This window comes from Antechinus flavipes, chromosome 2, assembly GCF_016432865.1.
Source record: "Antechinus flavipes isolate AdamAnt ecotype Samford, QLD, Australia chromosome 2, AdamAnt_v2, whole genome shotgun sequence".
Classification (NCBI taxonomy): Eukaryota; Metazoa; Chordata; class Mammalia; order Dasyuromorphia; family Dasyuridae; genus Antechinus; species Antechinus flavipes.
The window spans coordinates 441,671,171-441,815,349 of record NC_067399.1 but is presented as its reverse complement, the minus strand read 5'-3'; the positions used below and the strand labels follow the sequence as shown (position 1 = coordinate 441,815,349).

General features: G+C 37.5%; 2 protein-coding genes across 4 annotated transcripts; both read right to left on the bottom strand.

Annotated features, from left to right (window-relative positions):
• Nucleotides 1-54,537: 54,537 nt before the first annotated feature.
• MYBL2 (MYB proto-oncogene like 2) lies at nt 54,538-96,651 on the bottom strand. 2 transcript variants are annotated; one of them, XM_051979269.1, is made up of 15 exons: nt 96,490-96,651; nt 94,523-94,619; nt 93,501-93,572; nt 91,102-91,194; nt 87,960-88,180; nt 80,634-80,790; nt 76,589-76,751; nt 76,293-76,540; nt 69,777-70,175; nt 67,426-67,565; nt 64,123-64,222; nt 62,925-63,038; nt 58,862-58,978; nt 56,384-56,530; nt 54,538-55,261 (listed from the first exon to the last, which is right to left on the bottom strand). In XM_051979269.1, the coding sequence occupies exons 1-15, from the start codon at nt 96,507-96,509 to the stop codon at nt 55,133-55,135; spliced, it is 2,217 nt and encodes a 738-aa protein (XP_051835229.1). In that variant the 5' UTR covers nt 96,510-96,651; the 3' UTR covers nt 54,538-55,132. The 2 variants fall into 2 exon arrangements, with proteins under 2 accessions (XP_051835229.1, XP_051835230.1); XM_051979270.1 differs by having other exon boundaries at nt 76,589-76,694; nt 96,490-96,646.
• A 7,287-nt stretch (nt 96,652-103,938) lies between these two features.
• IFT52 (intraflagellar transport 52) lies at nt 103,939-139,444 on the bottom strand. 2 transcript variants are annotated; one of them, XM_051979268.1, is made up of 15 exons: nt 139,328-139,444; nt 135,159-135,283; nt 133,112-133,199; nt 131,148-131,277; nt 130,948-131,023; nt 127,735-127,806; nt 125,726-125,852; nt 124,394-124,510; nt 123,237-123,323; nt 119,756-119,824; nt 116,824-116,978; nt 113,125-113,212; nt 106,919-107,027; nt 105,449-105,594; nt 103,939-104,300 (listed from the first exon to the last, which is right to left on the bottom strand). In XM_051979268.1, the coding sequence occupies exons 1-15, from the start codon at nt 139,346-139,348 to the stop codon at nt 104,253-104,255; spliced, it is 1,458 nt and encodes a 485-aa protein (XP_051835228.1). In that variant the 5' UTR covers nt 139,349-139,444; the 3' UTR covers nt 103,939-104,252. The 2 variants fall into 2 exon arrangements, with proteins under 2 accessions (XP_051835228.1, XP_051835227.1); XM_051979267.1 differs by lacking the exon at nt 124,394-124,510 and having other exon boundaries at nt 139,328-139,441.
• Nucleotides 139,445-144,179: the final 4,735 nt, after the last annotated feature.

Below are 144,179 nucleotides of genomic sequence, written 5' to 3'. Positions count from 1 at the left end.
CATTCGTTTGTTTTGTTTTGTTGGCTGCCTCTTCCTCCTGCTGGTGAGCACCCAGGTAGCAGAGTGGATAGAGAGCCCAGCATGGACTTCCTGAGTTCAGATCTGCCCAGTCACTAACTGTGTGACAGAGGGCAGGTCCCTTAACCCTGTTTGACTCAGTTCCCTCATCTGTAAAATGAGCTGGAGAAGGAAATAGCCCACCACTCTAGTACCTTCTCCAAGAAAATCCCAAATGGGTTCATGTAGATCAGAAATGACTGAACAATTCCCCTGCTTACTCATATTGATCTTTTTTTTTTTTTTTTTGGCTGAGGCAATTGGGATTAAGTGACTTGCCCAGAGTCACACAGCTAGGAAGTGTTAAGTGTCTGAAATCAGATTTGAACCCAGGTCCTCCTGACTTCAGGGCTGGCGCTCTACCCACTGCGCCACCCAGTTTCCCCTCATATTGATCTTGAAGTCCAATAAGACCCTCAGATCTTTTTAGAACCATGTTCTTCTACCATTTTTGTGAAGTTAATGTTTTGTACCCAAGTACATTATATATTTATCCCTATTAGATTTCATCTTATTATATTCACCCAATGTCTGCCAAAATTCCTTGAATCCTCTGCCTGCTCTCCCTCCCAGCTTTGAAGACCACACCATCTGTGCCTTTATCCCAATCACTGCTACAAATGTGAAATAGCACAGACTCTGGGGCATCCACTGGAGCCCTCTTGTCAAATTGACATTGTACCAATAGTGACTGTACTTTGAGTCATCCACATCCCTTCAATTATGAATCCATGCTGGTTCTTAGCAATCAGCACTTCCCTGTCTAGATGCTCACTAACCATCTCTTTCATGGTCTATTCTAGAACTTTCCCAGAAAATGAAGTCAAAGTCACACTGGTCGATTCAGTAATTTACAGAATCCGCTCTCATCCCTCATTTAAAAAAAATTGTGACATTTGTTCTTTTTCAATCCTTGTTCCCTCTCTGATTAGCCGAGATCTTGCAGACATCATTGACAGTGCTCAGCAATCCCATCTGTCAATTCTTTCTGGATTCAAGGATATAATTTATGGGGGCCAGACTATCAAGGGTGGTTAGATGTCCTACTATTTCCTCACTTATCTTGGGTATCATCTCCTTGTTACTCATTTCTTTTTTGCCATTCCTAGCTTAAAGGTCATTCTCCTTTGCAGAGAAATAGAAAACAAGATAGGAACTGAGCAGTTCTGTCTGCTTTCCTTTATCAGTTATCATCATCCCATCCACTCAAGCCAAGGTCTTACCCCATCTTTGATCCTCCTCCTTTTTCATCCTACACAGCTGAAATAATCCTTTTTGTCATCCTTGGCTTCCTTGAGCTGCCTCAGTTCAATCGGAGCTTTAACATTCAGACAATCACAGCTCTGGGCCAGGGGCTCCTAACAATGACCTTCAGATGAGCTCAGAGGATTGACAGACCAGGTCAGACCCAGAGGATACCAAGATTTCAGGCACACCTTCATTTCTTCAGTTCAGGACACTTGGGCTCTCTCATTGGTTTTTGGGAAAGGGATCTATGAGATGTAAAGAGGGCCAGATGCTTTGTAGTCTGGTATCACTGGAGCTCACCTGATTGGGTTTCCAGCTTTGATGTAAATAAAACTAATTTCAATTGTGATGGATTTGGCTCTTTTCAATAATGCATTGATTCAAGGCAATTTCAATAAACTTGTGACGGAAAGTGCCATTGGCATCCTGAGAGAGAGCTTTGGAGACTAAATATGGACCAAAGCTTAGTATTTGCACCTCTTTTTTGTTGTTGTTTGCTTGTTGTTGTTGTTGTTTTCCTTTCTTGTGTTTTTTCCCCTTTTGATCTGATTTTTCTTGGATAGCATAACAAATATGGAAATATGTTTAGAGGAATTGCATGTGTTTAACCTATATCAGATTGCTTTCTGTCTTAGGGAAGGGGAAAAGGGAGAAAAAATTGGAACACAAGGATATGAACAGACAATTTTCAGAGGAAGAAATTAAAACCATTTCTAGTCATATGAAAAAAATTCTCTAAATCATTACTGAGTAGAGAAATGCAAATTAAGACAACTCCAAGATACCACTGCACACTTCTCAGACTAGCTATAATGATAGAAAAAGATAATAATAAATATTGGAGGAAATGTGGGAAAACTGGGACACTAATAATTCATTGTTGGTGGAGTTGTAAACTGATTCAACCATTCTGGAAAGAAATTTGAAACTATGCTCAAAGGGCTATTAAACTGTACATACCCTTTAATCCAGCAGTGGCTCTACTAGGTCTGTATCCTAAAGAGATCATAAAAAAGGGGGAAAGAACCCACATGTGTAATAATGTTTGTAGCAGCTTCTTTTTGAAGGAACTGGAAACTAGTGGATGCCCATCAGTTGGTGAATGGCTGAATTAATTATGGTATATGAATGTTATGGAATATTAATGTTCTGTAAGAAATGACCAACAGGATGATTTCAGAGACCTGGAGAGACTTACATGAACTGATGCTGAGTGAAGTGAGTAGAACCAAAAGAATATAGTACAGAACAAGATTGTGTGATGATTAACTCTGATGGACTTGGCTCTTTTCAACAATGAGGTGATTCAGACCAATTCCAATAGATTTGTTTTTTTTGTTTTGTTTTGTTTTGTTTTTAACATTATGTTGTATTATTTTTTTTTGCTAAACATTTCCCAATTACATCTTTTTTTTTCAAACTTTTTATTGATAGAACCCATGCCAGGGTAATTTTTTACAGCATTATCCCTTGCACTCACTTCTGTTCCGATTTTTCCCCTCCCTCCATCTACCCCCTCCCCCTGATGGCAAGCATTCCTTTATATGTTAAATAGGTTACAGTATATCCTAGATACAATATATGTGTGCAGAACCGAACAGTTCTCTTATTGCACAGGGAGAATTGGATTCAGAAGGTATAAATAACCCGAGAAGAAAAACAGAAATGCAAGCAGTTTATATTCATTTTCCAGTGTTCTTTCTTTGAGTGTAGCTGCTTTTGTCCATCCTTGATCAATTGAAACTTCAATTCCAATAGATTTGTGATGGAAAGTGCCATCTGCATCTAGAGAGAGGACTATGGGAATTAAATATGAATCACAACATAGTATTTTCATTTTTTTGTTGTTTGATTGTTTTTTCTTTCTCAATTTTTTTTCTTTTTGATCTGATTTTTCTTATGCAGCACAATAAATGCAGAAATATGTAGAGAAGAATTGCACATGTTTAACATATATTGGATTACTTGCTGTCATGTTTTGAAAATAAAAGGCTATTTTTTTTAAATTGGAACACAAGATTTTACAAAGGTGAATGTTAAAAACTATCTTTGCATGTATCTGAAAAACTAAAATACTACTTTGAAAAAAATTTTAAAAAGAATTAATCACCAAGGTTACATGAGAAACAGAAGTTTCTAAAAGCAATAGAATAGATTTCTAGGAAAAGAGGGAGGTAGGAAATATCTATAGAGCAGAGGTAGCCTATTGGTAGAAAGGCTAGCCTTGGGTAATCAAGGTTTTTCTGGGTTATCACATGCTTCCTCTGTTCCATTATCAACCTTCCAGAATTAGCCCTAAGTGGTCAGACCTAAAGAAAAAAAGGTTCATCAGGATCTTTAGGAACCTCTCATTTTATTTAATTCTCAAATGTGTTTTATGGATGTCTTTTTTTTAGATCACTTTCATATCTAGATATACCTTATACTGCCAACTTAGTTATCCCTTATAATAAAGATTTTTTAAAATGACCCTGTCATTTTAAAAATGACACTTTGCACCATAGTCCCTCTCTCACAATGTCAATGAAAAGATGTATTCAATATCTTTTCTCCAAGACAAAGACTGGTCATTAAAAGTACACAGATCACCTTAGGGCAGGGATATGAAATTTGTGACTCCCGCAGTTTACCACTTGATTCAGTTAAACAACTGTCAATAAATAAACAAGAATTTTAAGAGAAAAAAAATAAAGATTACTCAGAGATCCAATCTTCTCAATTTTAAAATAAGAAATGAAAACAGAGAAAGGGAAAGTGGTTTTACAAGGTCACAACAGATTACTGACTAAGCCAGAAAGAAAGGGGGATCTTGACTCTTTCCACAACATTAGGCTACCACTTAACCTGCTCTAGGGAAGAAGATGTTTCTCAGACAAGTCTCCCATAGGGGTCAACCACTCTCTACATTATTGAGCAAATGATATATATTTTTTATCCATTTAAATAATTTACCACCTAAGAGAGAATTCAACTTCACCCACACCCATCTCCCAGAAAAAAAAAGAAAAGAAAGAAAGAAAAGAAAACATCCTCAAGAGGGTACACAGAGGGGAAAAAAAACATCAGGTTCAAATTAAAATCCTCACTTCCTCTGACTTTTCTATAGATTTCTGGTTCAAATACAATAGGAATGGGTCTATTTCACTTAGTTCTTCCTCTCTGCTTCAGATGGAAAGGAGAAAACATATTTTCTTCCTTAATAATTTATTGAAAGAAAGGATAAAAGGGTCTGTGTTCTGACAGAACACTAGCCCTTGCCCACTCAGTCAGTGTTTATAGAATCACAGAATCAGAAGGTTTGAAGGGACCTCAATGAAGGTCATTCATTACATTAATAACAATAAAAGACATTTATATAGTTTGTCAAAGTGCATGGAAAGTTTTACATTCATTATTCTTTTAGAGTCTCCCAACCACCAGGAGAGATAAGTAATCCAGAAATTACTTTCTTCATTTTACAGAAGGACAAACTGAGAATTGTGATGGATCAAGTGATCTCTAAGGCCCTTTTCCAATCAGAGGTCCTATGATCCTTAGTGGAAAGAAGCTAGACCTGAATTTCTGATCTAAGCCCTGCCTTTCTATAGCAATAAATTATAAAGAGCTAAGAGCAACAGTTTTTACCAATAGTAAAGGAAGGAGCTATGCACTGGTAATTGTCCCAAATGAAATAGGAACCTTAGGGGTGATGGATTCCCCATCTCTTCCGGGCCCCTCTCCTCAGGGATCAGAACTGCTTCCACCAGGTCTTTCAGTTTCACTCTGTGGCTCCCTTACAAAGGTATCTGCAATCATCTTTATCATTCTGCAGCCTTGATGAGGGTTTCACAGGCAAATGCACCCAGAAAGTAATAATAGGAGTATTCAATGCTGTGCCAGCTGTTGCCAGGTGTTTGTATGCACAGGCTGTCTCCATGGGGAATATAAGATTGTTCTCTACCAAGTGTCATGAATAAGTCACCAGTGACACAAAGTTCTATTGGAGGAAGGGAAGAAGGGAAACCTACATGTAAATAGATGGATAAAAATATAAAGGAAAAAATTTCTAAAACATCCAGTGGAAGAACGTGGGAACCAGAAAAGCTGATGCAATCTAAGGATCCATCTAGGGATGGATCAAAGGGGAAATCAAATCATAAAAATACAGAACTGAAAAAAAAAGAGAACAAAATTTTAGAGAACATCTAGTCTGTTCTAGTAATAATAGTTAGCATTTCTATAGTCCTTAAAAATTGCAAAGCACTTTACAAATGTTTCATATATCCTGTTCATTATTTCATATAGAATAATAATATTTCTTCATAATCACATATCACAATTTATTCAGCCATTCCTCAATCCCTCAATTGAAGAGCATCCCCTCAATTTCCAATTCTTTGTCCTGAGAAAAGAGCTGCTATAAATATTTTTGTACATAGAGGTCCAATTCCCTTTCTTTAAAAATCTCTTTGGGGATTCATACCTAGTAGTGGTATTGTTAGGTCAAAGAATCTGTATGATTTTATAGCCCTTTGGGCCTAGAAACAAAAAATTTTAATAAATATATTAAAGATTTTTTAAAAGCAAAGAATGGCTCATTTTATTCTCTCAAGAGCCCGATTATTATCTCCATTTTACAGATGAGGAAACTGAGACAAAGAGAGATTTATTTTTTAATGACTTTTCCAGAGTTACACAGCTTGCCTAAGACACAGGATCTGAATTCAGTTCCAGTTCTCTATCCATTGAGCCACCTACCTGTCTCTCACAATGGAAAAGTTTCTTGTAGGAAGCAAATCCTCATACTGTAATCTATTCAACATGTAAAGGACTGCTTGCCATCTAGGGGAGGGGGTGAAGGGAGGGAGGGGAAAAATCGGAACAGAAGTGAATGCGAGGGATAATGCTGTAAAAAATTACCCTGACATGAGTTCTATCAATAAAAAGTTATTTTAAAAAAAAAAAGGAAGCAAATCCTCTAGAATTCCTGTTGAATTGCCCTTCACAAATGTGCAGAGTCCCATGCTAGACATTAGGAAGAGACAAAGAGCTTATATAAAGGGTTGATATCAAATCAAATAGAAACAGGGGTCACTAATCTGTACATAAGGATTAATCACTGTATCACATGCTGATTTATCTTTAAAATATGTTATCTATATTTTATTACATTTTTATTTTGTTAAATATTTTTAATATATTTTATTTTATATTATATATTTTAATTTGGTTCAAGAAGTACTACAGAGGGTTCATAGGCCACAGCCTGTGCTCAACATTTCTCATCTGGACAACGTCCAGCTCTACCTCTGCAAGAACCTATAATCTCTGGCCTAAGGGAGCAGTAGGCAATATGGCAAAATAACTCAACTTCAAAGCTTCAATGACTCAATCATCTTATCGATGTGGGTGCTTCCTACACTAATGGACATGGCACCAGCTAGATCTTCCTTTGGTTCTTTCATTATCTCAAGGATGAATGCTACAGAAATCTGGGTTGCCCTCCATTATCTCCCTTTTCCTTCTATATTACAAGGCTTTGAAAATCACATATGAGTATGTGTTATGGGTATGTGGGTGGGTAGGTGTTCCAGATTTATGATTACATCAATGTGGAGACCTCCCATTGAAGACATTCCTTCTTCCAATATTGATGAGCTCCTGCTATGCAATGAGAAGCTAATAAATTTACCCAGAGTTACAAAGTCAAAGTTGAGGTTTGAACCTGGATCATCCTGACTTCAAAACTAGTTCCAAGACTGCAACCTTTTGCCTCCCCAAACTTTAAACTTTGTCCTCAAATTTACTCCAAATATCAGCCATTTCATTTTTTAATGACTTTTCTATTGCTTTTTTCACATTATTGCTAGTATGTTAAAGCCACTTATACTCACTAGGTATCTGTCCATCAACCTTTGATTCATTTGCAATTGTGATTCCACCAAGATCATGATGTCCCAGCATCCAGAATTTCAAAAAATGAAAAGGAAAGTGCACAGGTTTTACAGCCATATCAACTCCTACTGATGAATATGTGGAAAAGTCAATGTTCGGTGCAAATTGAAAAGCATCAAAGTTGCTAAGGGTTAAAAAATATAAAAGATGAGGTTTAGAAACAGTGAGGACATTGAGATCATTTTTAAAAAGCACTGTTATTTTTTAAATGCAATCCAACTTACCCTCAAAGTCTTAGAGAACAACCACAGTTAACAGAAGTATTTTAAATGGTGAATCAGCCAAGGTGATAAGAAGGAATGGTCGGGCAGAATGGATCTTAGAGAACATCAAGCACAAGCTTTATTTTCAAGATGGGGAAACTGAAACTGAAGGTTTCTCTAACTCTTCTTACTTCCAGTGCTTTCCTTCTTGTAATTATCTATTTATCCTGTACACATGTTTGCATGTTGTCTCCCCCATTAAATTGCAAGCTCACTGAGAGAAGGGATTGTCTTTTGCTTCTTTTTATTTCTCCAGCACTTAGCAAAGAGCCTGACACGTGGTAGGCACTTAATAAATGTTTGTTGATTGATTAAATGACTTGCCCAGGATCACAGAGCTAAAAAGTTTATTTGATCAGTTCCAATAGAGCAGTAATAATGAATTGAACCAGCTACACCCTCTATTTTTATCCACCTGCATTTTGATTTCCTTCACAGGCTAATTGTACATTATTTCAAAGTCTGATTCTTCTTGTGCAGCAAAATAACTACATGGACATGTATGTGTGTGTGTGTGTGTGTATATATATATATATATATATATATATATATATATATATATAGTATTTAACATATACTTTAACATATTTAACATGTATTGGTCTACCTGCCACCTGAGGGATGGGGTGGGAGGAAGGAGGGGAAAAATTGGAACAAAAGGTTTGGCAATTGTCAATGCTGAAAAATTACCCATGCATATATCTTGTAAATAAAAAGCTATAATAATTTTGAAAGTGTATTTGAACTCAGGTTTTCCTGACTCTAAACTAAGGATTTTTTTCACTGTACCATCAGCTTACAGTCAAGTATTGATTTACTAAGAAGTATATATTAGTCAGATAACTCAATGAGCTGCTCTTCCAATGATATGTTATAATAAGGGCGGTATATTTTTCTCATCCTTTTGTTTTTCCAGGGTGGATTGTAAGATTGATCTCTTAGAAATGACTATGGATTTCATTGAGGAGGTTCTTGTGTTTCTGAGCTCAATGGAATTAATATCATCTACAAATTAGAATACTTGATAAATTTCACCACTAATTTCACAAATATTTCATAAATCACCATTACACATGGAAATGAGTAAGTACATAAAAGAGGTACAAAGCACCTATTTTCATGAAGTCCAAAAAAAGTAAAAGATCTTTACTGATGGAGTTAAGGTCAAAGGAGAGGGGTGGGAAATCAGAGAAGGCTTCCTAGGGAAAGTAGCATTTGAATTAGATTTTAAAGGATGAGTAGAAAAAAGTGAAGGGAGGGAATCTGCCTGAACAAAGGCTCAGAGGTAGGAAATCATTCTTTCCACTGAATCTAGTTGGTCTGCCATAGAATCTTTGCAGGAAATGCAAAAGAGATTTTATTAATAACTTGGAAATTTTCATTTTTGCGCATTTGTTGCTCTTCTGAAGAAGACCGGAAGCAGAAGTGTGAAAATGCTACACACACACACACACACACACACACACACACACACACACACACACATCATGAGGCTGTTCTTGTCTCTGACTCAGCCTCAGGCAAGAAGAAGACTGAGAAATGTCACCCGCACAGCACTGTTGGTGGTATTTCCAATCCCAGGTTGCAAACCCTAAAGGTGTCAAGGAGCATCTTTTCACTTCTTCAGTTGCAGTAATACCCAATTTGTCCTCCCAGGATTCCATGAGGTGGCCAGGAAGGCCTGGTTTGTTTTTTTTTTCAGATAGTTCTAGCATGTGTGTGTATGTGTGTACACATACATATAAATACTTATATATACATATATATAGACACAAAATTTCATACACATATGTATGTGGGTATATATATAGCTTTTATAGCTACTCCATTTCTCAATCACTTCCTCCACACAAAAGACCATGACATATAAAAAGGGGACAGGGAGGCAAGGCAGTACAGCAAAAGTGCCATACATCAACTGAGTTTGACAGCATCTGTTGTGTTCTACCTCCATAGAATTCCCCCCATCCCTTCAAAGAAGCCAGAAGGTATATTTTCATATTTCATTTAGTGGAGGGAGGATCAAATTTAGACATTAGAATTAGAATTCAATTTTGATTGAGTTGTTCTATTTTATTGCTGTAGCCATTGTGTAGGCTGTTTCCTGGTTTTGTTTACTTCACTCTGGATCATTCTATTCCTTTTAGCTCATCTTCAAGGTACCCTAATCCCCAACACTGACAAATTCATAAATAACTCCTCAACCTCCTATCTTCTCTGTAACTCCTGAGGGAGAAATACTAGAGGCAGCTAGGTGGCACAATAGATAGAGCATCAGGATCAAATTCAGGATAGACATGAGTTAAAATTTTACCAGCTGTGTGACCCTGGACAATTCACCTAAACCCCATTTGCCTCAGTTTCCTGTTCTGTAAAATTAGCTGAAGGACAAAATGACAAACACTCCAGTATTGCAGCCAAGAAAACTCCAAATGGAGTAATGTAGAGCCAGAGAGCAACAAAAAAGAAGGGGGAAATGCATGAAAACATACAGTATTTTAGAAAGAGACTTGGATTAAAATCCTGAATGTGCTTCTTATTTAAGTCACTCATGATTAAGTCAGCCTCAGCTTCCTCATCTACATAATAAAAATATATTGCTACTTTATATACTTACATACTATAAGTTGTCTCCATCAGACAATATATTGTTGCTACTTTAATACTTCCTACTTTAGGGGGCCATTGTAAAAATTAAATAAGATCATGTCATCAAAAGATTAAATAAGATCATGTCAATAAGGAAGATCACCTTAGCCTGGAGATGATCCTGCATTTTCAAATTTCAAAACAACAATAATCCTAAGAGCAATTTTAGATAGCTCTTTAAGGTCATGAGGTAGGTACTATTGTCCCCATTTTACAGGTGAGAAAATTAAGGCTGAAAGAAGCTATATGGTGTACCAGGAAGGCTTTTGCTACCTGATAGTTCTAAAAAGTGTCTGAGGTTGCACTTGAACTCAGATCTTTCTAACTCCTTACTCACTATGCCATCTAGCTGCTGTCAGTGGCTATGGCAGCAGAGGACAAGCTCTGACTGACCCTACCAAGATCAAAAAGCTTTGAGTCCATGCTAGGTAATAAAATACATCTTCTCTCCAATGATCAGCTTAGTTTCCAGTAGGAAAGGATCACTACCAGTGGTTCGGCCATTTTATAATTTCTTTGGGTTTTGGCAATCTACAAAACAGATAAAAAGGCTGAAAATCCCTTGTGCATCCCCTTCCTGCAGTGCTCATGTCAGAGAGGCAGGAGTCAAGGATCAACACAGAAGAGTATCAATTTACCTATTAATACTCTAAATGTGAGATCCTTGTTCAATGAACATCCTAATATCCTAGTGGCTATTAATACTTTAAATGTGAGATCCTTGTTCAATGAACATCCTAATATCCTAGTGGCCACCCTAAAAAGGAGGAAATTGCAGCTAAAAGAGCACCAAAGAAAGCAGTTAGCAGAGTTGATTTTATCTTATGGACAAAAAGGTAACATAAAATACCATTTAATAAGAAATCTTATATCATCCTAAATTTGTAAAAAAAAAAAAAAAAATCACCATTTCTTTTCTTTCTCTTTCTCCTATTATTCAGTGCTTGTTGCACTGAATACATTTGTTGCAAAAGATGAAGAGATAGAGAAATTTTACCCAAAAAATTCCATAAGAATTTTTAAAATTAAATCACCACATTTTTGGCTAGGTCATCTGGGTGGTGCAGGATGACAGAGTATTAGACTAAGAGTCAGAAAGACTCGTCTTCCCAAGTTCAGACACTTACTAGCTTTGTGACTCTGATCAAGTCACTTAACCTTGTCTGCTTCAATTTCCTCATCTGAAAAATAAGCTGGAAAAGGAAATGGCAACCACTCCATCTTTACCAAGAAAACTCCAAAACAATTGAAAAATGACTGATGAACAGCAACAATTCTTAGATACTCAGTAACTTCAATGAAAAGGTAAGCATAAAAGGGCAAAAAATACATTGGAAAACTATGATTGAAAAATAAGAAATGAAAAAGGCTAAGAACTACCCAGAAGCCTTACATCAATATATCAAGAATACCTACTTCAAGAAAAGGACCAAAAGTACTGGATGCAATAACAAGCACTAAATAATAGCAGAAAGAAAAAGAAAAGAAAATTCTTACATTTTAATAGACAGGAAATGACTCATTACTAATGTGGGACTCATTCCTGAATCAGCTGTGGGTGTACAGTAAGACCATCAATTGTTTAGAGCAAAGATCAAAATTAATGAGGCTAAAAGAAATTATAAAAAGAAGGAAAAGATATGGCACAAAATTAAACTATTTCTACCCTAACTTATTTTGATGACTTATTTATGCAATAAAAATGAGAAATGGATGGAAGAAAGGACATCAACAACAATCATGACAATTTCATACAGAAGTAACCGATATAAATCAATTACCAAAATGAGAAAACCAAAGGAAACTAAAAACTATATTTATCAGCAAATACTTAATCTACTTGCCAAACAGAGAAATATGGTGGCCAAGGACAACACTTCATGATGTGGGAATGATAGGTTAGAAATCAGGGAAGGCTTTAAAATATAAATTCATTTTTTTAAATCTCACAATGAAATATGGTAGAAGATTATGAGCAGTATTGCCTTATAAAACAGTAAGAATTTATCAAAGAAAAAAAAATCAGTTTAAGAAAGCTTGGTGATTGACTCTAGGAAAGTCATCCCTAAGGCATTTACAGATGACACTGAAAGGAGGACAACAAACAGATGAAAGATAAAAATTATCTACAATTATTTTATAACAAACAATCACGAGCAAAAATCATGAGGCATTTTATTTATTTAAAATGAAAAACACCTAGACTAGACAAAGTATCATTGAGAAGATCCTTGTTGGAAATGCCACAATTTTTAAAGTGTTGAGAGATCAATTCTGAAGGTGTTGGAAGGAAAATTAGATACCAACAACATGAAGGAAAAAAAAAAAACTTGGACCTTATTTTTTTAAAAAGGCAACTTATAAAACATCAAAACTATCTGCCCAAATGCTACCTTCTCGTCAATATAAAATTCTTCAGAGAATATTCTACACATGCAGCAAGGGCACCCTTGAAGAGAATTTTTAGAAGGAAACAGTCAAATTGGTATTCTGTAGTAGAATAAATGAATATTAATAAATGAATGAATGAATGAAAAGCATATATTAAGGACTTACTAAGTACTACATGCCGTATTAAACACTTGGAATAGAAATACAAAAAGCAAAACACTTATCGTTATTATTTTAATATTTTTAAAGGAATCCTGTCCTCAAAGAGCTTGAATTCTAACATGTGACAAGACATACGGGAGAGTGATAGCCAAGGAAAGTTGTCTCCATCAGACAAATAATAGGGCAGATGAATAGGACAATTGACTGACATGTCTGTTGATTGATGCTATTTGAAGAAGGACAATATGACATTTCTCTGTGTTAATTCTCTAGAATCTATTTGAAGAAGGACAGTATGACATTTCTCTTTGTTAATGCTCTAAAATCTAGCAGAGGATCTTATAAATAGTAAATGCTTATTTAATGTTTACTCGAGAAAATGAATGAAATGTTTTTATTAATTAAGATAATAATAATAAATTTAGCATAGCAATGATAATCAAAAAACATTTTTTAAAAAATCAAGTTACCCAATATACGTCAGGCATTATAGTAGGCAATGGGGACACAAAGACAAAAGTGAAACAATTTGTATCCTCAAGGAATTTATAATTTATCCAAAGGATATGGCATTTACACATGCATGTATATAAAAAAGATATATAAGATGATTTTAGGGGGAAAGTACTAGCAGCTAGGGGATCAAGAAATACCTCATACAGAACTTACCTTGAAGGAAACCGGAAACTCTAAAAGACAGAGGTAAAATGAGAGTGGAAGACCGTTAACATAAAGACATGGAATTAAGAAATTTAATACTACTTAAAAGAAATAGCAAAAAGGACAGTTTGGCTGGGCCATGATGTACATGTATAAGAGAAAAAATTGTAATTAGATTAGAAAAACAATGGAATCATTGTTCATTCTTGGTTCTCAGAGAGGACCAACGACATTAGAAGGCTTGCCTTGCAAGTGAGTGAATTGAATTTAATTAAGGGAGGCAGAGCTAGACAAAGTCATCAGCCCCACTCTGTCATCCTGAATCACTGTATTCCAGTGGCAGGTTATAAATCAAGATTACTGGTAATGGCCAGATTGGAGTCAGGTTATGGATGAAAGATCTCTGGACCAATAATTAGAAAACGGGGGTTCTGAGTGACTTTCAACAATTCATATCTTCTCTGTGAACCTCAGTGTCTTCTTCTATAAAATAAGGGGACCAGACCAGATACTCCAAGGTTCCTGCCAGCTTTCACATTTAATGTATCCATGCCATTGGGATAGAGTGAGGAAGGAAGAAAAAACCACCATTCTGCCATTTCTCTCTGCTCAGTCCCATACAGCAGCAATGAGAATGTACAGACTGTGTACTCAATAAGCATTTAATAAATATATTAGTGAATAAGGTTGTTCTCCCCTGCAACTAACCAACAAGCAAAGACTGAAAGCAGAGAGAGGGAGAGGAAAACATAGAAAGAAAGAGAGATAGGCAAAGAGGGAGAGGGAGAAAGAAGAGAAAGGGAGACAGAGAAAGAAAAACAGAGACAGAGAGACAGAAACAGATAGACAGACAGACAGAGACAGAGACAGAGAGGAAGAAAGAGAGAAGAGGAAACTTTAGATGCTATTGAGTCAAATCCCTTCATGTAACAGATGAGGAAACTCCAGAGAAGTTAAGGGACTTTCCCCACAATCACACAACTAAAAGGTGTTCAAGGCAGGACTTAAATCCATCTTCCTAACTCCAACTCCAGAGCTCTGTCCATCTAGCTGTCTCCTAGCCTCCTAGTCTGGAGCCATAAAAGAGCATGGGCCGCAATGAGGGAAGAAACATTTGAGGACAAGAGAAGGTGTCAGGTTCAGAACATCAGAGCAAGGCCTTGAGAGTCAGATTCAGATAAGGAAATTGTAGCATTAAGTGTCTCTAGATTGCAAAGAAAAAACAGAAAGGACAGAAAGAAATTGGTGGTTCCCAGGTTGCTTAGACATCACCACCCCTGAAGAAGGGGATTTACCCCCAGAGATATGAGCAATGGGGTATTTTTCTGATGGAAATAACAAAATTCACAAAAGTAAAAAAAAAAAAAAAAAAAAAAAAACACATTTCTGTAAGACATGTGACCTTAACGAATATTACTATGAGGAAGGGAGTAAAATTATTATAATTTTCATCTTACAGATATGGAAAGTGAAACCCAGAGATCAAATGTGATTTGTCCAAAACCACACAACTAATCAGTATTAGACAACAGAATAGAACCCAGATCTTCTGAATTTAAGTCATAAAGGGTCAGCATAGAAAATAACGCCAAGAAAAGAAAAAGAAAGAAAAATGCCAACTTTGTTATTTTTGTTTGAAACATCAACAGATGTGCAATTCTTACTGTCAAAAAAAAAAAATCAACCAAAGAAACATGTGTTAGGCCCTGATCCATCTAAATCAATAATACACTTAAAAGATCTGCAGTCTTGTGTTTACATCCTCACAGGCTTGAAACACATACAGAATGTGCCATTGATGCTGATTTCTCCATTCTCAAGTTCCATTCTCGTTCTTAAAAGGGATCAAAGATCTATTCTCGTCCTGGAGAAAGAGAACGCAGATTGGCAGATTTCATTCCTAACTCAAGACCAATTAAGAGAAAAATTTGGGGGTAACATATTTTTCACACCAGTGAGGTCTCCTATTTAAGCCAGCAAACATCTGTGCACTTCAAATACCTTGCATGAAGGTCTGAGGATGCCAATTTCCAAGATTTGCATGAGTTCACTGACTCTACCTCCCTTTCGAAAACTCAATAAGAAATGAAGAAATAGCTCATTAGTCTAAAGAAAAAGAGCCCTGGATGAATCATCTCCCAAGATTGTTAAGATGGATTTTATATAGAGGATTTATGATGCATTGATGGTACAACAGCAATGAGTTGGAGCAGAGCCAAACAGCAGAACAGAAGTATAGGGTCTGGGTAGGTACATGATTCAAAAGGCCTGAGCACCTAGAAGGGTCAGCCAAGACCAGAGGGCAAATTCAGGGGGTTTTATTCCACCCTAAAAGCCACTAGGTGGTACTTATGTGCCTGAGAGTGAGAAGTATTGGTAGCATGCAGAATTCTCAAATATACTATAAAAGATGGAATATAATCTCAGATAAATAACTATCAAATATATCTGAATTATCCAATCATCATAGATTTCTTTTCCAATGAAATGACTTCTTCCTTTGGGACAAGTATCAGAATATGGCACCCCTGGGAGGAGAGACAGAAACAGACCACAAATTGTTCCCCCATTCCCAACTGCCTTCTAGTATGTTAGCATATCAGCAAAATACAGAGATAGATATCCATGGATGGGCTGATATCCAGGGCTACTCTGCTTTAGCCTCCCCTGTGTCTTCCCCATGCAAAAACTTACTTGGGGAAGTTCCTCTCAACAGAGAGAAACTTATGCTATTCAAAGGCTCTAAGGTTGGAGCCAGTCTTACATCTACTAGCAGTAGTCAATTAAAAGCCATCCACCCTCAGCATCTTGCCATCTGTCCTGTCATTACCTCCCCTCTGAAAATATCTCCCTCCCCATCTTGAGGGATATGTTCACTCTGTTTTGAAACTCCTGCCAGGCAGAAGCAAAAGAATGAAAATTCATTTAATCAATTCTATTTAGATGATCCAGACTACACTTTCCTTTTTTTCCAAACAACCTCCTATCCCTGATATCTTGTTATCTGCTCTTCCATCAGTCCTATTCCCAATACTCTCCACCTTTTCCACCTCTTGCTCTGGAAACAAGCAAGCCTATTTATTATTACTTTTAGAAAGTATATGACAATGCCGATTTATGGCTATTAATACTATGACTGTGATTCCCCAGATTAAAATTACCTTCCTGAGCCACTACTCCCATAAGTGTGAGGTCTCCTCTATTAAAATGTAAACTTTTGGAGGGCAGGGACAGTAGATATTTAATTTTTTTTCACTTATTCTTTCTTTTCTTAAATAGCCCCAGCTAACCAGGGCTTTTCTCAATTGTCAGGAAGACAGTGCAATTTAATAATAACTCAACTTATTACTCCCAGCTTAATCCCTCCCAGTTCCTCCAGATCAATGTCCAAAGTAATGAGAGCCATCTCCAGTTATCCTGATCTATAGCTTGCCACTGTAGTCAGATGATGCTGGAGGAGAGAGTGAGACTAGTGACTTTGCACAGTCCTCCCTCACTTAAATCTAATTCACTTGCAAATCAAGACATCACCTTCCTGATGTCCTGTCCTCTTCAAGAACAAAGAACAAAATGACATTGAGTCAGATGGTGACCAGAGCTAGAATCAAAAAATTAGAGACTAGGTGAGCTTGAAGAGACCTCATGATTATTGTCAACAGCTCAGTCAATGCTTTTATGAAAATGTTTTGCACAACTTCACATGTTCCTTCTCAGTGGGAGGGAAGGGTCACTGGATGATCTTAGGCAAATCAGCTCCCCCAGTGTCAGCAGCTCTCCAGCAGCTGCAACTCATTGGTGTATGGCAAAGAGCAACGACCAGGAAAACTGAGACCAGACTGGAAGCTCCCACTGGGGACAGCTAGGTTTGGGGGTAAACTAGACTCAAGGCAAGGCAAAAGAATTAACGGCAAAATCATAACTGGAAGCTTAGAACCAAGCAAGAAATATGAACCAAGATGGGAGAGCTGGAGGATGGATATTTCCAGGCAACAAAAGTCAGAGCAAGGTCAGAACTCTTAGATAAAGCACAGTCAGAACTCTGAGATACCACTACACACCTGTCAGATTGACTAGAGTAACAGGGAAAGATAATGTGGAATGTTGGAGAGGATGTGGGAAAACAGGGACACTGATACATTCTTGGTGGAGTGGTGAACACATCCAGCCATTCTGGAGAGCAATTTGGAACTATGCTCAAAAGGTTGTCAAGCTGTGCATACCCTTTGATCCAGCAGTGTTTCTACTGGGCTTACACCCCAAAGAGATACTAAAGAAGGGAATGTATGTGCCAAAATGTTTGTGGCAGCTCTGTTTGTAGTGGCTAGAAGCTGGAAAATGAATGGATGCCCATCAATTGGAGAATGGCTGGGTAAATTGTGGTATATGAACGTTATGGAATATTGTTGTTCTGTAAGGAATGACCAGAAGGATGAATACAGGGAGGACTGGCGAGACTTACATGAACTGATGCTAAGTGAAATGAACAGAACCAGGAGATCATTATATACCTCAACAACAATAATGTTTGAGGATGTATTCTGATGGAAGTGGATCTCTTCGATAAAGAGAACTAATTCAGTTTCAATTGATCAAAGATGGGCAGAAGCAGCTACACCCAAAAGAAAGAACACTGGGAAATGAATATAAACTGCTTGCTTTTTGTTTTTCTTCCCGGATTATTTATATCTTCTGAATTCAATTCTCCCTGTGCAACAAGAAAACTGTTTGGTTCTACAAACATATATTGTATCTAGGATATACTGTAACCTATTCAACATGTAAAGGACTGCTTGCCATCTGGGGGAGGGGGTGGAGGGAGGGAGGGGAAAAATCGGAACAGAAGTGAATGCAAGGGATAATGCAGTAAAAAATTACCCTGGCATAGGCTCTGTCAATAAAAAGTTATTTAAAAAAAAAAAAACGCACAGTCAGACATCCACAGAATATAAGAATTAGACCCAACAGTAAGACAGAAACCAAGGAGATATAATAATAAGATTAACAATCTCATATTTTAGGAAAATCTTCATGTACAAAAATATTTATAGCAGCTCTTTTTTGTGATGGCTAAGAACTGGAAATTGAGGAGATGCTTATCAACCAGGAAATATCTAAGAAAAAGTTGTGACATGTGATTGTGATAGAATAGTTCAAGAAATGATGAGAGGGATACTTTCAAGAAGAAAAACCTTGGCAAGAACTATATAAACAGATACAAAGTGAAATAAGAACCAGGAGATCTTTGTGGGCAGTATCAACAATGTTGCAATGATAATCAGCTGTGAAAGATTTGGCTACTCTTATCAATACTATGATCCAAGACAACTCCAAAAATTCAGGATGAAAAAATGCTATCCATCTGCAGAGAGAAAACTGATGAATTTTGAGTACAAATTAAAGTATAATTTTCTTAATTTTCCTTGTGTTTTTTTTTAATAGGACCAATGAGAAAATGTTTTACCTGATTTCACATGTATAATTGATATCGTATTACTTGCCTTCTCAGTGGGTGAAGAAAATGTGAGATGGAGAGTGAGAATTTTAAACTCAAAATGTAAAAAGGAAAAAATGTTAAAAATCAATAATAAATAATAAAATTTTTCAAAGATCTGTTGTACTTCCAGGGAATTAGGAAGAAATGACTTTGCTTTCTGAGATCCATGGAAAGCATTTAATTAATGTTAACTGAATGGCCAAAAAAAATTCATATTTCTCTAGGACTTGAGGTTTGCAAAGTGCTTTGTCCATATTAGCCCTATGAGGTAGATGGTACAAATGTTATCTCTGTTTTACAAATAAGAATATTGACACTGAGATAAAATGGCTTTTTCAAAGTTAAAGAAAGTCAGGACAAAATCAGAAAACCTGACTACAAGCATCTCACTCTATTTCTAACACACTGGATTGACTTTTAGCAGGAAGTTACTATTACCTAAGGACAGAATAAAACAGGGAGAATAGGAGGTCAGAGGACAATAAATAGAGCAGTACTAGCGGTGGGAGATTCAATCTCTTATTAGGAGGGAAGAGAATATGCATTTATATAGCTCCTATACTTCTGTGGCAGGCACTGTGCTAAGCATTTTAATTCTGGAGGCAGGTGCTGTCTCAGGCAAGAGCATTTACAAGATTTCTGTGGGAATCCTGGCGGCACAGAAAAGGGGCTGGACAGATCGCTGGAAAGACCTAGGTAGAGGCAATGGCAGCACCTTCTGGCCCCTAGATACTGAGGGGCAACACTCAGGATCTTATGGGTCTAATGGGAAGGGTGGCTCTGTGTGGACCCCACCCCAGGCTGGAAACCAGGAGTCCCTGGAAAGAGCTCACAGCCCATCTGCTGGTCCTGTTTAGAAAATGACACAAGAGTGGGTAGGCAGGCTGAGAAGGTTCCAACTTCTTTGGGAAATGTTGGTTTAGATGCTTCTGAAAAGGGCGAGATGTGGGCCATGTGGTGGAGGAGAGAGCCAGCCGGGCTTCTGTCTCTCCACAGCCCCCCATCTCTCCCACTCAGCAGGAGGGGACCAAAGTCCTTCCTCGAGCCACAGGTCCTGTCTCTTCAGTATAATAAACGAGGGGGCCACTGCAGATCTGAGGGTCAAAGAAGCCTTCCTCGTGACCTTCAGAGCTGATTAGAGGAGCTAATGGCACAAGCTTCATCTTATGTAAGATAACTTTGCTCTGAACCTCAATCCAGCAGGAGGGTGAGCCTAAAAAACCACTGTCAGACTCCTAGCCAGCATCACAGGCTGAGCACTGGAAGGGACTTGGGAAGCCATTCAGGCCAACCTCCTCACTTGACAGGTGAAGAAACTGAGACCGGAAAAGTTCAAGATGGTGCAGGGAGTAACAAAGACGAGACTTGAACCTCTGTCCTGACTCCAAAGCTAGTTCTCTTTCAATTGAACCACCCTACCTATCTCTGGAGTTCTGCTCCTGATTCTACCAGTGTGACTTTGGGCACGTCCCTTTCTCTCTTAAGGACTCTGTTTCCTTTTCTAAAAATAAGGGGGTTGAACTGAGATTTAAGGTCCATACTCCAGCTCTCAAAGTGATATTGCAAGGTCCCTTTCCAGCTCTGACATACTACATGCTAAGATCTGCACTGGGTCTAACATTCTATGTTCTCAGGCCCTCCCAGCTCTGACATTCCATGCTCTAATGCCCCTTCTGGCTCTGATTTTCTGTTCTGAGATCCCTTTCGGCTCTGGCATTCTATATTCAGAGATCCTTTTTCAGCTTTGATATTCCATTTTCTAAGGTCTGTTCCAGGCCTAATATTCAGCTCTGACATTCCTTGTTCTAATGTCCCTCTGCCTCTAACATTCTATATTCAAAGGCTTCTAACTTTGACATTCCATGTTGTCAGACTTCTTCCAGCTTTGATATTCCATGTTCCAAGATCTGTTCCAGACCTAACATTCCATGTTCTCAGATTTCTTCCAGCTTTGACATTCCACATTCTAAGGTCCGTACAGGCCTAATATTCCATGTTCTAGTGCCCCTTCTGGCTCTGACATTCTACGGACTGAGGTTCTTTCCATCCTATGTGCCAAGTCAGATCTGTTCTAACTCCCATGGTTCTGTGACCTAGGGGTTCTCCGGGTCTGATGTTCTGTAGTCTATATTCTAAGATCCCTTCTGATTCTAATATTCAGTGTACTAAAGTTCCTTCTGTCCCTGACAGTCTACATTCTAAAATTCTTTCCTGCGGAGATAGCCTATTCCCTTCTGAGAAATCCAATTCACACAATAATTTGCTTTCTTCCTTAGGAAAATCTTCTGTCTATACACATGACTACAGACCAACACCGCCATCTGCTGGTGCTCAGTTTAGGCTGCTCTTGTCTTAGCACATACAAAGCAGCCAGTCACAGACTTGCCATTCATTAAGAATAATGATTTCATATGAATTATACAGCAAGAATTACAAAAAATGTGCATATCCTTTGATCCAGTAGTTTCATTACTGGGATTATGTAACCTAAAGAGGGATGGTGAGAAGGGAAAAAACCTCCTGGTACATAAATATGCCTAATTTCTCCATTTATAATAAGAAAAAATTAGAAACAAACTATGTCTTCAATGATTGGAGAATGGCTAAACAAATAAAAGTATGCAGGTACAATGGGATATTATTGTACCATAAAGGATTAAGATGAAGAATTCAAAGAAATATGAAAGGAGTTTTTGACATGATTCAAAATGAAAACATAAGCAAAAGAACACTATTTTACAATCATGTAACAACAAATTCATAGTATACACCCTGTAAAGAAAAACAAAGGGAATCAAGATAGCAAGGTAATTTGGATATTATTACATTAAAGTCAATGTTTACACCTTCAGAGATAGGCTGAACCCCCTACAATCATTTACAATTTCTGATTTCTTTACATATTCATTTTTTTTAATGTCCTTTTCTTCCTCTATTTCAGCCCAAGGTCCAGTGTTCTAAGCTCTGTGTTTACAATGTTCCTTCTCAGGGGACTATATCCAAATCATAACTACCTCTTTGGCTCATTTTGCCTCCCTTCCACCCAAAATGTTTTCTGGGAACCTCAGAAAATAGCTTGTTTCTAGGTCTTCACAAATTCTATGCAAGTACCCAGCTCACAGTATCAGATACAGATCAGCTTTTATTTCATCCTCCAGAAAATACAAAACAACAGAATACAAAAGGACTTCCAGGAACCCATTAAAAGTAGATACAATTCCAAGACAAACCCTAACAACCTAGTGAATCCAAATTTCATCTCAAAGATTTCCCCAAGCCTTCTAGCTTCATAGCTCTGCCCTAAGGATAATATTCCCATTAGAAGGAAAATTAACTGGGGCTTCCTAGCATAACATCCCTTCCCCCTCCAACATTCCGATGGGTCTCACCTTCATCCCAATGACTTTAGCTTCCAGTAAAAGCAGGCAGGTAGTACAGTAAATAGAAAACTGGGCATCGAGTCAGGAAGACCTGAGACAAATTCAACCTCAGACACTTATTGTGTGAACTTGGACAAGACACAACTTCTGTTTCCCTTGATTTCCTCAATTATAAAATGCAGATAACTTTACTACCCACCTCCCAAGGTTGTTGTGAAGATCAAATGAGAAAATATTTGTAAAGTTCTTACTTACAGTGTTTGGTGATATATAAATGCGAGCAATCACTGCTGCTGTTGCCATTGCCATTACTCCCCCCTCCCTACTACCACTACCACTACAACCACCATTACAATCTTTAATAGGATGACTATTAATTACAACTTCACTCTGTAAAGTTCTCCCAAATGCCCATGTTGGGGATGTATGATCACTTTTATAGGTCTAGTACATAGAGGCTAATTTTGCTCCACAACAGCCTTAGCCAAGTAAATCAAATATCCACAGTGTCGAGTCTTAATTCCTCATCTTCAGAGTCATTAATTGGTCAACAACCCCTCTCAGGTATTCCCACTGCCCCAACAAGGAGATATGCTCAGTCATCTGAGGAGACACCCATGTCTTCCAGAGAAGATGCTGCAGAAGAACCTCATGGAGTTGTAAGATTTGACTGTTCCCCTCACGCACCAATATTAGGAAAGGAAGACTGCAGTAAAGTATGAGGTTAGATCCTGGTTCTTCTAGTAACTCACTGGGTGACCTTAATCCAGTCTCTTTCCCCAGGCCTCCTTCCAGCTCTGCTGTTCTGTGACTTTAAAACAAGTCCTGCCTAAGCCTGTGACCTCAGTAAGTCACGCTGCCTCTCAGAGCCTCAGTTTTCCCATCTCTATGATGATGCTACCTGCTCTGCCAGCTTCACAGATTTGTTGAGAAGATCAGATAAGTAAAGGGATGGGAGAATGTATGAGACTTTGCAAATGTAAAGTGCACTGGAAGCATTAAAATGATATTTGTCATTACCACAGTTTTCATCAGATTTAGGACTGGAAAGGACCATGGATTCCATCTAGTCTAATTCCCCCATTTTACAAATGAGAAAATAAGTCCAAAGAAATTAAGTAAATTGCCTGAGATCATACAGACATTAAGCAGTCTGCCAGGATAGAAGCTTAGGTTCTTTGACTCTAAAGCTCCCAGTGTCACCTTTGGCCCAAGTCAAGATGGCCCAAAAACAAGAAATATCTTATTGTTAGTAGTACTAGTAATAATAATATTAATAATAATAATAATAACTCACATTTACATAGTGTGGTTTTTTGACATGTTACCTCATTTGAGTTTCACAACCACTCCAAAGGTAGATGTTATTATTATCCCCATTTACTGAGGCAGAGAAAAATGTCTTACCAGGTGCATTCAGCTAGGAAGTGTCCAAGACAGGGTTTTGGAACCCAAGTCTCACTGATGTTGAACAATATCCTAAGCCGCCAATGGGACTTTTAAAAAAGGCAAACTCCTGGTCCCCATGAAGGGAAGCTAGCAGAAAACCAGCAACCTCCCTATACATTCTGGGTCCCAGATTGGACTCCTCCACACACCAGCTGACACCAGCTATATAAAAACCTGATGAAGCCCATCTCCAGCCCATGACACCTGCAAAGACCAGCAATGTGCCTGACAAGGAAAACATTCCTTTTATAAATACTTTGAGCATCTCTTCTGCAATTCTAAAGGTTCTGAAAGAAAGGTATGTCTCCAATCCCCAAGTGAAAAGGGAATAATAACAACAATAATAACACTAGTAGTTACATAGCCCTACTGTACAAATACTTTACAATAAATACACTTTACAAATATTATCTCATTTGATCCTTGTGACAATCCTGGGAGGTAGGTGTTATTATTGCCCCCATTTTACAGTAAGGAAATTGAGGGGAACAAAGGTAAAATGACGTTCTTGGAGGTCTGAGAACCAAATTTCAATTCCTGACTCCAGAATAGGAGGGGAGGAAGGATAAGGAGGTAGAATGGGGAAGAGAGCTATAATGTGGGACAGCTGTTGTTAGTGGCAAAGCCTACACTTCTAAGATATTTTATTCACTATGTTTCCTCTAGAAAACAACTGTCCACAGGAGAGCTCACACATCAGTAAATTATTAACAGCAATAAGGGATGTGGTTTTCTTTCCTGAGGGAAGAGACTCATGAGAGCAGCCAGCTCTTGGCATCCCAGGTAACAAAATGCAAGCTGCAAGGCAAACACTCACTTGATTTCTTTTTCAATGATTTGCTAGGGTCTTGGGTCTGAAATTCCATTGGTTTATTTTACATCTCTTTAAAAAGTCAGTGTAATCCTGTAGGATTAAAAGTGAAATGGAAAAACAGAATGAGGTAGGAAGCTGAGGTGGGCTGAATTGTAGTTCTAACTTGCTGGAGAGCTTCAAGAAAATTGCTTTCCATTCTTTGTGGTGGCAAAGAATTGGAAATAGGGGAGTGTCCATCATGTGTGGTATGGCTGAACAAATTATGGTAGCTGATTGTGATGGAATACTATTGTGCTGTAAGAAATGATGAATAGGATGCTTTCAGAAAAACCTGAGAATATATGAACTGATGCAAAGTGAAATGAGCAGAAGTAGGAGAACATTGTACACTCTAACAGCAATATTGTAAGATCATCAGCTGTGAATGACTTAACTGTTCTCAGCCCTACAATTATCTGAGCCAGTTCCAAGGAATTCATGATGGAAAATGCAATCCACCTCCAGAAAAAGAACTCAAAGAATCTGAATGCAGATCAAAGCATATTATTTTTCACCTTTTTTTTTATGATGGTGTGTTGTTGAGGGTTTTTTTTAAACTGCATTTTCTTTTACAACATGACTAATATGGAAATACATTTTGCCTGACTGTACATGTACAATCTATATCAAATTGCTCACCTCAGGAACAAGGGTGGGTAAAGAAAGAAAATTCAGAACTTAGATTTAAAAAAAAAATGTTGTGTTTTTTCACGTAATTGGGAAAAAATAAAATATTATTCAAAAAATTTTTCTCCTTTCTGGGCTTAATCAATAGACACTGACACCTATTCCTATTGTGGTATCACCATGCATCTAGTCTCCTAGGTTCACAACTTTGGCATTTTTCTCAGCTTCCCATTCTCATTTATCCCATATATAAGCAATCTATTGCCATGTCTTGTCATTTCTTCTTTCACATCTTCTCTCATATATGTCCCCTTTTCCATTCACAGTAGCCCTCATCCTAATTCAGACCCTCATCATTCTTTACCTGAACTATTCCAATGACCTCTTTATTGGTCTCCCTGCCTCAAGTCTCTTTCTTAATTCCAATTCATCTCCACAGAGCTTCCAAAGTGTTCTCTTTATGCATAAATCTGACTGTATCACTTCCCTATTTAATAAACTCTAGGAGCTCCCTATGCAATCTGGCATAAAAGATAAATTACTTTTTTTGGCTTTAAAAACCCTTCACAAATGATCTAACCATTAAGAGAGCAATTTAAAACTATGCCCAAAGGGCTATAAAATTGTGTCTATCCTTTGATCCAGCAGGCTCATTACTGAATCTGTATCCCAAAGAGATCACAAAAGAGGGAAAAGGACCCACATGTGCAAAAATGTCGGCAGCAGCCCTTTTTATAGTGGCAAATACAGTGATGAATAGACTGAAAATAGAGTGGATTGCCCAACAGTTGGGGAATGGCTGAATAGATGCATATGAAAGTAATGGAATATTGTTTTATAAGAAATGATGAACAGGCTGATTTCAGAAAAGCCTGGAAAGACCTACATGAACTAATGCTTAGTGAAGTGAGCAGAACCAGGACAACATTGTACATAGCATCAGTAAGATTATGTGATGATCAGGTGTGATGGACTTGGTTCTCCTCAACAATGCAGTTGTTCAAGGCAATTCCAATAGACTTGAGATGGAAAAATATCAGAGAACTATGGAAAATCAAAACAGTATTTTTCACTTTTTTGTTTATTTGTTTGTTTGTTTGTTTTCCTCATGTTTTTTTTTTTTTGTCTTTTGTTCTGATTTTTCTTGCACAACATGACAAATATGGAGAGATGCTTAAAAAGATTGCACATTTTTAATCTGTATCAGACTGTTTGCTGTCTTAAGAAAGGGGAAAGGAAGGGAGGGAAGGAGAAAAATTTGGAACACAAAATCTTATAAAAATGAATGTTGAAAACTATCTTTACATGTATTTAGAAAAATAAAATACTACTGAGAGAAAAAAAAAAAACCTTTACAACCTGACTAATTTATAATCTAGTTTTATTTTCCATTTTCCCTAATTATACATGCTACAGTCAAACCAAACTGACTTTCCTACTGTTCTCACAAACAAACCTCATCACCTATTTCCCTGCCTTTACCCTGTCCAAATTCCATGACTGGAATATGCTCCTTCCTAACCTCTTCCTCAAAGAATCCCTAGTTTCTTTAAAAATTCAGCTCAAGCACTACATTCCACACGAAGCCTTCCATCATCTCCCGGAATGCTCTAGTTCTTCCTTCCCAAACCACCCTTATATTTGTTTTATATTTATTCTGTGTGTACCTATATATGTACATGTTATCTCCCTCATAGAATATGAGTCCCTTAAGGACAGAGACTACTTCATTTTTTCCTTTGTATTCCTAGGGCCTGGCACATAGTAAATGTTTAATTATTACTTCATGATTAATTGCTTGCTTGCTTCCAGTTCAACTACTGTGAATCAAAAAGAAGAGATTTCTTCCTAATATTTGAATACAGCTATACCCTCTAAGTCTTCTGTTCTCCAGGCTAAAGTGGAAAGAAATTCCATTTCATTCAAGCAGTCCTCCAATGGTATGATTTGTGCAAATCACTTAATTCTCTCTCTGCCTCAGTTCCCCCATCTGTAAAATGGGGTTCTAATAATAGCACCTACCTTCCAGGATTATAATAATATTGGCAAAACACTGCAAATCTTAAAGTGCTATATAAATACTAGCTATTATTATTTATTGAGATGATGAATATAAAGTTCTCTGATTTTTTTTTTTCAGACACAGGAGCTCATAAAGAACATTTACTAAAGCAAAGAGAAGTTATAATCTGTATCAGTGGAGATACAATGGAGATGAAAGAGATGAGGTGAGATCTGACAGTTGGGAAAATCGAGTAAGGCTTCATCTACTTCAGAGTTGGAGTAGGCCTGAAAGACTTTAAGCATTGAATCAAGGGCATACCTAAGTCCTCTTCCTCCTAACCTCCTATGACATCAGTGTCTCCCTATTTCAGCCAAATATGGGCAACTATGTACTTATTGGTCAAGTTCAATTTCTTGGGTAGTTAGAATGTAAAATCCTCAGCCAATAAGGATGAGGGTCAGTGGTGGGAGGGGGGTATCTGCGTTAAGGATTAAAAGTGTTGACCCTGCCCCCTATGGTGCTTCCTCCCTTCTATTGTCTGCTGGATGGGTGGGATACCCTTCTCGAGAGAATGTATAATAAACTTTGCTTTGCTTCTAGAGAACGCTCTACCTTTTTTTATTAAATGGTTTATTAAATTTTATTAAATTAAAAATTAAATTTATTAAATAAATTTTATTAAATCACCATTTCTGAACCACACATTGATATATCAAAGTAAGTATACATTTACACAAAAGGCAGTATGATAGAGTGGAAAGAGCAAATTCTCTGAGGCATATTAGCACTGGGTTCAAATCTCAACCTAGATACTTACTATCTGTGAATTTGGCCAATCACTTCACCTCAATAGGCCTCAGTATTCCAATTATAAAAATAATCAAGTTAAACTAGATCTCTCAGCTCCAGGTCTGTGATCTCTGCCTACTTAAGATGTCTAAGAGTTTTTTAGAGCTCTTTTATGAATTTGTGACTCATCTTGTTGAGGTTGGGAAGGGGACCCCAAAAGCCCCAGACCAGTGTCACAAAGTCTCAAAAAAATTTGCAGGCTTGAATCCATCTCCTAGTCAAGGGGCAAAGTTTTATTGAAAGTAATGTGACGTCATTACTAAGCAGACTGAATTCTAAGGGAATCCAGTAATGGAACAGAACCCAGGAGAATCATTTTATCCAGCTTCTATCAGAGATAGGCTAATTCTACAGTTCAAGGGTTGGACAATGGTAAGGTAATCCAGATGAATTGAGGGTGGTCTCCAAAATTTGATTATCACTGACCAGATTACCAGTCAGAAATGAATTGAGGAATGGTCTTATTCACTAATTATCTCAGGAGGTTGCTCTGTGGGAGTTTCCTGAGGCCAGAAGCTATCTGACTAAGGAATGGTCAGAATCAGATTGGGAGTTTCCTGAGGCAGACTCCAAAACCAAAAGTTTTAGGGTTTCATATTACATCATTTTCCCATTCCCCCTCCCACCTCAATCTCACCTCTGCCTCTTACATGGCATAATAGGTAGAATTCTGAACCTTCTATCTGGAACTCTGCAGTTCACATCTTTCCTCAGACAATTGCTATATGACCTGGCATAGTTACATAATCCCCAAACCCCAGTTTTTCCATCAGTAAAATGGGCGTGATAATACCTGACTTCATGGTGTTGTGGTGAGGATCATGTGGGACAATAGAAGTGACCCTCTGTGACCTTTGTAAATGGCAAAAGATGTGCAGACATAAAAGATATTACTATTAGCATCAGCATCAGCACTAAATCTGTGACCCAGGCTAAATCTGAAATGTGGATTTAATTACTGCATCTACACCAAGCCACCAAGAAACTATTTTATTTTATTTTATTTGGGGGGGGGGGGAGGGGAATGGTCTATGATGTAGTTTCAGAGTTGGAAACAAGGTGATCAGTCTGTGCCTGTACCTACGTAGGTGTGGTGGGATCAGATAAGATCAGATCAAACCAAAACAGACCGTTCCAAGGAAAATAAAAATAGATTCTGAGTCATTATACCAAAATTTACAAAGAGGACTCTGTTCTAGTCTCTCTACAGACCCCAGGGTCTTGTCCTTCCCCTACCCATCAGGATATTATCCCCAGTCCTCACTCCACGCTTCTAGTCCTTGAACCACAATCAAATCAAACCTGGGAAAGAGCGCCTCACCTATTTCCATTAGGCTTTATCTCTACCTTTATCACATAACTTTCCCAAGGAATGCAACCCTCCCAGACAACCATTCTCCATACATGCAGTCTCTCCAATTAGAAGGTAAGCTCCTCGAGGTAAGGGGGGAAAAAAATCAAGAGGCCAAAAAGAAAGAATTCAAGTCCCATAGTCAGGATCAGGTCCAATTTAATAGCTATCTCTAGGAAAAAGTGGAGAACTTGGAATATGGTATTCTAGAAGGCAAAGGATGTAGACTTACAATTAAGAAAAACTTATCCAGCAAAACCAAATATAATCCTATGGGGGGAAATGAATCTTTCAGGAAAAAGAGAGAATTCCAAACATTCCCAATGAAAAGACCAAAGCTGTAGAGGAACTTTAAAGTATAAATATGTCAAGAGAAACATAAAAAGGTAAACATAACAATCATAAGGAACTAAAAAAAGGATAAGCTAGAGGGCACAGTAGATAGATGCTAGGTCTAGTTAGGAAGATACATCTTCCCGAGTTGAAATCTTACTTCAGACATTTACCAGCTCTGTGTGACCCTGGACAAATCACTTAACTCAATTTGCCAATTCTTCATCTGTAAAATGAGCCAGAGAAGGACATAGCAAATCCCTCCAGTATCTTTGCCAAAAAAAAAAGAAAGAAAGAAAAAGAAAGAAAAAAGAAAAGAAAAAAAAATTTTTTAAGAAAATAATTATAGTCAGACATGACTGAAAAATGACTGAACAACAAGGATAAACTATTTACATCTAATATGGAGAAATGATACAAGTACTCAGTCACTAAACACCATCAAGCATCATGGAGGGAATCTAATTAGACAGAGGATCTAGAAGTGGTTATGTTATGTCTTGATGATTTTAAAAGAAGAATGGAAAGGAAAAGAAAGAATAACATATTGTAATGCCGGAGAAACTGAGGCAGGAGAGAGATTAGAGAGTTTTTAATATTTTATTAATTGGAGAGTAAGATTGACTGGACAGGACTCTCGTCTCAGATTATCCAGTGCAGTATGGGAGAATCTCAAATCTTTAAGTACTTTTTGGAGACAAAGAAGAAGGGAGGGAAAGTTTTTTTATCAGGGAGGGGAAACCATAAAATCTAAAAATTCCAGAGACAAAGAAGTAAAGATATCATGGGTTAATCTTGGAATATTCTAAAGGAATATTGTAAATCCATAAAAGAATCAGGAGATCTACACTTTTATCTTGCTAATTTATAACCCGAGAGGGAAGAGACAGAACAGTCAAGGAAATTGGGACAGGGAAACTGAGTCAGGACAGTTAAAGAGAACTGTGGCATAACAATATTAGGGAAGGAAAAAGTGAGGCAGGTTAGGGAAATTATCTCACATAATCAGGGTGCAAAAGTAGACTTTTTTCTACTAAAAGGATACACAAACAAAGAGGAAAGGTTGGTGGGTATCTGAACTGGTCAAAAGAAGGAAGGATACACAGAGTTGAATACAAAAATATATTTCGCTCAAAAAAGAAATAGAAGGAAAGGGGGAATTGGAAGAAGGATAAATTAAAGGAGGAATTAATCTTATGCAAAATACACACTAAATAAGAATGTACAAAAATATTTATAACAGATCATTTATGAAGGCAAAAAGTTGGAAAATGAGGGGATGCCTGTCAACTGGAGAACAAATTATGGTACTTAAATGTGAGAGAATACTATTGTGCTATAAGAAATAATGAAGGGGAAGATTTCAGAGAAATCTGGGAAGACATATGAATTGCTATAAAGTGAACAGAATCAGGAGAACAATTTGTACAGAAATATTGCAAAAACTTAGACTGAAAGAAATTCTGATCTATTCAATGACAGATTGTAATTCCAGAGGATTCATGAAGAAAAGTGCTATTCATCCTCTGATAGGGAGGTACACACAGAATGCAGAATAGACTTTTTTGTTTGTTTTAGATATGGTCATTGAGGAAATTGTGTGTGTGTGTGTGTGTGTGTGTGTGTGTGTGTGTGTGTGCAAAAAGAAAAAAGAAAGCTGCCAAAGATGGGTTGTTTAAAAAAATAGAAAAGTAAGAAACAATTGAACCTGGATATCATAAATACAGTTTTTGAGAAGAGGCTCATAAAACAATGGAATGGCAGGCACCAAATAACATCACTAAAATATTAAATCCGCCATATTCTACTGTTAATTAAAATAGAAGTTGTTTCCAAATCAACTATATCTATATACTCTGACCACCATCTTTTTAGAAAGAAAATCAAAATCAATGCTCATTTGGAAGAAAATTTTAAAATGAGAAGATATGGCATAAAATTGAGGCAACTATCTTATTTAACCAAGCTGACAAATAGGAAATGAATAAAAAAAAATTTTTTTTAAACAGACATGGACACAGAGTGTCATCATTTCCTAATGTAGTTTTGCTAAAGTAAATCAGTTGACAAAATGAGACTAAAAGGGCATAGAAATCAATTCAGTCATCAGTTTAGAATGAATGTAATATTACTGCCCTGTAAGTAATATGATTCACCCAGAGAAGCATGGGAAGATTTATTTATATGAACTCAGGCAAGATTAAAGTAAGCAAGAAGCAATAAAACAATATACTCAACTATATATATGTAAAGAACAATAACCAATCAAAACCAAATTCTGCACTTGACCTCATATGTATAATTAAGCTATTACTTGCCTTCTCAACTAGTGGGAGTATAGGCAGGAAGTAAAGTGAGAATTTGGAATTCAAAATTAAAAAAAAAAAGTTAAAAATAAATAATTTGGAAAACTGAATGCTCTGAAATCATAATGACCAAGCTTGGTGCCCCAAAAAAGATATGAGGTCTCTAAGTATGGAACACTATGTATGTGTATATATATATACATTTAGACTTTTTAATGTGTTGATTAATTTTGCGAAACGTTTTCCCCCATTTTTTCAAGTCTTTAAGGCTGTCTCTCTGATATTGGAAATGGGAAGGTTACATTAAGAAATATAAATCATATAAAAATAAAACGTATCAATAAAAATTTATTTTTTTAAAAAAATCTCATAGAAGAGGAAAGGTTAGGATCAGTTTCATAAAATGAGAAGAGGCAAAAAGAAAAGTTGACAAAATGATTGGTGAGAGACCTAACTAAGCCAGATTACCTTGGGAGAACATAAGAATGACATAGGGATGAAGAAAACAAACAGATGAAAAATGGGAACTATCTGTCAAGATTTATATAACAAAATGTTTTCTCCCTCAAGGATGGCAGAGCTACCACATGTGTCCTCTGACATCCTAATTCCTAATGCACTACATAAGAAAATATCATGGACTCTCTTGTGGACCAAGTACCCTCTACAACTTACCCAAAGTAGTCACCAAGCCTTTATTTGAATACTTCCATGAAGGGCAAGTCCCCCTACATCCCAGAAAAGCCCATTCCATTTTGGCAAGAGCCCTGACACTAAGTTTAGATCATTTGGCAATGTCCATCTGAAGTTTCTGGTTCTGCCCTCTAAGGCCAGAAGAACAAATCTACTTCCTCCACATGACAGCCTATCAAAATATACAACTATTATGTCTACCCTGCACCTTCTCTTCCTTCAACTGATCATCATAGAACGTGAACTTTAAAGGCCTTTCACCATGCTGGTTACCTTTTCTCAATACTCTCCAGCTTTATCAATATCCTTTCTAAAATAGTGTCCAGAACTCAACATAGTGCTCCATGTAATCTGACCAGGCCATGGTGGGACTCTCACCTCCTAATTCCTGAAATCTATACATCTCTCAATTTAACCCGAGTGTATAATTTTAAGTTTCCAACCTGCTGATGTCTCCTATTGAGTTTATTGTTATTATTAAAATTCCTAGATCTTTTTTCAGACAAGCCACTGACTAACCATGATTCTCCATCTTATCTTTGTGAAGCTAATATTTTGAATCCAAGTACAAGACTTTATTTACATTAATTGTAATGCCAGAGAAACTGAGGCAGGAGAGAGATTAGAAAGTTTTAATATTTTTATTAATGGGAGAGTAAGATTGACTGGACAGGACTCTCGTCTCAGATTATCCAGTCAGACAGAGATAAGTATACTGGGACCAAGGAATCCATATTGGTCCCAGGGCTGGAGGACCCAAAGAATCCAGCATCCAGCATACAGCTGCCAGATGCCATTCTCCAGCAATGAATGGAGGAACCCCAACTTCTTAAATACCTTTTTGGAGACAAAGAGAAAGGGAGGGAAAGTTTTTATCAGGGAGGGGAAGCCATAAAACTCTAAAAAACCAGAGACAAAGAAGTAAAGATATCGTGGGTTATCTTGGAATATTCTAAAGGAATATTGTAAATCCTTGAGGACACAAAACAGTCAGGAATCCACTCTCTTATCTTGCTCATTTATAAGAGATTGAGACAGAACAGTTAAGGAAACTGAGACAGGGAAACTGAGTCAGGACAGTTAAAGAGAACTGTGGCATAACATTATCTCTTTCAAATTTCATCCCACAAGATTCAATCATGTCCTAACCTGTCTAGATCTTTCTGGATCCCTACTTTGTGATAGCTGAATCAAAAACAAGTTTGCTAAAGATGTCGATTTTACTTTTATCCATGTTGGACTGCAAAATATTAAACAGCACAGGGTTAAAGGCAGATGCTCTGGAGCACTCTACAAGTGACCTTTTGTCTTCAACCATAGAGATGTTCTTCAACCATAAAACTAGTTCAAAATCCATGTAACTGTACTGTTTCTAATACAGCTCTCCCCATGAGAATAATTAGGGAGACTTTAATCAAATTATTTGCTTTAAAAATAAAAACAAAAAAATGCATAGATACAGAAAACCCTTCATCTGACCACACTGGTAGTCATAATAAATAAATAAGATCACCCTGACATGGCCTGTTCTTGAAGCTATGCTAGCTTTCTGTGGTTTTTGCTTCTCTGTCTCAGATATTCCTTAACCATTTCTTTAATTGCAGGTTCTAAAATTTTGCCATATTTTAAAGGGTTATAGTTTGCAGATTCCAATCTCTTCCCTTTTTTGAAGACTAAGACAACATCAACCCTTCTCCTATTCTGCTGTGCAGCTCCAGTTCTTTGTCATCTTTCAAATATCATCCAAAGTCCCCCAGCTTCCAGAAAAGGTACCAAAGAAAGCCTAGTAAGTCAGGGTCTTCTTCTCTTCAGATCTGCTAGGTGATGCAGAGGATAGAGCATTTGACCTAAAGTTAGGAAAATCTAGTTCAAATCTGGCTTCAGACATTTGCTAGTATCTGATCAAGTCATTTAATCTCTGTCTGCCTCAGTTTCCTCAACTACAAAATGGGGATGACGATAATAATCGCACTGATTTCATATTGTTATGAATATCAAAAGAGATAATATTTATAAAGTGCTTAAGACAGTGCCTAGCCCATAATAGGTGCTAAATAAATGCTTGTTTCCTTTCTAATCAATTCCTCAATGCACTCAAAATTGTGTTGCCTCCAGCACTGTTCTCCTCAATTTATGTCAATAAGCATTTTTTAATCACAATTTTATGCAAGACATTATGCGAGGGATAAAAAAAATAATAATAATAACTTTTTAAAGAGTTTATATTCCTGAATTTTTTTTAAGTAGAGATTTTTCATGCTGGAGATTACATAACATTATGAGGAGCATTCTCAGGAGATATGAAGGAGAGGAAGAAACTGAATGATTGGGAGGAAATTACAGATATTATTACTCCTGGAAAAAAAAGTAATTCAGAAGACAGAAATAACTATCAGCCTATATGGCAACTTCGCTATCTCCACAAAATCTTTATGAGAATAATCTACACATATATATCAAGAACATCTTGATGAAGGAATGAGCAAGGAAAGGGAAGACTGTCATGAACAACATTTTGCAATTACATAAGTGAGGGAGAAACCAAACAGTAAGCACCCTGCTTGTTGACTATAGAGAGAAGGCAGCTACTTCATTACAAGGAGAAAAGGTCAGTCAATAAACCACCAAATCTTTAAGTTCTTATCATAAGTCAGGCTCAATGCACAGGTAAGAGAGGCAAAAATAATCCTTACCCTCAAAGAGTTTACTTTCTATTTGGAGAAGACAAGATGAGAGGAAGAGAAAAAAAAATTATTATATATATCCACACCCACCCATGTAAAAAATATTTGTATTGCATTGTATAATATATATTCACACACCCATATACGGAGACAAAGAAAAAGAGGGAGAGAAGGAGAGAGAGAAAGAGAGAGAGAGAGAGAGAGAGAGAGAGAGAGAGAGAGAAACGAGAGAGAGAAGCGAGAGAGAAACGAGAGAGAAGCGAGAGAGAGAAAGAGAGAGAGAAGCAAGAGAGAGAGAAGAGAGAGAGAGAGAGAGAAGCAAGAGAGAGAGAGAACGAGAGAGAGAAGCAAGAGAGAGAGAGAGAGAGAGAGAGAGAGAGAGAGAGAAGAGAGAAGGAGGAAGGAAAAGGGAAAGGGGGAGAGAGGAGAGAAAAGAGGAGAGGGAAGAAAGGGAGGGAGGGAGGAAGGGAGAAAGGAAGGAAAGAGGAGGGACAGAAACAGACAAAGAAACAGACAGAAAGAGAGAGAGGATGTTAGCAAGACTTCTTCCTGAGTTCAAACATGACTTCAAACACTTACTAAGCTATGCACACTTTTCTCATCTGTAAAATGAGCTGGAGAAAGATGGTAAACCACTCCAGTATTTTTGTCAAGGAAATCCCAAATGGGGTCACCAAGAGGAGGAAATGACTGAAATGACTTAACAATAAGAAAACTATAGCAGATCAGTGTCAGGTTTGTGAGTGAGTTTGTTGGTAGTTTTAACCAACGTCAGGACTATATTCAGAGAAACTTTAAAACAACAAAAATAATCATTTTCAAGCATCCGGGTTGTTTTAGAGGGTTTTTTTTTTTTTTTATTGTTTTTCTTTTAGTATTTTTAAATCTATTTCATACAAATCCTAGCTTAATTTAAGAAATCTATATTTTCTATCTATGCCTTTAGCAATATCACTTATTCAAGATATTGACCTTGTAAGAAGGAAGCCTTTTCCATGCACCTCAACACTGATCTATATGAATGAATTGTTTTTCGAGGAACATGTAATAAAGAAACCAACTGAATTAAAAGATCAAAATCCTGTGTCCTCTAGAGACAAAAAGATGGAAAATTGATCTGAGGACAGCCTAGTTGAGCTAAACATGGTCCTGTTATTCTATAAAGCCAAAACACAACAATTTTGTCCAAGTAAGGGTAATTCCCATTCCTCTGTAATGCCGGAGAAACTGAGGCAGGAGAGAGATTAGAGATTTTTTAATATTTTATTAATGGGAGAGTAAAATTGACTGGACAGAACTCTCATCTCAAATTATCCAGTCAGACAGAGATAAAGATATACTGGGACCAAGGAATCCATGTTGGTCCCAAGGCTGGCGGAGACTGTCATCCCAAAGAATCCAGCGTCCAGCATACAGCCGCCAGCTGCCAGCAATGAATGGGAGAATTTCAAACCTTTAAGTATCTTTTGGAGACAAAGAAGAGAGAAAAGGCGGGAAAGCCTCAGTTAGGATGGGGAGGCCATAACCCAAAAAAACCAGAAACAGGATGTCTAAATACACAGATGTCAGTGTCACAATAAAGATATTCATTGATAAAGATGTCAGGGAAATATCTTGAAATATTTTAGAGGGATATTGTAAATTCTTGAGGACAGAAAAGAGTCAGGAGGTCTACTCTCTTGTTTATCTTGCTAACAATTTATAACCTTAGAGCAAATGGTCTTCAGTCTTAATGGACCAAAAGGGGGGGAGTTTACTTAGGGGATTGAGACGGAACAGTTAAAAAAACTGAGACAAGGGAAATTCGTACAGGGAAACTGAGTCAGGACAGTTAAAGAGAACTGTGACATAACACCTCTAGCACCTTCCAATTTAGAAAAGACTTTACTTAAAGCGTAAGAGTAAGGGAGCCTATTATTATTCCCATTTTAAAGAAGGGAAAACTGAGGCAGGAAAAGTGATTTGCCTGAGGTTATAGAAATGTCTTGAGGAGCTAACTCCTGTCTTTTGGCCCAAATTTCGGTGTCCCTTCCTTCATATAATGTTGTATTTGTAATACATTAGGCATGTATTAGAAGGCCGCAGATTTCGACAACATGGTGAGAAGTCCAAGTTAAAATATATTCTTTGCAGTATTTCATTATTTTCGACTCAAACTAGGCTTAGAAAGTTCATTCATTCAAACTCTTGTCTCTCAGAAGTCTCCAGGGGACTTGTCTTAACAAGTAGATAAGGATGATTGTAATTAGCATATCAATTGTATGTAAATGGAGCTTCTAAAGCCCTTGAAAGTGCTAGAAAAGTTTCATAGAATTTTGAGCTGGAAGGGACCTCAGAGACTTCTCTTTTTACTCTCAAGTATTTCAAACATCTCCCCTGTGGTCTTGTCCACATTATTGATTTGTCTAGTCTGTAAAGAAAAGGGTCTGTTTTAAAATGTAAACTTCAGTTGAGCCAAGTTGGCTGATTCTAAGTCAGGGGGGCCTTCTACTTGTATTGCATGTATGAATATGATGAATAAATTCAAGTTCACTATCTCCGTCCCCTCCAAGATTCTCTCTCAGTCTACATTTTTAAAGCCTGAACTCTCACAAGCTCATAGATCAATAGCAGAAGAGATCTTCCTGGGTTCAATCCATTCAATGGACAAATTAGGAGCCTAAATAGCCTGCCTGCAGGATTTAAAGCCAGCTTAGGGTGGGGGCTCTGTCCACTTAACTGATGAGGTCAGCAGCCAACTGGCGGAGTTCAGTAGCAGTTGTTTTCTCCTCGCCAGAAGGCATCTTTATATATGAGAAGTTACAGACAAAATGAAGAGATAAAGTAGAGACCAGGAGCGGTAAATATGAAATAGTATCAGGAGAAAGGGAATACACCAAGAGAATGCCCTTAGCTGGGGGGCTAAATCCCCAGAGGAGCTTAGCACCCTAAAAGAGTTAGCGATAACAAAGGCATGGAGGAAGGAGTGAGAGGAAAGACACTAGGAGAAGGGGTAGAAGGGAAGTGAAAGGAAAAACATCATCAGGCAGAATGCCGTCATGGCTAACCCCACAGGGATTCAGCAGATGACAGAGGTCATGGGCAGATTTATAGGGCAAATTTGACAGCCTAACTTGGCTTTCTGAATGATAAAATAAGGTGGAGTTACAAAAGACCTCCAGAGGGGATGGGACTGTAGCTAAACTGATTCCCATCAGTGACCATCCCTACTTGCTTCAGGGAGTATTCTGATCTTATCAGCTCTTCTGGCTTTCTCTGATAACCCCAGCCAGTTACCAGAACCTCTTCAGAACCATACTGCAAACATCTTTTTAGCCTACCTTCTCTCTGCCTATGATCAATCTATATTTAATTCAATAAATACTTAGTAAGCACTTACTATATACCAGAAACTGCTAAGCCTTAGGAATAGAAAGAGGCAAAAAGTCCCCATCCTCAAAGAGCTTACATTCTAATGTGGAAAACATGTAAACAAATACAAATATATAGGATAAACAAAGTAATTAAGAGGGAAGGCACTAGAATTAAAAGGGATTTGGAAAGGCTTGCAGTAGGAGGTAGGATTTTAATTGGGACTTTAAAAAAACTAAAGTGTTGACTCACAATGGAGGAGAAAAAACTTTCCAGACTCCAAGGACTGCCAGAGAGAATACCCAGAGTCCAATGATGGAGCGTCCTATACAAGGAACAATCAGACCAGAATTCCTGGATTAAAAATCCCCTGTTAGGGGAACAGTCAGGTATAAACAGATCGGAAAGGTAAGAAGGGATTAGGTCATGGAGGGCTTTGAGTGACAAACAGAGCACTTTGCTCCTAGAGGTGATAGAAAGCCACAAGAGTTTCTTAAGTGGGGGTGTGTGGGTCAGAAACCATTAATAAAACAACTGGATAGATCTCTAGAAGCAAAGCAAAGTTTATTTACGTTCTCGAGAACGGGCATCCAACAATCAAGCAGACAATCAAAGGGAGGAGGCACCGTAGGGGGTAGGGTCGGCGCTTTTATCCCTAACGCAAATTCCCCCTCCCACCACTGACCCTCATCCTTATTGGCTGAGGATCTTACATTCTAAACGCGGGAACTACCCAAGAAATTGAACTGGCCAACAAGTACATAGTTGCCCATATTTGGCTGAAATAGGGAGGATAACAAGAAGGGGACTTAAGTATGCCCTTGGGGGCTAACAGGGAGGGGATAGCAGGAAGACTTTAAGTATGTCCTTAAGATAGCAGGGAGGAGACACTTTGCAGGGAGGAGACACTAAGTATGCCCTTGACCTTAAAGTCCTTCAGGCCTACTCAAACTTTGAAACAGATGAAGCCTTACTCGATTTTCGCAACTGTCTTGAAAGATCTCATTTTATCTCGTTCAGGGGAGATTGGTAGGTAATGTTTGGGGCAATTGCACCTACCCAAACTGACTACTCAGGAGTCGCTCCAAATGATGTACAGAAAGAATTTATTAGAATCTCGAGAAGCGGACCGTCCTGGCCTGTGGGCCCGAAAGGACAGCAAAGATACCCACAGGAGGAAGTCATTCACTTGAAGATGCTTACAATTTGTATACATTTCAGACAAAGAACCCCCAAAATCCCACCCTCTATAGGCTGTGATTGGTTACATAAACCTTTATCTCCCTATTTGGTCAGTGGAATGCAATGAAAAAGGTGATATAGAGCTTCAGCCACTTAATTCCTTCTTTGGACAATGGAATGCAGTCCAGGTCTCATCCAAAATCACGTGACTGGGGTCTATAGGCCTGATCTACTTTAGTTAACAGTCTCTGATCAATATGTGCTCAATCTGTAAGTTCTTCACCTTTCCACACAATAACATGATCACATTTGTATTTTAAGAAAAGTTCTTCAATTCCTAGGTTAAGGAGAAAATATTGGAAACACACACACACACACACACAAAAAAAAAAAAAATTTAAATCATGGAACCACAATGTTGAGATTGGGAAGGGGATCCCAAAAGTCCCAGACCAGTGTCACAAGGTATCTCAAAAGAATTTGCAAGCTTGAACCCATCTTCTAGTCAAGGGGCAAAGTTTTGTTGAAAGTAATGGTATGGAGTAGTAGGTGGGGCAGTGGATAGAGCACCAGCCCTGAAGTCAGGAGGACCTGAGTTCAAATCTGACCTCAGACACTTAACACTTCCTGGTTGTATGACCCTGAGCAAGTCACTTAACTCCAATTGTCTCAGGAAAAAAAAAAAAAAAAAAGTAATGGTACACCATTACAAAGCAGACTGAATTCTAAGGGAATCCAGTAAAGAAACAGAACCAAGGAGAGTGTTTTATCCAGCTGTAAAAGCTAGTTCTACACCTCAGGGGCTAGGAAGTCTATCACTGACATGTGAATTAGATTCCAGATTGAGGAGTGGTCTTCAAAATTTGATCATCACTGACCAGATCATCAATCAGCAAATCTGAGACATAGTCTATTCAAAATCAGACAGATTGGGCATGGGAGTTTCCTGAGGCAGACTCCAAAACCAAAAGTTTTAGGGTTTCATATTACATCAACAATAAGGATTATAAAAGACCTAGCAGCAACTATACTGAAGGACCATAGGTCTTGGAATAGGAGATTCCACACAGCAAAAGAGCTGGGGTTAGGACCAAGGGTCACTTACCCAACAAAGTTAATTATAATCCTTTATGAAAAGAAATATATTCAGTGAACTGAAACACTTTCAGGCATTTGTGACAAGAACAGCAGAACTTACGGGAAAAATTGGTACAGAAGAAATTAGTAGGGGTAGTGATAGAATAGGTTAAAGAGGGAATATATATATATATATATATACATACACAAAAGTCCAAGTTTTTTCATGTTTTTCTCAATCAACCAGCTCGTCATTTTTTGTATCACAGCAATATTCCAATGCAATTACATTCTATCTGAGACTGTTTACAAAAGATTCCCCCCAATATCCTACATTCCTTTTGTTCTTGGCTGCTAGGTTTTATTTATATGAGAAAATTTTAATGTAAAAGTCAAAATTATCCATTTTGTACTTCAAGAATGCTCTTGCTTTATAATATAGTTAAGGTCTGATGCTGCTAAATCTACTTTTTTTACATTTTATTTATCTGTTTATATATATATATATATATATATATACATATATATGTATATACATATATATATATATATATATCTTTAAAAGTATAAAAGTTTTCAAATACAGAAAGAAATAAGAGGGAAAGGGAATAGAACAGGAGAAGGGAGGGCATAAGGGAGAGATTTTTGGAGTGGACAAGTTAAGGAATAGGAGGGCTAGGTAGCTAATAGAAGTAAATCAGAGGAATGTGGAGGAATGAAAATAGGGTGAGAAGGATAAAAGAAAAATAGGAAAAAACACACAAGTGATAATAGCTTAGAATGTGAATGGGATGAATTTACTCATAAAATGGAAATTATAGAAGACTAAAAATTTAAATTCAACACTACATTGCTTTCAGGAAATATAATAAAAATGACAGATACACACAAAGATAAAAAAGGAAAGTAGTAGATTTATTATGTAAAAAAGCAGGGATAGTAATTATGATCTCAAAGTTAAAACTAAAATAGATATAGAGAAAAAATAGGGAAACTATATTGTGTCAGCTATATTGTTTAATATTATTTTAGACTATTTAAAATAACAATTTAAAATGAATTTATTTTAGACCAATTTAAAATTAAATTTAAAATAGACTATTAAAATAATTGAATCTATTTAATAAGTGCCATCCTAATTAAATTACTTTAAAATTATCTTACCAATTTAGAAAAAAATAATAGCAATGTTTATATGGAAGAGCAGGGACTTCAAAGAAAACAGATAAATAAAATGTAAAAAAAGTAGATTTAGCAGCATCAGACCTTAACTATATTATAAAGCAAGAGCATTCGTGAAGTATAAAATGGATAATTTTGACTTTTACATTAAAATTTTCTTATATAAATAAAACCTAGCAGCCAAGAACAAAAGGAATGTAGGATATTGGGGGGAATCTTTTGTAAACAATCTCAGATAGAATGTAATTGCATTGGAATATTGCTGTGATACAAAAAATGACGAGCTGGTTGATTGAGAAAAACATGAAAAAACTTGGACTTTTGAAGGAAAATGCTATTTTCTTCAGAGAAAGATGACAAGTGGAAATAAGCATAGTATGGTTTTACATATATGTATATATTTATAGATTTCTTTGTGTGTGAATCCATGCTTAATTGTAGCTTTCTTGGGGGGGAAGGAAAAGTGGGAGGGGTGAAAAGTAGGGGGAGGAAGAGGAAAAAATTAAGTTAAAAGGGCACACAGCCCAAGACAAAAGAAAAACCTACAAGGACATACACAAAAAAAAAGCTGTGTAGCTTTAAAAGCAATATGCAATATTTATTATATGTTTTCTTGAAATGGAAATTTAGCTTTATATTGAATCCTCTCTTATGTTCTACTGTGCACTTATCAATGGTTTTTTTTTTTTTTCTCAATTTGCATTTAAGTTTAAAATAAATATCAAAATTTATGGGAAAAAAAACCACAAAAGTTTAAAAAAGAAAGAGATGCTTATATTAGTGGCAGGTTAGATGATGTGGAGAAAAACTTGATGCAAGCTACTGAGCTGATGTGGACCAGCACTAAAATGGAGGCAGTGTCATAAGAGAGAAGAGATCATATCAAGAGAATTTGCAAAGGGGAAATGAATAAGTCTTGGCAACAAATTGGGAAGAAGGGAGAAATAGTGAGGAATATAGAATGACTCCCAGTTTGCAAACCAGAAGGACTGGGAGGATAATGTTGCCCTCTACAGCAATAGGGAAGGTAGGAAACAGGAGGTTTAGAGAGAAAATAATGAATACTGAGTTTAAGAAGTCTATTGAACATCCAATTTTAGAAGTCTGAAAGGTAGTTGAAAATGCAAGATTAGAGATTAGGAGAGAGATTGGGGTGGAAAGGTAGATTTGAGAATCATCAGCTAGAAACAGTAATTAAATGTATGGGAACTGATAAGATCACCATAAAGAAAAAGTATAGAGAGAGAAGTGAAAGACCAAACGTGATAGAATACCTATAGCCAGAGGGTCTAGAGAATCTGTCCTCAGAAGCGCTTGTTAGAGGGAGGATATAGGGGAGGATACAGCAAAGGAGACAGAGGAGGGATCAAAGTAATAGGAGGAGAGTTTCAAGAAAGAGAGATTCAGTGTTAAAGGCTGCAAAGGGGTCAAGGAGAATGAATTCTGAGAAAAGATCATTAAGTTGGGTAACTAAGAGATCATTAGTAAGTTTGTAGAGAACTGTTTTGGTGGAATAATGTCAGAAACCAAGGAGAATGAATTCTGAGAAAAGATCATTAGATTGGGTAACTAAGAGATCATCAGTAAGTTTGTAGAGAACCATTTTGGTGGAATAAGGTCAGAAACCAAAATGTAAGAGTTTAAGACTAGAATGAGAGAAGAGAAAGTATGGCACAAATCGAAGACAATCTTTTCTAGGAGTTTAGCTACAAAGGGTAGAAGAGATATAGAACAATAATTAGAAAGGATGAAAGAATCAATGAGAATTGTTTTTTGTTTTGCTTTTTAGGATGAGGAGGCATGTAGGCAGTAGTAAATGAGATAGTAGTGATGGAGAGATTGATAATAAAAGGGAGTAGGGATGACAGAAGGGACAGTATGTTGGAGGAAAAGGGATGGAATGAAATCACTTGAGTATCACTGGGAATGAAGGGAGGAATGGGATCATTTTATCATGAGAAATAGGGGTGAAGGAAAAGACAGTGGCAAAAGGTACCTGAAATGAGGAAGAAGGGAGAAGTAGATTACAGAGAATGGCCTTAATTTTTTCTATAACATATAAGGCAAGGTTCACAGCTGAGAGATTAGGGAAGAAGGAGCCATGGGAAATATAAGAAGGAATGAAAAGTTTTGGAAGAGCCGCTGTGGAGAGTGGAGAGTGAGTTAATAGGGGAGGTGTGATAGAATTGCTCAGAAGCAATGTCCTCATCTAGACCCATGGGTACTAGTGCCCATAACCTTCCTATTAATGCAGTTACTCAAAGTACGCTTATCTGTGCCCTTCAAGAATGATAGTGTACAAATCCAGCACAATTTTCCCTGGAAAAGGGATCACGTTGTTTTGCCCTCCCAGGCTCATGTTTGTGCAGACAATGAGAGCCTCCTTCACAGAAGCATCTTCTTCCTACTGGTACAAAGGGGCAGGCGTGTAATAGTGGTGGCTGGTGAATCAGAGGGCATCATTTGCCTAAGGCACTAGGTGGCACTCTGAGGCTGCTCCAAGTGACTTCCCCTGTGCATGTGTGAACAGCTTCTCCTCAACCTAAGCAATTTAGAAACTAAAATTTGCAGCTGCAGTGGCGGTGCTGGGCCAGTAAGCCTTGCTGCTGGAGAAGCTCTAACTGATGGATCACAAGCTCCGGAGCTCCGAGCATCAGGGGGTAGGATGTCTACACTGATCCAGGTACTAAATCATGAGCTCACCCCTTTAAAAGGGGAATAAAGTTGGGGGAGGCGTGCAACCGGGATGTCTAGGAGGGAAAAACTAGCTTAAGTTGGAAAAAAGGAGGCAAGTTAAAATTAAAGATCAGTATAAGGATCAGGTCATGAATGGCCATTGAGCTTCCAGACTGGGCATATGGATGAATATAGTCTCAAAAACAAGAAAAAAACAAAATGTAGTTGGATCATAACTTCCCCTAGTTAACTCATCCAGGTTTTTTCTAACCTAAAGGTATTATTTAATCCCACCAACATTTATTCATTTTGATCCCCTTTCCATTAGGATTTTAATCTCTTTTCCAATTTTGCTAGACCAGAAAAGATCACTCATTCAACCAAGATTCACATATATTTACATTTATCTAAATGATAAGTGCAGCATTAAAACCTCTGGTTTCAGCCATTTGTGAGAGCCTAAATTTTCTAACTTTCATCCTTCTCTTCTTGTGCTCTGTTCCCCATCACTGTCAAGCAGACAAGAAAATTCTCAGTATCCTTTGTACTAAGTGGCTCATGGTCCATGAGGACAACCTAAGGTGCTCCACTTAAAGTATACATATGAACCAGCAAGATGAATACAGAGAGGCTTGGAGAGACTTACATGAACTGATGCTAAGTGAAATGAGCAGAACCAGGAGATCATTATATACCTCAACAACGATACTGTATGAGGATGTATTCTGATGGAAGTGGATTTCTTCAACAAAGAGAAGATCTAACTCAATTTCAATTGATCCAGGATGGACAGAAGCAGCTACACCCAAAGAAAGAACACTGGGAAATGAATGTAAACTATTTGCATTTTTGTTTTTCTTCCCGGATTATTTTTACCTTCTGAATCCAATTCTCCCTGTGCAGCAAGAGAACTGTTCAGTTCTGCATTCATATATGGTATCTATACTGTGACATATTTAACATGTATAGGACTGCTTGCCATCTGGGGGAGGGGGTGGAGGGAGGGAGAGGGAAAATCAGAACAGAAGTGAGTGCAAGGGATAATGCTGTAAAAAAATTACCCATGCATGGGTTCTGTCAATAAAAAGTTATTTTTAAAAAATGAAGTATACATATGGCATATATTATAAGTTCCTGAATCTTCTCTCAATTTATTCAGTGTAGTAGCCCATCTCTAGTGCCTTTAGATGTGAACAATCTAAGGAAAACACTGACCACCTGCACATCAGGAAATGTCACAGGAAGTATGATATTTGCTTAAGTTCAGTGTTCAGTGATCTGTTGCTCAAGGATCATTAGACTATGAACTCCGTGAGGGGAGAAACATGTTTTTGCCTCTTCTCATAACCAGCACTCAACATACACTTGGGCACATGGCGAGCACTTGAATGTCTATTGACTAAATATGCTTTACTTAAGATTCCACCAACTTATCTATGTGGAGAAAGATGGCCTTCCCCATTCCTTGTTAGAATTTATTTGTATTTCAATTTCAATTCCCATTTAAAGAATTTCAGTATAGGATATGAACACAATAACAATGATCAGAAGTATAATTTGTTAAGAAAAAAAGTAGAATTAGTAATCACTCATCTTAGACAAAGTGAAACTTAAAAAGGATTCAGCCAAGAGAGAAACCTACATTACAAATGTAATAATATTGTTTTAGATGTATGTGTATTGGGGTGTATGTATATATGTATGTATGTGTGCATGTGTGTAATATGCATGTGTGCATGTGTGTGCATTCAGATACGTGTATATATGTATACATAAATATACTCATGCTTAATTGTAGACTATTTAGAGGAGATGGGGGATGAAAGGAGAGAAAATAGAATAAAGTAAAAGTGCATAGCAGATTACAAAAGAAACCTACAGAGGGAAGAAAAAATAGTCATGAATATAATGTCTATTATTATGTATGCTTTCTTGAAATGGAAATTTGTTGTTACATATTTTGAATCCTCACTGATATTCTGCTAGGCATATGACTGTTTTTTTTTTTTTCCTTTTTCTGCTTTTCTTTTTCTATATTTTTTTAAATTTTGCATTTGTTTTAAATAAATACATTTTTAAAAATAAACAGAGAAAACTGTTGGCAATAGTAGTTACTCTTAACAATCAATTTAAAAATAAAATCAAAACAAAGCAAAAAAATTATTATAAAAATACAACAAGGTGACAATATTTAGTAGTAAGAACGACAGATTTGGAGTCCAATGGCTTGGGTCCAATTGGATTTAATAAACCTGTTAAGCACCTATGTGCAAGATATTCTGTTAAGTGCTAAGAATAGGAAAGCAAAGAATGAGTCCCTACTGCCAAGAAGTTTGGACTCTTGGGGGGAAAGGATAACAGCGTATACATAAGTTTAAATAAAAAATAATATATAACAATTTCATGAGGGAGATAGCACTTATAGCTGGATTGAAAAATCAAGAAAAAAAAACATATATAAGATAAGAGAGTGCAGCTGAGGAATCCCAGTAAGGATTTAGATGCCTAAAACTATCATGTATTTCATTTCAGTCGTGTCCTATTCTTTGTGACCCCAGTTGGGGTTTTCTTGACAAAGATCCTGGAATGGTCTGCCATTTCCTTCTCCAGCTCATTTTACAAATGAGGAAACTGAGATAGGATAAAGTGACTTGTGCAGGGCAACATAGCTAGTGAATGTCTGAGGCTAGATTTGAACTCAGGAAGATGAGCTTTCCTGACTCCAGACAGAGCCAGCACTCTGCATTATGATACTACATGGCTACCCACATCATATACTGGGATCATCTTAAAATAGTTACAGGGAAATAAATGGAGAGTTATCTAGAAAAAAGATAAACCAAGTGAGATTGTGGAGAGTTTTAAAAACCAGGCCAAGAATTTTGTATTTTATTCTAGAGGTCATTAAAAGCCATTGAAAATTTTTATGAAAAGGTGATCTGGGATAGACATAATCAAGATTGGTTTTTAAAAAGTATAATAAAATCTGTTTTTTAAGAGGTAACAATTTTTCATCTTTATGGAGAATAAATTGAAAACAAAGATACTGGCAAGAAAAAGACAGGGAGAAAAATTAGGAGTTGGGATAAACAGGTAATAAGGACTCGAGGGGCTTATGTGAGTGAAGAAAAAGGAACAAAACCAAGAAATGTTATGTCAATCAATAAACATTAAGTGCCTACTATGTGTCAGACACTGTGCCAAGTTTAGAGTAGAATCAACACTCTTCCAACAGTGATTCTGCTATTGGCATCTGAGTAAACCTGGGCACTTCCTCTCTCAGGGTCTTAGTTTTCTCATCTGTAAAATGAATGGGGGTATCTATGATTTCCATTCTGAATACTTAAAATGCTTAGGACCCTTATCTCAATAAATCTTAAACCAAAGGCACATCCTATAGAGTCCAAAGCTTCTTAAATTGTGGCTGTCAACCTCATATGGGGTCATGTAAATAAATGTGGGGTCATAAAATTATGATTTATCAGCAAATGTTTGATTTGTATAGCTACTTTATGCACCCATATTTCCAGGGTCACATAAAAATTTCTCATGCAAAAAGAGGTCACGAATGGAAAAAAAAAATTTAAGAAACCCTTCTTTAAAGTAAACCACTTGGGTCTGCTTATTCTAACCCCATTAACTCAATTTGTTTTCATCTCCCCTATGCCCCATCTCTCATTCCCAGGCTTGGAGCAGTAGGAGAACCCTTTAAGATTTCCTTTCCCTCAGAAGGGATTGTCTCTGGGTTGCTAACTCTGTCCTGCCTCTTCGGAACTACAACTACCCTCAGGAAGAAGGGACTTGAGAGGGAAGTCTGATGCAGAGGGGAAAAAATCCTGGACTAGGAATCTGGGCAGCTGAGCTGGAGTCACAGCCTCTCACCTCGAATTCTCCGGGTACACTCACTCCTCTGTGAAATGAGGCAGTTATTGGAGACAGACTAGGGAAAGAGAATAAACCTGTGATTTTATAAATATAAGGAAGTCCTAGTTCCTGTACTTTGCCATTGGTACACAACTTCTGGAACCCAGGGCACTTCCCCCTGAAGCACCACTGGCCATGCTGGTTCCCTTTTCCCATAAATCCGTTTTGGATGGGATTCTGGCAACTAACTGAAAGTCGGGGACCTTCTCCCCTTCTCCATTTGTCAGTTTCTTTTTGTATATTATCTTCTTCCATTATACTGTAAGTTCCTTGAAGGTAGAAACGTTCTTGTTTTAATTTGTATCCCTAGCACAAAGTAAGAGTTTATCGATTTTGCCTTGCTTTGCCAAGTGAAGAACCACCGTCCAGTGACATAAGTTGGCACTTTTTCTGCAACTCAGAATCCAGGAGATTCTGAGTGCCCAGGGTGCTGAGAGCTTAAGCACTTTGCTCAGGATCACACGGCCAGTATGTGTTTGAGGCAAGACTTGAATCCAGGCCTTCCTAGCATTTTTTCCCACCACACTGCCTCCCTTCCTGTTAGGTCCCTTATTAGTCTAAAATAATGCCCTAATTGTTCAATGAACAACTTGTAAATAGTCTTAACGGTTGGGATTCCATCTTTCCTTAAAAGCAAGCACTTTCACAGCCACTATTCTGTCCCAGTGACCTCCATGTTCATTGTGGATTCCAGAATTTCCGACTGGGAACAAGATCTCAGAGCCCCCATCTCCTATAAACAATATTTTCTGTTCTGGTCACAAGGACAGCATTTTTCTGCTTCTGTCTAGCCTGTCAGCTTGTCTACTCCCATAGTTGGCAATTTCACTCAATTTATATCCTGAGGCAATCCCCACAATACCAACTATTTACCAAAATGAGAGAGGAAAGGTTATCATATATTAAACAGCAAAATTAAGCAACTCCCCAAAGTTGGAGGACAAAGCCATCTCCCTTTCAGACTCTTGTCTGATGCTGTTATCTTGTCCCCTTTGCCCTTGGAGCCAGAAGGCTTGGATTTCATAACCCTTGCTGTGTCTCCTCAGCTAGACCCATGAACACTTTTTTGCAGGGCTTGATTCACTTATAGCTTTGTATCACCAGGACCCACCCGTCCGGCATAAAGGAAGCACTTAATGAATAACATTTCTCTAGGCACGTTTCCACATCTGTAGAATGGGAATAATAACAAAGGCTCTCATTATTCCCATTTGACAGATGAGCAAAGGAAGTGATGTGAAGTGATTTGCTCAGGATTTCAGAGCTCTTAGGTCTGAGGCTACATTTGAACCCAAGGTCACTTTCCTGACTCTGATCCAGTTTCTATTCACAATGCTATGTAGTTGTATTCTGGAAGGACTAGTTCAAACACTGAGACAACCAAGTCACAAGCTCTGGGTCTATTTCCTCATGGGTAAAATGGAAATATTCCTCAAAGGATCATTATGGGGATTACATAACACAAAGCACTTTGTCAAGCTTAACAAGCATTGTTCAGTTCCGTTCAATTCTTTATGATCCCATTTGGGGTTTTCTTGGCAAAGATATTGGAGCAATTGGTCATTTCCTTCTCCAAGTCATTTTACAGATGGGGAAACTGAGGCAAACAGGGTAAAGTGGTTTATACAGTCCCAGCTAGTATTTAAAGCTAGATTATCAACTCAGTCATCCTGAAGATTTTATCCACTGTGCCATTTAACTGCCCCCCAAAATGGTATGTAAATTTGAGTAATTATTATTTGTAGACACGAACTAGAAATGTGTCACCTCTTCCTAACGGGGGCCAGCTCTCCAGGGAGTGAGTTTTTTCTCTCCCCTCCCCTTCATCAATCCTCCCCACATCCACAGGGGCTCCCCTGACACAGCCTTCCTCCCATGTAACCTGCCCATGGTTACTCTGTTATAGTCTTTGTCTTGCTCAGCATTCAAAGGCCTTTCATATGTTAAGCTGGCATTCATATGCTAATGACTCAACTAGCTAGTGAAGTAATTATTTTTTGCTGAATTTATTATTAGACCTTTGTGGGGAAGTAAAAAGCAGCAGCAGGTTAATGTGGGCTCAATGGGGAGAATAACTAGGTCTCAGCTCTGAGTCATTAATGTCTAGTAAAGAGAGACTGGCCTTGAGGGGCAGTGTGGCCAATACCAAAGGGGGCAGAATTACGCTGTCAGAGAGAAGGGACCTTCAAGACCATGGCTCCATGAGTTCTTAACTTTTCTTGTACCACGGCCCCTCTGGCAGGCTGGGGTTGCCCATGAGCCTCTTCTAAGAATGCCTTTAAAGGCATAAATCAAAATACATACGATTACAAGGAAAACCAATTATACTGAGACAATTATTAAAAACAATTAAAAACACAGCCATGGAATCCAGGTTAAACATCATTTAAGTCCAATCTCATTTTTCAGATGGGAAAACTGAAGTCCAGAGTGGAGAAATAACATGTCCAATGTGAAAGACACCAAAACAAGAAGCAGAATTTAAGTCCAGTTCTGGTTCCCAATACAGTCCCAGGGCCCTTAAAAGGGCCTCTACCCAATGCCCTTGCTAAGGGCATTCTCCTATTCTGCAAGATGTGGTACCCAAAGTCCCACTTGCACTGAGAGAATGAAGGACCCTCTCCATTTTTTCCATTTCTACCCAACCACAAGGGAACAAAATAACCACAAAAGACAGCATCCAATGTTAACAAGGTGCTTTTACTTTCCAAACAGGTTCGCATCTTATCCTCACAATAGTCCTGGGAAGGTAGAGAAGAAACCACAGTGTTATCACGCCCATTGTACCCACAAAGCCTTAGCTCTGACCCTAAAGGTCGCCTCTTGTGCTCTTATTCCAAACTGGAATCCTCTCCTGAATCTTCCTGAACTCCTAATAAATTCTTTGAGGTACAGTAAGAGGGGAAACAGCCACACAACTGCCTCAGTGTATACTGCCCAGCCTGCTCAAGAAAGGAGCCAGTCCTAAAAGGTCTGTTTCATGGGATGACAAGGTGTAATGGGTTAATAAAACCTCAACGGTGGCTCAGATGAAACTTGTCTTTATTAAAAGCCCTTGAGGTAATATTAAAGATCCAAGATAAACTATTTATGTCTTAATGAACAAATGGAAAACCACTAAAACAAAAGATTCTATTTCCCAATTTGTGGATCCAAGAGTGTGCTTTAAAAAAAAAAAAAAAAGCTGGAAGGAGAGTGAAGGGAGCAGGATCTGTTAGACAGCGTGAACCAAAGGCATTTGGCAGCCAGCTATTCTCTAGGTTTTGATGGTTACCAGGGAAATCGAGTAGGCTCACTTTTGTGACTTCCTCCTCCATGAAATCTGATGGCTAGCCAGAAGCACGGGCCGCTCCTCCTCCAGGATGGCACTTCACTGTGAGGGATACCACTCCAAGGATGGAGGGACGCGTGAAACAGTCTCATTTCTCCCCAAACTCCAAAAGGGCATGTACCTAACAAGTGCTGATATTGCTACCTGTGCTACACTCCTCACAGCCCTTCAGAGGCTTGCCAAGAGTTCTTCTCATACCCGTGAGGTAGCTTGTTTAAGTGGTGATTCTCAAGTCAACACGAGATGAGTCAACAATCCTCGGAGAGGTGACGTGGCTAGTCCAAAACACAGTGAGCAGCTATTTCAGCATCCAGACCCCATGTCTCCTGACCTCCAGATCCAGGGCTGATACACTGCACTACAATGATGTGGCAGCACACAAGAACATCAAAGGCCATGGTAGTTCCAAGGGAAAACATCCCCCGAGTTAGCTGGGACATAAAGGAAAAGGACTTGAGAGGGTGTGGGGGGGTGAAAGCTAGGTAACAAAATGAGTTTTACTGGGGTTGATACTGAGCTCAAATCCTATGTAAGTGTACTACAACACTATGTAGTAAATCCCTATTTACTAGCTGTGGGACCTGGGCAAGCCACTTAACCTCAACTAAAAAAGGGGGATAACAGCACCTACCTCATGTTGTGGTTGTGAGGACCAAATGAGATAACAGAGAAAACACTTTGCAAAACCTTAAAGCGCTAATAAATTCTAACTATTACTATTGACAAGTGAGGGACAAATTTCTAAAGCTCTTCAGACTTTATAAAGAGATTCCTTAACCCTGAGAAGTAGGTAACGCCAGTATTCTCCCAATTCATTGATGAAGTCCAAAATGGATACAGCATACCCAAGACCAGTAAATGTTAAGAGCCAGAACTTATTAACCACTCACTAAGCACCAGATACCCAATTGGGATTAACATGAAAGGCGCTCTCATGGCGCTTACAGTCTACTAGTAGAAAATGACATGTGCACAAAGAAGCAAAATATATATAAAATAAATACCAGGTAATTTGGGAAAGGAAAAGGGGCACACTAAACAATGGAAGCAAATCAATTGGGAAAGGCCCAAACCTGGGGCTACTGATTTTAAACCCAGGATTAGCCTCTCCCCACCAAGTTGCCTCTCCATGTGGAGAGGAGTGAGCCAAATATCACTACAGCCTGCTCAAAAAGGGAGCCAGTCCTAAAAAGTCTGTTTCATGGGATGACAAGGTGTAATGGTCTCAGTCAGCAGCAATTTCACAGCACACAGTTCCAATCCTGATGACCGCCTGTGGGACCACAGAGTGAAGAGTTGGAAGAGATCTGAGACATCAAATAGTCCAACTCCCTCATTTTACAGATGAGGAAACTGAGATCCAGTGAATTGATATGACCTGCCCGTGGTCAATAAGCAGCAGGGCTAGGATATGAATTCCATACAAAGTCCATACTCTTCCTACTATATTATATTCCATTTCCTAGTTATTTGTATGCATTTCATCTTTCATTGGTCTATATACTTAATATCCTATGAAGAAAAGTTACTTTTTGAATCTACCTATCTCCTAACAGCACTTTGTGGGTTAACAGACAAAAAGTCTGAATAAACCAAATGAAATAAAAGCATGTGGGATGGACTTAGATGAACTGATAAAAAATAAAAGTAGAACTGAGAAAACGAGACATAATAACTTTGAAAATGAAAAGAATAACTAGAAACCAGAAGTGAATGGTGTGAAATTACAAAGAACAAACCCAGTGCCCCCCAGAAAAGATACAAGAAGATGTCTCCCCCCATTCCTTTCCAGAGGTTAGAGGTCTATGGAGCACTGCATACATTTTCAGATCTTTTTTCAATGTATTGACTCATTTGTTGATTTTTTTTTCTTTTGAAAAATAATCTTTGTTCTATAGGATGGCTCTGTGGGAAGGAATCAGAGGGAAATGTAGGTGATGCAAAAACAAACTCTATTGATAAAAAATAATTTTTTTTTTGAAGAAATAGAAGAATGCCAGGAGGAGGTGAAGTTAGTATACAAATGCCAAGCTCAGGGGCATAGACTTGAAGCAACAGGACACCACCAAGGGGAGGATCACAACTGGAGTTAGATTCCTTTGGATTCAGGCACAAGATGCACAGAAGGGGAGGGAAGAAGCCAATTAGAAAATGTCTCCACTTGTCATGAAGAGGAATGAGAGACTAAACCAAAGTGTGCAAAGTAGTCGAGGTTACATCATCATGGCCATCAAGCCTATCATAGACAAAGAGTGAAGGGAGAGATGAAGAGATGGGAAGAGAGACAGAGATGAGAAGAGAAAGGGGAGAGAGAGAAAAAGAAAAGGAGACAAGGAAGAGAAAAGAAAGAGAAGAGACAGAGGGGAGAAAAGAGAGACAAGACTAAGGAAGATGGGGAGACTGAGAAGAGAGAAGCCAAAAAAGACTGAAGCTTCAGGGAGCTTTTATTTTTTTTATAAAAAAATTAATAATTAATATTAAATGAAACAAAAGGGAAAAGGGGATAGAAGGAACTGATTGCCACCCATTGGACACCACCTTGTTTCAGCTGAACAGGTGTGCCCAAGTTTAACAGGAATTCCCCAAAGACTCCCTTTTCAAGGTCCTCAACAAGGGGGTAAGATCATGCTGAAAACATACAACTAGGGAAAACCCAAGCTTTCCTAATATTAACAAGGTAAGAGAATACAATCTCAAGAACTCTTGAAAGTACCCGGTAACTGCCATAGAAGGGAAAGGGAAAACCCAGGCCCAGGGCAGAAATGCTGCAGAACCCAGGAAAGAGTCCATTGTTCATTTTCTTCCAGGTTAGATCCAAAATCACTTTTCTTCTTTCTTTGCAGGTACCACATGAATCCATGGAAGGAGTGTAGAGGCAGACTTCTCTCTTGCACCACAAAATTCAATTAAGTTCCTTGAAACTTTTTTGAATAACTTATTTTGAAAAAATAAAATTTCAAATTCATGCCTGCCAATCAAAAAAGGGAAAAAAAAACCTACTACGTCAAAATTCCATATTTTTCATGACAAAATTAGTGTCCGAGAAGTGTGGCTCTGTTTTAGGGTACCCAAGATCTGCCGGGCCTTTTCCTGCATAAAAAGCTGGTCTCTGGTTCCACCACAAGCCACAATTTTCCAAGCGCTGGACATCTGGAAAGGAAAAAAACAATTTAATTTCCAAGAATCAAATTAACCTCTTCTAGAAGGCATTGATGGTCCTCCCTTCTATTCTGCATTTATCTTCTACATTCTGATTTATGTTGTCTCCTTACTCTCTCCCAATTAAAATGTAAAGTTCTTGAGGGGAGGGATTGTTGGTGTCCCCCCATTTGCATCCCCAAATCTAGCACAATGCCTGACAGACTATTAGCATTTTTAAAAAAATGTTTAGTGACTGAATGATGGTAAAACCTCTAGTTGAAGTCCCCAATTCAAGAGGGTCACTAGAGAAAATGAGAGTCTTAGGTGTGCTGCAAAGGACACAAATGCAAACAATAAGTACCAATCTTAGATGCTTGAATAAATTAGTCCTAGAAAAATCAAGCCCTAGCACTTGGGAGAAAAGAAATATTTCTCCAAATTACTCCACTGGGATACAACAGGAACCTTGGATTTGCACATTGCAAGTGCAAACTCTAGCCTTGCCAATTTCTATGTCTGTGGCCACAGGTAAGATTCTCAGCTTCTCTGAGCTTCAGCTTCGTCACATGAATGTTTTGTTTTGTCATGTTTCTAGTGATCAATGCTACAACTTCTACCAGTGGTCACACAGCTCTCCCCTTCCCGCCCCCTGAAAGGAAGCAATGAAGTGGGAAGGCGTGATACTGACCAGCACAGACCTTGCTGTGCAGAAGGGCTAATTAGCTCCTGACACTGACCAAAGCAGCCATAATGATGACTCCAAAAAGGGTGGCTTTTGTCCAACTACTGACAAGCAACATAAGTGAAATCAACAGGCTTTTAAGGTTCAAGGCTCTCTCCCTCTGTGCTTCCCTAACAGGTGAACAAATCCCTGCGTAGGAAAGAATGAGGCAGTTCTAGCGTGCTCCTCTTGTGGTCCATCTTCCAATCCCTTCGAGAACCCCAAGGCAGGAGCACCCACCAGAACTGGAGACCTTGGAGCAGGGAGTCTGAAGGCTGATCATCATTTCATGCTGCCTGAGCCCTCCAAGCACTATCTCCCTAACAAACCACCAGTTCCCTGAGGACTCAGGGCTGGCTCTTCTCTCCAACCATTCATTACGCTGCAGTAAAAGCCACTGCATGACTCACCGGAGCAGGGCCTTGGAAATGGCTCAGGGTCTTTGGGAACGAGGCCTTCTCCGGCTTTGCCTGTAGAAACCCTTGGTTGAGCAAACTACTGTCATCTTTGCTGCTTGAGGACGTCAGATTGAGGGAGCTAGACAAGAAGCTTGTTGGCTAAAAAGAAAATTGAGCAGAGATTTCATTCTATTTACAGCCCAGGACAACACAGACAATCTGCAGCTGCCCCGTTCCAGCCTGCCTGCTTGCTGCTACCCGGACGCTCTTAGAGGAAAGAACAGGCCAAGACTTCAGGTGCAGAGGCAGACACCAGGGAGCAACTTAGTCCAATGCTTCTAACTATCTCAAGATGACATCATGCTGCCCTGGAAAGGGCCTTCCGTTCCTTCTCAGCTCTCAATTGTACAAGCCGAATCTGAAGAGACATGGTTCAATGCCCAAATATTCCTCTTGCAATTTCCTGTGTTCTATTCAAACTTTCAACCCCAGGCTCAGTGGAAGAGCAAGAGATCTCTAGCATCTACCACGAGCAACAGGAAATTTAACGAAAGGGCCAAAATATTCCCATTTTCTAGAACGTCTAGCTCAGTGGGGATTGGAAAGGGGACTCATAAATTTAGAGCTAGACAGGACCTTAGCCTTCATCTCCTCTTACTTGCATTACTGCCTCCTAATTGTTCTCCCTGCTCTAATGCGCCCCCCAGAAAATTACCCAAGTGGTTTTCTACAAACAAGTTACTCTTTATCAATTCCGGACATTTTCTCAGGCTGTCCTCCCCATGCTGGGAACTTCCTCTCAAATCCATCACTTTCTTTCTGTTAATTATTTCCTATTTGCCCTATATATACATTTGTGTGGATTTCTATATTGTCTTTATAAGCTCGTTGACCACACTGACTCCTCATGATCCCATCTGTGGCTTTCTTTGCAAAGAAACTGGAATGGTTCACCATTTCCTTCTCCAGCTCCTTTTACAGATGAGGAAACCAAAGCAAAAAGGATGAAGTCACTCACCCAGAGGCACACAGCAGCTAGCTGCATGACTTACTGGCTATATAACTAGATGGATAACTTATTTTACTTCTATTAGCCTCTGTTTCCTCATTTGTAAATGAGGATAACAACAGTACCCACCTCATTTTGATTACTGTGAAGATTAAATAAGACAATTATCCAAAGCACTTTGCAAACCTTATGACACTACATAAATTAAAACTATTATTTTTCCACAGAAAGAAAGTGAAGATTAGAACGGCAGGAAAAATCAGTGACTGGGCCAAGATTAGAACCTTGGTTTCCTGACTCATTTAGAGTGGTTCCCACTATACTGTGCTACCACAACCCTCTTCTCCCATATCTTTAATTTTTTCAAACACAACTCAAGTCAGCCTGCAGCATTAGAGGAGAACACACACACCAGTAGAAATCTTTATTCCATGAAATATGCCAGCTTGGTACAGTGGGAAAAAGCACTGGATGCTGGGTTCAAATCCAGTAATAGCCACTTACTACTTAAGTCAACTTCACTAGACCTCAGTTTCCCCATCTGTAGAACAAAAAGGTTGGCCTGGATGAAGACTCAACTCTAGATTCAGGATAATCCATAATGAACAACCAAGGCTAGGTACCTACTGATCCACAACATGAAGTGCTACAGGTACAGGAATAACTCAGAAAGGGAGAATGGTGTTACTGCCGGGAAGTCCCTGTTGCTCGAGAGGCTTCACTGCCAAGCAGGTTTAGTCAGTAAACAGGAGCTTGTTTCAATCTTTGCTCCACTAGACATAGCAAGATTTCTTTAAAAGGATCAAAAAACATTTTCATTTCTGCTTCAAGCTCCTGGGACACCTGCAATTGTACTCACAAACAGGGCCAACATCAATAAAAATACTAGTTGTATCACCCTCCCCCACACCTTCTGCTAGGAGCCCAAGCAGTTCCCTCCTTTGGCCAAACTTCACAGCCTAATTGGTCAAAGCTATGGACCAATTACCACCAATATACACGGGATGCTCATTTCCCTATGACATGCAACTTTCTGATCCAGTGAGCCCTACCTTTTTTAGCAACAAATAGTGATAAAGAAAACTGTGAGTTAAGAGACTATATTCTATAGTCGAGGATCTTTTACTCCTGTGTCACTCTGAGAAGTCTTTTTCTTGGGGGAGAAGGGAGAGGGAACAGGACTGCTTCTACACTTGGAAAATGAAGGGGTTGGAGTAACTCATTTCTAAGGTCCTGTCCAATCTTCAAGTTATAAATGTCATCCATTACTAAGCTTACCCACAGATAAAAGGCCTTGAAGCATCTTTTACAAAAGACTGAACAATCTATACTATTTACTCTAAACTCTTTGCAACTCTGGGTCAGGGCTACAAGGATGCTTACTATTAATTTTTGTTGTAGTGCTACGAGTCCACCGCCTTCCCCTGAAATCCTAGGGGGAAGGGAAGAGCTCCCAATATGTGTCCAATATGTTCCTTTACCTGGTTTCTTTTAAAACACACAGTCTTTGGCAGAGAGGATACCACAAGCTTCAAATCTTCATCCACTATGTCAAGGGCAAGAGATTTTCGGACTTTCTTAATTGGACTCCGATGTAGCTAGAAGATATGCAAAGAAAAAGGCAGTCAAGGAAAGACTCTAGAGTACCTATGATTCAATTTGGGAAATGTTTGTTAAATGCTAGTTCTTTTTAAGGCACTGAGGACAGAGACAAAAAAAATGTCATTTCCTGCCCTCAAGAAGCTAGTAATGTACATGAAGGGAGAACACAGCATGTGTACAAATATGTATGAACTAAGACAGAATGTTCTAAGAGCAAAAAAAAGGAAGGATCTAATAATTGAAGAGAAAAAAAAAAATCATTTTCCCCCAAGGGTGAGCAGTTGGAGGAAAGTCCACAAGGCTTCAAACAAAGGTCTGACCATGGACAAGACAATAATGGACAAAGAAGAAAGTAGCTTCCTGCCCAAAGTCCTGATGAGCTTTCTCCAAAGTCAGAGCCCCAGGCAGAGCATATATAGAGGCTGGGCCAAGCTAAGCAGCCTGACTGCTGCCTCAGGGTTCTGGAACTCTGTTATCACAACTGGTGGCCATGGGAGACTGGTAGGAGCAGAAAAATCTCACATACAATAAAAATACTCACACAAACACATCACAGATAAATACAGAGGTTTTTTTTTTTTTTTTCATCTACAAGAAAAAGCAGAGGAAGGACAGCTGAGTTACAACAGAGTTTGCATAGGGGGTCAGAGATCACACTTTAAAGGAACTGTTTGAAGGGACTTAGTTTGGCACAGAGAAGGGCATTTACACATTTAGGATGTGTACATGTGTAAATGTGTGTGTTGTGAGCCAACACTGGATAGAGATAGTTGAACATTCTGATTATACACAGCTGAATATATATTCTGGCGGCATGGGGGGGATAGAAGAAAACTCCCTACGTGTACTAAATGTATGTATTTCTACTGCTCATACATACTGCTATGCTTCAGAAGGTTACAGGATCATAAAACAGAAAGGGCTCTCAAGAGGCACTAAAGTCCAACCTCTTCATTTCACAGATAAAGAAACTGGGGCCCAGATAGTCAAGTCCAAATTCAATCAATCTGTAACTATTATTGTTGCTCAGTTGATTCAGTTCTTCCTTCTTTGCAAAGACACTGGAATGGTTTGCCATCTCCTTCTCAGGTCACTTTACAGATAAGGAAACAAGGAAAATGGGGATAAGTGAATTGCCCAGACTAATGTCTGAGACTAGACTAACTCTCGATAAAGTCTTCAAACACTCTAGTGACTCTGGCAACTAAACTCCAAAGTAGGTCAAAAAAGAGTTGGACATGACTTAACAACTTTCTGACTCCAGGCCAATACTCTATCCACTTAGTACAGGGCAGGCCAAATGTTCACAGGGACTATTTGTGTCTGACCTCCAGCAAAGCATTCCAAGCTCCTATTGGTCTGATCAGCCACAGATAACACAGGTAACTTGACTCTAATTATTACTTGAAGTACTGACCCTAACACTTCACAAAATCTCCTAGAATAGCCAAAAAGGACTTTAAAAATCCTTAGAACAGAACTCCCATTTCTAAACTTCTATTTCTTTCCTGATACACAGGCAAGCTGCTCCCTCGAGAGTCCTCCAGTTAAATGAAGGGACAGCTTCCCAACTTTTCCCATTAGTAAATGGAGGCGAGAGAAGCATCTTGGCATGGGAAGAGTTGTAGAAACTGACAAATCCTGAAACAAGCAGAAACAAACGAACACACACTTTAAGTACAACAATGTGGATGACTACTGCCATGTAAATGGAGAGAATTTTTAAAATAAACTGAATGCTGCATAATTATAATGATCAAGGCCTACAGAAAAATTAAGAAATTAGACCATCCTCTTTCTCCCTTTTCTTTACAGGCAAGGGAAGCCTGAGAGTAAAACACTACAAATATTCTCAAAAAGGACTGACATGATGATTGCTTTTGCTGAATTGCATTTTTCCTTTTTCTTTTAAATCTTTGTTAAAAGGGAATGGCTTGCTGGGTAGGTGAGGAAGGAGGGAAATCTATTCAGAAATGAGGGTATCTTAAAACAAAAGACTTGAATAAAAATAAAATTTGTTTTGAAAGGCAAAAAGCCAAGTCAAAATCTGAATAACTGAAAAACCAATGAAGGTCCTAAAGAATAAATAATTTAAAATGGTTCCTCTTCAAAGCAGAAGACAGGTACCATACAGGTTGTCAAACAATGATCTTTTATTGGCTATTGTTGTTCTATTTTTTTGTTTGTTTGTTTGTTTTTGTTTTTCACAGGGAAGGATTCAATTTAAGGGGGAAGGATGAGTGGAAAATGAGGATGCTATAACAAAATGTATTGAAATTCTTTTTCCTCAAAGTTTCTTGGAATGGTTTCTTTCTCTGTGCATTTAGATACAATATCTTATAAATCAGTTGTTGGATGTCCCAATTTGCCCACCCGTCTCAAGTAGTACACACCGGAAAATGAAAATAGAGAAACCAAAGAAACGGAATGAAAATAAGACCTGGAAAAGGTCTTATAATAAATCCTTATTGTTATTAAATAATAAATTACTAATAAAGAGCAATATACTGGAAATGAGAAGATCAAAGTTCTCATTTAGATTCTGATACCTGACAAACAGTATCACCATGATCAAGTCCCTTTCCCCTTTCCTCAGTTTGGTTTCCTTGTGTGTAAAATGAAGAAACTGAATTACATAATTTTTCAAGTCCCATAACTCTGGACTGAGGTCAGCACTGTCTAATTTCCTGAGAAATAACTGTAGGAATTGAACAATTAATGATACCGTTAAGACAATCAACTGTGAAAGACTTAGGAAATCTGATCAACTACCAATTCCAGGGGAAATGGGAAACTATCTACCTCTAAACAGAGAAATGACAGACCCAGAGTAAAGCCTGAACCCTATTTTCTCTTCTCTTCTTTCTTTTTTTGTCTTGACAATAGCTTAATATCAGGAATTAGGTTTTTTTTTTTTTTTTAAACCTTCTCAATAGATGGGGGAACTAACAGGGGTCAGGAAAACAATTTGGAATGAAATTAAAATTCTAGATTTTTTTTTAAAAGAAAGAACTCTTTGGGTTAAAGGAAACCCAAAACCTAATTTTGGGAATACTCCAATGTGACTGTCAGTCAACAAGCATTTATTAATTGCCTACAATATGGAAAGGCATTTGGAAGCACGAAAATAACAACCAGTTTTTGATAAAGAAGAAAGAAATGAATAGCAGTAGACAATTTTCTCTCCTATCCCAACTGCTTTAAATTCAGGATCCCTCTAATTTGGAGGTGCCAAATCTGCAGTTGTTCCAAAGCCCTTGATCTAAGGAAGGGCACAAGGAACCAGGGTTGCTACTCCCCATCCTACTACATCCAATCCAAGCATCTGGATTGGCCATTCTCACACATATACTCAGGATAGTCAAGTGACTATCTTGAACTGATGTAAAGTGAAGTGAACAGAACTAGTAGAACATTGTACACACAGCAACATTATACAATGACCATGAATGACTTGGCTATTCTCAGCAATACAATGATCTAAGATAATTGGTCTATTTTTTCTTTTACAACATGGCTAAGATGGAAATATATTTTACATGAATGCTCTCATATAACTTATATCAAACTCTTTGCCACATCAGAGACAGGAAAAATAAAGGAAAAAGAAAATTCAACTCAAAAAAAATTTTTTTAATGAGTGCTAAAAATGTCAAGGTATGCTTAGAAGAATTACACATGTTTAAGCTGTGTTGGATTGCTTGGTATCTAGGAGAGAGAAGGAGAGAAATATGGAACACAAGGGTTTTATAGAGATGAATGCTGAAAACTATTTTTGCAAGTATTTTAAAAAATGAAAAGCTATTATTAAAAATAAATAGTACCTAAAATGAGTGCTAAAATTTATCTTTACTTATATCTGAAAAATAGAATACTATTAAAACAAAACAAAACAAACAAAAACACCTCAATCCCAATTACAGCAAGACAAGATCAACTCACTCCTTGTTTTCTCTTTTGTTTTTCAAGTTTCACGTCATCTTCTATGATCAGCTCAATACCGGCCTCAGTCCGAAGTACCTCCTTCAAGTCTTCTTCCAGGTGTGGGGTCTGGGGCTGTGGAGTATCACGGTTATAGAAGCATTATGAAGAAGAGTTACATGATACACACCCCCAGAGTAATCCATTTGGAAATGACCAGTAGGCAGAATACCCTCAAGATAAGAAGATAATCCCTGGCAGAGAGCTACTCTGCTTTTATAATGCTACACAGCCTGGTTCTTCTGCTACTTTCTCTGACTAAACCATCTCCCTAAACTTTTTTCCTGGCCTTCTTTTCTCCTACTCCCAATACAAAAACAATATAGTAAACTGGAAAGAGCTCTGAATCAAGAATCAGAACACACAGATTCCAGTTATCACTGACCCATTGTCCTTCTCTGGGCCTCAGTTTCTCAGAGTGTAAAATCAGGAAATTAGAAGAGATAACTTCCAATACCTCTGAAGTTCTCTCATCCTACAGTTCTGTGACTCAATAATCTCTAAAGGTCCCTTCCAGCTCTAAAGTTCCATAAGCTCACAAGAAGTTCATTTAAAAAAAAAAAAAAAAGCAATTTATATCAAGTGCTTGAGGGAGAATTTATGCTTAAATTAAATTGCTGTGATTTTAGTTCCTCTTTAGATATTCTTGCTAGATGTTACCAATAGGATTTTTCTAAAAGCATTGAAAATATAAGAAACCCTGTTGTGATAACACAGCTGGGGGAACAGTGAATTTGTACTTATCTTTAGGTTCATAACTTCTACACTGAGGTACAATCTAGAATAAAAACAAGCACTGGCAAAAACTCATCTTTCTCTTAATTTCAACTGAAAGGGAAAAAAAACTCCAAGTGATATTCTAGAAATGATGAGCTTGAGTTTAGATTCTGAAAGCCAGGATGTCATGCTAAAGAAGGAACTACCTACTTCAAGGATAATGTGCTCAAGCCTGGTTGAGTTTCCAGAGTTAAATACCAGCATATATCAATGCAAAGAAAGTCTACGAAAAATCTGAGCCTATTAGTTTCAAGTTCCTATTATTTACTACTAATTTTCCCTTTAGCACTCAAAGTAAAAATAGTCTTTGGAAGCAGAGGCCACTGAAAGCATCCTAAACCCGAGGGGTAGGGTGGAAATCCTAGTAACACAAGGCACATACCAGAGGTTTTAGTGGTCCATACTTCTCCAGGGCATTCTTGAATGGAGTGGGTGTGTGGGGAGTGTTGTCCATTGAGTACTTCTGATCCGGGGTAACAAAACTGCCAGTAAATGAAGAGCACATAAGAACCAGCAAATACAGATGTTCTCCCTTCCTCCAATGCCTGTGGCTGCTTGAAACTCCCAACTGACTCCTAAGCACATTCTCTACCTTTTACTCATAACAGTGATAGTAGCCAGCATTTCTGTAGCCCTTTCATATGTGCCAAGTGCTTTCTAATCATTATCTCATTTGAGTCACACAACAGCTCTATTGGCATTATTACCCCAATTTTACAGATAAGAAAACTGTAGCAGTTGTACCAGAGCTAAAACTATTACAGAGCAGCGATCACTGAAACCATTAGATGTTGGCTGAGAAATAGAGTACTGGATCAGAGAGATAGGTTAGGTTCACAGGACAGTGGTCAACCACTATAGTAATGTAGTGCTTGACAAACCAAAGACCCCCAGCTTAGCTTCTGGAGTAAGAATTCACTATCTGACGAAAAGTGCTGGGAACATGGAAAATAGTGTGGCAGAAACTAGGCACTGACCAACACCTAACAGCCAAGATAAGGTCCGAACGGGCTCATGACTTAGACATAAAGGGTGTTCTCATTTAGGAGAACAAAGGAGAGTCTACCTCTCAGATCTGTGGAGAAGGAAGGAACTTATGTCCAAAGAAGAACTAGAGAACATTATGAAATGCAAAACGGATCATTTTGATTATATTAAATTTAAAGAGGTTTTGTTCAAACAAAACCAATGCAGACAAAATTAGAAGGGAAGCAGAAATTTGGGGGGGAGAGGGGAATTTACAGCTAATGTTTCTGATAAAGGCCTCAAACTGACTCAAATTTATAATATAAGACAATCTTCAAATGATAAATGGTCAAAGGATTAGAGCAGAGCAGTTTTCAGATGAAGAAACTAAAGCCACGTCTTGTCATATGAAAAAAGTGCTCTAAATCTCTATCAATTAGAGAAATGCAAATTAAGACAACACTTTCCAGACTGGCTAAAACAACAGGAAAAGAGAATGATAAATGCTGGGGAAGGTGTGAGAAAACTGGGACATTAATACACTGCTGTTGGAACTGTGAATGGATCCAACCATTCTGGAGAGCAATTTGGAACTGTGCCGCAAGGGCTATCAAACTGGCTGTATTCATTGATCCAGCAGTGTCTCTACAGGGTCTGTATCTCAAAGAGATCATAAGAAAGGGAAAAGGACCCACATGTGCAAAGATGTTTGTGCCAGCTCTCTTTATAGTGGCAAGGAACTGGAAACTGAGTGGTTGCTGGTCTGTTAAAGAATGGTTGAATAAGTTATGGTAGATGAATCTTGTAATATTATTGTTCTATAAGAAATGATCAGGAGGATGATTTTAGAGAGGCCTGGAGAGACTTATTTGAACTGATGCAAAGTGAAATGAGCAGGGCCAGGAGATCATTGTACATGGCAACATCAATATTATACAACAATCAATTCTGATAAATGTGACTCTTTCCAACAATGAGATGATTCAGAACAATTCCAATGATCTTGGGATGGAGAAAGCCATCTGCCCCCATAGAGAGGACTGTGGGAACTGAGTGTGGATCACAACATAGTATTTTCACCTTTTTTTTCCTTTCTCATTTCTTTCTTTTTTTGAACTGATTTTTCTTGTACAGTATGATAAATATGGAAATATGCATAGAAGAATTGCACGTTTAATATACAATGGATTACTTGCTGTCTAGGGGAGGGAGAAAAATTTGGAATACAAAGTTATGCAGGGGTGAATGTTGAAAACTATCTAAGTATATAATTTTGAAAATAAAAAGCTATTATTTAAAAAAGAGAAGAAAACTCAAAGAGAGGTTAGGTGACTTGCCTAGGATCATGAAACAAATGAATATAAAAGGCACGATTCAAATCCAGGTATCCCCAATTCTAAGTTCAGCAATTTAAAACTCTTCTATCTTCTGGGGAAGAGGATAGATTCAGCACATAGAATATAAATTCTAAAGATCCCCAACACAGCAAATCTATGAGTATTTGTCCCTGGCATAAAATACTTTAAGCCAAGGAATCTTAAACTGGGGTAAAAACATTTATTAAGTACCCATTATATGCCAAACATTATGCTAAGCACTGGGGATATAAAAGTATCAACTACATTTCAATATAATTTGTATTCTTTATAATCTTACAATTTATTTAAATATTTAAAACCATTATTCTGAGAAAGGATGCAAAGGCTTCAGACTATCAAAGGGGTCCAGGACTTTAAAAAGGTTAAAAACCTCTGCTTTTACAGATATTATCTCTATCTTCAAATTTGCCCTTGAAAACAGGTATTTTTATTGTCACTCCCATTTTACAGATGAGAAAACTAAAGCAGAGAAATGATAGGTGACTTGTTCCTGGCTACACAGTTAAGTGTCAGTGGTAAGATTTGAACTCAATTCGGGTCCAGTGATATATAACTTATACCACTTAGAATTAGAGGCTCTGCCTGGATAGCATTCTACAAGAGATCATTAAAGAAAATTGCCCCAATATTCTAGAAATAGAGAGAAAAATACTGATTGAAAGAATCCATTGATCACCTTCAGAAAGAGATCTCATAAAATCCCAAGGAACATTGCAAAACTCCAAAACTATAATCTTGAGGAAAAAACTACTACAAGCTTCCAGACAAAAACAACTCAAATATCAAAGAGTAACAGTCAGCATTACCCAGGACCTGGTAGCTTCTACAATAAAGGATCGGAGAGCCTGGAATATCACATTCCAGATGGCAAAAAAGCTAGAATTACAATCAGGAATTAACTACCCAGCAAGATTCAGCATCATCTTTGAGGGTAGGCAATAGAACTTCAAAGACACTTTCAATCATTTCTACTGGAAAAAAAAAAAAACCCCAGAACTAAATAGGAAATTTAATCTACAAATAGGACTCAAGAGAAGCATAGAAACGGGGGAAAACACATATTATTTAAAGGTTAAATTGTTTACTTCCCTAAGTGGGAAAACAACATCTATAACTCTTGAGAACTGTATCTGTCACTGGGGCAAAGGCGGGCATCAAATGGACTGAGAGAATGGACTCTATTGAGATGACAAAGAAAAAGACACTCAGGGGTGGAAAAAGGAGAAGGGAGGTATAATGGGACAAATTAGATCATGTGAAGATAAAAAGTGGTTGTGATGAGGCGATGGAGGCCACATCAGCTCATAGGGTGAATACTGAGGTACAAAAGGCAGACTTACGCGTTGCTTTTCTGGTGCAGGGGAGTCTTGTCACGGTGCAATGGGGTGGTGACAATGACCTTCTGGCTGCACACAGGTGTGGATGTCAGTGAAGGGCTCTCTAGCTCCAAAGTGTCCTGTTTGGTCCAGAAGTTTAAAAACTGCAGAAGAAGGAAAAAATGAGAAGCAGCATAGAGTAAGGGGATTTCTCTAATCATAGGAGTAGCAACAAAATTCCCTTTCTTCTCCCAATAGATTTTTTATTTAAAAGAAAAAAATGGTGCCGAGGCAGTGGAAATATCAACTTAGGAAGTGAGAAGCTTGGTATTTTATAGACAGCTTCTGGTACTCACTACTCTGGGCCTGATACTTCACATTTTTGCCTCAGTTTCCTGAGCGGTAACATGAGGAGACTACTTATCTGACCTCTATCAGATAGGGCCCTTGTCAGAGAAAAATGGTTCTAAACTTCTAAGAGAAGTGGGAGCTTCTGTGACTGCTCCTCCTACTCTTTGAGCATGCGACAGTTCAGAGGGGAAAGAGGAGCAGCCATCCAATAAACCTTGGCCCCAGATTATAGTAAGCTGACAGTTCCTTAACTCAGGTTGTTTTCAGGCACGCTGAATCTCTCTTCAATTGTTGCTTTTATACGAATGTCAGCATCACAGAAAATGATACTAGCTTTTTTTTTTTTTTTTTTTAAATCAAAGCCATCACCATCTCAAATTTCCCTACACCCCTGTATGGACGAGTAAGAGGCCGATCATCCCAAAAAATCTGTGTTTACATTTCACAGGTAGGGAAGAGGTCAGCAAACCCAGAAGAAGCCGGGCACTAAGACCATCATAACTACCACCTCCATAGCTGGCCAATTGCCGCACAATCACCCCGGGAGGCAGTAACACTATGACCCCATTTTATAGAAGAGGACACTAAGGCAGGCAGGAGATAAGTGATGGGCCAGGATCACACAGCAATAACTGCCTCGGATTGTCCTGATCCCAATGCCAAAACCTGTGTCCTGTGACCCAAGGTCAGACGCTCCCTCAAGGACACACCGTGGGCACCGCAGAAACACGACTAGGAATTCTGACCACGGCCCCAAAATGCCACCCTCGCACCAGGAGCAGCTCCCTGGGAATGAAGGACTGGGGGTGGTAACTGCCGCCTCGATGTGGCCCAGTCCCCACCAACAGCAGCTCTGGCTTCCTAACATTCCTTCCCCATCTCCCAGCGTGTGCCAGCTCGCGCGCCCCGCTTCCAAGGGCCTGACCAACATGGAAATTGCCCCATCACGGTTCCAGGCTCCCTCAGGAGACAAGGTTAGAACCAGAGGGGCAGGCTGGTACAACAGACAGAACACAGGATTTGGATTCAGGAACTGGGTTCAAATCCCAGCTTTCCCATTACTGCCTGTATGGCATTAGACAAGTTCCTTAATCTTCTTGATCAATGAAATGAAGGATTTGGACCAAATAATCTCTAATCTTCAGCTCTAAATCTATGAGCCTATAACCTCTCCCTCAGCACTCCCCATAGCGGCACAGGAAACATACTGGATGGGGAATTTGGAAAAGTCACTACTATTCTGATGTTACAGTTTCCTCATCGGGTAAGAAGTGTATTACAATAGACCACTGTTTTAAACATGGAATCCATGAACTTCCTATCATTGATAACTGGAATAATAGAAATTATTGGAATAACTAGAAATCTGGTCATTTTGATAACTGCACTTCAATACAATTGGTTTCTCCTGTAATCCCATGTATTTTATTTTATATATCTAAAAACATTTTTTGAAAAGGGATTCAAAGATTTTATTAGCCTCTCAGATCAGTGACACAAAAAAGGTTAAGAAGTCCTGGGCTAGAGCAAATGTAAGGTCCTTTCAAAAAATAAAAAAAGTAACATATACAGGACTACTTGCCATCTAGGGGAGGAGCTGGGAGAACAGTGGAAAAATTGGAACACAAGGTTTTGCAAGGGTTAATGTCAAAGAATTATCCATGCATGTTTTGAAAAACAAAAAGCTTTAATAATAATAATAATAAAAAAAATTGGTTCACCTCTGGTGGAACATATATGAGCCATGAATCTTTCTGTGATGTCTTAATAGAACATAGGTCACAGAAAAGAATAATGACAGGACACTGCTGGGACTACTCACATCTACCCCCAAAGACGACCCATTTCAAATCAGTTTAAAGGATGGAGAGGTACAAAGGATAAACCAGGCTGTTTAAAAACTGGTTCAAGGATATTACAAAATGCATCTGGTTTCTTGGTCAATCTTTTCCCCAGCACATCCACTATAACATCCAGAGAGCCTGGGTCACCCTAGGAACGTTGGGGGCTAATAGGCAACTCACCTGGGAAGGGGAGAAGGGAAGCGTTTTCACTGGTGTACTTTTGGGGGTCAGGCTATTACAGGAATCCACAAACGAATAGCTGGCATTGGGGCTGTTCTCTGAGACAGGAGAAAGGGTGACCCTCCTCTTTTTCTGCCGCTTGAGGATGGAGGGTGGAGTACTAAAGCTGACTTCGGTGTTGGGGGAGATGGGGATTAGCTCGCCTCGGCTGCCTTTGCTCAGGTCGGAGATGACGTGACCATCCAGACGGTACTCTGTCATGCTTTGGGCAGAGACTGTAGGCTTGCTGAATGTCTGCTTAACTGGGCTGTTGCTGCTACTGCTGCTGCTGTTACCACCACCATTGGACAAATCCTCAGGCAGGTCAAAGTTACTCAGGTCACACCATCCATCAGGGTCCTGGGCAGAACAAGTGATACCAATAAACCATGAGCTTGAGACTCATATTAAATTCCCTAGTGCTACAAATAGGGCTGGCCCAAGAGCCAAGCTCTACTCAAGTCTTCCTTATCAGTTTTGATAACCGAGGATCCAAAAAGAGGGAGGCTGGATAGACTCGTCCAACAAAACAGTGAAAAAGATGCACCTTAGTCAGGATAAATATAAAGGTTCAAATAACACACTCTACAAAAATAAGACTAGAAAGGTATGGTAGGATAACAGCACACCTACAAAGAACCTGAAGGTCTTAGGATACAAGGAGCTCTATCATGCCGTTGCAACGCTGAAGGTCTTAGCTTAAAAAGGCTGCAGTCCCCCACTGCACCCAGGGCCATCCTCAGTCATCCTGTCCTACATCCTCCATCCTCCAGAGGACAAAATGAGGCAGGGGACTCTGCACAGCCCTCTCTCCCTTAAATTCAGCACACGATTATGTCAAGGTATCATCTCCCTGAAGTCATGGTCTTGTTCAAGATGAAGGGCAAACAGTAGGCGTTGGGACTCAATTGGAACAGGCCCGTTGGGGAGCGCAGCATGCTCTTGTCTTACTTCCCTTTCCTTCTCTCTGTCCACATAGGGGGTGTATCAAACCCTTCAGATTGCAGAAACCTCACAAGATTGAGGGGATAGATTTCTTTCTTAAAGACCTTGCCTAAAGGACCCACACTTAACACCATATACCAAGATAAGATCAAAATGGGTCCATGACCTAGGCATAAAGAATGAGATTATAAATAAATTAGAGGAACATAGGATAGTTTATCTCTCAGACTTGTGGAGGAGAAAGAAATTTGTGACCAAAGATGAATTAGAGACCATTACTGATCACAAAATTGAAAATTTTGATTATATCAAATTAAAAAGCCTTTGTACAAACAGAACGAATGCAAACAAGATTAGTAGGGAAGCAACAAACTGGGAAAACATCTTTACAATTAAAGGTTCTGATAAAGGCCTCATTTCCAAAGTATATAGAGAACTGACTCAAATTTATAAAAAATCAAGCCATTCTCCAACTGATAAATGGTCAAAGGATATGAACAGACAATTTTCAGATGATGAAATTGAAACTATTACCACTCACATGAAAGAGTGTTCCAAATCACTATTGATCAGAGAAATGCAAATTAAGACAACTCTGAGATTATCACTACATACCTGTCAGATTGGCTAAGATGACAGGAAAAAATAATGATGAATGTTGGAGGGGATGCGGGAAAACGGGGACACTGATGCATTGTTGGTGGAGTTGTGAACGAATCCAGCCATTCTGGAGAGCAATCTGGAATTATGCCCAAAAAGTTATCAAACTGTGCATACCCTTTGATCCAGCAGTGTTTCTATTGGGCTTATATCCCAAAGAGGTGCTAAAGAAGGGAAAGGGACCTGTATGTGCCAAAATGTTTATAGCAGCCCTGTTTGTAGTGGCTAGAAACTGGAAAATGAATGGATGCCCATCAATTGGAGAATGGCTGGATAAATTGTGGTATGTGAATGTTATGGAATATTATTGCTCTGTAAGGAATGACCAGCAGGATGAATACAGGGAGGCTTGGAGAGACCTACATGGACTGATGCTAAGTGAGATGAGCAGAACCAGGAGATCATTATACACTTTGACAATGATATTGTATGAGGATGTATTCTGATGGAAGTGGATTTCTATGACAAAGAGATCTAACTGAGTTTCAATGGATAAATGATGGACAGAGACAGCTACACCCAGAGAAGGAACACTGGGAAACGAATGTGAACTATTTGCATTTTTGATTTTCTTCCCGAGTTATTTTTACCTTCTGAATCCAATTCTCCCTGTGCAACAGGAGAACTGTTTGGTTCTGCAAATATGTATTATATCTAGGATATACTGCAACATATTTAACATATATAGGACTGCTTGCCATCTTGGGGGGGGAAGGGTGGAGGGAGGGAGGGGAAAAAACGAAACATAAGCGAGTGCAAGGGATAATGTTGTAAAAAATTACCCTGGCATGGATTCTGTCAATACAAAGTTATTATTAAATAAAATAAAATTAAAAAAAAAAAAAAAAAAGACCTTGCCTAAACTATCACTGATTGATCAACAAAAGGTCCCAGGCCAAACTTCACTGGGTCATTGTTTGGGCCTAAATTGGCTCAATATAAATACAAATAGCAATTGTTTGTTTCCAAAACTGTGAGGTTCTTGCCCTTACAGATTGATTTTTTTTTTTTGAGGTAAAAGAGGTGATTCTCAATCTCATTTCCTTAATTTCTTCTAATTTTAATCACTGACTAGGTTGCCTCAGTCCAACGGAGACCTATTTAAAGACCTTAGGTTAAAAAAATCTAAGGTCCCCTACTATACACAGGGTCATCTCTAGGATGCCCTGATGTACATTTGGCCACTGGATTCAGAGGACAAAGTGAGGCTTATCCAGCCCTGCCTCCCCTAAATCCAATTCACCAGTGGGGCATCACCTCCCCCAGAACCAGAGTACAGCAATCTATGTACCTAGGCTGGTCTGGATCCTCTAGAAAAGACTAAAAAGAATGAAAGACTTCCTACTCTCAGGGAGTTTACCTTCTAAGAGGGGAGACAAAAAAGCATAAACATAAATATATGCAGATTAAACATAAAGAGAATTAAATAAACACAAAGTGAGAGATAGTGTAGTATATGCAGTAGACAGAAAACCGTCCTCAGAGTCAGATAGCCTTGGCTTAAAGTCATTTAAATTCTTAGTTCTCTAGGAAACTCCCCAAGACAATAAATGTAGTAGGAAGGTGCCAGCCTAAACTGGTGGAGGAAATGTCTCACTGCTAGCCCCCCCATACTAATGAAATCAGGTGGAATGACCCAATCCTGAGTGAAATGAACAAAACCAAGACAACATTGTACACAGCAACAGTAACACTGTACAATGATCAGGTATGAAAGAAAGGTATAGCAATACAATGAGCCAAGTTAAGTCCAAAATGACTCATGATGAAAAATGTCACACACAACTGTGGACTCTGAATGCAGATTGAAGCACTTCCCCCCCCCCTTTCTCATGGCTTTTCCCTTTTGTTTTGATCCTTCTTTTACAACATGACTAATATGGAAATATGTTTAACATGACTACACATGTATAATCTATATCAGATTACATACTGTCTTGGGAAGGAGGGAGAGGGAAAGAAAAAAATTAAAATAAAATCTTAAAGAAAAACGAACGTCCACAATAAGAACCACATAAAGAGCAATTGGGAAATACTTAGCTATTCTTAGCAATACAATGATCCAAAATATTTTCAAAGGACTCATGATGAAAAATGATAGCCACCATCAGCGGAAAAACTTATGGAGACTTCTTTTATGTTACTATTCTTGGGGGGTTTTTTTGGCCTGCACTTTCTCCCACAACATGACTAATGGAAATATGTTTTGCATGATTGCATAAGTATAATCTATATCAAATAATTTATTGTCTCAGAGAAAAGAGAGGAAATGAAGGGAGGGAGAGAACTCAGAACAAATTAAAAAAAAAAAAAAACAGTTAAAAACTGCTTTCTAAGTGAAAAAAATCCAGAAGGTTAAACAGTGTTATAAAGAATGAATAAATGAATAAATTTAAAGAAAAAAGACAAGTGTCTCTATACAAACTGAGGACTTCCTAGGTGAGGGAACAATCAGGCTTTCTCAATCAGTATTCAACAATGGCTTAAGTATTTATCTTCTCACCATTGAGTGAAATACATAGAGAATAAAATAAATGAAATTTAAAAAATGAAATACAAATTTCATTGTGCTTAGTGTTAATTTTTTAGAATATTCAACTTAGTAGGACTTTGCCAGATCTTTTATAACTGGAATGTTTAATAATAATAACAGTAATTAATGATATCAGGCAAGGGCCAAAAGAAGGAATCATATGCTTGTCAAAAGTATTTGCCATTTCGATAGAAGATTCAGCACAGAATCTCTACAGAGGATGAGGTCCTCAAGATCCTCTTGTGTATAACATTGTGTTGATTGTTTCAAGCTTCAAAATAATGCAGAACCTCCTGGAAGTGCTTGGTTATTACTCAAAAGAGTTTAGTTGGTCCATCAATACAGGAAAGTCGAATAAGATTAGTATATTCATTGTCCTGATTCCAATATGCATCTAAATGGATATGCTATAAAGTTTGTCCAACAGTTTTTATCTCTGGAAGACAATACAGAAGAACAATGAACTGAGTCAAGAGTTGAAAAGGAAGCGACTGGACTGAACTGCTTACAGGAAACAGCAAAGCATTTATACTGACCCTAAACTTTCCAGAACATATGTATATTTTTAAAATACAAAGATTTCACAGGTGTTGCTTTATGTCCTCTGAAAAACTAAAGATGGTGTGTGTAAAAAGAATGTGTCATGATGGAATTATGCAACAGAAGACAGGATAGTCATACAAGACTAAGGAATAACAGGTAGATGGCCCAAGAATATATCTCTGAGATATCAAGAAAAAGCAAAGAGAGCCTCCAACACTTTAGGCAGAGACTCTTTATGATGAATTTTGGGGAAAACAAGGGAACAAGAGAACAAAGGATGAATAGGAAACCCATTGATTGCACAAAATAAATATGCAATCTGAATACAAAAGGCAAAGAGTTCAGGTACTTCTCACAACTATGTCCATAAGGAAAATTCTTAATTGAACAAAAATGGTAGAGCTCATGAAAGATAAAATAAAAAATTTTGACTACATAAAAAAGCTCCTGAATGAATAAAATCAATGAAGACAGAAAGAAAAATGAGAAATATATTTGCATTGACTGTGACTGATAGCCAAAATGCACAGGGACTAGACACAAATGCATAAATGCCAATGGCTATTACCCAAGGGAGATGTTGAATTTCAAAAGAATCTCAAGCTATATATGAACACATGAAAACCTATTCAAATCACTAATTTCAAGAAAAATGCAAATTCAGGCAGGTCTGATAAATTAGCAACACTGACAGATGCATTGTTGGTGAACACGTGAAGGAAATCACCTGTTTTAGATAACAATTAGGAACAATCCAGGAAAAGTAACCCCATCCTTTCACCTAGCCTTTCCACAATTAGGATATACCCCAAGGAAGGCAGCAAAGGTCCAATATGAAGAAACAAAACATCCCCTCTTGGGGGAGGCAGCAATCAAAGAGAGTCTACTCAGCAAAGATGGCAGTTTTCAGGTGAGTCTGATTCTTCACGATTTCATTTGAGGTTTTCTTGACAAAGATACCAGAGTGGTTTGTCATTTCCTTCTGCAGCTCATTTTACAGATGAGGAAACTGAGATAAATGGGGTGATGTGACTTATTCAGGGTCACACATCTAGGCTGTGTCTGAGATTGGATTTAGACTTGGGAAAACGCATCTTCCTGATTCCAAGCCCAGTGTTCTATCAGTTACACTGTCTAGCTGTCCAAAGTGCAACAGAAATACCAGGTATTCTTTTAGTCTCTCTCTGCTGTTAATATTAAAATACCAAGAGATTCAACTGATTTGAAAGTTATCTATGATGGGAGAAGATATATTCGGTGTCACTTTGAACAATGTAAGAACCCAGTCCTACAAAAGAACAAGCCCCTCAGGGTTCCTTTTTCTGGCTTACAGAACTAAAACACCTCTTCCCCCACCCCAGCCCCAAACTTTCCCCATGACAACTGTTCTCTGTGATCCCCTATTCACAATCTAACACTTTTTTCTCAACTATTTCTTTAATCAAGAAATTTTGTTAGTCAAGAGAACCTGCTTTATCCATTATTATTTATAGGCCCCTGACCAGGTTAATTCACATTTTCCTGGATTTGAGTTTCTTTAAAATCTATCAAATAATGCTAAAGTCCCCGACCTGCCTCTCTCTCAAAGACTGTTGAGATGATAGCAATGATAGTGTTGTGTAAACTCAAAAGCCCAACATAAATGCAACAAATCATTCTTTTTTAAATTCTGAGCTTAGTAACCACAGACCAAAATATTCAAACCAAATATTCAAATACACAAATAAAATCTTGAAAAAACTGGGGGTACAGGAAGCCACAAACTCCTATTATTTAATGTAAAGAATAATCATTACCGATTCTATCAGATCCAGGGCATCTGTCAAGTTTGGCATTGTAGCTGGACACAAGAAGTTGGCAGCCTCCACCACCCACTTGTATGGGGAGCTGACTTCCACGGGAGAATCCTCAGACTTCAGCTCCTTGGGAGTCTCCTCCATGGGGTCAGGGATAAGGTCTTTGGCCGGCTCCTCAGGAGCCCCCTCCTGCTGCTCCGCAGAGGCAGCTGTGGCTACAACACCTGAGGCAGTTGCAGCCAGGACACCTGATGTGGTTGCAGCCAGGACACCTGATGTGGTTGCAGCCAGGACACCTGATGTGGTTGCAGCCGAGATACTTGATGTGGTTGCTATCTCCTCCTCACTGACTTCCTCTTCCACTTCCATGACCCCAGTGGACCAATCAGTAGTAAGAGTCTTCTGTTTAAAACAGTAATTAGGGAGGAGAGGGGAATCAAGATTACCCAAAGACCTAAACTGTCAAGGGAAAAAAAATTGTTCATGGTAAAATAAAATAGCATCAAAATCCGGAAACAAACAAACAACAACAAAAATACAGAGAAACAGGACAGCAAATAGAACACTTGTTACTATCTTGTTTAAATTAATAAAAAAAAACATTTTCTTTTCCTTTATTTTTATTTTTTAAGATCCTACATCAACTAGGTTGGGAATACAGACTTACCCCGACCCTGAAAAACTTTGCTATGGTTAATTTCTGATGAGGATTGGTTTGTCCTTCCTTAGGAAGCCCAATGGCCCCCAATCCAGGGAGCTCACTATACTGGTGGTATACATAGTATGGTCAATATTTTAGTCTGACTGAAGCTCAGAGCCACCAAGCTCAGTCTATGCAGTAAGAGATCAGAGGTACACACTATCACATCCAACCGTACAGCCTTTTTAAAAAATTGCAAGCATGGATTTCTATATGATCATTTACATTATAATGCTTCTGTGAGTAGAAATTATTCTTAACAGGGCAAAATAAAAGAACGGTCTATTGAATGAAGAGTTTCCTTGTTGAGAATAGCAATCTAGATTAGCCTTTCTTAAGCACAGGTGTAATGCTATCATTCCACTGATCAAAACCCTTCCAAGGCTCCCTAGTGCTGCATTTAAATATCAAACTCACTGGCCTGGTAGCCAAGGCACCCTATCTTGGACTACCATCATTCAAGCACATGCCAGCCTTGAGCCTTTGCATCCCCTATTGCTTAAAATCCTTTTCACTAGGGGGCTTAGCTGTACCAAACTTAAAACTATGTTATAAAGCAGTGGTCATCAAAATCATTTGATGCTGGCTCTAAGAAATCGAATATTGGGTATTGGATCAGAGAGATAGGTTAGGCTCACAGGACAGTAATCAACAACTATAGCAGTGGTTCTCAAAGTATAGTCTAGAGAAGGGGTCCTCAAACTTTTTAAATAGGGGGCCCAGTTCACTGTCCCTCAGACTGCTGGAGGGCCGGACTATAGTAAAAACAAAAACTTTGTTTTGTGGGCCTTTAAATAAAGAAACTTCATAGCCCTGGGTGAGGGGGATAATCGATCTCAGCTGCCAAATCTGGCCTGCAGGCTGTAGGTTTGAGGACCCTTGGGAGAATCCTGGGGAATCTCTGAAACTCTTTTAAAGGGTGTACAAATTCAAAAATAGTTTTTATTTCCAAAATGGTAAATGTCTATAAATATAATCCAGATAAACAAAAATGCTTTGGAGAAATACTCAATAATTTTTAATAGGATAAAGATACTGAAAACAAAAGTTTGAGAACCACTGGACTATAGTAATGTAGTGCTTGACAAACCCAAAGACCCCTAGCTTCTGGAATAAGAATGCACTATCTGACGAAAAGTGCTGGGAACATGGAAAATAGTGTGGCAGAAACTAGACACTGACCAACACCTAACAGCCAAGATAAGGTCTGAACTGGCTCATGACTTAGACATAAAAGGTGGGTGTTCTCATTTAGGAGAACAAGGGAGAGTCTATCTCTCAGATCTGTGGAGAAGGAAGGAACTTATGTCCAAAGAACTAGAGAACATTATGAAATGTAAAATGGATCATTTTGATTATATTGAATTTAAAGAGGTTTTGTTCAAACAAAACCAATGCAGACAAAATTAGAAGGGAAGCAGAAATGTGGGGGGAGGGGAATTTACAGCCAGTATTTCTGATAAAGACCTCAAAATGACTCAAATTCATAATATAATCTCCAAATGATAAATGGTCAAAGGATAGAAGCAGAGTTTTTAATTTCTTCAAATGAAGAAATTAAAGACATTTCTAGTCATATGAAAAAAGTGCTCTAAATCACTATTGATTAGAGAAATGCAAATTAAGACAATACCTTTCAGATTGGCTAAAATAACAGGAAAAGAGAATGATAAATGCTAGGACATTAATACATTGTTGGTAGAGTTGTAGAGTTGTGAATTGATTCAACCATGCCAAAGAGCAAAAAGACTATAAAACTGGGCCTACCCTTTGATCCAGCAGCGTCTCTACTGGATCTATATTCCAAAGAGATCATAAAAGAGGAAAAAGGACCCACATGTGCAAGAATGTTTGTGGCAGCCCTTTTTGTAGGGGCAAGAAACTGGAAACTGATGGATGAACCCATCAGTTGGAGAATGGCTGAATAAGTTATGGAATATCATTGTTCTATAAATAAATGAACTGCAGGCTGATTTCAGAAAAGTCTGAAGAGGTTTACATGAACTGATGCTAAATGAAATGAGCAGAACCAAGAAAATATTGTACACAACAGCAACAAGATTATGTGATCAATTCTGATGGACGTGGGTCTTTTCAATAATGAGACTCCACATCCTGAGAGAAAAGTATGGAGACTGAATGTGGATCAAAGCATAGTATTTTCATTTTTTGTTGTTGTTTGCTAATTTTTTTCCTTGTGTTTTATTTTTCCTTTTGATCTGATTTTTCTTGTGCAGCATGATAAATATGGAAATATGCTTTAAAACGTTTAGAAGAATTGTACATGTTTAATTGGATAGCTATCGGATTGCTTGCTGTTTAAATGAGGGAAGGGGGAAATTTGTAACAAGGTTTTGCAAAGGTAAATGTTGCAAACTATCTTTGCATATATTTGGAAAAATAAAATACTTTAAAAAATTATCTTCACTACCAACTCCCTCATACTGCTGACCATCTACTAGTCTTCCCCAAAGTCTAATTCAAATGCCACCAGTGCCATGAAGCATTTCCTGATTCTTCCCTCCCAGCTGAAATGGATCTCTCTATTTGATCTCATAGTATTTTAAACTCCTTTTATAAACCAAGTTCATCATAGTTATTTATTGGAACTTATTTGCTAGAAGTTACAGCGCAACTCCTCCATTAGTTTAGAAAACCTGTGAAAGCAGAGACCATCTTTATCATTTTATTTTTCCCAGGTACATGTAAAAACAATTTTCTTTTTTTGCACTAATAAATTTATTTATTTTATATATATATAAATAAACTTTATGAATCATGTGGAAGAGAAAAATCAGAAGCAAAAGGGAAAAACCATGGGAGATTAAGAAAAACAGACGTGTACACAGCATAAATTTACACTCAGTCACCACAGTTCTTTTTCTGAGAATGGCATTTTCTGTCCAAAGTTTATTGGGATTGTTTTGGATTACTGAACCACTAAGAAGAACCAAGTCTTACATTCTTTTGATCATTACACATTCTTTTTGTTATTGTGTACAATGTATTCCTGGTTCTGTTTGTTTCACTCAATACCAGTTCATATAAATCTTTCCAGGCCTTTCTAAAATCCGCTTGTTCATCATTTTTTAAAACAACAATATTCCATTACTTTTATATACTACAACTTATTCAACCATTCCCCAGTTGAAAGGCATCTACTCATTTTCCAATTCTTTGTTACCACAAAAAGAACTGCTACAAAGATATTTGCCCATATGGGTCCTTTTCCTAAAAACAATTTTCAACATTTGTTTTTAAAATTTTGAGTTCCAGATTCTTTCCCTTTCATCTTTAGTATTTTTAATATTGCCCCGTATCTAGAAGAGGCTTAATAAACATTTACTTGATGATTTATCAGCCAGAGGATCTGGGGATAGAAATAGAAGAGATTCTATTCAGGGAGATATTCCCTATATCAGGGATTCCCTAATCTAATCATCTCATTTTACTCTGGGGAAATTGAGGGGGAAAGAGAACTAATCTGAAGTAACTAACATTTTTTGAATATCTAACAAGTCTCAGAGGGTGCTGACCCAGTGGATAAGAATAACAAAACAGTACCCACCCCACCCTCCAGGGGATTCCACTCTGGGGGACTGGCTTCTTTCTTCCCAAGAAAGTGGACCTACTAGACTTACCTGGCTCTCTGCTGAATGCACACTCTGACCCTCCCTATCCTCCAGCTCCACAAGCAGGTACACAGACTTTGGGTCCTTGGTCTCACTTAGGAAGCCCCCAGTATCCACCTTCCGTTTGATGGTAGAGTTCCAATGGTTCTTCACCGCATTGTCAGTTCTGTCGAAGAGATTGGTGACTTTATAACATGGTTGTGACCACTCTCATAGCACAAAGCTGCTCAGAGTATAGAGCAGTGGGTATCAACATGGGGGCGCCCACTGATCTTAACAGACGTCCTAGTTCTGATGAATGCAAAGGGGTGTCCTATCAAAGGACAACTAATACCCATACTACACAAATTAGGCTCAAAAACAAGAGAAAGAAAGCATACAACCAGCTTCCTTTTGTAAGGAAAATATAAGGGCAGCCAGGAGGCACAGTGAGTGGAATGTGTGGCCTGGAGGAAGGAAAACCTGAGTTCAAAAGAAAAATATATTCCTAAGACCTAAACTAAAAAAGAATAAAAACACAGGAGAGCTATAGGCCAAGATGATAAATGAAGGCTGATTAAAAAATTTTAAATGAAATCCTGAAACAGGCTACAGCGATTCATCTAAGAAATCATTTATTATGATTAAATTGTATTCATATCAGGGATGTTACAATAGTTCAGTAATAGGAAATCAAGATGATAATATTAATAAGAATATCCCAAACCACACAATTATCTCGACAGATGCAGAAAAAGCTTCTAACAAAATCCCATCTTTTACAGAAAAACGTCCCCAATGCCTCTTAATTCCACTACCTTCCCACTGTTAATTATTTCCCTTTTTCCAATACGCGGTTTACTTGTATTATTTACAAGTTAACTCCCTCATTACATTGTGAGCACCTTGAGAATAGAGATTGGCTTTTGCCTCCTTTTATATCCCCAGCATTTAGCACAATGTCTGGTACACAGGTGGTGATGCGGGAAAGCTTGCTTTCTAGATTCCCACCCTCTCCTAGTTAATAATGTAAATTGCTCTTTAACTCACACATCCTGGTCCTTTTGAATTCCAATAGAAGATTTGGCCTGTTCCCAGCCCCACCCGGATATGAGCCAACTTTGGGGCTACACCCGAAAGCCCCTCGAGCTAAGTCTCCTATTATAAAAAGGCCACGCTGGGAACCCCTCTTTGCAGAGATTCCAAACATGGCTACCATGTGAGGACCCTCTGTCCACTGGACCCTCTGTCCAGTGCCCTCCTTATCTCTACCTTCGCCTATACTTTACCTTTGCTTATCTAATAATAAACCTCTTTTATCAATCTAGCTCTCTGGGCCAATAAATGCTTTTATTGGGAACTCGCACCGCTACTAGACCCCCTTGCGTCGAATCTGTACCCCAAACCTGCCACTAGACCTTAACCCTAATTTCATTTAGGTACCCCAAAGCTAGACCTCAACAGTGGTACTAGATGTTTGTTGAATAATTAAACACCATATTCATTTATGCATCCTCCTGCCAAAAAAAAAAAAAAAAAAAAAAAAACCACCCTAAAAATTATAATAGGACTTTTTTAAAATATAAAAAGTAGCTAAAAGCAAAACAAGCATATGTAATGGAGATACACTTGAACATTTTCCAATAAATACAAAAGTAGAATAAGAATGCTTAATCTACTTACTATTACTTGATATAGTTCTAGAAATCCTAGCAAAAAACTAAAATAAGAGAAAGAAATCAAGAGTTTACATATAGGTAAAAAGGTAAAATTTACTTTAAAAATCCTGATGAACTAGCAAAGACACCGAAAAATAGCTTCAACAAAGTTGCAAACTACAAAATTTCTATATACTAGATAACAAAATTCAAGAGTAATGAGAGTTTCTATTCCAACTAGCTGTGGACATCTATCAATGCCCACAAAATAACTTGTGTTCCTTAAAAAAATAAAAAACAACTGAAATAGCTGAAGAAATATCTCGTGCTCCTTACAAGATTGTGCCAATTTTAACATGATAGCTTTAATGATATACCAAATAATTTTAAAACTTGATAAATTTTTTTTATCATAATGTAACTTAACAAAATCTATTAACATAATTCACTTGAAAAATAAAATATAAAGAGAAGTGAAGAGAGAACAGCATTTCTCAACCTCAATCTGTATTATAAACCATCTGGTGGTATGGGAAAAGACTACACAAAGAAAAATCAGAATTAACAAATCTCAATAACCCAACTTTTTTTTTTAAAACTATATTAGAAAACAAATTACTTATGAAATAATTATCTGATAAAAACTGCTGGGAAAACTGGAAAGCAGTTTGGCACAAACTAAGCTTAAATCAACAATTTGTCATATTCCACAAAACTTCCTAAATGGATTTATATTAAAGAACATATTGTATTTCTACCATATTTAACAAATATTGGACTATTTGCCATCTAGGGGAAGGTGTTAGGGGAAGATATGGGGAAAGGGGAGGAAATTGGAACACAGGGTTTTGCAAGGACTAATATTAAAGAATTGTCTATGTATATGTTTTGAAAAATGAAAAGCTTTAATTTAAAAATTTGAAAAAAAATTTTTTAAAGAACATATTGCAAAAAAGTTAAGCAAATCAAGCCTCTCTTTCAGCTACTGGTAGATGTATTCTTAACCAAACAGGGGACTGAGTTAATTACAGATGGTAAAAAAGATTAACTTTGATTACAAAAAAACAGAAAAACTTTAGCACAAAAGAAATCAATATGCCTGTTCTTAAAGGGAAGATGGGGAAGAAAGAGGGATACTAGAGATAAGGATAATTAAGGATACTGAAGAGAGAAGGTCAAATGAGGAAAAAAAATCTATCAAATTTCTTTAATAAGGGTTTAGTATTCAAGCGAAAGAAACAATTAGCAAATTTAAGACCAAAAGCCATTTCCCAAATAGGTAAGTGGTCTAAAGTTTTATATAAAAAGTTCTTTAATAAAACTATTAATCACACGAAATCCCTAATAATTAGAGAAATACAAATAAAAAGAATCCTGAGGTTTTGAGACAGTAAAAGATGGGAATAATGACTATTTGGAGGGGGATAGTAAGATAGTGCCTTGTTGGTGGATGGATGTTGCTGTTATGTCAGAGTCTGAGCCTGCAGCTGATCAGACCGCTATGCCACAGGTGGGACAGAAATAGTCTCTGTGAACATTTAGGGTGGCTTTGCTAATTTTGCGCAGCTTTCGTTTCTTCTGAGCTCACAGAGCACAGCACCTTCTCTGATGAGAGCACGCCACGCTGAGAGGTCTGTGCCTGTGTTTCCCCTATCATACAACTGATTCTAAAGTTCTTAAGAGAGACGTTCAGAATGGCCTTGTATCACTTTTTCTGACCACCTTGTGAGAGCTTAGCTTGCTCTGGGTGAGTTCTCCATAAAATATTTTTTTTACAAGTTGAGAGTCCATTGCTCAAACAAAAGCTGACTTCAGTTTTCCAGAGCAAGAGGAAATTATGCTGCAGGAATTCAAGGATGCCTCCATTGTCCATCTTTAGAAAGGTAAAGGGAATAGATCATCCTGTGACAATAGGAGATTGGGGGAGAGGATAGGTCTCTCTCTTAAGTAAAATGTTCATACACTTCGATCCAGAGATTCCATTACTAGACTTATATTCCAAGGAAATAATAAGAAAGCCAGGATATACACTGAAATATATACAGCATCATTTTTTGTGACTGCAAAGAATTAGAAGCAAAATAGATACCAATAAAGGAATGGCTGAACATGTTATGGTGTATAAACATATATACCCTATCTCTTTGTAGGTGAGAAATACATTTTAATGTAATGTATTCATTTAAATGTATTGTCCATTATACTGATTTTTTTTTCACTTTTTTAAAAAATCTTTACCAACTCCTGTTTGTTATATAGGAAGGCAGAGGAAGGGATACTGGGGAAAAATAGTGATGCAAAAATAAATGAATTTTTAAAAACACCAATATAGTTGTTATTTTAAAAGAAAACTACTTGTTTCTCATCCATAAGGAAGTCTACTTCCTCTGCATTCTTCTCATGGACACTAGGAATCACTCCATTATATTTTAACAGTTTTAACACAAAAAGATTGGAAATACTTTTTCTTCTTGACCCTAGGAAAATTTGAGGGGTTTCTATCACAATGAATAGAAAATTGGACCGGGATGAAATTCTGTCTCCATCTCCATTCCTACTTTGTGATTTCAGGCAAGTCATTTAATATCTCTAAATCATATTCTGCTCACGTGTAAAATAGAAACAACAATGTGAGTGCCTAGGTCTCCCAAGGTTGTTCTTAAGTTCAAACAAAATAATGTATGTAAATGGAATTACAAATCTTAAAGTACTCTGTGCGGTGTGTTATCATTATTCCAATTCAAAAGGCAAAGAAACCTTCCTAATGAATCAACAACTTAAATGAAAGTTCTATGTGCTTGCCACTGTGCTGAGACAAAAGACCCTAGCCTCAAGGAGTTTACAATCTAATGCCAAAAAAAAAAAAAAAAAAAAAAAGCAATATGCAGGATAAATGGGAAATAATTAACAAGTTTCTGGAAAGCACTGGAACTAAGAATTGGGGAAGGCTTCCTGTATTTCTCATGCTTTCATTTCTTGGGGGGAAATTAGGTAAAGAAAGTATTTCATAAAGTTACAGCTCTATAAAAGGGAACTTAATAAGACGGTACAGAAACAAACCTGGAGATTGTTAGTTCAATAAATCCATAGTTAAAATGCAACCATTTTAGAAAGCATTACAGATTTTAAAAAGAACTATAGTTTCCAGAAGGGTAGTAATACCTCCACTTCAGGTGTGGTGTCCCATGCTAGACATCAGATTTTAGGAGGGACATTGATAAATTGGAGCAAATTCATATAGAAACCAAAATAATAAGGGAACTAGAATACACCATTTCTTTCCCTTTTGCCACATTTAAGAATAGAGTTTTGAAACCTCATCTAAATCTATGAGGCGCCCTCAGATTAACAAACTCAAAATAAGCCTGGTGAAAAAGATAGACTCTAGAAAGAGAATATGAGAACCTAATTTTGGGGTCATCCAAAAAACTAAAGCTGGACCGCCTTTAGCTAAGTCAGAGAATAAAAAGCCACATTATGAGAGCTTAAAATCTCCCCACTGCCAAGTTGCAAACTCTTTTACTTCCAAGAGTAGGAAGAAAAAAATATTATCTGTGGGAGGCAGGTTAAAATGGGGACAATAATATTCTGCTTCCTACTACAAAATGGGCCCATTAGCGGGATCCTTGACTGATTAGTATCTAAACTGAATACATATAGAATATCCCATGTGCACAGCTTGGGTGGCTCAGATTAAGAAGTTTAATCTCCCCCTTGCTCTTTAGGTATTGGGAGATTGTGTTTTTAAAAGGCCAGTCAGCTGTGAGGAAAATGCTTTATAAACCTTAAAACACTATGGCAACATGAGCTACTATTTACCTTAGTGACAAAGATTTAACCAACAAACACGGTTAAATTGGCTGATATATGCTAGAAAGCATGATACAGGGCCTCTGAGAGCTCAAGTCCTAACTGCCATAGACTAGCTCCAAGACCTGAAGCAAGTCATTAACCTCAAAGAGCCCCAGGCAACTCTAATTTTATAAGATGCAGAGCAGAGGGCAATCTGCTTTGATGAAGGGAGGTTACTTGATGAAAGTTTCTTATACCAATTAAATGACAGAGCACACCCAGAAGTTCACCCAGGAGGGGATGGATTGGATTTTTGTCTTTGCATCCCCAGAACATAAGCACACTTTTTTTTTTTAAACCAAACCTTTAAGTTAATTGGTGTAAGGAACTCCCAGTGAGTACATTTTATTTAATGTAAGCTGCAGGATGTTACTGCCAAGTGAGCTATTATTATCTTCCTCACTATATAAAGCAGGTATCATCACTTTAACGGTAACAATAATAGCTAACATTTCCTTATGGGTGTAAAATGCTTTACATTCTCTGACCCTCAAATCTGCCCTGTGCTTCATATGTGCCAAAATATTTAGAGCAGCACTTTTTGTGATGGCAAAGAACTAACAAAGAATGTACCTATCTATTGGGGAAAGACTAGAGGCACGGATGTTCTGAGATTTAAGAAGTGAGAATGGTGAATACAGAGGAAATATGGAAAGACTTGAAAGAACTAATGCAAAACAAAGCAAACAAAAGCAAGAAAACAATAGAGACAACAACCACAACAACATAAATGGGAAAGTACCACTCCCTCCCCAAAGAAAATCTTAATCGATTGCTACAAAATTATAAAGAATAAATTTATGGTCCCTACAAAAGATAGGAGACACTTCTGACAATCCTTGGTGGGGACGGAGGAACAAGACTCCCACAGGTTTAAAATATGGCATATAAGGTCAGATTTTTTTCAATGTATCAACTGGATTTGCTAGGTTTTAAAAAATAAAGTCTGTTGTAAGGGAGGAGAAATGGGGAGGATACTTGGCGAAAATACGTGGGTACTATGAAAACAATCAAAAACCATTGTTTAAAAATGCCTAGTAAAATATGTATTAATCCCATTCCTATTTTAAAGATAAAGAAATTAAAATCCAGAGAGGTCAAGAAATTTGTCCAGCTATTCATTAAGTGGCAAAGAAAAGTCCACAGCTCTTTCCATTATCTCATAATTAATGTTGCAGGTGAAACAGATGAGGTATGACTCCCCTCCTCCCCCCCTTTTCCCCAATCTCAAGGAGTCTTACTCTGCCTCCTGGCCACATTCTGTGCTATACACTAAGAAAAAAATATTTTCCCTCTAAGAAACCTTTTCAAACTGCAGCTTGACCTTGAAATTATGGTTTCCCGTCCCCTAAAGGCTGCAGGTATGTACCTTCTAGTAGGCCAGAGAGAAGGGCGACAGCTTGACAATACAACAGCAGATTAATTTAAAGCAAGAGGCTGAGAGATACTTAAATCCTAATTGATTTTTGTAAGGATCTGTCTATGGGGAGAAAGAAATGCCTTCCTCCCAAAGCCCACAGCCCTCTCCCTAAGAGAAGACCACAAAAGAATGCCTGAACTGGAAGGACCTTTGGCTCAATGCCCTCAGTTTTACAGATGAGGAATCTAGGGCCCAGTGAGAGGAGGAAAGTTACTCCAGATGACATAAGGAGTGGCAGAGGGGGCTCCAGATCTGTACCCCCTGTCTCCTGCCCTCCCACTCCTATCTCAGACAGCTGCCATTTCCCACCTCGTGATGAATCCTTCGCGCACATCTCCCAGCCTTCTGACTCCCTCTTGTGAATGAAGACTGACAGGGGACTCTGGAGAGCCCTGGAGAACCCTCTAGAGCCCGATTTTGCCTTACCTTCCAGGGAGAAGCTTGGCGATCTCGGCCCAGCGGTTGCCCAGGACCTTGTGAGCTTCACAGATGATGCGGTCCTCCTCCTCCGTCCAGCATGACTTCTTCACCTCGGGGTTCAGGTGATTGTGCCAGCGCTCTCTGCACTGCTTTCCCAGGCGCCCTTTCAGGTGCTTGGCAATCAATGTCCATTGTTTGGTGCCATATTTCTTCACCAGTTCAATGACCTTTTGGGAATTAGGGAAATAACCATAAAAGAATTCAACTTAAGCATTTACTAAGTGCTCACTACTGCACAAGGCCCTGGAGACAATGAAAAATAAAAATGAGAACTAATCCTTGCCTTGAGGAAGCCTATATCCTACGAAGAATATGACATGCAAACAGAGAACAAAAATTAAGAGCTCGTAATTATGTTTTAATTTCACTACAAGGAACCCTGATTTCATCACTGTGGATGCTCCTCCCATCAAGGCAGATTGCAGACCCTCAGTAGATGAAAAAAAATTTTAAACATATGTCTTGATTTACATTTAATCTCTATAGTTCTTTTTCTGAATGCAGATAGCATTTTCTGTCCAAAGTCTATTGGGATTGCTTTGGATCACTGACCAAGTCTTTTACAGTTGATCATCGCACATTCTTGCTGTTATTCTGTACAATGTATTCTTGGTTCTGCTTGTTTCACTCAACATCAGTTCGTGTCAATCTTTCCAGGCCTTTCTAAAATCAGCTTGTTCATCATTTTTTATAGAATAATAATATAGGAGATGAGAAATTCTTAACCTTTTGGGGAGCCATAGACCCTTTTGGCAGCCTGGGGAAGGAAAGGGATTCCTTATCAGAATGTTTTTAAATGTCTAAAAAAAATACATAGGACAACAAAGGAAACTGCCATCGTTGAAATACAATTATCTGGGTATGCTTTAAAAAACAAGTTCACAGACCCCATGTTAAGATCATTTACAGTAGGTATTTTAGCCATTTCTATAACTGAACAAAATTCTTCACCCACCTATTAATGGTTCACTCTACTAGTAATACGCCTTTTTCTACTTGGCTAAACAAATGAAAGATTGGGTCAGGACTTGAAACTTTTCTAATTTGGTGGGAACCTATCAGAGCCTGAACATTACTTAAAGGAGCCTGGGAGAACCACAGGTGGCTCATTGCTAAACTAGAATGAGACATCAATAGATCTTAATGGACCAACACAGTTAAGGTAGACAGTACTCTAAGCAGACATTTAAGCAGACATTAGTATAATAGTTATATTTATGTAGCACTCTAAGTGTTTAAGCTCTTTACATCTGTGAACTCATACAAGTCTCGTAACTGCAAAGTAGGAGTTGTTATACCCATTTTATACAAGTTTACCTAAGATTCTAGGAAGTATTTGAGGCAGAATTAAAAAACTTATCTTCCAGACTCTTTATCTATCCACTCTACCACTTTGCAGCCTTATCAGATTTTATCCAATCAAGGGGGTTTTATTCCCATTTCACAGATGAGATAAAGAACAAAGTCTGAATTCAATGGCTAATCACATGCTGAAGGTGATTCTAGGTTTTGAAAGGCTATGCCAGCAGTGTAATCCAAGCTGTTCTACCTTCTCAAAAGATTTTGAATACAGTCCCAATAACCAACTATCTCACTATTTTTTGCAAGGACTGATAAGAGTAACCAATCTAACTCATTATGAGATGCTCATCATCACCAATAATTTTGTGATTATGGCACCCTCTGAAATTGAAGAACTACTCAAAATGGCCCTCGGAACTACATGGCCCTCTTCTCATACAAATGTTAAACTACCTATAAATATTAATATTAAGCATTCTGAATGTGGGCTAAGGGAGAACCAAATGAAACAATAAACACGGTCAATTTCAACACCTGAGGTTTTTAAAGTCCTACTTCAAATTGAAACACAGACACAATCATGTGTCCTTGTGCAGATCTCCCTTTCAGGATTCCTTACACCTAAAATTAATCGCACTGCAGAAATGCATAGATCTATACGGAGTGAAGAAGTTTTCTTAGCTGGGAGTTCCCTATACCAGTGAAATCATGGGTGCAAATTAAAGACTAAGAAACTGCTCAGTGGCCAATAAACTGACCTCCTATTTAAAGAACTGAACCACATGGACACTAGTCTTGGAAAAACCACTAAGACAAAGGGAAGATGAAACTAAATGGAAGGACAAAGCAGTGGTTCTCTTAAGACAAAGGAGCCACAAGAACTAATTTTATCCTCTGCCCCAAGCCAACAAAAATCATCATTTCATGAGAATAAACTTACAAGTATTTAAGTGCCTTCTTTGTGTGAGGGACTAAGCTAATAAAAGCTTAGAGGTATAGGAAAAGAATGGAAGAATACAAGCATTTAAGGCACTGTCCTGTGTACTTTACAAATATCTCATTTAATACAAACCTCTAGATGTGATTTCCATTTTACAGACAAGGAACTTGAGGCAGAAGGGTTAAGAGATTGGCTTATGGTCAATAAAAAAGAAAAAGGCACCATGGAGACAATAACTGCTTTATAACCCACATCTAATGTAGAGGTGAAGAGGTAGAAAAATAATAGGAAAAACCTGACAAGATCATCCAAACTAAGGCAGCACTCATGTTAATATACCAGTGCAATACAGTGGGAAAAAGCAGCAAGAGAGGTTCAAATCCAACCTGATACTTACGACCTCCGTGAGCTTCACAAATTAATCTTTTTTGGGACTTCAGTTTCCTCAGCTTTATAAATGAGGGGGAGGGGGATTGTTACTGTTATCACTCAGTTATTTCAATCTTGCCAACTCTTTGTGACCCTTTTTGGAGGTTTTTCTTGGCAAAGATGCCAGAATGCTCTTTTTGCAGGTAAGGAAACTGAGTTTATAGTTTTATAAGTAACACATTTCTGAACTGATCTGAAGTTTAAAAAAAGGTTTTCTCTCAAAACAAGCCAGAAGAAGGTGGCAAAATGCTACCATACTTGTTTTCAGACAAATAAAGATAGGACAGCGTCCTTACAGGGCCAAAGTCACCACCCAGGCCTTAAGTGTCAAACCCCGGATTCCTGACTCCAAGTCCTGTGCCCTCTTCACCAGATGAGAGACAAGCTCCTAGAGACCAGGACACAGGGTAACCTTACCTTTTGATCTTCTTCCTTCGTCCAAGGTCCCTTGACAAGGTCCGGATTCAAAACCCTCAACCACCGATACTGACACTGCTGATCACTGCGATTCTGGGATGGTGAATTCAGAGCAAGCAGGAAAAGAGAGAAATCATAGAAATCCCAGAGTCAGAGAAACTTGTCTGATCCAACCCATTCACCACATCCAACAGAGAGTGATGAGCCCAACGCCCCCCTAAGAGACTCTCCCAAGATACAGGGCCTCACTGCCTGTCTGGATATCTCATCCTACTTTGGAATAATAATGCAGAAACATTTACTTACACCAAACCTAAATCTGCCTCTCTGCACCTTCCACATGCCCAGAGAACTAGCAGAGCAAGCAGGAAAGGCCCAGTGAGGCCAGCTCAGTTATTTAGGGCACAAATGAGGGCCTTGATATTCACAAAGGCAAGGTCATGGGGTCAATCCTCCGATGAGGGTAAATAGAGTTCATTCTTTACTCTGCCTACTCAATCACCTTCTATATGTTTTGCAGAGACATCAGGTGAGAGCATGTGGATGAATCCGTGCAAATTCACATACCCAAACCCCCAGAGAAAAAATAACTGAAAGTTCACCAGCCTAAGTCATGCTTGATTCCCCGATCCTGACTCCAAAATCACCACTGCACAGCTTCCTAATTGAATGACCTCTCCCCTCCACCTTCCAATGAAAAGGTGGCAGCCCTAAAACACAGCTCTAAGCGTCCCAGTGCTGCTCAAGAACTCTCCATGTGTCCCTGTAAATTCTACTCAAGTCCTACTCTGGCCCTCTGAGACCCCACAGAACCATGGGCCCTCTCTTGCACATGACAAATTTTTATATAACTGTTGTCCTGGTGCCTTTTTCTTCCAGTATAACATCCCCCAATTCTTTCAACAACTCTTCACAGGACAGGTGCTTCCAGATATTTTACTAGCCTGGTAACACTTACCCAAACATAATAATAATTAATGATAATAGCAAACAGCGCTGTGTCAGGGATAGTATTAAGCACTCTAAGGCTATTATCTCATTTGAGACTCACAACTCTGTGAGGCAAGTGCTATTTTTATCCCCATTTTAAAGATAACTTGTTCAAGATCACACAACTAGTAAATGTCTGAAGCTTCCTTCAGACTCCAGGTCTGGCACTCTTATCAAAATAGTAACAATAAGCATGATGATGAAGACAATGGTGGTGATGATAATAATAATAGCTAACATTTATAAAATGCTTACTATGTGACAGGTACTTTACAATTTTTATTTCATTCAATCTTCACAATTATCCTGGGTAGTAGGTGTTATTTATTATTCCCATTTTACAGAGGAAACAAAGGCAAACAGAGGTTAAGTACCTTGCCCAGGTTCACACAGCTAGTAAATGTCTATGGTTGAATCTGAACTCAGGTCTTTCACACTCTGGGCCTGACACTAGTGTGCCGCCTAGCTGCCAGCTTATCAACATTTCTCTTAATAATAATTTGCATTTGTTTTAAAATTCTTATTTATACTCCATATAGTCTAACAATGAAAGGGAGCAATCATAGCATGCCTTGATCTGGACAGAATCCTAAGATGTATCTTAATTTCCCCTTCTTCATTCCCCATTTGTGCCAATGATTTCTTCTTTTGCCCCTTCTATCATTCTTCCCATCTTGTTATCTATTTTTGTGGGTTTGGGGGGGCTTTTTTTGCTGAGGCAATTGGGGTTAAGTGACTTGCCCAGGTTCACACAGGTAAAAAGTGTCATGTCTGAGGCCAGATTGGAACTCAGGTCCTTCTGACTTCAGGGCTGGTGTTCTATCCACTGTACCACCACCTAGCTGTCCCCTTGTTATCTATCTTTAATATTCTCCCTAAAGGAGGTGGAAATCCATTAAGAACTACTAGCTGTATCCTGTTATAGTAAGTTATTTGCAATTTTATTTAACATTTCATCTAAAGAGATTTTTTTTTTTTAAATCAGTCGAAAAATTATACTGAAAAATACTATTTCAAGATGTCATGAGCCGGGAATATCTCACACTTGGTAGATAGAGGGGAAATCATTAAAATAATCTTTTGCTAAATTTGGGAAGAAGCTACCAGCATGGTATAATGGATGGAGAATTTAGATTTAGAATCTACAGATCTGGATTCCAACCTCTGCCCTGTTAAATCTAGAACCAGTATGACCTAGAGCAATATCAATCCACCTGTCTACCTCAGTTTCCCCCTCTGTAAATGACAAGTTGATAAGATGATTTCTAGGGTGTCCTCCAGTTTTGACATTCTTAAGATCCCTTTTCTTTTCTGTTCTCAAAACAGAACAAAACTCTGTAGTGAGCAATATATCCCTTCCTTCCCCAGAAACAAAACTCCCAGGCGCTCCCAGAAGCCCCCATGCTTACAGGAAAGTGGCTCGCAAGAAACTTCCAGTCCTGCTGCCCATATTGCCTCACCAGCGCCTTCAGCTGCTCATCCTGAAAAGGACCAGATACTGAATCAGTTCACAGGTGTTCAGAATCCATGAATTGGTTCATCTCCAGAAGAAAAGTTCCCCCCAAGATAGATTTTTACTCCCCTATTCTCACACACTCCCGCTCCTTACCAAACTGGCTTGCTCTGCTCCTCACCCATGACACTGCATCCTCCTGTCTTCACACCCTTGCGGAAGTGGTCCCATCATACCTGAAACACCTCCTTCTCATCAAATCCCTTTCTCCTCCCTTCAAAGCACAGCTCAGGAGCCACCTCCTATATGAGCAGCCTTTTCAGATCCCTTACTCTGATTATCAGCACTCTCTCACTCGTGAAATGATGTAAGTTTTATTTGAACATAACTATATTTACTTACTGTATATAGGTGACATCAATTTTATTCCCTGCAATTGAATGTAAGCACCTTGAGGGAAGGAGCTATTTTAAGTCAATATATCCCCCTGCCCTCACAGGAGCCTTAATGAAGGCTTACCAAACTGAACTACAGATTCACATAATACAACTTGAATGTTCTACTCAGACTGAGCAGAATCCTGGTAAGCCTTTAGGGCTGACAACCAACTAATCATGAAATCCATCATAAGGATTTCCAATCCTCTGGGTACCGTATTAGAAAACTAGATGAAAACCTTTCTCACTAGTTATGAAAAATCATCCTCAAAGGAGAGCTAAGATCAGACACAGAGTTCAACAACAAGAATGGTAGTCTAATAGTTCCCCCCCTTTCCCCCCAATTTTCTCTTTTATGTATTACCTACACCAACTTACAGCAGGATGAAAAGATGTTAATAGTCTAGAGGGTCAGGTCAGTCCATACTTCCAGTTTTCCCCTTCTTTTCTATATCCCCCATTCTCATATCTTTCCCTTCTGATCTTCCTCACAGAACCTCTCCCTCCAAATCCAGTGGTACCTATCCTCTCCATCACTTACCTCTTGGTGGGTCCACTTGACCTTGCACTTATTTTCTCTCTGTTCCTGTACATCAGAATCTGTGTCCTGACAGTGCAACTCATCTTGATCCTCGATGCTAAAAAATATCAAATGCATCCATTTAAAATTTAAGACTTCATTAGGGTAGAATATAACTTTTCTCTTCACTTACATACACACCAGGGCCAATCAGTCCGAAGGAATTTATTTACTAGTCCTTGATATTTTCAAAATGTATTCTGAATGATGATTTTAAAGTTATAAAACTCTTGGGGAAAATGTGACTGATTGGTTGAAACATTTCCCCCTTTTCACAAAGATCAAGGGTTCTTAAATCTGGGTTTTGTGAACTCATTTGACAACTATTTCAATGAATTTTCTTTTGTGATATATATTTTATTTTATGCATCAAAAAAATATGCTTTTGAGAAGGGTTCTGCCAAATGGGTAAGACATAAAAAAAGGTTAAAAGCCCTGGACCACATCTTTTAGAACAATTTCCTAGAAGCAAAATATAAATGTCCAAGACAGGTCAAACCCACCCCAAGAACAGAAACAATATTCTATTAGGTGGCTGTGCACCCTAAAAAATCAATTTCACCTATAATGTAGCTGAAATAGAACTTAACTACTTTTTACTTTGTTTCTATCAGAAAAAAATGCACCTAAAGTTCCTCTTCCACCCAAACCCAACAGAGCCTCAAGCCACAAAAGAAAATAATCACAGCACACGACAAAGAGAAGCACCCTCAAGTTTCTCATTGTGACCCCAGGGGAAAAGAAATCTTAACTGAAAGCATTAGTAGGTATCCCAAATTGCAAGTGGGATATTTGTAAACCAGAAACAGCCTGCTAAGGCAAAACAAAAACAAGAAAAGGGGCAACTTAATATGGGCATTTAATAAAAGTGTATGGGTATATCATAAATAACATCAGTACTATGTTTCAACAATAATGCCCTTTGGTGTAATGGAGAAATATGTCAGGAAAATACATCTCCTTCACTGTCCTTGGCTTTGGGAAGAGTAGGATTCTTCTTATCTCTCAATTTGTAAGAACTCATTTCCTCCATACCAGACCCTCAAATTAGTCAGGAAAAAAGTTTATGGATGATGTCTAGGTTTACAGTTGTAGACAGAATATTCAATATTTTGTAACCTTAGATTAAATTCCTCTCAGAGCCTATTCTTTTGCGAAATTGGATTGCGGAGAGAGCTCCTAGATGAGGATGCCATTTAAAAATATATATATTTTAATAACTGCATTATAACATAATTGGTTTCCTTTGTATTCCTAAGTATTTTATTTTGTGCATTTAAAAATAGGGAGCCGTAGGTTTCAGCAGAGTGCCGTAGGATGACATTATCAGGTTAATATCTTACGATTTTGAAAAATTCCTAAAGTCTCTTCCAATTCTAATATACTGTTCACTAGAACATTTAATGGGCGAGAGCTGCAAGAAGCAAGACTAAAGTCAGAGATGAGTAAATGAGACCAGTTGCAGCCTTCAGAAAGCTTCGGATCAGAGGTGTATTTTCCACCATTTAAAAGTTTCCAAGGGCACTATTAACACCCATTTCACCGACAACTGCAGGAGACAATGACAAAATGCTCGGACCCAGAATCCCGATTCACCCCAATCAGCCTAGAGCACCTGGCCAAGGAAGCCCCCGGGTCTCAAAGGGGCCACCCCCACAAGGGGAGCAGAGAGGCAGCGCCAGGGGAGCTCCGGGGGAAATCCAGACCTCCTCCTCCCACAGAAAGCTGAAAGACTGACCCATTAACTAAACCAACGAGACTCCCACCCTATGGAGTGGGGGAGGAAAGGCAAACTGGGTCCTAACCCCAAGTTTTCCGGCAGAGTTTCAGAGGGTTAAGCCAGATGAGGAAAAGGGGCTACAGCGACCCGTAAATGAGGGTGTTTCCGTGAGTAAATAAAGTAGGCCCCCAAAGTCCCCCTAACTTACCCGCGAGTCCGGCGAGCCATCCCCCTTCTGCTGCCCCCAGGGCCACGGGGTCATAAAGGCGGCGGAGGGAGGGAAGGGAGGGGAGAGGAAGAGAGGGAAGTACAACAGAGCTGCAAAGAACGGGGAAAGGAGATGCGAGAAGAGGGAAGGAGGAAAGGAGGGAAGGGGGGAAAGAGAGGAGAAATGGGGGAGAAGAGGGGGAGGAAAGGAAATGGGAGAAGGGAGGAAAAAAGGGAAATGGTTAAAGAGGAAAAAGGAGAAACTGAGAAGGGAGAAATGTGGAGGAGAAGGGGAAGAAGGGGAAATTGGGGCAGGAAGGGGCAATCAGGAAAATGGGGAAAAGAGAAAGGGAAAGACGGGGACAATTAGGGGGAGCAGGAAAGGCAAGAAAAGTGGAAATGGGGGGAAGGCAAAAGAAAAGAGCGAAGGGGTAAGGCTAGGGGGAAGGGAGAGCAGTAGCCCGCCTAGCTGCGCCTCTCCTATCCTGCCCGAAAGCTTGCCGGCTGTAGCCGCTAAAAGCCGCGGACTAGGGAATGCAACTCCCCGCTGGAGGACAGAGGAGGGGAGGTCGGGGGCTCCAGGGGCCCCGTCCCTCCAAGGCTGGCGGCGCGGGGCACTTCCCGCAGCCGGCGTTGGAAGAGCGGGACACGCCGCCGCCGCCGCCGCGGACACAGGAGGACTTTCCTATCTCGCGCCAACTCGGGACGGCCGCCTCCCTCGTTCCCTCCCTCCCCGGGGCTGGCGCGCGAGCGTGCGCGAGGCGGACGCCCGGGAAGCCAGAGGCAGAGTGCTGGGTGGCTGGCTGGAGGGCGGGAGGCGGAGGAAGGGAAAAAGAGGCGCGCGCGGGTAAACTGCAAGAAATTTTGCAAGCCCCCGCCACCCGCCGGCCCATCCGCCCATCCATGCACGCCTCACCACCGCGCCCCAACTTACGGGTTACAGGCGAGAAGACCCTTGGCGCTCCCCTCTCTCCCCAACTGCCAAGGAGCAGGGAGAGCTCAGCCAGGGCGGGCAGGGGACAGACCCGCACGTGTCCAGGTGCCCCCCGCTTTGAAAATGCCTCTTTTTTAAAGCCCATCTCAGGATGGGGAGTCAGGGGACCCTGGCTCAGCTGGGTCCAGAAATAACCAAAAGCTCGCCAAGTTAAATGTTCAGATATGGCTTTTTAACTGGGCTGCACTGAAGCCCCTGTTGCAAGGGGTTTTGGGAAGTGTAGTTTTGTTTTGGTTTTTTTTTTTTTTTTGTATTTGTTGAATGGACGGTAGATGTCTTCAGTTAAATAGAAAAGATCACAGAATCAAGAGCTCTGGGGTACCTAGAAAAATAGCCTCATCCCAACCCCCTCCGTATGAATTCAACATTTTGATTTTTGTTTCAAATAAAATAAAATGCTCCTGACTTTTTTTTCCCCCGAAAAGGAGTGTGAATGTGGAATATTGAATGTATTGTCAGTATTTGTTAATTTGATTTTGCTAAGCCTTTTTTTCTTATTTTTTGTTGTACTGGAGTGTTACCTGGGGCTGGGGGGGAGAGGAGGGAAGGGGGAGGGGGAAAGGAGAAGGGGAGAGATAGAGAGGGAATAAATGTTTTACAGTCCTGTACCCCTTTTCTCCCCTCTGACAAAACAAAAAATATCAATGGAAATTTAAAACAAAAGTGGATTAAGTCATTCAATTCAGTTCAAATCTCTCAAGCAACCCTATTACTTTATTGAAGAGATTATCAACCTTTCTGTAACCTAGGTAAACAAGCTCCTGGTTACTCTGACTTCATTTTCCTTACTTCCCCTCTCCCCATATTTAATCATTTGCCAAGGATCATAGAATATCTCCTAATTTTTACCAAACCGACAGTCCCCAAAACAGTGGTTTCACTAAGCCATTTCCCTTGCTCAAGGTACTTAATGGTTTCCTATTGCCTTTAGGATAAAATAGAAACTCCTCTGCTTGGTAATTAATACCACCAATACTGAATATATAGCTCCAGCCTAACTTTCTAGACTGATTTCATATTTCCAAACTGTATTCCTGCCAAACTGGTACACTTATACATGACATGTACTCATATACTAATACTTCATTATACATGACATTTCATTTCCCCCTTTAGCTGTGCCCCTTTATCTGGAATTCTCTCCCTCTTTCCTTTCTTGGAATCACTAGTTCCCCAAAAAACTCAACTCATATGCTAACTACTATAGATCAGGTCTGTTTTCCCAGATCTCCATTCCTATCCCAGAAATTACTTTCTGTTTTCTGTATGTATATTCATATTTATGTGAAAACATGCCTAATGGAATGTAAGCTCTATATCCTGAAAATATTAAATGATTTTGAGAAAAGTTTCCATTATATTGGACAAAAAATTACACAAAATGAGAAGGCAAGGATGGGGTTAACATCTTCACTAGTGGAAAAATCCACAGATTCATTAAAATATATAACAAAATGACAAATCATTTTTAAAAATTTGATCCCTTATATCACAGCCGTTTCTAGAAGTACTTTTTCCACTAAATACCATGTAATCGCTTTCTTGTAACAAAAGATAAAAGTTAAGCAAAAACATTACAGACTCATAGTCTTCTATTTCCTTTCGCGGATCAATATCCACAATTTAGAAGTTTCTGGGCTGTTCTGATGTTTATAGTTTGTCACAGGAAAGAGGCTCCAAAGGCAGAAAACCTGGGTTCTAGGCCTGGCTCAGTCATTAACTCAAAAGATATCCTCAATCTCTCTTGGAAAAATAAACTCTCCCTTGGAAAAATGATAGCAAGAGTTTACAAAGCACTTCTTTAAACTTAAGTTTACGGAATGCTTTCTTCATGGGATACCTGTGAGGTAGGTGGCGCAAGTCTTTTTAATCACATCTTAAGAGATGAGGAAACTTTGGTCCAAAAAGTTCAAATTGTTTGGCCAGAACCACACAGCTAAGGAAATGTGCTATTACCTTCCCGTAGGCATTTAACACATTATATTCTATGCTATCAGTGTTCCATTTCCTTCTCCCACTCGTTTTACAATTGAGGAAACAAAGGTAAGTGGGAGTTGACTTGCCCAGGAAATAAGTGTCTCAGTACAGATTGGAACTCAAGAAGGTATGTCTTCCTGTCTTCAGGCCTGGAGTTCCATCCACAGTGCCACTTAGCTTCCCATAGTTATTTGTGTATATGCCCTATGTCCTAAGCACTGTGAACTACATGAGGGCAAGGATCATTTCTCTTTTTTTTTTTTTTATTACTCTTGAGTAATCAAAAGTATGGATCATTTGAATAAACAGGCTTCAATGTAGAAAATATGTTAAGAGAATTACAACTGGAAAATAAGCCTGGCTGGTTTCATTCATTCATATCCACCTAATTTTTAAAAATGTTTATTGCTGCTTTAAATTTTTTTTTACATGTCAGTGCCCAGTGTCTCCTGCTCTTAATAGTACTACTAACCTCATAAGTTTAGCATTACTAAACAAAATGAATAAAAACATTGATCTTATCTAACAACTAGTTTCATCTATAGTCCACCACCTCAGAGACTAGAGCTTCACAAGTCCTCAAGTCAAAATTGTTTGCTGTATTGATCATACTTCTTCTGCCTTTTGTTGTGTTTAAATTTCTTAATTGTAGCCATGACATCTGTTTCACTCTATCAATTCATACATGTCTTCTCAAGTTTTTTCTAGCATAGCAATATTCCATTACATTGACACAATACAATTTGTTCATTTTCTTCAGCTCAGGAGAGAATAGGAATTAACTTTGTTTCCAGGTTTTTGCTTGAACAAAAAAATGCTCCTATCAGTATGCAAGATTTTTGTATATGTGGAGCCCTTATTCCATCTTTGACTTTCTTGGGAGCATATGCCTAGCAGCAGTATTGCTGGGTCAGAGTTTGATGATTTTTAAAATATAATCAGAAAATGTTGGACCAATTCACATCTACCAACCATGAATTAATTTATCTTATTTTCCAACAGATGCTTCCAAATTTAACATTTTCATCTATTATCTTTACCAATATATTGACATAAAAGTTTTAATTTGCATTTTTCTCAATATTAATGATAGAACAGATTCCTTCATATTATTGTAGAATGTGAGCTCCTTGAATACAAAATTTCATTCTTTTTATTAGTATCCCTAGTAACTGTCACATAGTAGGTGTTCAAAAAAAAATTATCAATTGATATATTGAAGATTTTCATTTCTTTTGCTAATTTCCTATTCATAAGCTTTTAACTTTTATTATGAAATATTTTTCATTTTGTATTTGCTGCAGTTTCCTAACCTGTAAAATGAATAGAAGAAAATAGCAAACCACTACAGTTATCTATGCTAAGAAAATAAAATCATACACAACTGAACAACAATCATCTTGAATGTCATATCTTTAAGATCCTCAAGCATTTATTAAATATCTACCAAACATCATATTAGGGAAAAATAGGGTACCACAGTTTGAGTTTCACAATTATGTTTGATTTGAGAGGCAGCTTACTGCCTCTGAATCTGATTTCTTCCTATGTCCCAACCTGGCCTATATTCCTATCTCAGTAAATATGGGATAATGATACTTCTTACAGGATCTGGTGAAGGGGAAAGGGTAATTTTACTGCATTGATTTTAATTATTAGTGATTATTAGTCATATTGAATATTACTACATTATACTGAAAACACTGAATTTTTTTTTTTTTTTTTTTGAGGCAGTTGGGGTTAAATGACTTGCCTAGGATCAAGCAGCCAGGAAGTGTTACATACTTATGTGAGGTCAAATTTGAGCCCAGGTCCTCATGAGTTCAGGGCTGGTGCTCTATTCACTGCTCCACCTAAGCTGCCCCCATAACACTGAATTCTAATGCATAGTAGTGTTTGCACCAAGCCCAGATATCTGCATGCACAAGGCCTTCCCATAAACCCACCCATCATGCTCCTGCCCCTCTGCTGCCTGTAGCTACCTCAGTCTAGGCTCACCACGTCCGAGAATGCCACTACTGAAAGCAGGCTGAGCCCAAGAAAGGGGCTCCATGCCTCTGTCCCCTCCCCAGGTGCGATAAAATTATCTAGGGAGCTCAAAGACTCCTCCAGCTCCCCAGGGAGCTGGAGGGGTCTTTGCTAAGCCTATATTAAATCATTGCAGGTCTTTGGGGTCTTATGCTAAACCCATATTAAATCATTGCAGGGCCTTTAGCTTTGCAGCGTGATGATTCCAGATAACTCAAGACATGTTTCTTTTAAAACAATTTGTGAACCAGGAAAGATTATGTAATCTAACCCCCACATTTTATAGTTAAGAGGGACTTGCTGACCGACCCACAGTAAGTGGCAGAGCTGGAATTTAAACTCATGCCCTAAACATTTAAAGATTTTATTTTAAAACAAAAAGTTAACCATTAAACTTTTTTGAAGACTACAGTTCTTATTCTCCTACTGCCAGTGCATTTATTACACAGTCCCTAATATTTGTGGAATAACAGAAAGAATCACTAGATTTGAGATCTAAAAACGTCGTGAACCCTTAGAAGTTCAATTACACTGCTATTGCTTACAACATTTTTCAGACCTTTTGGAATAGGTTTTTGCATCTGTAATATTCTTTTAAATACATTAGATTAAAGGACAGCTAGGTGGCGCAGTAGATACACTTCCTCCTAAAGTCAGGAGGACCTAAATTCAAATGTGACCTCACTTAACGCGTCCTAGCTGTGTGATTCTGGACAAGTCATTTAACCCCAATTGCCTCAGCAAAAATGAATACATACATTCAGTGGGTGGGGTTGATTTTTGAAAACTGCCAGAGACAATCACAAATTAAGTACAGTGATTCAAACTGGTAGATAACATTCAGCATCAAAAATAAAAGTAATGAGATGACCAGTTTTCTTAGATGGCTTGAAAATTGGTTTTTGAGTTCAAATCACATGGAAGCAATGGAATCCCAAAATAGATACCTTAAAGATACTAATCAAGGCAGCCTGGCTACATCATGATTGCCTTAACTATGGTAATAAGACAGTCTGGAAAATTCAAGTTCCCAGGATGAGAACGTTTTAGCATTTCCTGAAAAGGGAAGAAAATAAGCTGAGTTCAGGATTCACATCATTCCCCACTTTGATTTGCTAGAGGAATCTTTCAAAAAGGGGGAGAGGCTTGTCCCTAGACAAGAGGAGATTTAGGAGACAAAGCAGAAATTTTTTGAGGCCAAATCCAGAGATACTGGTAGAGTCCAGAAATTGGGAGTGAAATAAAGTGACCTGTAGGGAGTGGCCAAAGCAACACCATAGGGTCATCAGGACACAGTAGTGGAGATTAGCACAGGGTCCACTTGCTCCTTCCTGGGGCCTACTCAAATACTGGGTAGTGTTTATAATAACTATACACACACACACACACACACACACACACACACACACACATATTTAAAAGCACAAGATATACACACACACACACACACACACATATATATATTTAAAAGCACAAGATAAATTCCTTTCCCAGCAAATAATTAAAATCTATTTGGGAAATTCAACATGAAAGGGAGCAGAATCATAGGTGGTACAGTAGAGTGCCAGCCTTCCTGACTCCTCTTTCTGAGTTCCAATCTGGCCTCAGATACCTACTAGGTGTGTGACCCTGGCTAAGTCACTTAACCATGTTTGCTTCAGTTTCCTCACTCATAAATTGAGCTGAAGAAGGAAATGGCAAACCACTCCAGTATCTCTGCCCCAAAAAACCCAAATGGGGTCACAGAGAGTCACACACAATTAAATAATAAAGAATCAAAAGAACATAGATGGTTCTACATCTACAACTACATAAAAGCAACAATGACAGCAACAGAATCCTGATTCAATTGCTAGTGCCATGGATAGTTTTATCTAAACTTATACGTGTACATATTATCTCTCCCTATAGAATTTCTTAAGTGCAGGGACTTTTTCAACTTTTTTGATTCTCTATTGCCTACCATAGTTCCTGGCACACAATAAGCACTTAATAAATGGCTGTTGATTAATTAACCAACTTAACATGCAAGGAAAAAAATTCAGAATGGATCACAGAAATAAGTGATCCAATCTTGTTAAAGTTAAAAGGTCTCTTTTTAAGCCATAACAAGTTTGCAGTTACATGCACAAATAATTAACATAAAACAAATAATTATTTATCATCTTGTATTTAAAGGCCTAATTAGTATTCAAAGGAAGAAGAAACCTTACAGAAAATATTACAGACAGTATCTCCAATACTGTGATGTCCCAAAGACATTTTACATATGGATTTTACATATCTTGAGTATCTTATTTCTGTTTACAGTCATTTATAGTAAGTAGATTCCGCAAATTAACTTATTTTCTATAGCATTTATTATTCATTAGACATAAAAGAAAATTGTGTAAAGATCACATAAAAAAAACCTGAAGAGATTATTATGTTTAACAAGACCAAAGACAGGAATGGAATTGAAAGAGAACATTTTAATGTAAGAATATTTCTCATATTACAAAAGTATAGCTCCAATAAAAAAAGAATATGGGACATTTATCTTACATAATGATTTTGATAGTTATCGATCTGCATAGTGCACCTGCCTAGTCACTACAGAAGATATGTAATCTTTAACTTTGTACCTATTTACAATATAAAAGTGCATGGCTCATAGTAGAGAGGCAATTTTGACAAATATATGGAAAAACAATTAGAAAAGAGTTTACAATGAGAGACCAGACAGCAAGTTAGTTGTTCTAGCATCTCCTCTTCTGTTCTTGTATTCAGTAATTGCTATGAAATGTAGCTTCACTTGTATCAACATCATGCTCCTGCAAAAAAGAGAAAAATAGAAAATTTCAAAACAACACTAATGATTAGTTAGTTGCTGCTAATTAGAGCAGCTATAGGAAGCTTTGGGTATTTAGGATTGATTAAGAGGCTAAGAAATCAGATGGCAGAGTAGAATCTCTGGATTTAGGATTTCATTCAGATCCTGCCTCTGACACAACACAGAGACTCTGTCAGCTGATTCTTTTTCTACTTTGAGCCTACATATTCACATTCAAATGAAATTATATTTGTCCCACTGACCTTACAGAACAGTTGGGAGGATTAAATGTGATCAAGCATGAAAAGTGCTTTAAAAATCTTAAAGTGCTATGAGTTATTAATTTTACCCAGCCCTGGATAAGATTTCTAAAATTAAAAGTTGATCACCCACTGCTATCAAGATTAACAAATATAAGTCTTGTCAAAGATGTTCATCCTGCCCCTCCTTACCAAAGACTAAAACAGTAACTTGCTTTCCAGGTCCCCAAGTGAACCCAACTCCTATTTACCTTCCTGCTGATGGTGCCCTGGGATTTATTACTGTGATTACTTGCATAGAACTACTTCTCCACAGTAATCAGTTGACATAGTGACACATTGGATAGAGTGCTGGGCCTAAAGTCAAAAAGACTCGAGTTCAAATGCAGCCTCAGATATTTAATGGTTGGATAACTGAGCAAGTTACTTAACCATTTGCCTCAGTCTCCTCATTTGTAAATTGAGGATAATCACAGCACCTACTTCCCAGAGTTGTGGATAAGTTGAAGTAATATATGTAAAGCTCTTAGCACAGTACCAAGCATATAACAGGCACTATAGACATGTTTATTCCCTCTCTCTTTCCTCCTCAAATTTACATCCACTCATCTGTTCCATCTCACAGGAACACTGATAACAGGGAACAAAGGCAGCCAATAAGCATTTAATTTTTAAAAATTGGAAGAAATAATGAGCAGAAGTGATAAAATTAAAAAACAAAAGGCTGAATTCAGTCCACGTGGCAGAAATGTCTTCTACCTGTTTTAGGAATATGATTTTCAACATGAGAACTTTAAATAACAAAAATTTAAAAACAACAACTGTGAACCCAGCTCTCAGATGGAACCAAAAAATAACTCTAGAATTCAGTATGTGATAAACACACTACCTGATTCAGTTTCTTAAACTCCACCACTTGGAAGAATATGTGCTCCAGAACATGTTTAGCATCTTGTTGTTCCTTTTGTAGTTTATTGGTCACTCCAAGAATGTCACCACACTTCCTGACATAGAATTCCAGGTCCTCTTCAGTACCTAAAAAAGTTGGCACATTCAGCTCAACTACTGTCTCCTGCTACAGACTAAAGTTAAATGAACCACATTCTACATAGTCACAATTAATTGTTCAAAACCTTTTGCTAGCTCTAAATTAAATGTTCTTTTTTTTTTTTAACTTCCTAGTCCCATCCCTCCCCCACATAATAAGTAATCCAATATATGTTAAACATTGTAAAAATATGTTAAATCCAATATATGCATACTATTTATACAATTATCTTGCTTGCACAAGAAAAATCAAATCAAAAAGGAAGAAAATGAGAAAGAAAATAAAATGCAAGCAAACAACAACAAAAAGAATGAGAATGTTATGTTGTGATCCACACTCAGTTCCCATAGTCCTCTCTCTGGGTGTAGAGGGCTCTCTTCATCAGAAAATCATTGGGACTGAAATGATATTTGTTTTTCATACACATTTATTGATAAATCATGCTAGGAGAGGAAAATCAGAACAAAAAGGAAAAACCATGGGAAAGAAAAGAAAAAAACAGAAAAAAAAATAAGTGAACATAGCATGTGTTTTACATTCTCTCCATAGTTCTTTTTCTGATGCAGATGATATTTTCTATAAATTAAATATTTAAATATAAGACACTGTTAAAATCATATATAGTAACAGAAGCTTTAGAACTCTATTATCTGCATACATGGAGGTAAAATGTCTTACTAATTCTAATAAAGCCTTGACATTTCTCACTAGAAGAGGCTTGAATGATTTGAGTGCCCATGTTTGCTTGGAACTATCATTTCCACATTATATATCAAACAAAGACGATCCAGGGACAACTATGCATGTACATTTTAATTTCTTTTTTGATAATGGTGAATGATTTGTATTTATCCATATATTCTTTATTTAACCTATGCTGGATCCAATAGCACATATTTGTGAGAGGTAATTTGGGTTAAAAACACAATCTATGACCAGTTAATGGTTCATAAAGAAATGGTTCAACTTATTAGCATTATGGTCTAACAAGCTGGGATAATCAGTGACTTAGGGGAAAAATATCAGAATAATCTGCATGAAATAAATGAAACCTAAAACTATCCATGTTTTTTCAGTAACAATGAGACAAATGGTTCTCATTATCAATTCTATATTTAGGAAAAACACACACACACACACACACACACACACACACACACACACACACACACACACATAAACACACACACACAAAAAACACACACACAACACACACACACACACAAAAACACACACAACACACACACACACACACACAACACACACACACACACACACATATATATATATATAAAAATTGATCAGACTTACACTTATTGGTAATTTGAGCAAGCCGTGCTTTCTCTGAAGAGAAAGTTTCATCCAAGTCAAAGAGTTCCAGGGGAGGTGGTGGTAATTCTCTGAAACTGGGAGGAAAAACCTAGGTATAAAATATTTTTTATTATTAATTGTACAAAGTTTTACCTTAGACAACGGAGAAATTCTAAAATGAATTTAAATAGTTAAAACAGAAATATTCTTATTTCATGATCTTAGAATACACTGCTATTGCTTAAGTACTCCATCTATTGCTCTTTTGGTATAGACCTTCGCCATTTCTATTATCAGCTGTTGAGTCTAGTCTACTTAAATTTATTAATTGAACAAATAATTAAGCAGAAAATTTAATAAACAATTTACTAAAAGCAGCTATACTGCCAAAAGATGAGGCACAAAGTTTAAAAGTTGGTAATTAAATGCTGACTATGAGTAAAGAGCTATACAAGAGCTACAGGTAATAGAACAATTCAACAAACATTAAGCATCTTTACATGTAGAACACATATTTTGAACACTAAAAAGATAAAACAATAAATTTTTTGTAGAACAAGCAACATTTGATCATTTACATAACACAATTTGTTCAGCCATTCCCCAATCAATGCATCTACCTTTGTTTTTAGTTGTTTGAGATTACCACCAGTATAGTTACAAGTATTCTCTGGATATAGGAAGCCCCCCACCCCCTCCTTTTTTTTTTTTTTTTTTTTTTTGGGTAAATGACCTCCTTAGGGTACAGACCTAGTAATGGGATCTTTGGATTAAAGTGTATGGCCATTTCAATCACTCTCTTCACATAATTCCAAACGACCTTTCAGAATGATAACTGTTAGCCACTTGTTTTCATTTTATCTCTTCTACAATTGCAGTTAGTATGTACTCCATTCTTTTCATTTTGTTTGGTATATTTCCTATCTATTGGTCTTAAGTGCATTCTAGTATCCCATTAATGTTTCACAATTTATTTAACCATTTCTGAATTGTTCAACTTTTAAGTTTGTGGAAAACAAAATTCAACAGTGTTTTGGGCTCAAGCCTTCCAGAGATACTCCAAACCATCCTCCATTCAGCCCCAATGTTATTTTCTTAAAGCACAGGTTCAACCAAGGTTGCCTATCGCCTGTAAGATCAAAAGCCACCACCTTTGTTTAGCATTAAAAACCATTCTTATTAACCTACCCCACCTCCTATCTTTCCAGTCTTCTTCACCTTACTTCCTTCAACATACTCTTCAATCCAATGACCCTGGCCTTCCTGGCATTTCCTTCAACAAGCCACTCCAACTCTTAGCTCCATTTTCTCTGACTATTCCCCTATATGTGGAATATTCTCCCTCCTCGTCTTTATTTCTGGGCTTCTTTTAAGTCGCAGCTAAAATCTAATCTTTTACAGGAAGCTATTCTCAACCTCTTTTAATTCTAGTATCTTTTATTTCATTTTTATCCCATATATATCTTGATTGTATATAGTTGATTATATGCTGTCTCCCCATTAGAGTGTGAGTTCCCTCATATCAGGGGACTGTCTTTTTCCTCTTTTTATATCCCCAGCACTCACTCAGCACAATGCCTGACCCATAGTAGGTGCTTAATAAATATTAACTGATTAACACAAACAACTTTATTCATTAAATTCTTTTCTTTGTTTAGAAAGAAAAAAATCCAAAAAGGACAATTTACTCATGTATTTGAAAATCCGACATAAGCCATTTTTACTTTACAATTTCCAGTATTTCTAAAAGAAAACAGATTTCCACAATAAAACAAAATGATTTAAAGTAAAGTATGGTTAACAGCTTTGATTCACAAAACAAATTAAAAGCCATTAAAAATGTCAAGGCATCTTGGAGAACCACATTCCTAAATCATTGCATATGGCATTTTCACCATCAGTTTGATAACCAATCTAATTCATTTGCTGAGTACCTAAAGAGATACTGCTTAAATTCTTACCCAATTTTCTCTCAGAAAACAGTTAAAGCCTTTAGTAACAATGACAGGAAAATATTTCAAATTCAGGGTATTATCTAGGAACTTATAATCAAAGAAAAGATTAATCAAGTTTGTAATTAAGATAAGACCAAGAATTTCAGACAAAAATACATTTTCTAATAGAAAATACTCTCTAAGGGGAAGGTGAGATCAGTACAATTCCCCACGTTGTTTCCAATTTGGATTTTTTTTTTTTAATATTACATATAATGCTACTATAGCAACCCAAATTAAAGCAACCTTCTTGGGTTACATCTCATCATCATTAGATTGGCAAGCATCTTTGAAAAATATTAATGTAAAACATTAATGCCCTATTGGTGCAGCTGTGAATTGCTCTAACCTTTTTTGAAAGTAAATTAGAAATATGCCCCCAAAGTTACTCAACTGTACATTTTCTTTGACCCAAAAATGCTACTATAAGTCCATATTCCAAAAGAGATCAAAAAAAGAGGATAATGTATGGACTCATGTATACAAAAATATCTATAATTTCTTTTGGGAGCAAAGAACAGGTGCCCATGAGCTGAGGAATGACAAAACAAATATATATGTATAAAATGTAATGAAAAATGATTGAGCTGAAATAAACTGTCCTGAAAAGGACAGTTTCAGAGAAACAAGGGAAGACATGAATGCAGAGAGAAGTGGCAGAATCAGAATAATAATATAGACAATAACATATAAAGATAAACAACTATGAACGACTTAAAAAACTCTATCACAACCACAACCACAATTCCAGAGGACCAGTGATGAAAACCACTGCCACCTCCTGAGTGGTGATGGATTCAGGTTGGAGATGGAAATCTATTTTTTTTTTTTTTTTTTGGACGTGGCCAATTTGAGAATTTATTTTGTTGAGGCTAATGATTATTTGTTGCAAGTATGCTTCCTCTCGTCCTTCTTCCCAACTCCTACCCTTTTTTCATTGGAATAGATTGGGAAGAAAAGAAAATAGATTTGAAAAAAAAATCTAATTAAAAAAAAGAGAGAGAAGAGTAGGACTCCGTGGACTAAAGTTCTTCAGAAGGCAGCTGGAAGTGAACAGAAAGCTCCTACAAATGAAACTCAGAGGACACAAGGAGAAGTAGATAATTAAGATTAAGAAAAAAGCAGGAAAGCAGTCCAAAGAGACCTAGAAATTTACTTATTAACTTAGCATTCACATATAAGGCCATGTATAAAAAATAGAAGAACAAGCAATAAGGAAGTTATGCACAGGTATGGTAACATACATATGCAATTTTTATCTCCACCCCTCATATCATATTCCTTATCAATTCAAACCGTTTTGATTAGATCCAACAATGAAGAATCAAATGATTGTAATCTTACACTTGTAGTCAATGAAATGAGCAAAAGCATGGCATTATTCTATAAGCATGGCATTATTCTATAAGCATAAAGTCAAGAACATTTGTTAAAGTTAAAGTGACTTGACAAAGAAAGATAAGGATAAATGGTCTACTAAAACTAGCCTTTTCTCTGTTCTTTCCAGGTGGCCCTTCATTCCCTATCTCAGTGCCTCAAGCAGGTAAATTTGATAAGAATTATCATTTGTATTCCTTTATCTAGGGGACTGATAAAAAAAGTTTTAAACTTTATTTTATTATTTTTTTAATTTAAAAATTTTAGTTTTTAACACAAAGATCCCAACACATATTCCCATGGACCTTCCATTAGGGACCTCAAAATTTACTATACACCATTAATAACAATCTAATTGTACTATTATTGTACCATTATTTAGAACGTGTGTGAAGGCAAAACATTAAAGTTCCTAATCTCCAGGAGTTTCCATTATACTGAAGGAGGAAGTATATATATACATATATATATATATATAGTAGTATTTAATGAAAAAAAATGAAATGAATACATGGTAGTAAGAAGGTGATGGTCCTTGCTCCTCAAAGAATTACTCAATGACTTCAAGACATAGCTCAAGCGTTACATTCCACAGGAAGCTTTTTGGCTTTCTCTTACTTGGAGGTATCTTAGTGGAATGTCTAAAGGAATACAAGCTCAAACATATGTTAAGCTTAAAGATTTTTATCAGTCTCTAAAAGATATGTAAATGACAATTCTTATCAAATTTACAAATATTCTCAAGGCTAGAATGATCTCCCCCTCCTTATCTCTACCACCTGGCTTCCTTTAAATCCTATTTTTTTTACTAGATGCTTTACCCAGCACCTCTTAATTTTAAAGTCTTTTATTTATTTTCTATTTATCCTATATATGGTTTGCTTTGTATATATTTGTTTGCATGCTGTTTCCCTAATCAGATTAAATTCCTTGAAGGCAAGGATGGTCTTTTGCCTCTTTCTGCATCTCCAGAGCACTTAACAAATGTTTACTGGTTGACTGATAGGCTGATGACACTAGATTGATGACACATAGTTGGAAGGGAATAGCTAACAATTATAGGTGATAAGATCACAAGTCATTAGAAAATGCAATTTAATAGTAATAGAAATCGTACGTTTACTTTCAAAGAAATTAATTCACAAAGTTTCTGATTTCCATTACTATTAATAATAGTAATCTTACATTTAGTTTCAAAGAAATCAACTTTGTAAATACAAAACAGGAGTATGGTAATAGTTCTGGGGGTTTTCCAAGTTTAAAATGACATCACAGGTGATGTGTCAGATAAGAAAACTAATGAAATCTGGGGCTTTAATTTAAAGGGATAGAACCACCAAGATTAGCAAAGTGATCAGCTTTCTGTGCTCCTCCCTGATCAAAAACCGTAACTGGGATATTGTACTGAGTTCTGGGTACCACATTTTAGAAATGAGCTAAAGAGCACCAAAAAGAGAACGGACAGTATAATGAAGGACATATAGGTTATGTCACTGACATAATTGGGAATGTTTAGTATAAAGAAGAAAAGACAAGGAGCACGATAGCTTTCTTTAGTATTAATAGTATTATTACTATTAACAATATTAATAGACTATTCTATTTCACCCCAAATGGAAAAACTAGGAACAATGGGCAGAAGTTGCAAAATGAGTAATTCTGGTTTAATGTAAATAAAAATTTGACAATTAGAGATATCCCAAAGTGCAAGACTGCCTACAGATAGAGATGTGGCTTTATCTTCCCTCTAATCAAGAAGACTAACTGGCTCCTTATTGTCTTGGTTGCTGTTTCAGTTGTGTTCCATTTATTACAACTCCTTTTGGGCTTTTCTTGGCAAAGTTATTGGAGTGGTTTGCCATTTCCTTCTCCAGGTTATTTTACAGATGAGCAAATTGAGGCAAATATGCCATAGGTTACATAGCTAGTAAGTGTATAAGGCAAGATTTGAACCCAAGAAGATGAGTCCTCCAGATTGCAAGTTCATTGCCTTTTAGGATAATCTCACATTCCTCTATTTGATATTTCAAGCTCTTCACAGTATGGCTTGAGATTCTTTTCAGGAAGATGACACATTCTCCCGTCACAAAATCTACGTTTCAGCCACACTGGCTCACTTGCTGTCGGCCACATGCAACCTTCCATCTCCTGCCACTTCCATGCTATGCACCATGCCTTAAATTCTCTCTTTTCTCAACTCCGCATATCAGAACTACTTTTAAGGTACAGTTCAGTTCAGTTCAGATGCACTTCCTGTAAGAAGACTTTCCCTTATTTTTAGTACCTCCCCTCCCCCAAATCACTGTGTATTTACTTGTATATAGCCCGTGTTTATCTACCTATGAACAAGTCACATTCCTCTAAGACAATGTAAGCTCTTCTAAGACAGGGAATGTCTCATGTATCTATTTTGTATTCCCAGTGTCTAGACCAGAGTAGATACCTGATAAATGTTTGTGAACTGATGGATATAGTAGTTATAGGAATAATAGCTTTATCCTAAAATTATGCCAAATATTTCTCCAAAAGTGAGAAAATTATAAAACATCATTATTTGATAAAAATGTCACTTTACTGTCTACCAAATAAACTACAAGATGAATACTTAGCTGTACTTTCAGCCTCACTTCAACTAGTGTGACTACTTAATAAAATCCCCAGACTTTTCTGCACTTTGGCAACACATATTCCTACAGCATATCCTTATTTTAATCAGCTTTAATTTGACTTTTTTATTCACCCCTTTTTGTCATAACATTTCTACCACTAGGTGTATGTTGGGCAAAATGAATGACAGGTAGCTCCATCACACATTCCAAAAACTTAGCATCTTACCGCTGGTTGAAGGGCAGGTAGTGGCGTCTCAAATTGAGGCTGGATGAGTTGGAGAGGTTCGTGTTTCACATTTAGTTGTTCATAAGCTCTGTCAAAAGAGAAAAATATGTGAGTCAAGGTCAGGCAAGGGGAATTACAAGTAAATCAACAGATATGCTATACATTCTTATCCATCAGTTCTAAGGAAAAGAAGCCAAAAAAGCTTATTCTTTAACTAAAAATAATTAGAATGACAGACATACGACTATTTAAAATTATTGATTTTAGAATTGAGTTTGGACTCACAATGTGATCAGAGTTAAATAGAATATTTTATTTATATAAAGAACAAAATGTGAAAACAATATACTAAAAGTAAGGAATGTAGACTCAAATTTGTAACTTTGCCACTTCTCAGTCCTGTAACTTTAAGCAAATCACTTAACCTCAGTTTACTTATCTATAAAATGATAAAATTTCTTTTAAGAAAAGTTCTGCCTCTGAGAATTCATAATTCTAAAGAAGTTTCTGAAAAAAAGCCTAACATAGTCAATTCTTGTTTAGGTGTTTCTCAGAAAAATCTTTTCTTACCACTTAACTGGGGGATATCCAAACAGGAAGTAGAATTCTTTTTCAGAAGGTAGGAGAGGACTTATTCCATGAGAAATAAAACTTCTCATGGCTTCTAAGACTGTAAGTTATAAAGTACTAATGATCTCCACTGATATCCAAACTGAAAGTTCCTTACCCAAATAAAATCAGAGACCTGGAAAGGCTATCAACTCACCCCATACAAACAAATTATCCACAGACTATTTTGCAATTTGCATCAAGGGCTATGTAAAGCCAACTAATTACCCAAATAATTATCTAGGATGAATTTTAAATCAATAGACTTTTCTACCACCACTGTGCATGTTATCTGATTACATTTTCCAGTTAGCAGAATTGAGTTCAGAAATGCAAATTAGAAGAGCCTGAAGAAACAATTATTAGGAAGGTAAATCTGATGACAAACAAAAAAAACACCCATCATCTACTCCAAAGGCAAATGTACATTGTAGCATCACAACAGTGTGAAATAATAGAGAAAAGAAATGTCTTCTAAATTTTAAGTTGTCAATGACTAAACAAGATTTAAGTCCCTTTCCTCTGAGCCTCAATGTCCTCATCTGTAAAATGGGGGAATACCTGTTTCACTGGATTATTGCGAGAAACATGAAAAAGCACCCCACAAGTTTTTTATGTTCCAGTTGTTAAGTGCTGAGGACACAAAGATGAAAACGAAACCCTTGACTTGAAAGAGTTGACATTGTACAAGAGGACTCAAGATGGACGAGTACAAGTAGATACAAAATGGGCATATACAAAAAATACAGAAAATACACAATTATTTAGGTGGGAGAAGGCATTAGTGTCATTTAACGCCCCTAAACCTCACTTCCCTCACCTGTAAAACATAGGGCTGGACTATGTCCCTTCTAATTCTAGTTCTGTGACCTCAAGGTCCTGTCTTACTCCTTTACTTATCATTGTCATTATCATCAACAACATTCTAAACAGAACTGAATTTTGAGCTAAAAAAGGGTTCTAGCTTTGTAACTCCACACAAAGCACCTATGTGAATAATTATAAACATGAACAATTCCATATAGTCAAAATTTTAAAAGGACAACCGAAATCCCTGTTATTTACTCCTAAGGAGAGCAAAGCAACAAAGATGGAGACTCAGGCAAGCCATTAAAGTGAAGCAAAGGGCTATGATGGCACTGTCAGCTTTAGCATTAGCCCTGGTTGACAGAGTTAAACAGTCTACTTGTCTAAAAAGGCCTACTACTTCAAAATGACAGAAGGTAGCAAAGGAGGCCCATCCCTCCACCACCACCCCAGTTAGTCATTCCTACACCTTAGGCCTCCATTCCACCTGTAAACGAGACATTCTACATGACCTCTCAGGCTCTTCCTAGCTCTGAAATGCTGTAAAACTTTTATTTTCTAACCAAGCAGATGACAGTTCAGAGGTGAAAGAATCTATGCAATAGCAGTGACTTGAAGTCCGGCTGTAAAATTGGCACCACAGTGCTGAGTCAGAGATGTCATTCATGAAGGGCCCTTTTTAAAAAGGGGTCAGTAGAATCTGAAGGAAGCAAGGCTGAAGTGGAAGCTAAGATGTTCCTAGCCTGAGTTCCTGCCAAAGTGGAGAGGAGAGAAGGCACACCCTATGCCCCAGGCCATCTCTCTCAGTTCTCAGGGCCACTCTTCTCTCTTAGTGAGAGTTCTCTTGAGCCTGGCTTATCCACCTCCAGTGTCTGCCTTCATCCAATGTCTAGCTGTGGCCCTAAGAAGCTGTAGCTCCAACAGCAGCTGTCCAAGTAAACCATCTCAGCAGGTGGTTGACTAACACAGGGCTAATCAATAGGACCCCAAGCTATGGGTGAATTAGGAAGGTATCTACCCAAGCATATGAAGACTCTCCCAGCAGAAGGGTATCCAAGGGCCAGGAAGGTTCCTGAAACAGGCACTGTGGAGCACTTAGAGCTGGGTGAGACACCAGGATGGCAAGGCTCCCCCCCGCTGCATCCCAAACCATGGCCAGTCACCCACTGGGACAATCTAGAAGGGAGAGGGAAGCTGACAACACCGCCTCACTAAATTCCAGTTCACATGTGCCTCAAGACAACGCCCTTTGATGTCGTCCTTTCTGAAAATAACCAGCCACCACAGCAACAAACAAGGAAATTGGTCTTTAGGGATGCTTAGTTACTTTTATACCATTACAGCCAATGACTTTATTTTTTCTCATTTCCTTTCAAACTGTCTTAGCAAGGCTTTTCTCACTAGTAACCCCAGGTTTAAACAGGTCTATTTTTCTCAATCTAAAATGTCTCATTCCCAACTCTAAGGGTCTCCTCTCGATTTTCACTCATGATCCACAAACCTTTTCCTAAGTTTCCTTTCTGAACCTAACTCTACACGTAGCATCATCTCTTTGCCTGCTACTTTAACACATCAAAATTTCCTTTGAAGATTTGTCATAAAAAAATAACCATATGATCATGAGCAGCTCTAGGAGCACACCAAATCTAAAGTACAACAAAACATAGTTCTTCCTTTAGGACTGGACTTGCGATTTCACTAGAACATGGAATCCTGAAGGAGGAGACTCCCTCTTTCAATTCAAGCCAATCACCCTCTCTGCTATGAAGAGTGTTCCAGATCTGAGAGAGCACTATTTAAATGACTTATCCGGGGATCAGCCAAGATGAGGAGGACTGAGATGAGATTTTCCTGGTGCCCAGGAAAACTAACCCATTACCTCAGGCTGGCAGAAGCATTGCATACCTGGATGATTACATCGTTCACAAAAAGTGAAAGTGACCACCAAAAACATTAACCCTAAGAGTTTCATCATCTCCCAAATGAAGGAGCTGGACCACAAAATCTCTAATGTCCCTTCACAAGAAGTTGAATAATTTCTAATTATTCTGGGGGATGGAAAAATTAGAGTGAAGGGAGCAAAAAAGACAAGAGAAATGTATTCCAGAAACTTTTGTTACCTAATGGTGTCAATCAAAAAGTTCATTTTACTCAGTGAGGATTTTAACCACTCTGATTTCCATGACTAAATTTGGATTTGAAAGCCAAACTCAGAAAAGACCCTAAAACCTCAATATAAAAGTGAAAATTCAATTCTAAAAAAGAAGTTTTACAGGTGCTGACTTGATAACTTTAGATAAGGAAGTGGTATCCAGCTGGAAAATGGATAAGTCAAAGAGAGTTGTGAAGTCCCGTGGATTCTCATCCCCCTCCTGAAGACACACTCGAAGTCGCTCTGACAACATGGCGGTGTCTGGCAACATGGTGTAATCAGAAATCTGAAAAGCACAAGATGGATACCTTGAGTGGTGAGAGAAAAGGGAGGGAAGCTATCCAGCCACGTTTCAGTTATATGCAGCAATTATTATAATATTATATATATGCATATATATAATATTAAATTAAAAGCATTACATCACACGATTTAATCCTAAGAGAAATTCACCTTTCATGACACAATTGCACAGAGCAATTGTGTCTAAAAGATAGAAGGGATGGAAAAGTCCAGCAGTTTTGCAAAGTTAAAGCAGAAAAGCAAAGGGGCTTTCTATATTCCCCTAAAAATTAATTCTTGAAATATAAAAATCTTGAAAGGTAAAATCCCAACAAGTCTTTCCTTTCTCATTTTCTGATTTGCATCCCTTTTCCTCCATAATACTAGATATCTCTACCATTATGGGGAACCTAAAAGATTATTATTATCATATTACATTATTATTATTTGCACTTCTCTTGACTCCTACAGAGCTTATCATTTTTTAGTATTCCAGCACAGAAATGTCTTATTAAAACCTTTTCTAATCCATATTATATATTAGGAAAGATCCTTCTCCAGACATAATGTATAAATTTCTTACTGAAATCCATGCCACAGACTTTTGATAAAAAGTGAAGAATTGGCATTTCTACCCCCCCACCAAAAAAATTGCACATAGCAAACATTTCTTCTAAGTTGGATCTTTCCATTGATATTTATTTTTTATTTCTATCATAACCAATCTTTCTGTAAGTTTTACCAATTAATTGTAACTAATTATATTTAATACATGTTATTAATTAGTTAATTAATCAGTGTTTTCCATAACAAGATTTGGATTTCCTAATAGGGAACTGCTCTACTTTTTATATGATTGATACAAAGTATATCAGCTCTCAACATCCAAAAATTAAATTTTCAGAAAGCCATGATTCAAAAATTTTAGAGAGAGGTAGAGTGAAAAGAGCTGTTTCAGAGCCAAGAAAACCTGAGTTCAAGGCCTGGCTCTGACACACCTTGGCTATAGGAGGCTGTGTAAGCTACTTCATTTAGTAAGGCCCTAAGTTTCTAAGTCTCCAAGTTTCTAAGACTAGAAGATGCAGAAATGGTGCTGATCTATCTTGGGAGAAGGGAGTTCTTCACTGAAGGAGGCATTCATCAGACTACAAAAATCTCAGGTCATTTCTCCTCCTCTTTCTTTGCCCTCCCCCCCAAAGTCTAAAGAAATCTCTGACATAATCCATAAAGTAAGGTTCCCTGGTATAGGCAGACTTTCTCCTCTATCTTCTGAACTTGTCAAGTCAAACAAAGGAGTATTAAACAAGAAGTCAGCAGAATTGCATCACAGGCCCACTTCCTCTGCTATTAACTGCCTGTGGGGCATGTGACATATCAAGTCTCTTCTGGCTTCCCTCATCAGATGAGATCAGATTGGAACTTAATGCACACCCTGACTTCTCTACTCTGATGATCTCCTGCAAGACAGATTCCAACTCAACCATACCTTCTAATCCCATGCCTCTCTTGTTCGTTCGAATACATTCTCCCCCAAGGATCCACCCACTGTAAAAAGGGGCCCTCCTCCAGGTATTCACAAGCTTCATAGCTATAATGGAATCCATGAGCTATCTGTCCAAAGGTTATCCTATTCCTCCCCCTTCTTACAACTGACAACTATATCTAAAAAGAAAAGAAGGAAAAAAATAGGGCTAGATGCAACAGAATTTCAGAACAAAGAAGCATTTTATTTGCTTATTTGTGAATTTTCTTGGATCTGCTTTGTTAAACACAAGGTAGACTTTCTGCTACTCTTTATTGAATTAATAACCTTTAAAATGTGTTTTAAATGAGTGGACTGAATCATCTCTAAAGATCCTTTTAGACTTCTCATTCTAAGATCTATATCTACTGCTTAGTATTAACAGCCACTATAAGGCTGAAATTTGATTTAATATAAATAGATGAGCCTACTAGTTAAAGAAACACACTGGGTATTTTACTTTTTTTTTTCCTATTATTTCACAATATAGAGATAAAATTGAGCAGGGGTTAATAGAAATTTTCTGTTAACATTTGCTATACACAACAAAAATTCTGAAGTAGAATTCCTTTATTTATGAAAGATTATTTCATGATAAATGGAGATTTTACAAGTTCAACTCAGATTTTTGTAACTGACTTCACTTTGTTGTTAGCAGGCACTAAGTATAAGTAGCAGGTGCCCCAACTAAAGTAAGAGCTGTGAAGACAATGAAAATTATGCTGGAAAATAAGTATTAGATTTGAGAAACAAAAGAGGTAGTTCAGGAACTATACTCTTGTACATAATGAATATTTTCTTACAAAAGAATGTTGGAAAATACTGGACATGGAGAGCACCAAAACATGATCACAAAAAATGAAAATGATTCCATATTAAGAAATGGAATAATTGATATGGATGTAGTCTCCCAATCATCTTATCTATCTATGTCCAGTCAGACTGTCAACAAGGAGTAACAGACAGATGGCTTCAGAGATCCAATGAAACATACAAAATATAAAAAGACCTAGAGGAGAGCTAACATATAGCATACTGGGTTTGTCATTTAGGAAGAGCTCTAAAAGAAAAACATTTACACAGGATGAAAATACAAGGATGAGGTCTTATCTGTAACAAAAGAAGGAAGATACATCAATGACATCACAGAATTTTTAAAGCTGCCTTAAAAATAGAGATTAAGGAGAGACCATTCCTTTCAGAATATTACAAATGGTAAAATAGTATCTCTGTGCATTAAATTTTAAATGATTTCTTACTTCTGGGTCTTCTGCATCAATCTGGTTCAAATGGATGTCTGTCGTGGTGAGCCACTGGAAAACTACATCCTAGAGGCAAAACAAAGCACATTGGTAAGCCAAGTAAAGAAGTGAGAAATAGTAAATTTAAAAAATTTAAAACACTAAAAGAAGTTGTTTCATAAGCCATTTCTCAATGTAATCTCACAAAAGATTTTAAAACTACCACAATTCTTGAAATTTTCTTTCAATTAATGCCAAGTTAGATTATCATTTTGTTTTCTAAGACATTACCCCTGTAACTTTACACCAAATTTCACTGACATACATTAAAAGTTAACAAAAATTTGCCCCTTTTAAGAAGACAGAATGAACAAACAAAAACAAATTTTATAAAACCTCAATTCCTTTGCTGAAAAATAGATTATAAATATTCATTTCATAATAGATCACGAAATTCTTTTGTCTTCAAGCATCAAAACTAAATTTTAGAGTCTATGTCTAGTTTTTAAAATATTTCACAAGGGAAGGATAATATATGTGTAAAATAGTTTAAAGCAATGGTACCAAAATCCAATACAAATGGATCCTTATAGTCACATATTGAATTAGAAAATCACAAATGAACATTAATTATGATGTTGTATTTTTACTTATTTTGTTAATATTTCCCAATTATATTTTAATCTTATTCAGGCTGTACTCCTTGGGAGTTTTGTAGGCTATGAGTTTGACATCTATACTTTAATGATTCATGATACAGTCCAGTTTTAAAATATCACTTGTTTCAGTATTATTACTACTCAGTCAAGCTCACTCAATCACAATTTTTACCTATGAGAATTTTTTAAATTTCAAAAAGAAAAATAAAATTCTGAAAACTAAAAGGGTAAAAAAAAAATCTCTGATGGTTTTAGGGTGCAAAACCAATCTGCAAAAACCACTTGGTCATTCATGTTACAGCTGGATTTTGTTACTAGTATGCATTATTCTAAATTTTAGAAGTTGAACTCTATTCTATCTTCCTTTACGCTAGTCTCTGAAGTATTCAACAACCCTCTTTACCAAGGCCAACTCTTTAACAAAATGTAATCCTTCATCTCATCCCCTTCCATGTTCTCCAACAGATTGCTGCCACAATCATTCTCTTGGTTCCTTTCCTGATGCTTACAAATACAGCCAACACTCTCCAATCCTTAAAAGAGTCTCGTTAGACTCTGTTTCAAGCTACAATTCTAAACTTCTCTTCCCCCTATCATTCCAATTAAATCTCCCTCTAAAGTGAACAATCTTTAGATGTTAAATCTGCTAGTCTTTTCTAAATCGTCATTCCTGACTTTACAGCATCTGACACCATCATGACCATCTACTGACCAACCTATCTTGAAGGTTTTTTTTTTTCTCTTTATTTTTCTTTCTCTTTCCCTCTCCCTCCCTCCCTCTTTCCTTCCCTCCCTCTCTCCCTCTCTCCCTCCCTCTCCCTCTCCCTCTCCTTCTCCTTCTCCCTCCCTTCCTCCCTCTTTCATGATTGATAAAAAGCAAGGCCATCAAGTTCAAGCATTTTTCAGATGTGGAAACTGAGATAAAAAGAGATTATGACTTACCCATGATCAAAAAGCTAGTAAGTGTCTGTGGTAAGATTTAAGTACCAGTCTCGCTGTCTTCAGTCTCATCTCCTACCCACTACTCCATGCCACTAACACATGCAGCTCTCTTCCTAGAACTCATATTTCCATGTGCTCACAGGCCCCATGCCAAACACTTCACTGGGCCCTCACAACAGCCCCAGGAGGTAGGACCTGAAGGGTATCCTCCTGACTTCAGGCCCAGCTCCTTCCTCCCCTTCCCCCAGGGAAAAGAGCTGACTTGTGCTGAGAAGAGGGCTGGTGCTCCCTCAGGAACTGCCATCCCAATGAAGTCGGAGGTCCCTCTCCCAGGCAGAGGCGAACCACTAAACAGAGCACTGTGTCCAGAGCCAGGAAGAGCCGAGGTCAAATCTGGTTTCAGGCACTTCCTACTTGGATGGGCCTAGGAAAGTCACTTTTCCGCTGCTTTCGTTTCTTCAAAGGGCGATAATAATAGGACTGGGGTGACCGTAAGGATTAAATAAGATAATAATTGTACAACACTTCATAGTGCCTGACCCATAGTAAGCACTTCACAAAAGCCAGTTCCCTTCCCTTTTCCTAATCCTGTGCAGATGATAACCCAGTCTCCAACCCAGCCCCTCCTGAGCCCTAGTCCCCCTATATCAACAACTCGGCATTCTCTCAGCAACTTGACTGAAACCTACTACCAACTTGCCTATTTATCTCAAGGGCATCCCCTTCTATTTAGTCACCAAGATTCACAATCTCTATCATCCTTGATTCCTCATTCAAGCTCATCTCCACATAATCAACTGCCAATTCTTGTTTCTATCTCTCAAATACGTCCCCTTCTCAATACTCACCTATTCACTCTCTTTGCCTCCATCTTCATCTTGGCTAGATTATTTCAAGAATGCCTATTAACTGGCCTCCTGCTCCAAATCTTTCCTCTTTCCAATTCATCCTCCACGCAGCTGCCTAAAGAAGTATGGGTCTCCCTAGGCCAACTCCCTACCCAATAAGCGTTAAGTGGCTTTGCTTGCCAACCTAACGTTCCAGCTTTGATACCTTCCTCCGTTATGTGCTCTCATGTCCAACTTACCTGACCGCCTTCCTGTTTCTTACCCTCAGCCCTCCCGTTCCTAGCTCAACGCCTGTCATAGCTAGCCTGCCTGTCCCAGATGTCATGTCCTTTCATCTCTGCCACTTAGAATCCTTACTTCCTCTTAAAACTCAGTTTAAGTGTCCACCTTCAACATGAGGCCTCTCTTGCTTTCCCCAGCTGTTCATATCTTCCCTCCTAGAATTAGATATCTTGTACTTATTTGCATATACATATATATGTAAGTGCTGTCTACCTTGATGGCATGCCAACTCCTGGAGGGCAATGGTTGTTTCATTTTTTGTCTTTATATCCCCAGGACTCATCACAATGCCTGGTACACAGCAGGCACTTAATAAATGCTTGACTGATTGAGGGGGAACCTGTATAAAACTTAGAGTATTTATAAAGATAAGCAAATTTTTATATAAATTCCATGAAAATAAGATCTAATTCAATTTTTCAAACTAATTGAGATCATTCCTTCAGTTTTCAATTGATCAATTAAAATAACCCAACCTGAGAATCTTTCCTTGAATCATTTTATCAGTGATTTACCTGACCCCAAAGTCTATAGCCTTTGGTTAACATTATGGATAGATTTCTTTCCATATTTTAGCTTATCATTTGAGGTTTATACTTTAATATGGTCTCTTTCATTTATGTTGTTCTAATGAAATGGTAGGAATATTGATGGTTAATGGATTTTCTCAAATATCTACTTGTTTTACTAATAATTGGTTGTATCAACGGCACAAAAATAATACATGCTCATTGTATATAATAAAATAGTTATTCCAAAAAATCTTACCATGATTTTGCTGTTTTCTTCTTTATCCAAATACTGGTCACTAAACATGTGGCAAGAACCTAGCACTGCCAACTTTCCACCTTGGTTCTGTCAATGATAGGAAATACATTGAAATACACAGTTCAAAAGCACAACCTGACAAGTTTATCACCATCTATTCAGTTAAGGTAGAATCTATGACTGTTCAGAGTATTTTTTATAAATTACATATACTAAAAATATCTGTATACTAAATTACATGTTATTATACTAATTACAATTACATGTTGCATATTACTATATGTTAAAATACATATTATTAGATCTGTATTTATTAGTATTAGATCTGTAATTATACATGTAATTACATATACTAGATTACATACATTAAACAAATATTATATCAAGGCTGCAAAACAACCAGGTATATGCACAATATAATACCATCATGTGTTATGATCCAAATCTCATTCTCATTTAAATGCTTTCATATTCTTCTATTTGATTTTTAAAGGTGATACTACTTGCATGAGATAATGACAATCACCCTTATGTGTTTCCCTCCCCCATTTTTATTATCCTACATAATGAGAGGATAATTATCTTCTCATGTTCTTAAAAGAAAGAAAAAGGTAGATTCAAAAATAAGCTATATACTGGAGTTAGGACCTATTAAATGTATCATCAGGTCATGAAGATATTTATGAGTTTCAAAATCAGTTTTTACAGCTATTATAGCTAAGAATACAGGAACAGCTTTGTTTGGCATGAAATAAACAGAATTATATCTGAAGCAGGTATTTTGAATATTTTAATGAGCTGAATGTTTTAATGAGTCAGATGACGCAAAAGTGCAAACTCTACAATTTTTCTTAAATCCTTTCAGGAAATTAATATTGGATACCACATTAAAAATTAATTCATTCATTGGATTAGGGCATTAGAGTGAGGAGGCAAAGGAATGAAATAAAAACCATTAAAAATAATTCAAGACTATTTCAAATAGAAGTTGCAATTGGTAGAGTTTCACAAAAGAACAAATAACTAAATACTGCTGTGATTGGAAACAAAACTATAGATAACTCCCAGAAAGAAAGTTCAAAAAATTGACTTTCCTTACTACTTATCATATTTCATTTTATATTTTCCTTTCCCTAATATCACCATCTTTTCCCTACCTCATTTCTCTCAAATAGATTATAGATCTTCTTTCTAATCCTTTTTTCTGCCCTGACAGAGATTCTACCATTGTCTTCAGCTTCCTCTTCCAGCATTTTGTCTATAATTTCCTCCAGCTAAATAAAAAAGGATGTCTAGTTAAAGACCAATTTTCTCCCTGCCCTTCATATTAACAATTCATTTCTAGTAAAGCAAAAGGGCTGGAAAGGGGTTTAACAACAAGCTCTGTGATGTAAATGATATTAAACTAGGAGCCAATACTCAAGTTCTAACCCAGGAACTGCTAATGATTTCTAATAGAATTCCAAGATCTGTAATCATTTTTTGATCTAATGATACTGACTTATCTCATAGAAACTGTGCTCACAAAGCACTACAGAAAAGTCAGGAGAAATCACGATTACCATTACTAGGAAAAGAGATAATAATTTCTTGCTGGTAGAATACAGCCAAGTCTCAGTCAGTGTAAATAACAAATTCCCTGAAGTGGGTGCATTATTTAAATTAGCACTATTTCCATTGGGCTGGAACCAATTACTATATTTTACACAGTTATAACTTCTAATAGTGCTTACTTGAATGTAGGAAAGCACTTTAGGAAAGCCATTGTTTGCACTAATAAGGACCTTGCAGTACACAGCAAGAATATTCAAGTCTGGGTAATGTGCTCTATACATGGGTATTCATTTATTAAGTAGTGACTATTCTAAAATGAAGTATTTCTTCTTAAACTATGAAGTTCATAGTTGAGAAATCAGATCACTGCAATTCTTCCATATAACAGATGTTAAAACATGTTTTTACCAAAGGCACTTGAAAATAGTGCAACTATCTTTTGGGGACATAAACTCATATGTGTAAAAGGTAATACACTGTTTTCACATCTAGCTTCCATTATTAAATAACATTTTGTTTTCATTTGAAAAGATTTCTAGCTATTTGGGAAAACCGTTTGCAATATTCCCTTTATTAAAAATGCTTTACATGTACTATATTATTTTAACCATCAAAGGCACATAAAATTCTTAAGTAAAAAGAGAAAGGGATTAGTATCTAGGACAGGAATTTGTTCATTGTTGTTCTGATTTCAGTTTTCCTGGGATAATCTAAAATTGACATCAAGCAGCATCATACCACATAATCTAGTGCACTCTGACATTTCATTAAATCTATTTGCATCGGAATGGGTATAACTTTACATTGTACTGAAGGGAACAGCCTATAGTCATGGCCAAGGGTATTTACAAATTAAAAATTGGTCCAAATGTCTTAAACAGCTCATTTTTATGTGTCAGTAATGTTCATAAAGACAAATTCAAGAAAATTTGTACCTTAGAGTGATAGAAAGCCAGAATGGGTCTGTTAAGGGGAAAGCAGACAGACCCAGTTGACAGAACAGCTACTGCTGGTTTCATCACACTCAGTGTGGCACCAAATGGATATACAAAGGTGAGAGCCCTATGGAAAAGTTCAGCCATATTAAAAATAAAAACATTTATAAGATTAACAAAGAATGATGCTCAATCTATTGACCAGAAAACAATCTTTTCTACCAGGCCTTGATTTTCCAAATCACAAATGGAAACAATTGAAGTAAATCTGCATTTATTAAGGTCTTATTATGTTTTGAGCACTGAGCTGAACACTGGTTTTACAAAGAAAGGCAAAAGAGCCTCTGCCCTCAAAGCAACACATTATACTATGCATGTGTAACATGCAAACAATTATATACAAACAAGATACATACAAAAGTAACTAGAGATTATTGACATGACTCAGATTCAAAAGAAAAGTGGAAATAATAGAAATTGCCATAATTCTACTTATATTTATCATTCATATATTAAAGGACTTTACCATTAAGATATAAATCATTCAGGATGTTTTTTTTTTTTTGGTGGGGGAGGATAGAATGAAGTAAATGGCAAGAGAATCTGACTGTCAGGAAAGTGTTAATACCAGTTTCTGAGTGCACTGAGGCATTAAAATATGTTTTAAAAGTATAGAAAAAAGATTTAAGAATTAAGGGGACTGTGACTATGTGATAAAAACAAATATAACACAGCAAACATTCATTAAACAAGTGTTGTGTGTATAGTAAGATTAGGGCTATCAGAATTGCAAAAATTAAATGTGACATAGTCCCCACCCATCATCATTAAAAAACTTATAGTCTAATAATGAGACAAGACACAAACACAGAAAATAATAAATACATATACAATGATATAACTGCCTGACCAAACCAGAATAGTAAGGTCAAAACTGGACAATCATCTTAAAAAGTTCTAAGTTCATTTGCTTTGCTCAACCTAGTATACCTTGAGCTTTTAAAGATTATATAAGGCAAAAGATGATATTTCTTTTGAGATAAATAACCCTATATTTATGTAACAGTTTTTGCTTTTTTGAATTGACATATTTTTTTCCTCCCAACAATTCTCTGGGGAAGGAAGGAACATTTTATCCCCATTTTATAAAGAAGAAAAATGAAACCGACAAAACTAGAAATCTATTTCTCTCAACTCAAGTCCAAAGATATACTTGCTGCCTCCTTTAGTTATCTTAAATCTTATTAAGACTACTTTAACCTGAATAGGTTTTATTTCCTTTCACAAAGCATTCAATTTCAATTACTTCTCTAATTATCTCAAGAGTTGTTGTTTTTCCCTCCTTTTTGAAGAGGTCCAATGACATCATGGTAATGTCTTGACTCCCTTGTGAATGGGATTTAAGTGAGGCAGAGGGGGCTCAAAGTTATTAACTTGACTCTCTTCCTGAGCCACTGAAGGATAAAGGGCAAGAGAGTGGCGATGGCCTGGGATGCGGTGGATGGCCCTGGCATCTTCTGTGTCTGACCAAGCTCTAATTAAGCCAAAATCTCTACCTCAGCTATCTTCAACCGTTGAAACAAACCATTCTCATCAGCCCATTCCTCCAGGGGAAAATCTTCACGTGCTTGGGGTAGATAATCCCCTAAGAGATTGGAGGCCTGTCTGCCATGATGGCTCTACTGGACTATGGCCACTGCACATGCTACAGCTTTTTGAAATCCCAAAATTAGGAGACATGGGACACCAAAGGTGGATGAGCAGCCCTGAAAAGGGTTCGGCAAGTCCTCACATCAAAGGTGCTAGTTCTTCCTGCCCCAATCACACCATCTCAGTAGTATTATCTAAAGCTATAAGGTTTTCCCTTTAGTTAATTATTAACTCAGCAATGAGAGTGCAGAAAGAAGCTAAAAACAAAAACAAAAAACTAGATGACATTCTGGAATTCCCAATATTAATACTTTAAAAAGGAAAAATAATTTAAACTGAGACTAAGACTACACACTTACTGTGCATTGTTTCCATTGCTTTCCTCATCAATTATTCCAGGCACAGCTTTTCCTGCAGCTCGGCTTATTTCCCTTAAAGAAGCAAATACAAACTAAGTTAAAAAAAAAAAAAAAACTCTTAAATTTTAATATAAATTAAGTCCAGTTAAAACTAAAGAATATAAGATCTAAAGAGGTCTGCAAGAATTTTTTTCAAAAGATCCTAAAATAATCTAAGACTGAAAGGCAAACACTTTAGATTGTTTTTAAATCTTCCCTACCCCCATACACAATGTTCCTGCCAAAGGGGCACTTCTGATTTAATTAGATAGAAAAGATATATATTAAAATTTAATAATAGTGCAGGGAAGTCCATGATTAAATACCTGAATGAATGAATGGTACAGACAAGTAGTACTAAAGAATTTCAGAAATGAATTAGAGGCTGACTGACTTTTTATAAAGTGGGATTTAAACTGAGGCCTGAACAATTGGTGGATAAAATCTAGAGAGGTAGAAAAATATAACAGAGAAGAAAGTTGTGTTATAACAATACCTGCCATCAGCAGGAAGTTATCTGGTTTGTGTCTAATCCTTATTTTTGATCCATTTATCCTTACTAGTTACGTTCCTATATTTCTCCTTCCTACTGTGGCCAAGTTCAATCTGTTTTTCTATTCCTTTTCCACTCACTCTTTTTGGCTCTCTGCAATTCAGCTTCTTATCCTCATCTGAATCATTCAATTGAAAACCATCCTTTCCAAAGTTACCAATGACCTCTTACCTGACAAAGGCAATGGCCTTTTCTCAAGCCTACTCCTAACTTCTTTGTAACTGCTGACACTGTCCATTGCCCTCCATTCTTTGATGGGGAGACTCTCTAGGTTTCCCTAACACTCTTTTCTCTCCAAATTCTCTCTTAATTGCCAGAACACTCCTCCTCAATGTCTTTTGCCAGACTTCATGTAGGCCATACCCTCTAACTATACATGTCATCCAGGATAATGTTCTAGACCTTTTTTTCTTCTCCATCTATTCTACTTCGTTTAGCTCTCCTGTATTTAATTTTCATTCCTATGCAGATAATTATCAGATCTATTCATCCAGTCCTAAATTCTCTCTCAACCACTTTGAGTTTCACATCTCCAACTGCTTATTGCAGGGCTCTTAAAACTTTGCCCACCAGCGATCCCTTTCTGCTTGAGAAACTTTTACGTGATCCAGGCAAATAAACATAAAAAATAGGTATACAAATCAAACATTTATTGATAATAAAATTTACTGATAATAAATTATAATAAAATCACAATTTTGCCCACATTCAGTAATGAAACCCCACATGGATGTCCTTAAATTCAACAAGTCCAGAATTCATTATCCCCCTCCCCAAAACCTCCCATCTTGCTTTAAAATCCTTTCATAATCTGGCTCCATCTTCCTTTACCATCTTCCTTTTTATTCCTCTTCATGTATTCTACAAACCAGTGTGTTTAGTCTTCTTGCTGTTCCTTGTATAAGGCTTTCTGTCCCCTAATTACATGCTTAGACAGGATGTCCCTCAAACTTAGAGTGTTCTCCTTCCTTGTTCTTATTTTCTGACTTGACCAACTTTCTTCAAGTTTCAACTAAAATCCCTTTTTCTTCCTCCCTAATGCCAATACCTTTCCTTTAGACTACTTCCAAATTATTCTCTATTATGTCTTGTTTGTACATAATTCTTTGCATGGGATCTCCCCCATTAAATTATAAATTCCTTAGGGGCAGAAAGTATATTTGCCTTTCTCTGTATCTCCAGCGTTTAATACAGTACCTAGCTTACAAACAGATCATTGCTGACATGTCAATAACTGCCATGTATTTAGTTTCTGGAAACATATGCCTAATATACACATATATGTGTGTATGTATATGTACGTGTGTGTAATATACATATTATATACACATGTAAAGAAAGTGCTCAAGTTTCAAAGATCTTCATCAAAGTACTGCAGAGTCTCTTACTCTCATTTGTCTTCCTTTATCTTTCTACTTATCTCCAAAGATCTTTACACCTTTACTAAATATTTTTTATGTTCCACTATGTCACTCCCACCTCTAGGCCATGATATCTTCCAAAAATGCCAAACTGTGCAGTTCTTTTCTTCCAAATTGCTCAAGTCATGCAGTATCCGTGAAATTTTCCTCAAGAAATAACATTACTCTCCAACATTGAAGTTCCAATCATCATCTCTACTAAGGGTTACACTTATGTAAATATTATCATGCCACTTCCCAGCTCAAAATACAATAACCTTCCATGTCTATATGATGAATCTCAAACTCCACAGCCTAGTATTATGAATCTTCCATAATTTGACCTCATTTTATACTTAGTCAATATTATCTCTAACTACTGTCAAATATGAGACATCAAAATGACCATTTGACTGATTACAAACATCCCATAGTCAATCTTACCTTTCCTTCTGCTGTTCCCTTTTTCCTGAAATACCTCTCCTATCCTTTTTTTATCCTATACAAAAATCTAATAAAGACATTTCTTCTCTACCTTCTAACATGGCACTGAAAAACTAAGGCTGAAATTATGAAAGATAAGAACTTTGCAAAATAAGGTTAAAGTTTAGCACAACTGGTGCTGCTTGGCACTACTTAATTAATTATTTTAGATCAAACAATAAGTAATGATATAGTCAACAAATATGGTTTTATAATCATTTGTGTAAAAAGTTAGGCCCTTGGTTTGGGCTATAACCTCATAATATAATATTGTTTAAATGAAAAATTCATGTATGTTGACTTACATGCACATTTTTCAGAAATTTAACCTACCATAAGTGATGACTGGGTATATTTCTCAGCTGACTGCCTTAGATTATAAAATGCCAGCAAAGAGGTACCATACTTGTCCTGATTTATATAACACCTAATCGTACTATATGTAATTAGACACTTTTGTGGCAATGAGGACAACACTATGGATGTTACACACATTCCTCAGTAGACAAGAGAGTTGCAAGTAATAAATTCACAAGGATGAAGCTCTCTTTTCATGGAATATAATAGAAAAATGGATTATGACTTATGTCTCAAGAATATAGGTTCCATAATTTACAAGATGGAGAGAAATTATCCCCAAAACATGGACTAAAAGGGGGAAGTAGACAAGAAAGAATGATTGGCAGGACCAAGGCAGAGCATAAAGAATATACCTAATAATGCTTTTGATATGTTTACCTGTTCAAGACCCCATTGGATACCAAAGCTTCTTTAGGATGAAAATATTTGTAATACACATTTCTCACCACAGCATCTTCAAGGGAAGAAGAAAATGATTTTATAGACTAGACTAAAAATAAATGGTAAATTTTATGGATTAAAAATAGCAGCTGAAAATATTAGCCCCATCTCCACAAGTTTATGAAAAATTCAGTTACCATTATTAACCATGATCCCATATTCTTCTAGTAGAAAGTTAATATTGGTGTCAAATCTGGATTCACCACCTTCTCCTAGCATAACAAGGATATCTCCACCACTTTCAAGATATTTTTTTAGCACTTCAAACTACACAAAAGAAAAAGAAATATTTCTGAGAAATTACTCTCAAATACTATATGTAAAAGCAATCAGTTATAGCTAGATTTTTTTTTAAATTAAGACTTTAAATTTAACTTCCAAAAGCAATATAAACAAGATTTTTATCAGATCAGTGCAGAAAGCTACTAAGCTTGTCTTTAAGCAAAAAAACTCCAAAATACTGGCGATTCAATTATTATATTTTACAAAGTGAATTTTCAGATGAGAAACCCTTTAATAGTGGAAGAAACCATCACATCCTAAGAGGGAAGGCAAATTTTAGAAAAGCAGTCATATGACAAAAGGCATAAATACTCATTTTAAATAATAAGATAATAGTAGCAAAGTTAGCAGTCACCTTAATGTCTCTTCTTCTTCCTTTAGTCATTTCATAAAAATTTAACTCTCATATCCTGATCACATATTTAACTAAGCAGATAAAATACTTACAGTTTAAAAAAAAAGGGGGGGGTGGAGAAAAGAAATGTATTCATATAGAATCAGAATCACTCAGCCTCCTCTCTTCACAGTACAAAAGTAACAGCAGGGGGACCTAAGCAGCACTCTATTAATCAAGTTGTATTTTAAGACAAGAAAGTATTATTCAAACTCTATTTCCCAGACAATTTATATAAGCTAGATCTTTCACTATCCATGAAACAGAACAAAACATAATTTAATTTCAAAGAGAATTTTCAAAGCAAAAATTAGTAACTTTAACAGAAAAAAAAAAAAGGATAATAACATTATTCTATAGCACTTTAAGGCTTACAAAATGCTTTCTCATTTTGTGCCGTAGATACTATCATTGTCGCTTTATTATTATCTTAGTATTATTGTCATTTTATAAATGAGGCAAAGAGCCTTGCCTAATGAATCAATTAACTAGAATTTATTATTGCCTATTTTTTGTTAAGCACTGTGCTAAGTGCTGGAGATACAAATACAAAAATGAGTCAGTCCTTGCCCACAAGAAGTTTGCAATCTCCTGGAATATAACAGATTCAAAGATAAATATAAACAATGTAGTATAATGGAAAAAGATTTTAATTTCTTTAATTAGGAAATGACATGATCAGACTTATAATCTAGGAATACCAATTTGGCAGTTCTGTAAAAGATGGTTTGGAGATAGGAGAGATTAGAAAAAAGGGAAACCGGGGGCAATTAGGTGGCACAGTGAATAGAGCACCAACCCTGAAGTCAGGAGGACCTGAGTGTTAATCTGACCTCAGACACTTAACACTTCCTAACTGTGTGACCCTGGGCAAGTCACTTAACCCCAATTGCCTCAGCAAAAAAAAAAAAGGAAAACCAATGAAATTAGACAAAGTGGTGAGGTAAAGAGGCAGAGCCAAGACTTAAATTTTGACTCTTAAGCCCAGCATTTCATTCTCATCAAAAACAAAGAAAAACTACAGATATAAGGATATATTTTATACGTAATCTACCTTAATACTTCCATACCATTTCACTGCTATAATTAAAAAAAAAAAAGGGAAAAACAATCATTCTAAATCCTACTCCATATATTAAATGTGATATCTAAAGAACATCAGCATAAAAAATACCTACCAGAATCCTATTAAGGCCTTATTCTAGGATTAGAGATATTCTATTATATATTAGGAAAAAGAAAAGAGCTGCTTTATTCAGAATAACTTTTAATTTGAAAAATGTCTTTTGTAGTTTAATCAACTTATTTCTATAGGAAATGAATTAACAAAAGAATTGTAGAGAAGCTAAGACAAAATTTAAAAATCCAATAGTAGTTTGTGATATACAAGATTTAGCTTTAATCTACATGCAAGGTAGTTCTTACCTCAGCAGCTGTAAATTTTTCCCTTGGTCCTGCTGTAATCCACAATTTTACCCCAATTAACTTTTCTGATGTAATTTCATCTTTTAAACTAAAAGGAGAAAATAAACAAATTGTTTTTGAATTAATCTATTTTGCAGATTGTATGGAAAACACAAGTTATAAAACTATGACATGGAAAGAACTATAGTGGCAATGTAAGATAACTTTCCATCAGTTGTGAACTGATCCAATCATTCTGAAGTGAATTTTAGAAAGTATGCTCAAAGGGCTATTATAACTCAACAATACCACTGCTACATCTGTATTCCAATAAGATTTTTTTTTTAAACAAAAAGGACTTACATCTACAAAAAATTTTATAGCAGTTCTTTTTTATGATAGCAAAGAATTAGAAATTGAGAGAATGCCAATCAATTGAGGAATAGCTGAATGGGTATGTGATTGTGATGGAATACTATTATGCAACAAGAAATGATAAACAAGATGCTTTCAGACAAACCTGAAAATACTTGAATGAACTGGTATAAAGTGAAATGAACAGAATTAGAAGGACATTGAACACAGGAATAGCAATAAGGTACAATGATTGACTATGTATAATTTAACTATTATCAGCAATACAAAGATCCAAGAAAATTCTGAAGGACCTATAATAAAAAATGCTATCCATCTCAAGAAAAAGAACTGATAGAATCTGAATGCAGATAGAAGCACACTGTGTTGGTTTATTTATTTTATTTTATTTTTCTTGTAGTTTTTTTCATCTGTTTCTTTCATTCTATGACTAATATGGAAATATGTTTTACCTGACTGCACATTGTATGACTAATATGGAAATTTTTTATATGACTGCACTTTACCAAACTGCTTGCCTTCTAATAAATGAGGGGAAAGGTAGGAAAGAATTTGGAAATTAAAATTGTAAAAGCAAACAAAAGTTAAAAATGTTTTTACACATAATTGGAAAAAATAAAATATTTTTAAAATTTTAATATATATTTTTTGGTTACATGTACATTTATTTTTAACATATTTCTACATGGATCATATTAGGAGAGAAAAATCAAAACAAAAAGAGAAATCCACGAGATTAAAAAAAAAGAGGGAAAAAAAGAGGTTAAAATAGTATGTATTGATCTACATTCAGTCTCCATAATTCTCTCTGCATGTGGAAAGTATTTTCCAACCAAAATTTATTGGGGTTGTCTTGGACCACTGAATCACTGATCATAGTTGATCATCGCACAATCATACTATTGCTATGTACAATGTTTTGCTGCTTGCTTCACTCAACACCAATTCATGTAAATCTTTCCAGGTCTTTCTAAAATCAGCCTGCTCATCAGTTTTTAAAGAACAATATGCCATAACTTATTCAGCCATTCCTCAACTGATGATGACTTTTAAAAAAAAAAAAAGATAAATACAAGAACCTCTTTAACATCATCCCCCATTGGGAATCATTTAGATTCTGCTCAAATACTTCCAGTAAGAAAGAAAATTATAAAATAAAATTACCTAAAATGAAAATACTGAATAATTATGGCTTTTAACTAGAAATCTGATTTAAGTCATTATTAATTGAAATACTTCTGGATTCATTTTACAGGAAAATAAATATACTTATTTTTTCTTTCCATTATACCAAACCTATTCAAACATGTATTATTAAGTAAGTTTTAAGATTATTTGTATAGCAAATAACTGAAAAGTTTAGCTGTTTTAAACAAAACCAATTAAAAACCAGGAACTGACATTAGCATAACTTCTTGCTTTGTAATTTTTGAAACAATTCTATTGAATTGAATATGGAATTTACTGACTAGTTTGGAAATAATTACATATTTACTAGTTCATTATCTTTATACCCAACTTCTTCTTACATAATCTAATAAATAGTTGTTTTTTACCACAAAATATATAAAATGAGAAAAGACTCGTCACTAGTAGGCTCCTATTGTTATAGTTATGCAGAAAAGTATTCCATTTTACTAGTATATTAAAGCTGCTACAGGTAACTGAGAATAGAAAAGTAGTAACTACTTACCTCTGAATCTTCCAGTTACTACGAAGCCTTTTCTGTAAGGTCTTATAGCCACTATTGGTGGTAAATATCTCTTTTTTTGATGCATTAAAGAGAATGGTGCTTCGAAGCTCTTTCTCCATAATTACCTCAAGTGAAAAGGAAATAGAAAATAAAAACCAAAATTAGTATTTATTTCTAATATGGTAAATATGTTATAAACATAGTCCATGTAAACAAAAATTCTATGGACAAATTCTCAATTTTTAATAGTATAAAGATACCGATAACAGAAGTTTGAGAATCACTTGATCTATAGCAAAACTAGGATTTAAAAAAATTATTCTGAACCCCAAATTCTAAAATATACAATACAGGAAATAGCTTAAAGTAGAATAAAAATTTGTAATTCTCCCATAAGACACTTAAAAGGTTTTATTTGAATAACCAGTTTATTAAAGGCATTTTAGTTACAAAATTATTACCAAAATAAAATTGAAAAAAAAAAAACCACATTATTCTAAATGGAAACCCAAAGCTCAATTCAGCACATTAAGAAAGGGGGACTTCTGATCTGGAACCTCTCTACCCTACTCTTTTTTCCATATTCTCCTTTCAAGCCATTACTCTATTTCTATTACCTTTGGACTATATTTCTAATGTCATTTTCCTCTGCCTGGTGCCTTTTTATTCTAGTATTCCTCAAAGGGGACTTTCATACCTGGATCTTTCTTCATCAATTTTGCCCATAAACCACTGCATCTTTTTTGTGATTTCCTTTCACTAAGCCTCCACACCAAAGGCATTAACTTTGTAATTAAGCCTTAAACACTAAACCTTATCCTACCACTCACCATTTCCAGTTTGAAACTGTTCCTGAATTGAGTTCCCCAAAATCAAAAATAATCTAGTTTGTTTCTCTACTGCCAACCAGCAAAATGATATTTGGGGGCTTTGAGGCTCTAAATTAAATAATCAGGCAACTACCCTCACTGGTTCTATTCCAAGCTAACAAAGGTACCCATGTCAAAGTTTTAGTTTACTGCATTTAGAACTAAAAGAGATCTTATGAATCATCTGATACTCTTCAGATAAGAAATCTGAGTTCCAGAGCAATTAAGTCATTTTCTCTGAGATCACTCAGGAGACAAGTAAGAACTGAGATTCAACCAAGTTCCTCTGTCTCTAGTTCAGGTGCTCTTTCTACTAAATACCTCAGCACAATAAAAGGACTGCTACACATAACCCAAAAGAAAAAAATGCTATTAAAGCTATGAACAATATATATCAATTTTCTAAGTAATCAATAAATAAATTACTGTTGGTAATAAGGGAGACTAAAAATAATTTTAAATTTTAACAGTTCTATGGTACATTTTAAAACTTCTGCAACACAGAGATCTATCTATATGTAGAGAGAGACAATGATTAAAGAACCTTTCCTAAGCATAAGAACCATATGCACCTGCAGTGTCATTAAAATATGCAAACACATCCGAGAGTCATGACTCCTCTCCTCATATTCCACTATCCGTTGGCACTGGCTTCTATCATGTTTAACTCACCCAAGATATTCCATCTCCTGACTTGGGGCATTTTCTCTGGGTGTCTCTATTCCTGGAATGCTCTTCTTTATGTCTTAACCTACTTCAAGTTTCCACTAAATCTCCCTTTTGGTAGGAAGTCTTTCCCAATTCCCCCTTAATAATGCCTTTCCTCTATGATTAATTCATAAATTTAAATTCTAAATTCTAAATTTAATCTAATTTAAATTTAAATTCTAAAAATCTACGTAGTTGTTTGAAATTGTCTTTTCCCACAGATTATGAGTTCCTGCAGATTAGGGACTGATTTTGCCTTTTCAATTCTTAAGACATGATCTACACACAATAGTCATTTAATAAATGCTGGCTAAGTTGACTTAACTTCAAAAATAAATTCCAAAGATTTTCATCAAGAAACAAAAAAGACAGTGAACCATCCAGACAATAGAGACAAAATGAGAAGTATTCCTGAAAGCATCAGGAAATCAACTCCATAGTAATTTTTGGAATTTATAGTTTGAGTAGCAGAGTCAGGACTGGAATCTCCATCCTCATATCAAAGCAATCAATCAACAAACATTTATAAGCAGCTCCTTTTGTTAAGCACAGCAGTTTGGCATAAAGGGTTCAAAGACAAAGCCAAACAATCCCTACCCTTAAAGATACTGTAATGGGAGAGATTACATGAACATGTATAGGTATTACACAAGGCACATACAAAACAAACGTAGTCTTGTAGGGCAAAAGAGGGACCTGAAAGACCTCCAGCCAAAGGTAACACTGAAACTGAATCTTGAAGAAAACTAGCATTTTAGGAGCTTTAATGGAGAAGGAAGAGCATTCTACACGTGGGTGGGATACAGCCAGTTCAAAGGCAAGAAACAAAGAGGCTGGCTAGCATAGCTGGAACCTGAAGTATGTGGAAGATATGATGTATTACAAGACTGGAAACGTCGAGTGGGGCCAGACTATGAAAAGTTTTAAGTGAAACAGAGAAGTTTATACTTAATTCTAGAGATGATAGTGAGTCATTAGAGTTTGTTGATTAGGGCAACACTGCCACATGTACACTTTTAAGAAAATCACTTTAGTGGTCCTGTGGAAGATGGACTCCAATAAATTGAGACTTAAGTTGAGAGATCAATTAGAAGGCTGTTGCTGTAGTCCAGAGTGAGAAGTGATAATGATGTTAGTGGAGAAGCAAATGGAGATTAGGAGTGATAGAAACACGATTAAGCAAATGAATGGACATGGGATAAATTGAGGATATAAAACCGAGGTGATAAAAAATAGGGTGATGAGCTACAACAGGCAACAAAGTTAGGAAGAAATGTGGGTTTGAAGGGAAAGATAAAGAACTTTGTTTTAGTCTTATTGAGTTTAAGACACCCAATCCAAAACATTCAATAGGTAATTAATGGATGATACAGAATTGTAGCTCGGGAGACTAGGGATAAATATGTAGATCTGAGAGTCATCTGTACAAAGATGGTAACTGAACCCATAGTGGGAAAAGAATGGAGAGAAAAGAGAAGATAGTCCTGGAAAGAGCCTTGGTGCCAGCCACACCTGGGCCACAGGACACTGATGAAGATCTAGAAAAGGAAAATGAAAGGAAAAAGTCAAGACAAGTAGGAAAATCAAGAAAGATCAAATCCAAACCTAGCATTCTTTCTAAGTCAGGTCCAAATCAAATGTTCTGAATCATGGCTTCTATATAATATCATCTATACTAATTAAGTGCAAAGGAGTCAAAAGGGAGAGGTATATTCAACCTTTGAAAAAAGATCACTTTCAGCTGGAGGATCTGGTAAACTTATGAGGTAATATGTGAGGTAATTAAGGGTACTGAACAGGGGAAGGATGTGACGGGGAAGTGATGGTGGGGTGAATCTTTTCAGAAAAGTCATTCCAAGCATGGATAAAAGCGCAGCAGGACTGTCATTATAACGACTAAGAAGGCTGACCCTGCATAAGGATGCACCTCTGTCCTTTCTGAGAAGGTGTACTATGGGTACTGTATAGTGCATACATCTTCAGACTTTATTGAGGCATTGGTTGTTTTTACTAAAGAGACTTTTTAAAGGCTTCTTCAAAAGCATTTTGTTACCAGAGCAGGCTCACCTGGCTAAGGGGAGTGAAAAGAGGCATATTTGGAAAGTGGTAAAAAAAATAAAGTTTTTGTTGTAATTGGTTGTTTTAATCAGAGGAAGAGGACATGCATGCAAGACGACCAGAGTAGCTGTAGCTCTCGTTGGGAGTGCTTAGGGTTCAGTGTGAGATAAAGCTAATTGTTTCCGAAGCATAAAAAAAATCAAAATCTGGGAGCCCAAAATCAGCGCAGCAGCATGGAAAGAAAGCTAAATTTGAATCGAGAAGACTCGGGTTCAAATCCCAGCAATCTTTCCCCTCCCTGACACTCAGTATCCTCATCTACAAAAAAAAAAAAAGGTATCTCGAAGTCTCTTTCCAGCTCAGAATCTTAAAACAACAGATTAATCCCAGTTCCGCGTGGCTCCGGGCCTACGGGTGTCCGCGGGAAAACGGCAGGCCCTCCGGGGTCCTGGGAGACCCTGCCGACTCAAACCGAGGAAGAAAGGGATCTTCATCCGGCAACGCGGAGCCGACCCGCGCCGGAAGCCCTCTTACCTGAGGCCCACTGACCACCATCGCCCCGCAGCGCCTACGGGCATTACGGGGGGCAGAGTCTCTAGGTGCCGCCTCAGATGCCTCCGCTCCGCCTAGCAACGAGCAGGCGGCACTGCGCGCAGGCGCACCGGGAAGACTACTAAAATGGCGGATCTTTTATAGAGGCTTGGCGGGCTGCGGCGTGATGACGCAATACTCTTTCCGCTTTGCATCCTAGTTCCACACTTGCCGAGAGATGCTTGGAAAAGGAAGAGAATGATTTTAGAACACTGGCGCGGAGGAGTTTGATTCGAAACTAAACTCGATAGATTGGCCCATTTTTGTTAATACAACTAATTCAAAGATAAATTTAATTTTTTTTCTTTCGGGGACTCCAGTTCTAAATAGTTTATTTTTGTTTTTGATAATAATGATTAAAAACGTGGAAAGATAATAAACTTCAATGATCAACGTTCCTCAATATCCCCGAGGAGAGTGATGGTTTCTTCCGGACGTCGTTCTTGCCACCCCATTGGCTGCTCTTCCAGTCCCGCCCCTCAGGTTTAGATAGTGGGCGGCCCCCAGGAACTGCAACGTTCTTAGTGTAGAAGATAGATTAATTCGGCGTGCATCCGTTTACGGACAGGACGGAAATTCTAGCAGTAATACAAAGTTTAGATAACGTGGTCTTTACCAATGTGGCACTTACAAGGAACCGTAGAGGGGCTGAAATAAATGTGAGCAAGGTATTCAGACCGGTTCCAACAATCGCCATCTGCACCCAGAGGACTGGGGAATTCAGTGTGGACCACAACATTGTATTTTCATCCAGTTTTGTTGTTATTTGTTTACATTTTGTTTTCTTTCTCATTTCCTTCCTTTTTGATATGATTTTTCTTGTGCAGCATATTTGTGGAAATATGTATATATATTGGATTACTTGCAGTCTAGGGCGGGTAGGGAGACGGGAAAGAAAAAATTGGAACACAAGGTTTTGCAAGGGTGAATGTTGGAAATTTATCTCTGCATATTTTTTTTTAATTTTATTTTATTTAATAATAACTTTGTATTGACAGAATCCATGCCAGGGTAATTTTTTACAACATTATCCCTTGCACTCGCTTATGTTTCGTTTTTTCCCCTCCCTCCCTTCACCCTCCCCCCCCAAGATGGCAAGCAGTCCTATATATGTTAAATATGTTTCTGCATATGTTTTGAAAAAAGCTTAAAAAACAAAAGAAAAATGTCGGGTTTTTGCAGTTTTTTTTTTTTTTTTTTTTTTAGTCCAGTCCTCTAATTTGGGGGTGTGAGATATTTGCAGTATGGGAACTCCTTCTACAGAGGTAGATTTTCTGTTCCTCTATGTCAGAGCGATTTGCTGCTTTAGAAAGTTAAATAATTTGCAAAGATTCACAAGGCTTCAGAGAGAAACCATTTGAACTCACAGCTACACCAGGGTGCCTCTCCTAGGATCACCAATATAAAAAAAAAAACACATAACAGCAACAGCATACAAATTATGGTGATAAAATACCCGTAGGTGACAACTAGAAAAAGCAAATAAAACGCAAAAGAATTAGTGAGAGATGCATCATATCACCAAAAGTTCTGAAGATGGAGACAAGAAAAGGTCATTTCCACCTGGAGGGGAAAGAACAGGAGGGATTAGAAAAAAGCTATAGGGAAAAGGTAGCATCTGAGTTGAATTTTAAAGGAGTCATGAAAAATCAACAAGCAAAGAAAAGGAAGAAGATTGAAGGCATGGGGACTAAATAACTCGGTGTTTGCCTTCCTAGATAGTCTTTTCTAATTGGGGGAGGGCGGGGTAGAGGAAAAGACCAAATACTTGGGCAGCAACAAATTTGAGAGGTGATCACTTCTAAATTTAATCCATTTCCCAGACCATACTGAAAGCCATTCTAATTTGGTAAAGACTGCCAGAATTAGGCAGTGTTGGTATTTTCTTCTAAAAATCATTGTCACTTCCATACCAGGATGAGTCATCAGAGGAAGACTTTATAAGAAAAGAATGTCTTTTTGAGGCTGCATTGGGGATCCAACAAGAGAGAGAAAATAGCATAGAATGGTAGGAAGAGCAACAAATTTGTAGACAAAAAATTTGGGTTCAGATCCCATTATGTTTCTTAAACTACTATTATGATCTCCCAGAGTCATTCAACCTTTCTGATTTCAAATATCTTTGTAAAATAAAAGTGTCTGACTAGGTGATTTAAAAGGTCCCTGGCTGATTCTTAGTCATATGGTTCCATGATTCTCTGCTCTGGTCAACATCCTTGTGGATTACTGAATCCAGCCCTGGACATCCTCACATTTTAGGAGGAAAATTTTTATGTCAGCGTCCTCAAAGGAAGTTCTAGGATGGACCATGAAACCACACTACTGGAGAAACAGTAACTTGACAATAGTCATCAATTATATTTCTTGATTGATTGATTCAAGTCCTCAGGCAACCTATTATATATATCATTTCAATGGAGGAGATGAAGCTCTTTGTCATATTGACCAGTGTGCATTAGGCCTTTACTCAGACCCCACAGAACCCTTTGTTGTATGTCCTACTTTGAGCAGCTAGCTGGCATAGTTGGAAAGAATTCTGGGACTGGAGTCAGAAAGATTCATCTTCCTGAATTCAAATCTGACCTCAGACACGTATCAGCTGTGTGATCCTGGGCAAAAACCTGTGGGTTTTTCTCAGTTTTGTATCTGCAAAATGAGCTGGAGAAGGAAATAGCAAATTAGCATATAGCCAAGAAAAAAGAATCAGACACAAATGAAAAACAAATAAACAATAACAAATTTTATATTGCAGTCATCAATGTATTATTTTTCTATTATACTGTAACCTCCATGAAAGCAGGGATTCTCTCTTACATATTTTTGTGTCTCATTGGGGTGAGGTCAGGTTAATTAATCATCTTAATTCAGTTAATTTCATTAATGTTGCCAATAAAAGAAAGGAAGGAGAGGAAGAAAGAAAGACAAATGATTGAAACATTTAAAAGAAAATGCATAAATGAGAACAGAAGTTTGTGCTAATTTTCTCATGTTGTAATTTTAGTATATGTGTTGCCGAAATAAGCACCAAAACAGACATTCAGATGGAGGCACAGATAAACATATAATCTGGGCTGCTTTGAAATTGAATATGAAATACATATTAAATTTAACATGTTAATCATCTTTTTCCCTTGGGATATAGAAATAATATTTATATGTTTGAGTTCAGAATTTTAAGAGTTAATAACCTTGTATATCTCCCAGAACCTAACAGAGGACACTACAAATAAGTGTTTACTTTTTTTTTTTTTTTTTTTTACCTCTAGAGGTGACCTTGGAGAGAACAATTTCTATCATACAATAAGAAGAAAAGCCAGATTGTAAATCAGAATGAAAAGTGAGTAGGAGGTGAGAAAGTGGAGACAAGGAATGTAGACAGCTTTTTCTAAAAGTTTAACTGTGAAAAAGACAGATACAGGACAACAGATGAACTCATTTGAAAAACAACTCATTTCCCCTTTCTCTTACTCCCATTCATCCCTCTTTTTTTCTGTAGAGGGCACTACTCTACTTCTACTCTCCCAGGTTTACAGAATAAGCCTTGATTTCTCATTCTATTTAATCCCAAACATCCAATCAATTACCAAGTTGTATCAATTCTATCTGTACTTCTCTCCCATTCACCCAACGAGCTAACACTCTACTTCATCCCTTACCTGGATTATTATAACTTCTTAATTAATTGCTGCCTGAAATGTCCCCCTTTTCCAATCAATCCTCCACACAAATGCCAAAGTGATAGTCTTGAAGCATAAGTCTGACTATGTTATTCCCTGATCCATAAGTTCCAGTAACTATCACTACTAGAATCAAATACAAATTATTTTTTGGGGTGAGGGATAATTTAAAGCCCTTTATAAAGTGGCTGCAACTCATTTTTCTTTCTTTATTTTTTTTAATTTTTTAAAAATAACTTTTTATTGACAGAACCCATGTCAGGGTAATTTTTTTACAGCATTATCCCTTGCACTCACTTCTGTTCTGATTTTTCCCCTCCATCCCTCCCCCGCCCCCCCCCCCCATGGCAAGCAGTCCTTTACATGTTGAATAGGTTACAGTATATCCTAGATACAATATATGTGTGCAGAACCGAACAGTTTTCTTGTTGCACAGGGAGAATTGGATTCAGAAGGTATAAATAACCCGGGAAGAAAAACAAAAATGCAAGCAGTTTATATTCTTTTCCCAGTGTTCTTTCTTTGGGTGTAGCTGCTTCTGTCCATCCTTGATCAATTGAAACTGAATCAGCTCTCTTTATTGAAGAGATCCACTTCCATCAGAATACATCTTCAAATAGTATCGTTGTACAACTCACTTTTCAAGGTATTTTAGACATTATTCCCATCACACATCCAAGTTTGACTATATGTTGCTACTCATATATTACATTCCATTTCCTATTTTCTTTGTGCTTGTCCCATACCTAAGATGCATTCTCTAATCACCATCACTTCTTAAAATCTTCCTTCAAACCTTGCCTCAAGTGCTACCTATCATATAATGTATTTCTGGGTCTTCATAACTACTCGTACCTCCTTGTCTTAAGTTAGCCTATATTTTCTTTTCTTTCGCTTTTTTTTTTTTGGCTTTTTGCTGAGACAACTGGGGTTAAATGACTTGCTCAGAGTCGCACAGCTAGGAAGTATGAAATGTCTGAGGTTAAATTTGAACTCAAGTCCTCCTGACTTCAGGGCTGATGCTCTATCCCCTGCACCAACCTAGCTGCCCCTTGTTGTCTTTTTCAAAAATAAATACTACTTCAGCCCTGGACTCAGGCCCATCCCTAGCCCAGGCT

Excerpts from the sequence above, each read along its gene's own strand:
- MYBL2 (XM_051979269.1), bottom strand. The coding sequence starts at position 96,509 with ATGGCTCGCCGGACTCGCGG. Across the intron at positions 63,039-64,122 it reads ATGGACCACTAAAACCTCTG|CCCCAGACCCCACACCTGGA; the intron begins GTATGTGCCTTG and ends GATACTCCACAG. Across the intron at positions 56,531-58,861 it reads TGTGTTTTAAAAGAAACCAG|CCAACAAGCTTCTTGTCTAG; the intron begins GTAAAGGAACAT and ends TTTTCTTTTTAG.
- IFT52 (XM_051979268.1), bottom strand. The coding sequence starts at position 139,348 with ATGGTGGTCAGTGGGCCTCAG. Across the intron at positions 131,278-133,111 it reads AAAAATTTACAGCTGCTGAG|TTTGAAGTGCTAAAAAAATA; the intron begins GTAAGAACTACC and ends TCTTTTGTGTAG. Across the intron at positions 105,595-106,918 it reads TGCTCAAATTACCAATAAGT|GTACTGAAGAGGACCTGGAA; the intron begins GTAAGTCTGATC and ends CAACTTTTTTAG.